Source organism: Melanerpes formicivorus, unplaced genomic scaffold, assembly GCF_026170545.1.
Source record: "Melanerpes formicivorus ecotype bairdi unplaced genomic scaffold, bMelFor1.0.p_v2 SCAF_122, whole genome shotgun sequence".
NCBI lineage: Eukaryota > Metazoa > Chordata > Aves > Piciformes > Picidae > Melanerpes > Melanerpes formicivorus.
In genome coordinates this window covers 604,179-736,870 of record NW_027142474.1, presented here as the reverse complement: position 1 = coordinate 736,870, position 132,692 = coordinate 604,179, and the positions used below count along the sequence as shown (strand labels likewise).

At 64.8% G+C, this 132,692-nt stretch overlaps 4 protein-coding genes and 1 long non-coding RNA gene across 12 annotated transcripts in view; 1 reads left to right on the top strand and 4 right to left on the bottom strand.

Moving 5' to 3' along the window:
• SLC66A2 (solute carrier family 66 member 2) overlaps positions 1 to 19,755 on the top strand; it is a 20,265-nt gene extending 510 nt beyond the window's left edge. The window contains exons 2-5 of one of the 2 annotated variants that reach the window (XM_068167713.1): positions 6,290 to 6,423; positions 9,327 to 9,380; positions 16,087 to 16,303; positions 17,197 to 19,755. In XM_068167713.1, the coding sequence (XP_068023814.1) occupies positions 6,290 to 6,423; positions 9,327 to 9,380; positions 16,087 to 16,303; positions 17,197 to 17,404 (613 nt within the window). In that variant the 3' untranslated portion in view covers positions 17,405 to 19,755. The remainder of the gene's footprint in view (positions 1 to 6,289; positions 6,424 to 9,326; positions 9,381 to 16,086; positions 16,304 to 17,196) is intronic. The other variant, XM_068167714.1, reaches the window with a different exon arrangement.
• Positions 19,756 to 20,151: 396 nt separating this feature from the next.
• KCNG2 (potassium voltage-gated channel modifier subfamily G member 2) lies at positions 20,152 to 29,178 on the bottom strand (the record flags this gene model as incomplete). Its single annotated transcript, XM_068167725.1, has 2 exons — positions 20,152 to 21,457; positions 28,570 to 29,178. Coding segments are annotated over 2 exons (1,431 nt in total), but the record flags the coding sequence as incomplete, so codon positions are not given.
• Positions 25,360 to 27,586, bottom strand: LOC137456361 (uncharacterized). Its single transcript, XR_010991015.1, has 3 exons — positions 27,333 to 27,586; positions 25,657 to 25,783; positions 25,360 to 25,487 (listed from the first exon to the last, which is right to left on the bottom strand). It is a non-coding gene; the product is annotated as an uncharacterized lncRNA (long non-coding RNA).
• Positions 29,179 to 41,548: 12,370 nt separating the features above from the next.
• CTDP1 (CTD phosphatase subunit 1) lies at positions 41,549 to 50,637 on the bottom strand. 3 transcript variants are annotated; one of them, XM_068167732.1, is made up of 13 exons: positions 50,179 to 50,637; positions 49,644 to 49,727; positions 49,010 to 49,103; positions 48,451 to 48,579; positions 48,015 to 48,165; positions 47,633 to 47,723; positions 46,812 to 46,978; positions 44,892 to 45,986; positions 44,318 to 44,459; positions 43,729 to 43,959; positions 42,882 to 43,041; positions 42,479 to 42,681; positions 41,549 to 41,925 (listed from the first exon to the last, which is right to left on the bottom strand). In XM_068167732.1, the coding sequence occupies exons 1-13, from the start codon at positions 50,481 to 50,483 to the stop codon at positions 41,784 to 41,786; spliced, it is 2,994 nt and encodes a 997-aa protein (XP_068023833.1). In that variant the 5' UTR covers positions 50,484 to 50,637; the 3' UTR covers positions 41,549 to 41,783. The 3 variants fall into 3 exon arrangements, with proteins under 3 accessions (XP_068023833.1, XP_068023834.1, XP_068023836.1); XM_068167733.1 differs by having other exon boundaries at positions 49,022 to 49,103; XM_068167735.1 differs by lacking the exons at positions 49,644 to 49,727; positions 50,179 to 50,637 and having other exon boundaries at positions 48,451 to 48,532; positions 49,010 to 49,082.
• A 15,859-nt stretch (positions 50,638 to 66,496) lies between these two features.
• Positions 66,497 to 132,119, bottom strand: NFATC1 (nuclear factor of activated T cells 1). 5 transcript variants are annotated; one of them, XM_068167708.1, is made up of 11 exons: positions 131,893 to 132,119; positions 119,423 to 120,620; positions 111,953 to 112,112; positions 103,031 to 103,233; positions 100,998 to 101,170; positions 99,783 to 99,923; positions 87,732 to 87,787; positions 86,698 to 86,830; positions 82,850 to 83,208; positions 82,540 to 82,693; positions 66,497 to 67,921 (listed from the first exon to the last, which is right to left on the bottom strand). In XM_068167708.1, exons 1-11 carry the CDS (start codon positions 132,038 to 132,040, stop codon positions 67,872 to 67,874), a joined length of 2,775 nt encoding a protein of 924 aa, XP_068023809.1. In that variant the 5' UTR covers positions 132,041 to 132,119; the 3' UTR covers positions 66,497 to 67,871. The 5 variants fall into 5 exon arrangements, with proteins under 5 accessions (XP_068023809.1, XP_068023807.1, XP_068023811.1 ...); XM_068167706.1 differs by having other exon boundaries at positions 82,540 to 83,208; XM_068167710.1 differs by lacking the exon at positions 82,540 to 82,693.
• Between the last annotated feature and the right edge of the window lie 573 nt (positions 132,120 to 132,692).

Below are 132,692 nucleotides of genomic sequence, written 5' to 3'. Positions count from 1 at the left end.
CTGGCTGCCGGTGCCCTGCTGTGCCGGGAGGCCACTTCTGATCCGGTCGATAAAGAGAGGTTTGCTCTGTCCGGTCTGTTTGCTTGCTGACTCTGCTTGTGTTGCCCTGACCTGCAGGGCTGCCCGGGCTGGGGCAGCCTGGCCCAGGCTCTCCCCACGCTCCGTGTAGCAGATGCCTTCTTTCCAGTCTAAATCTCCCTGTTTGATTTCCAACCATCACCCCTTGTCCTGGTGCACTTCCCTGGGATGCCACCTGGCTTCCTAGGGAGTCTGAGCTCCATAGGTGGTTCTAGAGCTCCCTACATAGCTACCGATGCCAAGGCTGTGCCTTGGGCAAGCAGGCAGAAGGTGGGCAGCCCTCTAAAGCAAATTCCTCCTCAGCAGCGCTGTCAACATTCCAAATCAAATCTGTGTCCATGCTTAGGTCCTGCGCTGCTGGACAAAGGAAATGTACCTGGGGGGGTGGGCGAATTGCTCTCACTTCTGTTCCTGATGAGTTCTTACAGCACCAGAGAGGAGGCAGTCTGGGAAATGCCTGCAACTAAGAGCAGTTACTCTGAGAGCATTTTAACGAAAAAAGGCTGCTTCGGGTGCCACAAAGAACCGGTCCTTGATGGGCTATATCCTGGCTTGGTTTCCGTTTTGCTTTCAAAGCTGACTCCTGAAGTAGGAGGAGATTGTGGGAGGGAGAGCAGAAGGGAAGTGGTGGAGCTGGCGGGGGCAGGGGAGGAGAAGAGCCAGAGCTGGCAGCTGGAGAGCTGGGAAGTGACTGCAGGCAGGTGAAGGGGACAGAGGCTCTGCAGCCAGGGGAGCTGCTGGCAGGGCCTGGGGCACCTGGGTTAGTGCAACTGGGACAGGAGGCAAGGCCAAGGAGTCGATTTGTGGTGTCTGTAGTGAGAGATGTGCAGAGCAGAGCAGCATCTCAGTGTCTGTGTGAGATGAGCACAAACCAGCAGCATCTCAGTGTCTGTGTGAGAGATGAGCACAAACCAGCAGCATCTCAGTGTCTCTGTGTGAGAGATGAGCACAAACCAGCAGCATCTCAGTGTCTGTGTGAGATGAGCACAAACCAGCAGCATCTCAGTGTCTGTGTGAGAGATGAGCACAAACCAGCAGCATCTCAGTGTCTGTGTGAGAGATGAGCACAAACCAGCAGCATCTCAGTGTCTGTGTGAGAGATGAGCACAAACCAGCAGCATCTCAGTGTCTGTGTGAGATGAGCACAAACCAGCAGCATCTCAGTGTCTGTGTGAGAGATGAGCACAAACCAGCAGCATCTCAGTGTCTGTGTGAGAGATGAGCACAAACCAGCAGCATCTCAGTATCTGTGTGAGAGATGAGCACAAACCAGCAGCATCTCAGTGTCTCTGTGTGAGAGATGAGCACAAACCAGCAGCATCTCAGTGTCTCTGTGTGAGAGATGAGCACAAACCAGCAGCATCTCAGTGTCTGTGTGAGAGATGAGCACAAACCAGCAGCATCTCAGTGTCTGTGTGAGAGATGAGCACAAACCAGCAGCATCTCAGTGTCTGTGTGAGAAATGTGCAGAGCAGAGCAGTCACTGGGAGTGAGGAGGAGCTGCCCTCTGTGGCAGTGCTCCAGGCTCTGCCACACTCCAGCAGGGAGAGGCTGCAGCTGTGTTGGCAGGATCAGGGCATTCCCGATGGGATTTGAGCCACTCCCTGCCTGTGTGTGGGCTCTGGGCACGTTGGAGCTCAGGGGTGCTGGTACAGGATGACCTCATCAGGGGCAGAGGTGTGCCTGGGGCATCCCATGGGGGGCAGAGGTGTTGTAGTTAACACCAAGCTCTCCCTCTCTGGGCTCTGCTGGACACAAAGGCAGAGAGGAGGATCTGCAGAGTGGTGATTCCGTGCTCCCCAAGAGAGTGTTTTGGTTCCTGGTAGTTCTTCATCCACCCCAGTGGGACATGAGAGTATTTTTGGGGCTGGACAGCATGCCTGGGTGCATGGATGGTAGCAGGAAGATGGAGCAGCAGCCTGTGAGGTGTGTGAGGGTGTTTGAAAGGTGCCCAGCAAGCAGCCTGGCAGCTCAGCTCTCCTGTGAGCTGCTTGGTGCCCCCCGGAGCTGGGCCACAGCACTCAGCACCGGTGCACCTCTGTCTGTAGTGCTTATGGGAGCAGCTGGCAGGTTTGGGTTATGTTGCTGCAGATGCAGTAAATGATCTGTCCCATGCCTGTGCTGGCCCCCAACAGCTTGCCCCAGGCTGGATGCCAGGATGCCAGGAGCCGAGGTTGCTCCTTCCCTTCAGCAGGGCAGCCCTGACCTTGAGCCATCTCTGCGGAGAGCTCCTCTGACACAGAGCTGCTGCTCTCGGCTGGGTTTAGTTCCCCTTCATTACCCCTGGTTGCTGGGGCTGTGATTTGTGCCAGGTTCATCCCTCCTGAGCAATCTCTGATCCAGAAGCAGTGCTGAAAGCAGCAGCCTGAGATCCCTGCAAGCTGTGCTTGGCAGAAGGGTTGTGCTGCTCCCCAGGCTGGGGCTGGGGCAGGCTCAGGCTGTCTGTGTCTGGAGGAGGTTCTGGGTTAGCTCCAAAGGCATTTCTGAAACCTCCTCCTGCTCTGCTAGACCTTGGGCACCTCAGCTCTGGGTGCACTCCCCTTGGTTCTTCCTTGCTGTGAACTCCTTCCCTTGATCCCTGGCTGTGAATTAATGTCCTTGGTTTTTCCTAGCTGGGAATTCCCTTGCTTCCCACCTGTGAGCTTATCCTCTTTCATTCCCCTACTTGTCAGCTGATTCCCTTGTCATTCCTAGCTTGAATTCCTTCCCTTCATTTTCCTACTGGTGATTTTTTCCCCCTTACTCTCCCAGCTCTGGATCCATTCCCTTACTTTTCCCAGCTGTGGATCCCTTTATCCCTGCCAGTGAAGGGGCAGGTTCCAGAGGTTCCCAGAGCTGTACCTGGTCACCCCCAGGTTTTCTGTTTGCTTTTTGAGGTCTGGCCGTGCAGTGGGTGAGGTTTGACCTTTCCTCTCCCCTCCCAGCAGGATTTGATCCCTGCTCTGCTCCACGTGCCTGGCGTGGCAGCAGCTGGGGCTGAGCTGTAGCTCCGTGACAGCAGCAGCTGACATCAAGGCTACCAAACCTGTCTGCAGCTCCCTGCTGCCAGTCTTCCTCTTCCTCCCAGCCAGGAGGGGTTGAGCCATCTCTGAAGGCGTGGAGGCTCAGTGCAGAGCCTCTCCTCCCTGTGCTGTCCCTTGGTTTCAGGCTGCACACAGAGAGCTGCTGGAGACAGCAGCACCTCACCCACCAAGGACACTTTCCTGCTCCTCTGAGCCGGTGTCTTAAATTGTCCTCTTCAGAGGCAGAGGCTTTGCTTTCCCTCAGGTGTGCCTGGCCTTGCCCTGCTCCAGCAGAGAGAGAGCTGCCTGCCAGAGCCTGGTGAGGCAGCAGGGGAAGAGGTCTCCAGGAGTGAAGGCTGCAGGTGGCAGCAGGGGGCATGGCAGGGGGAGTGGGGCTGGGCAGCCTTGTGCTACCTCTGTGGAGTCCTTGGCCCCTGGGAGGGGCACTGGGGCCAGAAATGTGTTTTGGGAGAGCACAGAAGCCTGTGCTGAGGGCTGCAGACAGTGGGGCTCTGTCTGCCAGGATGTGAGGCAGGCTTTGTGCTGAGCCTGGCCCTGGTGCCCAGTTAGCTCCGTGCCTGCTGCTGCTCTGCTGTTGGCAGTCCATGAAACGTCTCATGGCTGCTGTGGGCTGCCAGGGTGGCTGCTGCTCATGCTGTGTGGTGGCCATCAGCTGCTCCTTTGGCCTTCTTCACACCTCACAGGCCGGGGTGCAACTGCTGACCTGCTCAGCCTGGAGCAGGCTGGTGCTGTGGGAAAGGAGGGGCAGGCAGTGCCAGCCTCCCTGGCATGCTGGTGCCTGTGGAGATGCCTGGCATGCTTCAAAGCACCTCCCAGCAGCACTGGTGCCCTCTGCACTTCCAGCAGGACACCTCAGTACCATTCCTCTTACCTGGCACTTTGTGGGACCTGCCAGGACTGGCTCAACACTGGTGCTGAGGGACACCCCAAGCCTTACTGTGCTTGAGCCTTGAATCATCTGCCCAGGCTCTCCTGGGCTGTACTGAAGCAGCTTGGCCCTGGAGCTCACCAGTGCCCAGGGTGGGCACAGCTGCTTGGCTGCTCTGGCCTGCATCCTCCCAGCTGAGTAGCTTTGCATGGCCATGGTCAGGGACAGGACCCAGGAGGTGGGGGAGAGTTGTGTGCTGGGCTGGGGGTGGAAGATGCACAGCAACTTCCTTGTAAGTGTTCCCTCTCTCCCCCCTTGCTTTATTTTTGCCTTTTAAACAGATGAGAGAAGTCCAAAGAAGAGAAAAGTGACCCTGGGCAGGCCTCATCTGTGCCATGGAATCACAGGGACAGAGAGGGGCTTGGGCTGGGCTGGGCTCATCCAGTTTCCCCTGCCCTGGCATGGGCAGGGACACCTCCCACTAGCCCAGGCTGCTGCAGGCCCCCTCCAGCCTGGCCCTGGTGTGGTGTAAGAGGGAAGCTCAGGAGCCAGTCCTGGTGTGGAATTCCCCTGCTCTGAGCCCAGGCTGCTCATACAAGCTGGCATCCCTGTGCCTCTCACTGGAGGATGCTCAGGCTGGGGGGAACCATCTCAGGGGTCCAGGAGCACCAGGGGGCAGCGTGGTCGGGGTGGGGGTGGTCTGCTTGCAGCACCAGCACTCAGCTGCTCCTCAGAGACCTCTCAGGAGCAGAGCAGAGCGAACCTCCTGTGCTTGCCCTGTGCACCACTGGCAGTGGGGAACAGGCCCAGGCTGGCAGCAGGAGCAGTGCCAGGGGATTAGGGCAGAGCAGGGGATTACAGCTCTCCTTAATGACTAATTAGCCCTTGCTGTGTCTTGAGCAGTCTCTGCTGCTGCCTCCAGCACCCTGAGCCCTGCTGATGGGACCTGAGCCTCTCCTCCCCTTCAGCTGCACCTCTGGCAGGAGCAGGTTTTGTGGTGTGACCTCTGTTGCCCTTGGCTGGAGGGCTCTGAAGAGCTTCTGGAGGTGCTGGGAGCTGTTTGGAGCTCCTGAGAGCTGCACAAGTTCCACCTTACCCTTCCTGGTGCCTGGGGCAGTGCTGCGCAAGCCCTGGGTGCTCCTCTGCTTGTCCTTAGCTGGGTGCTGAGCTCTCAGCAAGCACTGCAGGAGGAGTTCAGGGCAGGGTCCCTTTCTCCTGTGTGCCAGGTCCCAGCTGATGCCAGCCTGTGGGTGGTTGATGCCCTGGGCACCTGGCAGAGCCTCCTGCACCCCCATCAGGCAGGGTGTGCCACAGCCCCACCTCAGCTCTCTGTGGAACCTGCAGGGGGAACCCAGGAGTCACAGAATCAACACTCAGGCTGGGGCAGACCCTCAGGACTACCAAGGCCAACCCAGAGCCCTGCGCTGCAAGGCTCAGCCCTAAACCACAGCCCCAAGCACCACATCCAGACTACCCTGGAACACAGCCAGGGGTGGTGACTGCACCACCTCCCTGGGCAGCACCTTCCAATCCCTGACCACTCCTGCTGGGAAAGCTTTCCCAGCAGGCTGAGCCCAGGAGGGGAAGGCAGGAGAGGACAAATTCTGTCTGCTGGCTTCCCACATCTTTGGGACCTCCCAGCTCGGGGCCAAACTGGGCACAAGCTGATGGACTGGGCAGTATGTCATGTGCCAGGGCTTGGCAGGGGGCCTCTGGAGGTGATGGACTCCAAGATCCCTGCCAGGGTCACCTGGAGGAGGTCACTCAGATGTCCTGAGGTAGACCACGAAGGAGATAGAACCACAGCACTGCCAGGGCTGGAAGGGACCCCAAGGCTCATCCAGTCCCAGCCCCCTGCCATGGGCAGGGACACCTCACACCACAGCAGGTTGCTCACAGCCACCTCCAGCCTGGCTGCAAACACCTCCAGGCAGGAGGCTTCCACCACCTCCCTGGGCAGCCTGTGCCAGGCTCTCACCACCCTCATGGGCAACAACTTCTTCCTCACAGCCAATCTCAATCTCCCCACTTCTAGTTCTGCTCCATCCCCCCAGTCCTGTCCCTGCCCAACACCCTCAAAAGTCCCTCCCCAGCTTTCTTGTAGCTCCCTTCAGATCCTGGAAGGCCACAAGAAGGTCTCCCTGGAGCCTTCTCTTCATCCTTGCTGGGGTTTGCCCCTGCAGGGGCCCCGGGGCTGGGGGTGGCCCCACAGGCTGCCTGCCCCCGGGGGGTGCTGCAGCTGTGCCCTCTGTGCAGGTTTGGCTGGCACTTCGACGCCCCCCTGCTGTGGCAGAGCATCATCCTGTGCCCTCTGTTGCAGGTTTGGCAGGCACTTCGAGGCCCCCCTGCTGTGGCAGAGCATCATCATGATCATCACCATGCTGCTGATGCTGAAGCTGTGCACCGAGGTGCGGGTGGCCAACGAGCTCAGCGCAAAGCGCCGCTGCTTTGCAGGTCAGTGCCAGAGCTCTGGGCGGGGCTGGAAGCTGCCTGGGGGCACCAGCCCTGCCTGAGCTGCCAGCCAGGCTCCCTCCTCCCTCCTTGTTCCTTCACTTCTCTCCCAGGTAAAGCTGTGGAGGTTTCCTCTCAGCTGACTCTCAGCGGAGCCCAGGGCAGAGCTCTCCCCAGTCCTGAGCGTGCAGCCTGCTCCCTCTGCCCTTCTGCTGGGCTACAGGGTCTGAGGTTCCTGTCCAGCAGAGGAGATTTTGTGCAGCTGTGCCCTGTGCCAGGCTGGGGTGTGCCTGTGCCCTGCTGTCACACAGGGCTCAGTTCTGCCTGCTGAGCTGCTGCCTGTCAGGGCAGGAGGTGCTGTGAGCCTTTTGTCTGCCCTTGCCTCAGGCTTTGCTGTGGCCTTGGCTGGCACTCAGGGACCTTTCTCACTCACGTTGGTGATTAGTTAATCTTTAGGCATTGATAATTGCAGCCAATGGGCTTCAGGCTCTCCATTTGTTCCCTTCCCATGCCCCCTCCCCGGTAGCTGCAGCAGATACCCACAGCCTCCCTCAGCAGCTGCTGCTGTGCAGGAGGGTCCTTAGTTCCTAGCTAAGGGAGCTGCCTGCACCCCCTGTGCCCTGGGGCTGTCAGGTGAGCTCCTGTGGCAGAGGAGCTGCTGTGTTCTGAGGGCTGTTAGCCTGGCAGGGTGGGAAACCACTTCAGCCAGGCTCAGCAGCAGTTAAGGCTCAGGAAGCCTTTGGGAGGGGCATGTCTGCTTCTGCCTCCACTGCTTTCTGTGCCAGGGGGTGGGAAGTGGCAGAAAGGTTTCTCTGCCCTCTCTGAGGGCAGTTCTGCTGCTGCACATTCACCCCAGAGCAGCTTTGCCCCAGTGCTCCTGCAGGCTCCCTGGGCAAAGAGGGAGGCTGTGCAGCTCAGTCTGTAGCCCCCTGCAGGGAGCAGTGCCTGACAGGCACACAGCTCCCAGAGCACCACCAGACTGTCCCTTAGCAGCTCAGGGAACCTCCCCAGGCCTCCACTCTGTCCTCTGCCCCTCCTGCTGAACCCCAGCCCTGTGTTCAGCTGGAGAGGTTGATCTGCCCTGCCTGTGGCCCTCCCTTGTTCCCATCCAAGGCTTGCAGCCTCCCCCGCGCTCCAGGAAGAGCCAAAGCCTCCCCTCTGCCCCTGGCCGGCTGTCAGCAAGCCCAGCTGTGTGCAGAGCTCCCCTCAGGAGCAGGAGCAGGGCTTGGACAGCCCCGGGGCTGCCCCTCACCCCGGCCCTGCTGTTCTGTGCTGCTCCAGGCAAGCTCTGCCCACTCGGCTGCCTCACAGCCTGCTGCAGTGGGGAGCAGCTGGGTCCTGATGAGCCTTGCAGAGCCCCAGGGCAAGGGGCACGGCAGCACTGCTGATGATCACGGGGCTGGAACTGCAGGAGGTCTCCCCTGAAACAGAATGGAAGCATTTGCCCCTCCCTGCCTCTCATCCTCTCTTCAACACCTCTGTAACTGCTTCAGTGCAGGCTGCAGCCCTGGGGAAGTGGCCACAGCTGCCCTTGGCCCTGGGGAAGTGGCCACAGCTGCCCTTGGCCCTGGGGAAGTGACCACAGCTGTCCTTAGTCACTGCCCAGTGCTGTGCTGCTGGCTCAGGACAGAGGCTGGAGGTGCAGTGGTGGTTTGCTCCTTACAGCCCCAGGTTTGGCTCTGTTGTGGTGGTGGTGTTGTGTTGTGGCAGTTCTGGGGCATGGCCTGGGGGAGCTGCCATGCTGGAGAGCAAGATGTGAGAGCCTGGTGCAGGCTGCCCAGGGAGGTGGTGGAAGCCTCCTGCCTGGAGGTGTTTGCAGCCAGGCTGGAGGTGGCTGTGAGCAACCTGCTGTGGTGTGAGGTGTCCCTGCCCATGGGTGGTCCTCGAGGTCCCTTCCAGCCCTGGCAGTGCTGTGTGCCTGTGCCATGCCTGCAGCAGCAAGGGCAGGCTGTGGCCAGGTGCTCACAGGCACAGCTGGGATCTGCTGAGTGCTGGCAGCAGAGGCAGGCCTGAGCAGTTTGTGTGTTCCTGGGCAGACAGGGACCCCCCAAAAAGCCTTCCATCTCCCCCCCACAGGTGCCCAGGACTCTGTGAGAGGTGCTGAACTGCCTGGCTGAGTGCAGTTCACTGCAGAGCAGTGGACAGTGCCTGTTGGCAGTGCCCAGCCCCTGCAGCAGGACGGCTCTGGTGCTGGCATAGGAAGATATTTGCCTCTGGTCACTCCCTTCCAGCTGCTGGTTGTCCTCCCCTGTGCCCAGCCTGGACATTCTCACAGCAGCCTGAGCCCATGGGGAGCTCTGGGCTGGGCACCCTGCAGCAGAGGTAGTGTCCAGCTGGCAGAGGAGGAACAGAGGGGGAAGCTTCAGCAGGCAGCATGACTGCAGCCAGGGTCTGCTCTCTCCTTCTGCATAGGCCTGGCTTAAGCTCAGGCTTTGGGCAGCTGTTGCAGAGCAGCACTGTGCACAGGAGGCACCTGGTCCTGGTTGGCTCTGGGGTTGCAGCTCCATCTCTGCACACCTGGACCTGGCTGAGGTGGCAGTTGGTGCCCTGTGAGCCTGGGCAAGCTCTCCAGCAAGGCTGCTTCATCCCTGCCCCCAGGGGCACTGCTGGGCTCTGCAGGGAGACAGCACTGAGGCTGCCCTGAGTGAGTGCTGCCCCTCAGCCCTCTCCTAACACCCTGAGGGTAGCCTGACAGACAGCTTGGAGACTAAAGCTGCTGGCATCTCCTGGCTGGGTGTGGTGTGAGCAGAGCTGGATGGACTGACTGCCTGCCAGCCCCAGGGGTGGACTGCCTGCCTGCCAGATGTGACTGACAGCCCCACTGCTGGCCTAACCCCCTGTCTGTCTGTCTCTCTGTCTGTCTCTCCTGCCTTTGCCTGTTTCTCCTCACCTGTTTCTCTCTGTAGCTGCAGACAGTAAGGATGAAGAGGTGAAAGCAGCCCCCAGGAGGTCCTATCTGGGTATGTACTGTGCACAGCCACGCTGCATGGCCCTGCCTCTCAGCTGCCCCTGCCCTGCTTGGCTTCTCTGGGTGACCCTTGCATGGCTGGGGAGTGCTGGCCTGGCCCTTCCTGGGCAGAACAAACCCTGCTGCATGAGTTCTCACTGGTAATACTTGCTTTGAATGTCCCTCTTCTCCTTTTAGCTTTTCACCAGGGGAAAGAGGCTTGCAGCTCTTGCTCAGGCTTGGGAGGCAGCTCACTTCCACTCCTTGTGTGGCCCAGGGCTCTCTGCCTTCCTCCTTCTGCAGGCCAGACCAGAAAATGTGGCAGGGACCAGCAGGGGCCCCTTGTGCAGGCTCCTACCCCTCCTCTCCCAGCCCTGACTCTGGAGGAGGCTGCAAGGGACAGGAGACTCTTTCAGCACTCTCCAGAATGCAGGATGGGAAAGTGCCCACAGGGCCTGATGGTCAGGAACAATGGGGACACCTCTGCTTGCCCTGAGCCCCCACCAGGGCAGCCTCAAACTGTGGCCTGGGAGGCAGAAGTGCTGCAGCTGAGAGCCTCCCCCCTTCAGAGCTGGTTCTGTGCTCTAGGCTGAGAGCTTCCCCCTTCAGAGCTGGTTCTGTGCTCTAGGCTGAGAGCTTCCCCCTTCAGAACTGGTTCTGTGCTCTAGGCTGAGAGCTTCCCCCTTCAGAGCTGGTTCTGTGCTCTGAGAGCTTCCCCCTTCAGAGCTGGTTCTGTGCTCTGAGAGCTTTCCCCTTCAGAGCTGGTTCTGTGCTCTGAGAGCTTCCCCCTTCAGAGCTGGTTCTGTGCTCTAGGCTGAGAGCTTCCCCCTTCAGAGCTGGTTCTGTGCTTTGAGAGCTTCCCCATTCAGAGCTGGTTCTGTGCTCTAGGCTGAGAGCTTCCCCCTTCAGAACTGGTTCTGTGCTCTGAGAGCTTCCCCCTTCAGAGCTGGTTCTGTGCTCTGAGAGCTTCCCCCTTCAGAGCTGGTTCTGTGCTCTCTAACTTGCTGAAGGAAGAGGAACTGTTCCAGCCTGGACAGGCAGCTTTAGCCCTGTGCTGGTCTCTTGCTTTGAAGTTAGTTGAACTTCACCTTGGGGAAGCACTGGCTGGAGGCTCACAGGTTGCTCAGGGCTCATCCTGATCTCCCCTCTTAGATGCAGAAGCCAAGCCAGCAGCTTTTGCTGCCTGCCTGCAGTGTTTGCACTGCCACTTTTCCTTTTGTCTTTGCACAGCTCCTTGTGTCTTCGCAGAGCTCTTCTCTTTCCTGGCCTCTCACCCTCTTTGTTCTCCTCTTTGCTGCCATCCTGGTTTGTAGCCCTCCTCACTGGCTTGTGGTACTAACCCCATGGATGTCACCTCGGGACAGTCCTGCCTGTGCCCCTGTTGGCTTTCAGTGGTGCTCAGAGTGCTTGGTGTGCAGTGCCTGGGCTGGCAGCAGCTCTGTGTGCCCCTGGTGAGGGCTGAGTGGGTGGCTTGGAAGTGCTTCAGGTAGTTAAAGTTCAACAGCAATAAGTCACTGAGTCTGTGGCCTTTTGCTCCTGTCACAGTTCTCTCCTCTTTGGTTTTCTTTTACATACTGATATTTGTTTGCTTGGCTTGGCTTTTGGTTTGCTTGGTTGGGTTGTGTGTGTTAAAAGCCACTTGCTCAGTAGTTTGATAGCTGCAAGCCCTGAGGCTTGCAGGAGAAAGCACCATGGCCCTCAGGCCAGTGGTCTGGGGCTGAGCTCTCTGGTTAATAAATCTTACTTGCAGTTGGCTTTAGACTTGCCCAGCAGAGTGAGGTGGATGGAATGGTCCCTGGCACCAGGACAGCCTCACCCTCCTGGGGTGGGTTGGGTGCTCTGCTGGGTGGTCTCAGCCCAGCCTCGCACTCCTTCCTGGCTGGCTCAAACCTCTCCTGCTGCCTTGGCCCCCGGAGGCCGAGGGAGGATTTGCTGGGGGTTGGTTTCTTTGTTGTGCCTTGACTGGGGCTGTTTGAGAACAGAGGTGCCCTGAGCTGCACTGAACCACAGCTTTCCCAGGTGCTTGTGTGGAGCCCTGGGGGTGCTGGAGGAACAAACCCAGCAAGGCTTTGCCGCAGGGAGGCTGCAGCCTTGGGAGCTGCCGAGGGTGCAGGGGCAGGCACGGGAGCGCTGCTTGGCTGTGGTTTGCTTTTCCCAAGCAGATGTTTGAACATTTTGAAGGCCACCTGTGGCCGATAAGGGCTTCCCTTCCTCCTCTGCAGCTGTGTCTAGAGCTTGCCCCGTGCCTGAGCCTTGGACTTTGCTTTTTGGCTTAAAGAAGGAGTTAGCCATAACTCACACCTTCAGCTCTTGCCCCCTCTCTTGGCTCACTCGGGGCATCATCTGGCAAGGACCCTGGAGGGGATGTTAGGCTTTGGGGGCTACCTTGTTTTAAAACACAGAAGCCCAGGCTGGTGGGGGGTGGAAGGGACCTTCAGAGCATCCAGCCCAGGCCCCTGCTACCACAGGGGCACACAGGGCAGGGCACCCAGAACACATCCAGGGTGGGTTGGAAGCTCTCCAGAGCAGGAGACTCCACAGCCACTCCGGGCAGCCTGCTCCAGCCTCCAGCAGCCTCACACCAAAGAGTTTCCTCTTTATGCTCAAGTGAGGCCTCCTGGCTCCCAGTTTGTGCCCGTTGCTCCTCGTCCACTGACAAGAGTCTGGCCCTAGCCTCTTGCCCCTACCCTTGAGCTCTTGCTGAGCACTGAGGTTCCCCCTGTCAGGATACTCTCCTGCGGGCAGTAGAGGTGGGCGTGCAGATTGGCATGAGCCCTGGGGCGCCGGGGCAGCTGTGGGTCACCAGGGGAACCGTGCGGTCCCAGAGGGACCTTGGGGCGCCGGGGGAGCCGTGTGGCACAGGGGTGTTGCTGGCCAGGCTCCCGGTGGTGGCTGCGGCGATCCCCGGCGAGCGGCGATTGCGGAGCGCTGACGGCATCCAGCCACAGGAGGGCGCTCCTGAGCCGCAAGCCCTGCGTGCGACCCTGGGGAGCGCGTCCCGGGCCGGCCTCCAGCGCCGCGGCTGGGGAGCGCTGGATCGGTGGCGACCTGGAGCCATCCTCCGGGGCCAGAGCAGAGAGCTGCTCCCACAGCCCCGGCGCTGGCACAGCTGAGCCTGCACATGCGGCCGGCCTGCAGAGCAGGGAGCGGCCAGGCTGCTGCTGGGTAGCACAGGGATCTGCAGGGTCCCTTCCAACCCAAACCCCTCTGTGACCCACAGAGAGAATCCCAGCCTGGCTGCGGGTGGAGGAGCTGGGGCAGGGCAGCCTGGGGCAGGGCAGCCTGGGGCAGGGGCAGCCTGGGGCAGCACAGCCTGGGGCAGGGCAGCCTGGGGCAGGGCAGTCTGGGCCAGCACAGCCTGGGGCAGGGGCAGCCTGGGGCAGCACAGCTTGGGGCAGGGCAGCCTGGGGCAGCACAGCCTGGGGCAGCAGGCTGGGGCAGGGGCACCATGGGGCAGGGGCACCATGGGGCAGGGGCAGCCTGGGGCAGCGCAGCCTGGGGCAGGGCAGCCTGGGGCAGCACAGCCTGGGGCAGCACAGCCTGGGGCAGGGCAGCCTGGGACAGGGGCAGCCTGGGGCAGGCAGGGAGCTCCAGGCTCTCCAAGAGGGCCTGGAGGGTGCAGGGGATGTGAAGGTCAGGCCGGTGTGGTGGCTTTAGATAGCTGTGGTCTGCTCTGAGGGGCTGGGGCCTGCTTTGGTTTTGTCTGCCCTGGGCTGGAGCTGTGCTCAGTGCTGGCACTGTGACTCACCAATGCTGCTAGCTGCACAGGGCACGGGCACTGGGGGTTGGGAGTTCAGGGCTGCTGGTCCTTTGTGGTGGTGTCAGCAGGGGCAAGACCTTCAGACTCAGTGCAGCTGGTAGCTGCTGCTCTTCAGGGTGATGAAATGAAGCTACACAGAGGGCTCAGGGGCAAACTGCCACGTCCAGAGACAGGGAATGAGGACTGGGAGCTCTGCTCCAGCCCCAGGAGGAACCAAACCAAACCAGTCTGGGAGCTGGAATGGTGCAGACTGAGGCAGGGGTGGGTGCAGGGCTGGCAGGTGGGTGCAGAATTGTCAAGGTCAGGGCACAGCAGCAGGGGCAGGGGAAGCTGAGAGCTGGGTTAGTCATTGCTGGGATGGCAGAGGCCTTGCTTCACTTTCCCTGCAGGAGCTGGCAGGGCTGAAATGCTGCTTCACTATAAATAAGGAGGCTGCCTGGACTCTTGTGTCACCCCCAGAAGGAAGCTGATGCTGTCAGCTCCTCTGTGTCACTTGGCTCCTGTCCCACAGCAGCCCTCCAGCTGCTGCTCCTGTCGGGGCCTGCCTGCTCCTGACCATGGCCCTGCAGCGCTGCCTCTGCCTGCTTGGCATTCCTGGGGCCTGACACACAGTCTGCCTGCTGTGGGGGGGGCTTCAGCTCAGCTTTCTTCAGCCTCAGCCTCCACTCAGTGCATGAAGTTCCCAGCGAGCTGCTCGTCTGCCAGCATCCATGGGGTCCTGCAGCACCCAAGGCATCCTGCAACACACCTCTCAGCCATCAAAGGGAGACCTTGTCTCAAGTGGGCAGGTTAGGGACCTCAGGCTTGGGAGGGGAGCTGCAGAACCTCTCTCTGCAGCTGCTGCAGGGCAGCCCAGGAGCTCAGTGCCTGGCAGGCACCGTGGGAGCTGCTGCAGCTGCTCAGGGCCATGAGCTCCTGGCTGGCTTTGGGCAGGAGGAGGAGCTGGTAGCTGCAGGGAGCTGTGCAGGCTGTGTGGTCTTGGTCTTGCAACTCCTCCTGTGCAATTTCATTTACATTTAGGGCCTGTGGCAGCCTGGTTGGCCTTCACCACAGCCCTGGGTGGGGGAGTGGGGACTCGGCAGCACCATTTGGAGCTCAGGAGAGCCTCAGGCTCTGCTGCTGCAGCTGAGGCCCTGGGACGGTTCCCTCACCTCTGCCCTGGGAAACGAGGCGCTCAGACAGAAGGTGCTCAGTGGCTTCTCAGCACTGCCAGGGCCTTGGCTGCCTCCCAGCAGGATGAGGACCTTGCTGTTGGTGCTGGCAGGCTGTGGTGAGGTGCTGCTTGTGCCACGGTGCTGCAGGCCCCTCCAGGGTGCTTCATCTTTGGTAGCTTGTGAGGCTTTGCCTGGCTGCTTGTGGAGCACCCCCAGGACACTTCCCAAGGGCTTTCCCAGGCTTCTCCTGGCAGGTGGAGCTGTTTGGGGCTCACTTTTTAGCCTTTTCCTGGAGTTCCACCTTCTGCTGCCTCCCGAGACTGACAGTGGCCTCCTGCTTCCCAGTGCTTCCTTCCACCCTGACTGGCCCGGGGCTGCGGCAGGGAGGGGCTGCAGGAGGGAGGAGCTGCGGCAAGGAGGGGCTGCAGCAGGGAGGGGCTGCAGCAGGGAGGGGCTGCAGGAGGGAGGGGCCGCAGCAGGGAGGGGCCGCAGGAGGGAGGGGCTGTGGCAGGGAGGGGCTGCAGCAGGGAGGGGCTGCGGCAGGGAGGGGCTGCAGGAGGGAGGGGCCGCAGGAGGGAGGGGCTGTGGCAGGGAGGGGCTGCAGGAGGGAGGGGCTGTGGCAGGGAGGGGCTGCAGGAGGGAGGAGCTGTGGCAAGGAGGGGCTGCAGCAGGGAGGGGCTGCAGCAGGGAGGGGCTGCAGGAGGGAGGGGCTGCGGCAGGGAGGGGCCGCAGCAGGGAGGGGCCGCAGCAGGGAGGGGCCGCAGGAGGGAGGGGCTGCAGGAGGGAGGGGCTGCAGGAGGGAGGGGCTGTGGCAGGGAGGGGCTGCAGGAGGGAGGGGCTGTGGCAGGGAGGGGCTGCAGGAGGGAGGGGCTGTGGCAGGGAGGGGCTGCAGGAGGGAGGAGCTGCGGCAAGGAGGGGCTTGCAGCAGGGAGGGGCTGCAGCAGGGAGGGGCTGCAGGAGGGAGGGGCTGCGGCAGGGAGGGGCTGCAGCAGGGAGGGGCCGCAGGAGGGAGGGGCCGCAGGAGGGAGGGGCTGCGGCAGGGAGGGGCTGCGGCAGGGAGGGGCTGCAGGAGGGAGGGGCTGTGGCAGGGAGGGGCTGCAGGAGGGAGGGGCTGCAGGAGGGAGGGGCTGTGGCAGGGAGGGGCTGCAGGAGGGAGGGGCTGCGGCAGGGAGGGGCTGCAGCAGGGAGGGGCTGCAGGAGGGAGGGGCTGCGGCAGGGAGGGGCTGCAGGAGGGAGGGGCTGTGGCAGGGAGGGGCTGCAGGAGGGAGGGGCCGCAGGAGGGAGGGGCTGCAGCAGGGAGGGGCCGCAGCAGGGAGGGGCTGCGGCAGGGAGGGGCTGCGGCAGGGAGGGGCTGCAGGAGGGAGGGGCTGCAGGAGGGAGGGGCTGTGGCAGGGAGGGGCTGCAGGAGGGAGGGGCTGCAGGAGGGAGGGGCTGTGGCAGGGAGGGGCTGCAGGAGGGAGGGGCCGCAGGAGGGAGGGGCTGCAGGAGGGAGGGGCTGTGGCAGGGAGGGGCTGCAGGAGGGAGGGGCTGTGGCAGGGAGGGGCTGTGGCAGGGAGGGGCCGCAGCAGGGAGGGGCCGCAGCAGGGAGGGGCCACAGGAGGGAGGGGCTGCAGGAGGGAGGGGCTGCAGGAGGGAGGGGCCGCAGCAGGGAGGGGCTGCGGCAGGGAGGGGCTGCAGGAGGGAGGGGCTGCAGGAGGGAGGGGCTGTGGCAGGGAGGGGCTGCAGGAGGGAGGGGCTGCGGCAGGGAGGGGCTGCAGGCTGCAGCTGCAGCTGCTGGAGGCGGGTGTGGCGGCGCTGTGTTGCAGACCTGGACCTGCGTCACTTCTGGCACTGGAGCCGGTTTGCAGACTACCTGCAGTGCCTGCTGAGCTTCGGGGGGCTGGCAGGGTCGCTCACCTACCTCTGCCTGGACTCCCCGCTCTTCGTCGAGCTCCTGGGCTTCACGGCTGTCTTCAGCGAGGCCCTGCTGGGGCTGCCGCAGCTCTACCGCAACTACCGCAACAGCTCCACCGACGGCATGAGGTGCGCCCCACCCCACCCTGCCCCGCCCCGGGCAGCCTCTGCCACTGCCAACACCAGACACAGCGCTGGGGAGGGGAGCTCAGGACAGGGCTGGGATAGGGGAGCTCAGGACAGGGCTGGTGTGGGGCAGCTGAGGATCAGGGCTGGGGTAGGGGAGCTCAGGACAGGGCTGGTGTGGGGCAGCTGAGGATCAGGGCTGGGATAGGGGAGCTCAGGACAGGGCTGGTGTGGGGCAGCTGAGGATCAGGGCTGGGATAGGGGAGCTCAGGACAGGGCTGGTGTGGGGCAGCTGAGGATCAGGGCTGGGATAGGGGAGCTCAGGACAGGGCTTGTGTGGGGCAGCTGAGGATCAGGGTTGGGATAGGGGAGCTCAGGACAGGGCTGGTGTGGGGCAGCTGAGGATCAGGGCTGGGATAGGGGAGCTCAGGACAGGGCTGGTGTGGGGCAGCTGAGGATCAGGGCTGGGATAGGGGAGCTCAGGACAGGGCTGGTGTGGGGCAGCTGAGGATCAGGGCTGGGATAGGGGAGCTCAGGACAGGGCTTGTGTGGGGCAGCTGAGGATCAGGGTTGGGATAGGGGAGCTCAGGACAGGGCTGGTGTGGGGCAGCTGAGGATCAGGGTTGGGGTAGGGGAGCTCAGGACAGGGCTGGTGTGGGGCAGCTGAGGATCAGGGTTGGGGTAGGGGAGCTCAGGACAGGGCTGGTGTGGGGCAGCTGAGGATCAGGGCTGGAGTAGGGGAGCTCAATACTAGGGTTGGTGCGGGGCTGCTCAGGATCAGGGTTGGTGTGGGGCTGCTCCTGGGGGTCCTGGCAGCTTTTCAGCTCTGGCTTGGTGCCCTGCTGGGTGTCCCCAGCCTCTTCTCCAGCTCAAGGCTCTTCCTTTCTGCTCTGCAGTGTCAAGATGGTGCTGATGTGGACCAGTGGGGACACCTTCAAGACTGTTTACTTCATCCTGAACCAGGCCCCTTTCCAGTTCTCCATCTGTGGGCTGCTGCAGGTGCTTGTGGACATGGCCATCCTGCTGCAGGTCTACCTGTACAGCTCCTACCCTCAGAAGCCTGTGTCCCACCCCCCACACCCAGCCAGCACCAAGGCCCTGTGAGGCCACAGCTCAGGCTGCCGTGGGCTCAGCCAGGGCAGGTCCTGCTCTGCTGTGTGCAGAGCTGGGAGCAAGGACTGCAGCCTGGCTGCACCTCCAGCTGGGGAGGTGGTGGCACCTCAGAACTGCTTTGTGTGGGGTGTGCACCTCCCTTACCCCTGCATCCACACCCAAAGCCTTAGCACCCACAGCTCTGTGCAGTGACTCCCAAGGCTGGATGGCCTCTGGGCTTAGTGCTCCTCAGGAGTGTCACAGCACAGCAAGGGCTCTGGAACTCGTCCCCTCTGCACCACCTGAGGGCTGTGTCTTGGCAGGAGGGCTGGGGGGCATCTGCTGGCAGCCAGGAGCGGGGGAGAAGCAGCTGCAGGAGCTTTGATCCCCTAGGGAGGTGTCTGCTGGGCAGGAAGGGCAGGGTGGGAGGCCCTGCAGAGCTGAGCAGCCAGGGATGGGCCAGGCACAGGCAGTGTGGAACAGCAGGGTGCTCGGAGGGGGCAGGAGAGCTCCCCACGGTGTGGCAGGTGACACACCATGGTGGGGGCAGTGTGGAGGGTGCTGGAGCCATGCTCAGAGCAGGCACAGCCAGGGGAGCCCCCAGCCAGCAGCAGGAGGCTGCAGGTGACCTGCCTGGGGCTGTGGGGCAGTGGGCTTGGCAGCAGCTCTGCTCCTGCAGCTGTGCCAGGACAGAGCTGGGCACAGGGTGTCCCTCACAAAGCAGGGGGCAGCAGCTCTGTGCTGCCAGCTGCTGCTCTCAGAGGGAGAGCCACAGAGCAGCTCAGGAGGGAAGGGAAAGTGCTGGAGCCAAAGCTTGGTCTGCTGGGGCTGAGGTCCATGGCCACACTGTGTGACATGGCAGGAACCAGTTTGGGGGGGGGGGGGGTTCCTTGCACTGACCCAGCAAGGAAGGGGTCCCCACATCCCTGCCTCTGCCTCAGCAGCTCTGTGCTTGGGCTGTGCAAGCTGAGGCAGCTCAGTTAGGCATGTCTGTGGTGGCTGCAGGACCCCCTGGGCAGCCCCCCAGGCAGCCTCCTGTGCAGCTCCCCTGTGGGCAGCTGCAGGGGCTGTGGACCCCCCGAGGGCTGTGGCCAGCAGCTGCCATGGGCCTGCCCTGCGCGGTGGGAGGCAGCCAGAGCAGGACAGCTCGGGGAGCAGCTCTGCTCTGTGCAACTCAGCTGCCCACAGCCAGGCTGCTGGAGCTGGGGGTCAGTTCTGAGGCTGTTCTCTGCTCCCCCCGGAGCTCCTGAGCCGATGGTTTGCTGCTGCTGGCAGCCAGCCCGAGGCTCTATAGCCTTGGGGTGCAGAGCAGAGTTCCCCTCCCTGCCTGAGCCGGGAGCCTCCTGGCAAGCTGCCTGCTGGAGGGGCACCACAGGCATCAGAGTGTGGCTTGGAAGGGACCCCAAGGGCCCTGCCAGCAGGAGCCTGGCACTTGGGCTGTCCCTCTGCTCTTCGCAGGCTGCCAGGCAGCCCCAGAGGGGCTCCTGCTGCAGGTGCCCTTGGGTGCTGGCACCCAAAGCCTGCAGGCAGGAGCCCAGCCCTGGGGCCAAGCTCTCCTGCCCTGCGGTGGAAGGCAGAGAGGCCCCGGGAGGTCCCAGCTGGATGTGTGAGCAGAGCAGAGCCAGGAGCTACTGCTCAGGGCTGGGCCCCCACTGCTGCCCCCCCAAACCCTTTCAGGCCCGAAGTGACCTTAGCGAGCTGCAGCCCCCGGGGCAGGCACTGCCTGTCCTGCTCCTGCTCCTCCCGGTGTGCAGAGCAGCTCCTGGCCTTGGTCTGTTTCACCTGAGGGCTTCCCTGCTGCTGCCTGGGGGTTGTGCTTCTGCTGTATGCAGCCCAGCTCCCAACGCTCCCTGGGGGCCTTGCCCCTGCTGGGGCTGGGGTCCCTCTGCTCAGCTGGGGGGGGGAGGTCTTTTTCTGCTGCTCTCAGTGGGGACACAAGAGGCAAATGGCTCCTGGGGCACCCAGGCGTGGCAGTGCACACCTCTGGCTCTGAGCTGCAGCTCTTCCTGCTGAGTCCTTCTGGGACCCTTCCCTGGGCAGCTCCTGAGGCTGTGCAGCAGTGCCCAGCAAGCTCTGCAGGCCTGTGCCAGCCCCAGCAGGGCTGCAGGTGCTGAAGCCATGCTTGAAGCCAGCTGCTGTGTGTGGCCTTTGGCAGGGGGGGCAGGAGCTCTGGCACTGAGGCATTTTAGGGTCAGGATGGTACAGAACCTCGTTCTTGGTGTCAGGAGCACCCCAGGGCTGCTGGAGCCCCAGCTGCTGGCAGTGCAGCTCTGAATGTATGGCACAGGGAAGGGCCTTGGTGCCCTGCCAGCTGCAGGGGGGGTGAAATAAAGATGACCTCTGGCACCTGGGCTCTGGAGCTTTGCTTCGCTCACCTGTGGGCCTCTGCCCCTGCTCTCCCCTCCCCTCCTCATGGCCACTCTGGGAACAGATGGCTGCCAGCTCGGGTGGCCTGCAGGGACCCCCTGTGGCCCCTGCCTCTCCAGGTCCAGCGAGGGCTGAGTGGCCTCCAGCCCTGTGTGCCGTGGCAAGGGGACACCAACCACCACCCACAGCCCGGCTCTGCTCCAGGGGCTGAGCTCCTCAGGTCTCCTGGAGAAGTTCCTGCCCAGCCAACCCCTCCCTTGGTGGGGTGAGAGCCCCCAGGGAGTTCTGCAGGCAGCCAGCCTCTCTCCAGCAGGCAGGGTGGAGGTGGCCCAGGAAGGTCACCTCCCACCAGCTCTCCTGGGGGGGTAAGAAAAGCACATCTGGGCCTTGGGGATTGGTTTTATTGCAACCCAGGCAAGGGTGAAACAAACTACAGACAGGGGCTCCAGAGGGACCTGCAGGGCTGGGGGTCTCACTGCTGCTCCCTGTGCCCACCCTGCCCTCTGCCCAGGCCATGCATTGCTCAGACACCTCCAGGCATGGAGCTGGCAGCTTGGGCTCCACAGCAGACACAGCTGAGCCCTGAGGGGGCCTCTGTGCCCCCCTTGGGCAGAGGTTGGGGTTCCTTAGCAGAGCTGCTGTGCCTGGGCACAGGGAGTCCCTGCTGCTGTCAGCAGGCAGGGAGAAGGTGGCACAGGGGCTGTGCTTCCCCTGGGGTCCTGGCTGGCCACGTCCAGCAGCTGCTCCATGGGGCAGAGACTTGCTCAGGGGCGAGCTGCCAGCTGGAGCTGTGCTCATGGAGTTCCCAGGGGCACTTCCAGAGGGCACCGAAGGCCCAGAGTCGGTCTCCAGAGGCAGCTTGGGGGGTGCCTGCCCTCAGCCCTGCAGCTCAGTGGGTTCTGGCAGGACTGCCCCGCCTTGCCTCCTGTTCCGCCTGGTCTCCGTCTCTTCAGAGCCGGCACTGCCCTTGGCGTCCTGCCCTGCCCCGGGCCGTCCCTCCGGCCCCGCTGGCAGCCCGGCACCGTCTGCCGGCGGGCAGGGCCGGCGGGCGGCGTCTCGCCGCTGCCGCTCCCTCAGCTCGCTGTAAGAGCGAGAGAAGGTGTGGAAGATGGAGGTGACCGGGAAGGCCATCAGCAGGATGCCGCTGAGGATGCCGCTGAGCGCCGCCACCTGCCCGGGCACGCTGCGGGGCACCATGTCCCCGTAGCCCACCGTGGTCATGGAGATCACCGCCCACCAGTAGGTGCCGGGCACGCTGCGGAACTCCTGCCGGGCGCCCAGCTCGCTCTCGGCCAGGTGCACCAGGGGCGAGAAGAGGGCCACGGCCAGCCCGAGGAAGAGCAGCAGCAAGCCGCAGTGCCTGGCGCAGCGCCGCGCCGTCAGCCCCAGGCTGCGCAGCCCCAGCGAGTGCCGCGCCAGGGACAGCAGCCGCAGCGCCCGCAGCAGCCGCAGCGCCAGCCCCGCACGCTCCGCCAGCCTGCCCGCCGCGGGGCCGGCGCCGGGGCCGCGCAGCAGCCGCAGCAGCAGCGAGACGTAGAAGGGCAGCAGTGCCAGGCCGTCGATGAGGGTGAGGGGGGCGCGCAGGAAGGCGCAGCGGTCCCGCGCCGGCAGCCAGCGCAGCAGCAGCTCCAGCGAGAACCACCCCACGCAGACCGCCTCCAGCACCAGCAGCGCCTGGCAACGCCCCGAGCACTCGCCCTGCGGGCACAGGGCACGGAGCTGCAGCCGGGGCCCCCCCGGGAGGAGGGAAGGGCCCACGGGAAAGGGCTGCAGCACACCAGGGACCGACGGAAACAGCCTGGCAAGGGTTTGGGTGGCAAAGCCCTCAGAGACCACCCAGTCCAGAGACCTGCCCACCACACCCCAGCGCCCCGCTGCCCACCACACCCCAGCGCCCCCCTGCCCATCACACCCCAGCGCCCCCCGCCCACCACACCCCAGCGCCCCGCTGCCCATCACACCCCAGCGCCCCCCTGCCCACCACACCCCAGCGCCCCCCTGCCCACCACACCCCAGCGCCCCCCTGCCCATCACACCCCAGCGCCCCCCTGCCCACCACACCCCAGTGACCCCCTGCCCATCACACCCCAGCGCCCCCCTGCCCACCACACCCCAGCGCCCCCCTGCCCACCACACCCCAGTGACCCCCTGCCCATCACACCCCAGCGCCCCCCTGCCCACCACACCTCAGTGCCCCCCTGCCCATCACACCCCAGCGCCCCCCTGCCCATCACACCCCAGCGCCCCCCTGCCCACCACACCTCAGCGCCCCCCTGCCCATCACACCCCAGCGCCCCCCTGCCCACCACACCCCAGTGCCCCCCTGCCCATCACACCCCAGCGCTCCCCTGCCCACCACACCTCAGCGCCCCCCTGCCCATCACACCCCAGCGCCCCCCTGCCCACCACACCCCAGCGCCCCCCTGCCCATCACACCCCAGTGCCCCCCTGCCCACCACACCTCAGCGCCCCCCTGCCCATCACACCCCAGCGCCCCCCTGCCCACCACACCTCAGCACCCCCCTGCCCATCACACCCCAGCGCCCCCCTGCCCACCACACCCCAGTGCCCCCCTGCCCATCACACCCCAGCGCTCCCCTGCCCACCACACCTCAGCGCCCCCCTGCCCATCACACCCCAGCGCCCCCCTGCCCACCACACCCCAGCGCCCCCCTGCCCATCACACCCCAGTGCCCCCCTGCCCACCACACCTCAGCGCCCCCCTGCCCATCACACCCCAGCGCCCCCCTGCCCACCACACCTCAGCACCCCCCTGCCCATCACACCCCAGCGCCCCCCTGCCCACCACACCCCAGTGCCCTGCTGCCCACCACACCCCAGTGCCCCCCCTGCCCATCACACCCCAGTCCCCCCCTGCCCATCACACACCAGCAGCCCCCTACCCATCAAACCCTGGCCCGCAGTGCCATGGGCACAGATTCCATGACCCCCTCCAGGCATGGGGACTCCACCACCCCCCTGGGCAGCCTCTGCCTGCAGCACAGAAATGTCTCCTCTCCATCCTCACCCTGCCCTGGCACAACTCCGTGCCAGTTCCTCTCCTACCACCTGAGGGTGGGGAGCAGAGCCCAGCCCCAGCTGGCTGCAGCCTCCTCTCAGGGAGCTGCAGAGCTCTGACACAAGCACAGAGTGGTTTGGGTTGGCAAAGCCCTCGGAGCTCATCCAGCCCAGCCCAACACCACCATGGCCACCAAACCATGGCCCCAAGTGCCATGGCCAGGGGCACATCTCAGACACCCTCACTGCTGGCACGGGCAACTAAAGTCAGAGCTGCCAGGCACAGCCTCGGTGGCACCTGGGAGGCTCCCGAGGCTGGCAAGGCTCTGATGGGAGGAATGGTAGCAGCTGTTGGCCAGGCAGGCACAGCTGGGGGCGCTGCCTCATGCCTTCCTGCTGCCCAAGCCATAGCACCCTGGGGAGAGGAGCCCTGGGCTGCAGTGCTTGAGGGATCGATTCGGGGCTGAGGGCCAGCTCCTGCCCCCGCTGCTGCGTGCTGGGGGTCACCCCTGGCATCCTGCTCGTGGGCTCTCGGCAGGCTCAGGGTGGGAAAGACCTCCAGGGGCGGTGCCTGCCGGCGAGCTGCGCCTCCTGGGGCTACCCTGGCACTCAGCCTGCTGAGGCTGCACCTGGGGGACTGTGTCCAGTTCTGGGCTGCCCGGCTGAAGAGGGCCTGGGAGCCCCTGAAGAGAATCCGAGGGAGGGGCACAGAGAGGCCAAGGGGCTGGAGCACCTCTGTGGTGGGGACAGGCTGACACCCGGGGCTGGTTAGCCTGGGGAAGAGCGGCCCCAGAGGGACACTGACAGCTCCGGAGCCTTTGTCCCTGGAGCAGCCCCACAGGGCCATTGTGGCCTTTAACAGCTCCCCTGGCGCCTCCCCTCCCTCGGTGCTTAAGGAGAGGACCTCTGCTGAGCCGTTGGTGCGGGGCCAGCAGGAGGGGGAAGGGTTCCTCATGGCTTCCAGCAGCCTCTGCCTGCCCTCCCACCCCCTGTTCACAAACCCACTGCTGGCTGCACCTCTCCTGCAGAGCCATCCCGGGGACAGGAGCAGCCTGGCAGCTGTCCCCCAGCCCACCACCCTCCAGGGGCTGGGTGCTGCCTGCAGCTCAGGTCCCCCAGCACAGCAGGACCAAGGTGGCATCTTTGCCCCTCACTGGAATGGAGTCTGGCACAGGCTGCCCAGGGAGGCTGTGGCTGCCTCCTGCCTGGGGGTGCTCCAGGCCAGGCTGGGTGAGGCCCTGAGCAGCTGAGCCTGGCTGAGAGGTGTCCCTGGGCATGGAGGGGAGCTTGGAGGAGAGGAGCTCTGAGCTCCCTTCCAGCCTGAGCCATTCTAGGATCGATTCTGTGCTCCCTCCAGGCAGAGCTGAGGTTGGGCCCTGGCTCTCTCCCCTCCTCCCACTGCCCACAGCTGGCCCTGGGCTGCAGGAATCAGCTGCAGAGCTCTTGCAGCCCAAACAAGCTCAGTCCTGTCCAAAGCCTGGCCTGGGACTAAGAGGGGCTGGGCAGACTTGCAGAGACCAGACCTGTGCCAAGCAGCCTTTCCCCTACCTCTCAGCCTCCCTGTGCTCTGAACCATGCTTTAATCTCCTCCAGGTCTGCCCTATTCTTATCCTCACATGAAACCAGGCTGGGCCCAAACGTGCTTCATGCTCTCTGCTCCTTGCGGCTGCAGCTGCTCTTCCCTGGGACTTTTCCCCCTTGACTGCAGCATTGTTAAAGCACAAACCCAAGGCCAATTCTCCTTCCAGAGTGCTGCGCTGGAGGCCAGCTGCAGGCTGCACTCTGCTCAGCCTTTGGAAAGGATTTGTTCCATTCACCAGAACAAAAATGTGCAGGAGGACAACACACAGAGAGGGAAAGCAGGCCAGAGTTAACCAGCCACGGGAAGGAGGAAAACAAAGCCAGGGGCAGAGAGCCCAGCGGCAGAGAGCCCAGCGGCAGAGAGCCCAGCGGCAGCTCTGCGAAGCTGAAGGCTTCTAACCCAGCCACGACCCAGCTGCTCCTCAGCCTTCCGACCTGCAGCTGGCCCCAGGCTGCAGCACCCTGCCCTCTGGGATCCTCCTGCAGCTGGCACTGCCACACTGCTCAAGTCCCCTCTGGATGCCATCCTTGCCCCACAGGGAGTGCAGCTCCACACAGCCTGTGCCAGGGCTGGCTCTGAGCAGGGCTGCTCCAGCTCCACACAGCCTGTGCCAGGGCTGGCTTTGAGCAGAGCTGCTGCAGCTCCACACAGCCTGTGCCAGGGCTGGCTCTGAGCAGGGCTGCTCCAGCTCCACACAGCCTGTGCCAGGGCTGGCTCTGAGCAGGGCTGCTCCAGCTCCACACAGCCTGTGCCAGGGCTCGCTCTGAGCAGGGCTGCTCCAGCTCCACACAGCCTGTGCCAGGGCTCGCTCTGAGCAGGGCTGCTCCAGCTCCACACAGCCTGTGCCAGGGCTGGCTCTGAGCAGGGCTGCTGCAGCTCCACACAGCCTGTGCCAGGGCTGGCTCTGAGCAGGGCTGCTGCAGCTCCACACAGCCTGTGCCAGGGCTGGCTCTGAGCAGAGCTGCTGCAGCTCCACACAGCCTGTGCCAGGGCTGGCTCTGAGCAGGGCTGCTGCAGCTCCACACAGCCTGTGCCAGGGCTGGCTCTGAGCAGGGCTGCTGCAGCTCCACACAGCCTGTGCCAGGGCTGGCTCTGAGCAGGGCTCCATTGCTGGGCTTGATGTTCCTCCTGTCAGGGGAGGGAGGAGTGCAGGTGAGAGGTGCACAGCACCAGGACCCCCCAGGGCTCAAGAGTCAAGGCAGAGGGTCCTGAGTTCAGCTCTCTGTGTGACCACAGCAGCAGTGCCACTCTGACTGCCAGACCTCAGCACTGCCAGCTGCTTCCAGACAAACCTCACCTTGTGGCTCAGCTCTGGACTCCAAGGATACCAAGCAGCAGCTGCTTCTGGCATGAGCCAGCCTGGTCTCACCAGGTGGTGTCTTGCTTGAAACCCAGCCTGAGGCAAGAGGAAAATGCCCCGAAGCCTGCAGAGCAGTTGGAGGCAGCTCTGAGTCCTGTCTGTTGTGCAGGACTCTGTGTCCCAAAGCAGGGACAGGAGCAGGACAGCAGAGAGCAGCCCCTAGGCCCCCTGGGGCAGGCTGAGCACATCAGCCACCAAGCAGACTTTGATGCCTGCAGCTCTGGGATGCTCTCAAAGCTCCCCAGCTGGGCTGGGGGACACCAGCTTGGAACTGGGACCATGGGAGCAGGAAACCTACTTTGAGCTTATGTAAGAGAAGAAAATAGAACGACCTAACTGAGCTACAAGAGAGCCCTGCAGGGCTGCAGTCCTACATCCTGCAAGGGCACCACAAAGTGAACCCCAGGGCCCTGCAGGAGCCTCCTCTGCTCCCTGCTGCAGAACAGGCAGCTGACAACTGCTGCTCAGCCGCTTGGTCCTGCCCTGGCCTGCAGCCAGCCGTGGCCTGAGCTGCCCAGAGCAAACCCAAGTGCAAAGCAGCAGTGCAGCAGAGCAGCTCAGGTGCCTGGGTGCTGCTGCTGCAGCTCAGGGCTCCTGCATTTAACCCAGAGCTGAGGGGATGGTGGAACCCACTCCAGGGGATCCCCAGGGAAATCAGGGAGCACAGATTCCCAAGAGTCCTTCTGGAGGTCACCCTCAGTGCCTGTGCCCTGTGAACAGCCTTTGGCAGTGCCAGCAAGAGATGTGTTAGGTGCAGGCTGGCTGCTGGCTCTGTGACCAGTCCCAGGGCAGGAGGGGAAGCAGCAGCTGCAGTTTTGTTAGGCACAGCCTCACAGAGTGGCTCAGGCTGGGAGGCAGCTCAGAGCTCCTCTCCTCCAAGCTCCCCTCCATGCCCAGGGACACCTCTCAGCCAGGCTCAGCTGCTCAGGGCCTCACCCAGCCTGGCCTGGAGCACCCCCAGGCAGGAGGCAGCCACAGCCTCCCTGGGCAGCCTGTGCCAGATGTGCACCACGGGAAGCTGTGGCTCCAAGTCCAGGTCCAGGAGGTCTCAGGCTCAGGCAGGAAGCTGCCAAACGCCCAAGGGGAGCTCAGCAGTGAGGAGCAGCTCCATGCCAGGGTCTCCAGCACCACCACTAACAATTGGTTTACTCCTTCACATTGCCTTTCACTGGAGTAAGTAAAGTACTTGATAGACAGCCCAGCAGGTTGCTCACAGCCACCTCCAGCCTGGCCTTCAACACCTCCTGGGGTGAGGCTTCCACCACCTCCCTGGGCAGCCTATGCCAGGCTCCCACCACCATCATGGACAACAACTTCTGCCTAAGCTCTAATCTAACTGTCCCCTCCTCCAGCCTGGATCCATTCCCCTGCTCCTATCCCTCCCTGACACCCTCAAAAGTCCCTCCCCAGTACTCTTGGAGCCCCCTGTAGATCCTGGAAGGCCACAATGAGGTCTCCTGGGAGCCTTCTCCTCTCCAGCCTGCACAACCCCAACTCCCTCAGTCTATGCTCACAGCAGAGCAGCTCCAGCCCTCTGCTCCTCCTCCTGGCCCTTCTCTGGACACCTTCCAGCCCCTCCAGAGCCTTCCTGGCACAGAGGCTCCAGAGCTTACCCCAGAACTCCAGCTGTGGTCCCAGCAGAGTGGATGGAAGCAGCATGACCACCCCATGGCAACTTGTGGCAGTGCCCAGCACAGTGCCCATCTGCTGAGTGCCAAAGGGATTCCTGATGGTCAGAGGGAGCCTCCTGCACATCCAGGGTCCAGATACTTAGTGCCAGGCTTGGATTTGGGTAGCAATGAAGAGGCCATGGACCCCTGAGCCCCTGGGGCTGCACTTCCGCACACATCTCATGCAGATGTGGATGTCCTCCTGGAGCCCCTCTAGAGGAGCTCTGGGTGGTCCTCCTGAAGCCCCTCCAGAAGAGCTCTGGGTGGTCCTCCTGGAGCCCCTCTAGAGGAGCTCTGGGTGGTCCTCCTGGAGCCCCTTCAGAAGAGCTCTGGGTGGTCCTCCTGGAGCCCCTCTAGAGGAGCTCTGGGTGGTCCTCCTGAAGCCCCTCCAGAAGAGCTCTGGGTGGCCTATATAGAGCCAGTGCCAGGGAGCTGAGCTGTGGCACAGAGCTCTGAGGAAATTCCCTGAGCTGCAAGAGGAACAAAAGCTGCTCTGGGCTCTGGCTTTCAAGGGCAGGCAGCAGCCACAGCTCCCACAGGAGCCTGCCTGGCACCAGGACATTGAAGCTGCTGCCTCAGCTGCCCTGCCCTTCACCCATGGATGGCATCAAGGCACTCAGAGCAGGGCACTGTGAGGTCAGCCTGAAGGAAAAGTGGCTGGGGAAGAAATCCTTCACTGTGAGGGTGGTGGAGGCTGGCACAAGCTGCCCAGGGAGGCTGTGGATGCCCCTCCCTGGAGGTGTTCCAGGCCAGGCTGGATGAGGCCTGGAGCAGCCTGTGCCGGTGGGAGGGGTCCCTGCCCATGGGAGGAGGCTGGCACTGGATGAGCTTGAAGGTCCCTCCCACCCCAACCCACTCTGTGATTCTGTGCTCTCTCAGCTCTTCCTCTGACTCCAGGAAGCCTCCAGCCCAGGTGGTTCCCCTGCCCACCACAGGAGGTTTGCCCTCTGGTGAGAGATGCCACAAGCCAGAGCTGCTGGGTGGCGCTGCCTGCTGCTGCGGAGTGGCCAAGCTGTGCTGGCAAGGCACAGCCTGTGCCAACCTTCCCTCAGCAGGGAGTGGCACAACACCTCCTGTGCTGTGCCCCGGACAGCCCTCAGCACGGCACCTGCTGAGGTGGCCTCGTCCCTCCCTCCCCCGAGCAGAGGGCAGTGCCAAGCCCCGGGGAAGCTGCCCTCACCTGCTCCTCTTCTTGCCTGACCTCCGGCATGGTGCTGATGCAGAGGCTGACGGTGGTGATGGCCACGAAGGAGATGGAGATGCAGGCAAAGACCTTCCCTGGGATGCCCGAGCGAGGGTTCTCCACCATGTCCCTGAGCCTGCCCATGCAGGGTGCCAGGCGGCCGCCGCCCCGCGGGGCCGGCACCGAGGGCTCGGCGGCAGCCTCCTGCCCCGCGGCCAGCGCAGCCTCGGCCGCCTCCTCCTGCCTCTGGCGCAGCCTCTGCCTGCAGCAGCGCTCCAGGTGCTGCTGCCCCACGCCCCAGTAGCGCAGCTCCTCCTGGAAGGAGAGGGCGCAGGTGCCCCGCAGCAGCCGCAGCTTGCGGGCGCCCAGCAGCGCCACGATGCAGCGGAAGGCGCCGGGGCTGCGGTCGAAGAAGAACTCATCGCGGCTGGCGTCGAAGTCGTCGCAGACCTGCAGCAGCTCCTCCCGGCTGCGGCAGGACCTCAGCCTGCCAAGCCGGCCCAGGGGGCAGCCCTCCAGCCTGCTCCAGGGCACCTGGTACCTGCTGCCCCCCACGTTGATGATGGCGCAGCCGGAGCGGGGCGCGGGGTGGTGCAGCTCCTCCCCGGGCGTCGGCCGCTGGGCGCTGCTGGAGAAGCCCTGCGTGGCTGGCAGCTGGCACGGCCGCGGCTGGCGGCTGGAGGGGCAGGGGCCGAGCTCGGGGTCGGCGGTGCCGGGGTCTGCGGTGCCAGGGAGCAGGGCCATGGCCTGGGGCGGGCCTGCAGTCCAGACGGCAGGGGGAGGCTGCTCAGGGCGACGCCGCTGGAGCTCCGCCGGAGACACCACCTGGGGGACACAACTGCAGCAGTGAGCCCTCGGGCGACGGGCACCACTCTTATCCCCGCAGTGCCAAGGTGCACACCGAGCCTGGCCCCTCAATCCCTAACTGACACCAATCCTACCCCCTCAGTGCCTGACCCAAACCCAGCAGCACTGCACCATCCCAGCTGGCACTGCCTGGGGTGGCACTGGTTCCCTCTGGGCAGCGCTGGCAGCCCCAGGGGCTGGGGTCCAGCTCCTGGGAGAGACTCCCTGCCCTTGCAGGTGGTGATGCCAGGGCCCAGCAGCACTCACTGGTGGCTGCTGTGGAGGTCTCAGCCCCAGCACCTGAAGGCTCACAGGAGCACCGAAGGTCCTGGGCTGGAAGGGTCCTTCAGGGGCACCCAGGCCATGGTAAGGTCCCAGAGCTGCCTGCACTCTGCCCTTTGGCACCCGGGGGGAGGCTGCCCTGAAGCAGGGCAGGTGCCAGTGGGACAGCAGGGGAAGCCTGCAGCAAAGCAGAAGCCATTGCTGTGGGCTCCCAGCCTGGCATCCCTCTGAGAAGCAGCAGGAGGCTGGAAGGTCTGGGCCTGACCTCATGTGCCTGGCATGCAGCAGGACCCTCCCCGGGGGGGTGGGGCTCAAAATACTCCCTGCATGCCAAGGCTGCCCAGGGCATGCAGCTGCCTCGCCAGAGCAGCCTTGCAGGAGCAGCTCCACAAGGCAGCACTGCCACAAATGACCCCATGGCATCACCCAGCTGGCATCTGCACCACCCCAGCTCCAGGGGCACAGGGGGCACCAAGCCGGGACAGTCGATGGGCACAGCGCAGGAGGCAGCCCTGGGCTCTGCTCCCCAGGGCCTGGCAGTGTGCCAGGGTGAAGAACATGCCCAGGGGCACCACACACAGCCTGGGCTCCTCTCCCTTTCCAGGAGAGCCAAACAACTTCTCCTGACTCAGCAGTGCTGCCCCCGGGCACCCCAATGGGCACAGGCACAGAGGTTCAGCCAAGCTCTGCCACAGCTGCAGGTGGCACTGCCCAAGCACTGGCACTTCCCACCACTGGCTTTGGAGGGGGGACAAATGCCAGGGGCAGACAGCTGCCCCACATCCTCCTCTTGGGCATCTCCCTGCTCAGCTCCCTGCCACCCCTGGGTGCTGCCTGCTGGGGCACAGGCAGGGGCAGCAGCTGGGCACTGCCAAGAGCTCAGGTTCAGCTCTGTGCTGTGGCAGCGCTTTGGGCCTGCTCCCTGCAGAGCCTCCAGCACTTGGCCCCCTGTGCTCAGCAGCTCTCTGATCCTTGTGCCTGCCTGCAGGACCCCAGAAGCCCCCAGCCCCAGCTACCTGCACTCCATCACCCCACAGCACGACTCCCGGGCAGGACTCCGTCCCTGCTGGTGGTCCCTGGCCTCTCCTGCTGACACAGGAGACCCTCTGGAGCCTCACCCCCAGCTCCTCTCCTGCCCTCGCTCCTGCAAGCCCTCAGTGAGGGCAGCTCATGCAATATGAATTCCTCCTGCATCTGCCTGCAGCAGCAAAGGAGGCCACGGGGACTGCACAGCCCTGAACCCAGCTCAGGAAGCAAGGAGCAGCTCCTGGCTGGAGGAGCCTGAGGGGGGAGGCTGTCAGCTGCTGCCTGCAGTGGGGCTCTGCCTCTGCTATTTCTGGCACACTGGAGGTGACCTCATTTTCCCTGGATGCAGCCAGCCCTTCCCAGCCAGCCCACAGCCACTTGACTGAGCCCTGAGCAAGCAGCAGGTTTGTTCAGTCCCCTCTCTCCTCTCCAAACCCAACCCCAAACAGCCACATCCATGCCCTGCCAGGACCCTCCAGCCCTGGCTGGGCTCAGAACCCTCTGAGGAAGCAAAGCAGCACGGCCCAGGAGAGCCAGGAGGGCAAGAGGGCAAGGGGGTGGTCTGGAGCTGAGGCAGAGCAGGCTGAGGCTGCAGCTGAGGAAGAAGTTCTTCAGTGCCAGGCTGCTGAGGCTCTGGCACAGGCTGCCCAGGGAGGCTGTGGCTGCCTCCTGCCTGGGGGTGCTGCAGGCCAGGCTGGATGAGGCCCTGAGCAGCTGAGCCTGGCTGAGAGCTGTCCCTGGGCATGGAGGGAACTTGGAGGAGAGGAGCTCTGAGCTGCCCCCAGCCTGAGCCCCTCTGTGATGCTGTGATTCCATTTCTCAGCCTAGGCAACAGGGACTGCAGGGATGGCAGCTCACTCCTGGAGGGCTCAGCCTGCAGCTGCTGGAGCAGCAGGGACCCCTGGAAAGCTTTCTGGGCAGAGCCAGGCAGCAGGAGAGGTCCTCCCAGCGCTCTGCAGAGCTCCATGGCTTCGTGACCCAGAAGTGTGCGGTAAGTGCAGGAGCTGAGGGGAGAGAGGCAGCAGAGAGCCAAACCCCTCGTGGCCAGCCCGGGAGTGCAAAGGCTGCAGGCTGCAGCCCATGTGGAGATCACCAGCGCACTGGGGGGGTCATGCCCACAGCCACTCAGACACCAGAAGAGTTCCTGCAGGCCTGTGCAGGAAGAGCAGCAGGGAAGGGTAAAGGCTCTGCAGAGAGAGGGACGTGGCCTGAAGCAGAGACTGCAGCACTGAGAGCCTGGTCCCAAGCTGTGCTGAGCCCCTGCCCCTTCCAGACAGCTTGTGAGAGGCTCTCTGCCCCTGCCAGGACCGGGGCCCTGCTCTGCTGTGGCTGGGAGCAGACTCAGAGCACCTGAGGTCGCTCAGGTCACCCAGGAAAGCCAGCACCAAGCAAACCCACCAGGGGCTGAGACAGGGAATGCTTCAGGCAGAGCCCTCAGCAGCCACCGAGGCTCACAGAGCCCTCAGCTCCCCGTGGCTGCCAGGGCAAACCAGCAGCTCCAGGCTGGTGCCCGCCCAGATGCAGCCAGTGCCACCCGAGGGTGGCAGGTGTGGCACCAGGGCCGCAGCTGGATGCCCAGCAGGCATCTAGAAGAGCACTGGAGGCACACTGCTGGGCAAGCACAAGTGTCCTGAGGGAGCAGAGCCCTTCAGGCCCTTACAGGAGCTGCCCAGGGAGCCGGTGGGCATCCACTGTGGGGCTCTTGGCAGCAACAAGAGGCCTCCAACTCACAGCCCCTTGGAGCATGGCAGCCTGGCACCAGCCCTGCCCTGCTCCATGGGGAGCAGAGACACTGGCCCGGGGGCAGGGGGTGCCCAGGGGTGCCCGGGGGTGTGCTGCCACGTGCTGGCAGAGCCTCAGGCAGAGCACCACCAGACCCAATGCATTCAGCCCCCCGGGAGAGCACCATCAGGGCACCACAGAGGAGGCTGTGCAGCAGGTGCCAGCTGGCAGGGTGCCTCCTCCAAGCCACGGTGCCATGTGCTGCTGCCTGCCCCTGCACTCACAGCCTCTCTCCAGGCTCCAGTCCCCCCCAGGCAGTCTGCCCCTTGCAAGTGGTAGCTGGCTGCAGGCTGAAGCCCTCTCACCCCACCCCAAGGCTGCAGGCAGCCCTGGCAGCAGCACCTCCTGCCCACATGGCAGCAAGGGGCTGCTGGGGAGAGGTGCCAGGCTGTGCCTGCAGGGTCTACACTGCCTCCCTGGCTGGCACTGAGGAGCTGGAGGGAAGCCACCAGGCTGCTCTGCGTCAGGAAGCAGAGCTGAGGCCAGCCCTGCAGCGTGTGCTGGGGCAGAGCCGCTGCCCCCCAGGCTGAGCAGCAGCTTCTGTGCAGGCACAGCTGCTGCAAGGGCCACACACCACCCCTGCCCACTGCAGGGGCATGCAGGGCACCCCCAGCTTGGACCCTGGCTTCCCAACACAGCCAGCCTGGAAGTGCTCCTGGCCTCAGCAGCACCCAGGGCTGAGATGTGCTCTCCTGGGCACCCAGGCAGAGCTGGCCAGGCTGTGGCTACCCTCAGCATGGCCAAGGAGAACCTTTCCTTGCGGCCTCACTCCCACAGCTCTGTGCCCCTCTGATGCTGCCCAGGGGTACCAAGCACAGTCAGTGCCTTTGATGACCTCAAGGCTCTTTTCCAGCCTCACTGTGCCAGCACCCCCAGCCCCTGGGCAGTGAGGGGGTGCAGATGGAGCAGGGCACCAGCAGCAGGCCCACAGCTGCACTCCCACTCCTCAGAGGGTGAGCAGAGGGCATCCTGGCACAGGACAGCATGCACCAGTGCTGGAGCTCAGCTGGGAGCAGTCCCCTTGCTCAGGGTGAGAGCAGGGGCTCCAAGTCAGCAGCCAAAGCCCACACCAGAGCCCCCTGGGAGTCCCCCCATGGGTGCCCCCTCAGCCTGGCCACCCTTCCCCTCTCCTGCAAGCCCCAAGCTCTGCAGCAGCCAAAGCTGCACAGTGCCCAGCACCAGGAGCCCCTCAGCCCTGCAGGGATCCATCCTGGGTGCTGTGCTTTGGGCTGGCCTGGGCTGCTCCACTGTGCCCAGCACCAGGAGCCCCTCAGCCCTGCAGGGATCCATCCTGGGTGCTGTGCTTTGGGCTGGCCTGGGCTGCTCCACTGTGCCCAGCACCAGGAGCACCTCCCAGTGCTGGTCCCCTGCTGGTTTGCCTCCTTGTCTCTCACTGGACTCACCTCCAGCTGGACCCTTGCTCCCCCCCCCAGAGGTCCCCAGGGCTGCCAGGAGAGCTCAGGGGATGCAGGGCAGCATGGAGAGCCGTGGCTGGTGCAGCTCAGTGCTGCTGGTGTGGCTTCCTCTGCACTCTGCCCATCCCAGCCCTCCCCTCCCTCCCTCCCTCCCCTCCCCTCCCCTCCCCTCCCTCCCTCCTCACGCAGTTGCTCAGAGTCTGAGCTGGACTGAGACCTTCCCCTGCTCAGGAGCAGGGCCACATGGAAGTGACTTTCATTCAGCTCTGCCTGTAGCCTTCTGCCATGTGGCAAAGCCACCACAAACCTCTCAGCTGCTGCAAGTTTCAGGTCTTATCCCCAGAGGGTTGTGGAGAAAGCAGAATGCAGCTGGCTGCTGTGAGCAGAGTCCAGCTGGGACACTCCACACCTCTCAGCCTCTGCCAAGGTGGAAAGCAAAGGCAAACCCCTCAGATTTTCAACATTTTATGAGGAAAACAAAGCTGCAGGAATGGCTCTGGGGTGGAGGAGCTGCACCTGAGGCCTCATCAGGAAGGCTCTTAGTGAGCCCCCAGAGATGGGCTCTGGGGGAGGGCAGAAAGCAAGAGGCCTCTGCCCCCCCACCCCCTTGAGTGCTGTGGGCAGTGGACACCAAGCTGGGGCACAGCCACGGTGGCCAGCACCAGAGCCTGGAGAGATGGCCTCATCCTGCTCCCCATTTACCCCCCCCCCCCCAACACTGCACAGAGCCTTCCTGTGCCAGTGCAGCAGGTGAGGAGCAAAGACAGGTCTCTATGGGCAGACACCACAGAGGGGGAGAGCAGCTCCAAACCTGACCTCCTGCAGCACTCAGCTGCCTCCTGGGATGGGAGCTGGCTGCAGCTGTGGAGCAGGGTGAGAAGGCAGCAGGAAGGCAATGCCAAGCCCCTGGAAGTTGGCAGCTTCACCCAAGGGCTCCCTCCGAAGGCCCAGGTACAGAGCAGGGAGGGGCACTGCTCACCAGAGCTGTCCCCAGCCAGCTGGGGATGGCATCCACCTGGGCAGGGGAACCTGCAGCCCACACAGCCCCAGGCAAAGCAGCTCCTGCAGGCGGTGCAGGGCACCCTGCAGTCACAGGGGCACTGCCCAGGGCCTCTCTGGCTCTTCAGTGAAGCCACAAAAGGTTTGGGAAGGCATCAATCCCCCTGAACCCCCTCCTGACACCCACCTGTGCCACAGGGCCACCACTCTGGTCCTGCAGTGGGAGGAGGGCTCCTGAGCCACTCCTGCAGAAGATTTCTGCTCCCTCCAGCTGTCCCTTTCTGCCCCCAGTGCCATGGAACTGAACATTTATCATCTGCTGAGCCCTGAAGTGCCTCTCCCTCTGCCAGCAGCCTGAGGACACAGAGCTCACCCAGGGCGCTCCTCCTGCCAGCTGCTCTGAACAAGCCACCAGCAGCTGCCAGCTCAGCTGAGCATGCAGGAGACAGCACCCTGCAGCCCTTCACCAGCTGGGCAGCCTGCCCCTGCAGTGCCCACGGGTGCCACCAGCACAGGGCAGCCACAGCACTGCCAGCTCCCACCAGCCCTTCCTGTTCCAGCACCTCCAGCCAGCGGGCTCCGTGCTGCAGAGGTGTGAGAGCTGCCACTGGCTGCAGGGGGTCCCCAGCACCAGCTTGGTGCCAGGCACTGCCCGGCCGCGGGGCAAGGCACAGCCCGGCTGCCCCTGGCTGCCATCTCTCAGCCTCTCCTGCGGTCCCAGCCAGGCACTGCAGAGGACTTCTCCCAGAGCCAACCACCCGGGAGGGGAAAGAGGAGAAGCAGCCAGGGCGCAGCAGCAGCCGGGGCGCAGCGGCAGCCTGCCTGAGCGCCCTGCTCAGCACAGAAACCAAAGAGCCGCCGGAGGGGAGCGCAGCACAGACCTCCTCCCGAGGGCTGCAGAGCCGAAGCGGCAGGAGCGGGGCAGGGCCTCGGCGGTGTGGAGACTGCTGGCGGAGCGCAGGAGCTGTTCACACAGCGCCGAGCTCTGCCCTGGGGGCTGTGCTAAACCCGTTCCGTGGTGCAGCCCCCAGGCGCTGGACATCTGCTGCGGAGCTGCCACCACCTCACCTCCCTCCCGCACCGGGGCAGCGGCTCAGGGCCAGGTGCTGCTCCTGCCCCAGGCTGCCCCAGAGCATCTCCTGCCCCTGCTGCACAGCAGTGCTGGGGCTGGCAAAGCCCTCCAGGGTCATCCGGCCCAGCACCACCATGGCCATGTCCAGGGTGCCTCTGCTCACAGGCAGGCCTGGAGCTGCCACACAACCTGAGTGCCCCAGAGGTGTCCCAAAGGAAGGTGCTGAGCCACTTCCCTGCCTTCTGACCCCTAACACCTCAGCAGCAGTGAGGGACAGAAAAGGGCTGCCCTGAGCTGCTCCCTGTTCTGCTCTCTGCCCTGCTCCCTGCCCTCCCCACTGCCCTCTGCTCCCTGCCCTGCCCTCTGCTCACCTCCTGTTTAACCTCTCCAGTGCCAGCCCTGATCTTCTGCGCCTGCTTAGAGCCCTCTCCAAGGGCAGTGGGAAGTCCTCCCAGGTTCTGCCCGGGGAGAGAGGCTGATTCACTCCCAGCTTCCCTCCCAAGTGCTCTCTCTGATCGCTTCTTTAAGGGAAGCCTTCAGAAGAGCAAACAAAAGAGGTCTGAAGCCCCCTGAGCAAAGCTGACTTCTCTGCTTCTGAAGGTCACCCTCAAGGCACTTCAGAGCCACGGAAATAGCCGGGGGGGGGGGGGGCGGGTGATTGAGGGGAGGTTGGGGGGGGGGGGGCGAGGCAGGGTAGTAGAGCAGACATGAAGGACACCTCCTGTCCCTCTGAACGGCTTTGGTGCTGCAGGCTAGGCTGAAAACAAGTCCCCAGGTGGAGATCTGCCACTCCGTGCAGCTCCGTGCCACTCCAGGCAGCCCTCCTCCGGGCCAGCGGTGATGCTCCTGCCACGGGGAGGGAAGGCTGCCCCTGCCGGAGGACCCCTGCCAGAAGCGACCGGGGCCACCGAGGGGCTCATGGACAAGAGCCTTCTTCCTCGGGACAAACCCTAGCCGCTGGTGTCAGGGCCAGTGCTGACCCTGGTGTGAACCACCTGGGGCGGTTCTGGAGCAGGGCAGCTCCTGCTGCCCCTTCCCCACGCGTGGGCTGATCCCAGCACATGCAGGACACCTTCAGTGGCACTCTGAGCAAACCTCTGCCTGCCAGGCACGCAGGAGGGAGCCCTGCTCCGGATCCCGACTGAGACCCACCCGAGCTGCACAGGGCCTGGCCAGAGGTCCCAACCTGCCTGGAGATTCATTTGGTGTAAACCCTGACAGAGACCCCAGAGCCCAGCAGCAGCTCTGCCCAAGCGAGAAGCCTTAGGGGTCCCCAAGCAGCTCCGACGGGGTCTGGGGCTCCTGAGGAGCTACCGCAGGATTTGGGGCTCCTGTGCAGCTCCGATGGGGTCCGGGACCCCCGCTCAGCTCCGTGCCAGGGCTCCCCACCGTCACTTCCAGCGCCAGCCCAGCTCACCGCGACCCTTCACGGACCCCAAACCGCACCAGAAGTTCCCTCGGGCAGCTCAGGGCCGAGGAGCCGCCGCTCCCGCCGCTCCCCACCCGCTCCGAGCGCCCCCGGCCCCCGCTCTCGCCGCAGACCCCGGGCGGTACCTGGGGCTGCCGCCCACCCGCCGCGGCCGGGGTCCGGCGGGCAGCAGCAGGGTCTCGTCGCGGCGATTCCCGGCGGGAGGGACAAGGAGGGAAGCAGGCAGTGGGACGGCAGCGGCCCCGGCTGCGGCTGCGGCTCTGCTGCCGGCGGACACAGCAAGTTGCCGTCCGGCGCCGCCTGCCAGCCGCGAAGTTGCCGCTGCCCAGCGCCGGGCGGGAGGCACCGGCGCAGCCCCCGCCCCCGGCTGCTCGCCCACCCCCTGCGCCCTGCCCCGTTCTCACCTCGGGCACCGCCTGCTCCCCGCTCCATCGCTGCGGTCGTGCTAGCAGCTGTGCCGGGCCGGCGGGGGGCGGCCCCTGCTCCGGCCCGAGCCTCCGGCCCCCCTTCCGCCGGGACAACCAGCGGGGTCAGCGCCGAGCCTAGGCGGCCTCGCTGGGTGAGGGTCCCGGGGGCAGCATCCTCCCGCGGGACTCCCGGAGGGGTCAATGTGGTTACCGACCCCTTCGCCCCTCGCCGGCCCGGCGCCCCCCGCAAGCGCCTGCGGGCTGCCCACAAGCCGAGCCCGAGCCCCGGGGGTAAGGCGCTTGCCACGCGTGACCGCGGCCGCTCCCGGGGGGCTGCTCCCGGGGGGCAGCTGTAAGCCCGCCCGCGGCCAGCCCCCCTTCCCTGTAGGCTGGGCACCGCCAGGCGCCGCGGTACCAACCGAGCTGCTCTGCCCTGGCTCTGCCCGGGGTCTGCCGGTGCCCCTCGGCAGCCTCTGGTGCTGCGGGATGCACCCCGCGGGCTGGGGGTCGCTGCTCTGTCCTGGCCGTGCCCGGACCCTCGTCACACGAAGCAGGCAGGGAAGGTCGGGGCCGCTCGGGCACAGCCGCTCGCAGTCTGTGGGCAGTGTGTGCCCGGGGGTCTGCTCCCCGGTGCCAGCAGCAGGCACCGTGTTCCTGGAGAGATGGTTTCAGGACCCCCAAGCTCCCCTGCCACAGCCAGCTGCAAGGCGTCTGCGAGGCTCGAACCCCCTTCCCCTGGTGCCCCTTATCTCCTGCCCCTTATCTCTCTTCAGGACACCTGCACAGCCCTGGCTCCGGCGCCCTGCCAGCTGCTGACGACCCTCTGGGCGCCCTGGCACTCACTGACCTTCTGTTCTTGCTTTGGGATTGCCTTCCCCCCACACCTCGGCAGAAACTTCTGGCTGGTCCTGGCACCTGCAGCATCCCTGCCTCTGAAGCAAGGCTGCTGCAGAGTGGTTGGATGAGCTGAGCCCTGGTGTCCCTTCCAAGCTGGCACCTTCTAAGCTGTGCCAGACATTCGTCAGTGTCACCACCCCGGAGCTGCTCCTTGGTGCCTGCTCTCAGCCAGCAGCTCCGGAACGCCAGGCCGGGGGGGGCTGAAGCTGCTCCAGCCCAGCAGAGCCAACTCTGCCCGGCTCAGAGGACCTCCCCATGCCGCTCTCTGCCTGGGGGAGGTTCCCCCACGCCCCATCCCCATCCCACCTCCCACTGCCCACTGCTTGCACCCAGCCCCAGCAAGCTCCCTGCCCCGAGCCGTGACTCAAGGTGCCACTGCGGGGCTGCTGCCTGCTCACTTCATCCCATGCCCTGCTCTGGCACAACCCAGCAGTGCCAGGGACTCAATCTTCCTGATGGCCTCCCCAGCTCTGCCTTGGCACTACTGCCCACGGATCACTCCCAGAGCCTGAGCAGCTCCTGTCCTTGTGCTCACCGCTGCTGCAGGACTGCTGCCAGCCGCCTGCCTTCCCCTCCCAGGGCACCAGGGGAGAGGGTGGGAAGAGGCTGCAGTTCTGTACCAGGCTGGTGCAGACACAGCCAAGCAGGGCACAGCTTTCACAGCCTGGTGCCAGGCTGAGTGCCCAGCAAGGCTGAGGGGAGCAGTGGCCAGAGCTGCTGCAGGATGGCTGTGCAGCTGTGCCACTCTGAGTTGTGCCACTCTGAGCTGTGCCACTCTGAGGTGCCAGGGGTGGTGGTGCTTCCCCTCTGCTCCCCATGAGGGATGCAGGGCAGCTCTCTGCAGCAGGTGGTGCCCAGGGCTCTGCCCAGCTGGTGCCAGCCCCTGAAGCAGAAGCATCAGAGGCTTTGCTCCGAGCCCTCCACCTACATCAGGGCTGCTCCCGGAGCTGCCCCCGAGGCTCTCCTCCACGAGGCAGCAGAAGGCACCGCAGCAGCAGCACCCCCCGGCGGCAGGCAGCCCCAGAGCCCCCCGCGGGCAGGCAGCATCTCCGCGAATCTGAGCCTCTTCCCTGACCACCTTCACCTCCTCCCTGACTTCCTCTCTGCTGAAGCTCCTCCAGAGCTTCTGCGGCGGATCCGGGGCCGGGGAAGGGACTTCCGCCCCCAGGGCTGTGCTCGGTCGCAGCTGCAGTTCCCGGGGCTGGGATCCACACCCTGCCCAGCAGACGGACCCAGGGGCAGGGCTGGAAGAGGCCTCTCAGCCCAGCAGGGCAGCAAGGTGCCAGCTGCAGGCAGCCCTGAGTGCCAGTGTGCAGCACCCAAAGCACAGAGCTGAGCTCCGCGGGTGCCAGCAGCGGGCAGGGCGGCTGGCAGGGCACAGAGCCCAGCAGAGGCTGCAGGCTGGGCTGCTGCTGGGGCTGGGCTGCTGCTGGGGCTGGGGCTGGGCTGAGGCAGGGCCGAGCAAGAGCCCAGCTGCAGGCTGCTGCAATTCTCCGTGCCAGTGCCAGCGGCTGGCAGCAGCAGGAGGCAGAGCAGGGCAGGAGCAGGGTGAGGAGCAAGCAGGGCTGCTGTGCCAGGGCCTGGGCAGGGCAGGAGTCCAGCCTGCACTGCTCAGCAGCCAGCAGCAGCCCAAGCAGGAGCTGCCAGGGTAGCCAGAGGGTGCATGCCCCTCTCAGGGTGCCCAGGGCAGGCAGGGGGTGCATGCTCCCCTCAGGGTGCCCAGAGTGGGCACAAAAGGCCTTTCAGCCTTCCAGGCTTCTCCACTGGCAGGGAGAGGAACTCCCCCAGCTGGGGCTGAGAGCTCAGGGCACAGCCAGCCCTGAGTCATAGCTCTGGAGAGCAACCACCCTGGCAGGCCCCAGGGAGGTGCCAGCCACGGTGCAGAGTGCCCCTGGCGCTGCCCCAGCAGTGCCCTCAGCTGCAGCAATGCAGCAGGCTGCAGCTCAGCTTCGTTCTGCCCCCAGCAGCAGCCTGCCAGGGACCTTCCTCACGCCCCTGAGCCCAGCTCCTGCGGTGCCAGCAGCTGCCAAGGGCAGGCTGGGAGGTGGCTGCCTGGCAGTGCCAGCCTGGGGCACTCAGGCAGTGCCTGCTGCCAGGCTCAAAGATACTGTGTGCCCGGGGAGCTGCGGGCAGCAGGCTGCCAGGTGCCAGCCCAGGGGCAGAGCTCAGCAGCTCCCCGGGCACACAGCCCTGCAGGGAGCTCAGCAGGTGCCAGCAGGGCAGCTCCTGTGCCACCCTCCCCGCAGGACAGGGGCCCTGGCACGGAGCCCCTGCTAGGGGCAGCACCCAGGGCTTACAAAACAAAGACTTTATTAAAGGAGAGAACAAAATTTGCTCTGAGGGAGGGGAAACAGAATGTACAAAACTGTACAGCAGGCTCCTGGCCAGGGGCTGAGGCTGCCCCTCGGCGCTGCAGGGCACCAGGCTGTGCCACACCGCAGCTGGCAGCACGGGAAGGGCTCTCCTGGCAGCAGAGCTGAGGGGGAGCTAGGTGTGGAGGCCCAGAGCTGGCAGCTGAGGCCCTGCTGCACACAGCCCCAGGATAAGCCTTCAGGCCCAGGAGCTTGGGGGGGCACAGGGCACCCGGCTGGGCAGGTCCCTACTGTGCCACCCTGGCCATGCCACCTCCTCTGCCTGATGACCCCCAGCCCAGGGCTGCCCAGCCACTTCCCCCTGCAGCCTTTGGCACAGCACAATCCTCGGCCCAGCCCCCAGCCCAGCCCAGCTCAGCTCAGCCCAGCTCAGCTCAGCCCCCAGCTCAACCCCCAGCTCAGATCCCAGCCCAGCCCCCAGCCCAGCTCAGATCCCAGCCCAGCCCCCAGCCCAGCTCAGCCCAGCTCAGATCCCAGCCCAGCCCCCAGCCCAGCTCAGCCCAGCCCCCAGGGGGTACAGAAGCAGGATCTGCTTTAGTCAAAGCCTAAGGCAGAGCTCTGCCCAGGCCCTGCCCCCAAGCTGCTGCTGCTGCAGGCCGTGCAGGGATCCCCCCGGGGGCAGCTCAGCTCCCTGCTGGGCAGCAGCAGGGCAGGGCAAGCTCTGCCCCCGGCCCCAGCTCCTCCTCAGATGAAGTCGTTCAGCTCTGCCTCCAGGGCTGCTGCCATCTCGTCTGCCTCAGAGCTGCTGCCCTCCTCATCCTCATTGCTGGAGTCCTTGCTGGAGTCACTGCCACCTCCATCCTCCTCGAGCTTGCGCTTGTGACCCCTGCAGCACGGCACAGAGGGTGGCCCTGAGCCCAGGGACCCTCCCTGCTGCCTGCCCAGACCTCACCTCCAAGCCTGCCTCCAGCTCTGCTGTCCCCAGCAGCAGCAGGACACAGAGCTGCTGCAGAGAGCCCAGAGAAGGCCACAAGGCTGCTGCCAGGGCTGGAGCAGCTCTGCTGGGAGCACAGGCTGAGGGAGCTGGGGCTGTGCAGCCTGCAGAGAAGGCTCCAGGGGCACCTCAGAGCTGCTGCCAGCACCTGAGCTCCAAACCATTGCCCCTGGGCCTGGCTCCAGCCCCCCTCAGCCAAAGTCCCTCTGCAGCCTTCCTGCAGGATGCCTTCAGGTGCTGGCAGCAGCTCTGAGGTGCCCCTAGAGACCTCCTGGTGCTCCAGAGACATTGCTGAGCCTCTCTTGCAGGCAGCCCCAGTGCTGCAGCCAGCCCCAGTGCTGCAGCCAGCAGGGCCCTGCCAGGCTGCCACTGGCTGCATGCAGGCTGCAGTGCTGCTGCCCAGGGAACACCCCCACAGGCTGTGCTGGCCCTGGGGAGCTCCTACCTGTGCAGGCTGCCTGCTGAGCTCCTTCCACTGCCTGCTGCTGAGGAGGAGGAGGATGAGGAGGATGATGATGATGCAGGCCTCTGCTCTGCTCTCAGCCCCGGGGCCTCTGCTGCACCAGGCTCTGGCTTCTGCCCTTCCTCTTCTGGCTTTTTCTTTTCACTGTCACTCTCGTCACTGCCTTCCCCCAGGATGTCATCCACCTGCCAGGGGCACAGCCAGGACAGCTCTGGCAGCACCCCACCACTGCTGGGCTGCTCTGAAGCCCCTGGGCTGGGCTGTGCCCATGCTCTCCTCTTTACCCACCCTCCCTCCCCCGTGTCCACACTCCCTGCTTTACCCAGGCTCTCCCTGCCCTGGCACTCAGCCCCCTGCCCCTGCTGGCCCCTGCCCTGGCACTCACCTCCCTGTCCATGCTCTCCAGCTCCTCCCTGCAGAGGGTGTACAGGGGCATGGTCTCGGACATGCTGGGCTGCCGCCGGCGCCTGCAGGGCGCTGCCTGCTCCCCGCCCTGCCCTGCTGCCAGCTCCTCTGCAAACAGCTGCTGCTGGGGCTGCACCACCCTGCAAAGGGCACCAGGCTGCCTGGGCTGCCAGGGAACAGAGGCCGGACAGCCAGGCTGGGCTGCAGGGCACCCTCGGGCACCAACCACCCCCAGTGCTGCTCCTGACTGCAGCTGCTGGCACCCCTGCACACCCAGCACCAGCCCTGCTGTGCCCAGGGCAGGGCCTGAGGCATCAGCTGCCCCCTGAGCTGCCCTGGCACTGCTGCACACACCCAGCCCTCAGCCCTGCTCTGCTCCCCCCCAGCACCACTGGCAGCCCAGCTGCAAGCTGCCCAGCTCCTGCTGCTGTCCCCATGCCTCCAGGGCCTCGCTGCCCCTCTCCCATGCCAGGCTGCAGAGCCCCCCAGACCTCACCCACACAGCCTCTAGAGACCAAAGGGAAGGCCCCAGGTGCTGCAAGAGCCAGCACAGAGCACCAGGCTTCCTCCCCTCTCCCCTCTCCTCTCTCCCCAGCCTGCCCTGCTCTGCCCTCAGGCCCCAGCTGGGTGAGCCCCAAGCAGCAGCTGCAGCCCAGGCCCCAGCTTCCCCTCAGCTGCTTCTCACTGGGACCTCCCCTCAGGAAGCAGCCAAGAGCCCTCCAGCAAGATGCCCACAGGGGGCAGGCCCCAAGAGCCCCAGAAGACAGGAGGGCTGCAGGGAGCCCTGGCTGCAGGGAGCCCTGGGTGGCTGCAGGGAGCCCTGGTACCTGAAGGAAGAGTGCTCCCCGTGGCCTGGCAGGGTGATGGCAGCAGCTGTGGCCTGCAGGAAGAGGGCCTGGCCCGGGGGCTGGGCTCCCTTCCTGATCAGCTTGCCCGTGGTGGGGTCGTAGAGCCGGACCTCGGGGCCAGGCTGGCAGCGGGGGTGGATGGGAGTGGGGTGGAACAGAGCTGTCTGGAAGGTGCTGGGAGCCTCAGGGAAGGTGGCAGGGCTGCTCTCCCTGGGGGGCAAGAAGGGCACAAGAACAGGCTTCAGGCCTTCAAGAGCAGAGACAGAACCAGAATAAGAAAGTGGCTCTGGAGGCTCAGCCAGGGAAGGGTTGGGGTGGGAGGGAGCTGGGGGGGGCAGAGAGCCATGGGATGGGTTGGGGTGGGAGGGAACTGGGGGGGCACAGAGCCATGGGATGGGCTGGGGTGGGAGGGAGCTGGGGGGGCAGAGAGCCAGGGAAGGGGCTGGGGAGGGAGGGAGCTGGGGGGGCACAGAGCCAGGGAAGGGGCTGGGGTGGGAGGGGGCTGGGGTGGCACAGAGCCATGGGATGGGTTGGGGTGGGAGGGAGCTCCCAGCCCCCCCTGCCCCACCTGTGTGTTTTGATGTAGTCATCCTTCAGGGGGAAGAGCTGCTCCTCGACCTTGTCCCAGCGCTCCAGGCAGCTCCACAGCCAGTCAGGGTTCACCACGTGGAGGTCCTTGCAGTCCTGAGCCTGCCTCACCTTCTCTGTGCCTGCAGCCAAGCTCCACATCACCACAGCCCTGGGCACAGCCCCACAGCCCCTGCCCAGCCCCTGCAAGCACCTCTCTAGGGCTGACCCTCTGGAGCCCTCTGCACCCCCAGCCTCACCCCACACTCAGCCCCCCGGGGGGGCAGCGCCAGGCTGGGTGAGGCCTGCAGCAGCCTGGGCAGGTGGGAGGGGTCCCTGCCCGTGGAGGGACTTGGAGCTGGATGAGCTTCGAGGTCCCTTCCAACCCAACCCCTTCGGTGACTCTGTGACCGTGAAGGGGACTTCCAGCCCAGCCCCCACCCCCTCAGCCCCTGCCCCCCCTGCGAGCCCACGAGAACCTCCCTCTGGCACAGGCTGGGGAGGGGCTGAGGGGCTGGCACAGGCTGGGGAGGGGCTGGCACAGGCTGGCAGGGGGCCGGGCCGGGGGCACCCACCCGTGCGGGCGGCGATGAGGTGCGTGGCGCGGCCGTCGGCGCCGGGCAGCAGGCTGGTGACCACCTTGGCGCCCAGCGCCGTGGCGTGGTAGTGCTCGCGGGTGCGCTCCACCGGGAAGTTGGTCGGGTAGAGCCCCGAGAAGAGGATGGTGACGTCGGCCAGCACCCGGCTGCGCAGCTCGGGCACGATGCGGCGGATGTCGGGGGGCTCGGGGGTCTCCCGCCGCAGGAAGCGGTCGTAGCGCCGGTAGTAGTCGGAGTGCACCCGCGCCAGGATCTCCTCCAGGTGGATCAGGTGGTCGTCGTCGTCGGTGTCCTCCTCCTCCTCCTCCTCGCCCACGCTCTGGTCCAGCGACTCGCCCATGGTGATGCCGGACTGCTCGCTGTTCTGCGACTCCGTCTCCGCCTCCTTCTTGTCGGCGCAGCCGTTGCCCAGCTCCGACAGCGCCTCCCCCTGCTCGCCCTCCTCCTCCTCCTCCTCGGGCTCGCCCTCCGCCGGCCCCGCTCCCCGCCGGCGGCTGGCGCTGCCCAGGGCCTCGGGCTCGCCGCCCCGCTCAGCCAGCCCCCCGTGCTGCTCCCCCCCACTCTGCTCCCCCGCCTGCAGCCCCCCCAGGTTCTGCTCCCCGCCGCTGCCCTCCCGCAGGGGCTCCTTGGCTTTCCTCCAGCCCCTCCTGCCCTCGCTGCCGGGCAGGGCAGAGGGGGAGCCGCCGGGGTCCGTGGCCGGGGGGCGGCCGCCGGGGTCCGTGCCCGCCTCGCTCTCGCTGTCGCTGGACAGCTCGAAGTCCAGGTCGCCTCCCGCCCGGGCGCGGCGCTGCGGCCGCCCTGCCGCTCCGTCCGGCGGCTCCGGGGGCTCCGTCCTGTGCCGGCCGCCGGCGCCCGGGGGCAGCTGAGCGCCCGGCGCCTCCGCGGGGTCCGCCTCCCGGGCAGGGCTGTCCCCGCCGGCCGCGCCGCTGCCGTTGGCCCTACAGCAGTCCCTGGGGGCCCTGCCCAGGCCGTTGCTGTGCTCCTCTGCACACACCGCGCTCCGAACCTCCTCCCCGTCCCGGGACGCTGCCGGCGCCGGCTCCAGGGCCTCGGCCCGCGGGGAGTGGTTTGCTGAGGCACAGGAGAGAGGGAGGGAGACATGGAGAGGGCTGCTCGCTGGGGGGCGCTGGGGGGAGGCTTGGTTGGTTTGGGTCTGGCTCTGAGTCCAGCTCTGGAGCCACTGTGCCAGGAAGGGTCTCGAGGTGCTGGAAGGTGTCCAGAGCCGGGCCAGGAGGAGGAGCAGAGGGCTGGAGCTGCTCTGCTGTGAGCACAGACTGAGGGAGTTGGGGTTGTGCAGGCTGGAGAGGAGAAGGCTCCAGGGAGACCTTCTGGTGGCCTTCCAGGATCTGCAGGGGGCTCCAAGAAAGCTGGGGAGGGACTTCTGAGGCTGTCAGGGAGGGATCGGGGTCTGGGAGACCTCTGAGGGGGGCAGGAATCAGGCCTGGGACAGGGAGCCAGCAATGGGCACTGGCAGCACAGAAAGCCAAGGGCAGCTCAACTGCCAGTGCTGCCAGTGCCCATTGCCAAAGGTGGAGGGAGAGGATCCTGCCCCTCTGCTCTGGGGTGTCGGGGGGGGTAGGACTGGGGGGGATGGAGCAGAACTAGAAGTGGGGAGCTGGAGATTGGCTGTGAGGAAGAAGTTGTTCCCCATGAGGGTGGTGAGAGCCTGGCACAGGCTGCCCAGGGAGGTGGTGGAAGCCTCCTGCCTGGAGGTGTTTGCAGCCAGGCTGGAGGTGGCTGTGAGCAACCTGCTGTAGTGTGAGGTGTCTCTGCCCATGGCAGGGGGCTGGGCCTGGGTGGTCCTTGGGGTCCCTGCCAGCCCTGGCAGCGCTGTGGCTCTGCTCAGCCTGGTGCTGCAGGAGCCCTGCCCCCTGGCAGGCAGCTCAGGGCAGTTACCTCTCCTCTTGCCGTGGGGGTCCCTGCAGGCAGGGGGGGCGTTGATGTCCCCGATGCCCTGGAAGTAGACGTACTTCTTGACCGTGATCAGGTTGGGGGCGAAGCGCCAGACGTCCTCCCGGTCATCGATGATGCACACCATGGAGTCCCCACAGGGGAACAGGTCCCTGGGGGCACAGCAGGGCAGCCTGGCACAGCCTGCCACAGCCAGGCAGGGCCTGATGGGCTCTGCTGGGCAGCCTGAGCCAGCCTGCCACAGCCAGGCAGGGCCTGATGGGCTCTGAGCCGGCATGGCACAGCCAGGCAGGGCCTGATGGGCACAGCAGGGCAGCCTGAGCCAGCCTGCCACAACCTGGCAGGGCTCTGCTCTGGGGGCTCTGCAGGGCATGGCTGTGTGCCTGAGCAGCCTGGGCTGGGGGCAGTGTCCCTGTCTGTGGCAGGGGCTTGGAACTGGATGAGCTTTGAGATCCCTTCCAGCCTAAACCACTCTGTGCTTCAGTGCCCTCCCAGCTCCCTCCCACCCCAACCCCTTCTTGGATTCTGTGAGCTCTGAGCTCTCATCCACCCCAGCCCCTTCCCTGGCTCTGTGACCCCCCAGCTCCCCCCAGCCCAGCCCCCTCCCTGTCCCCAGCTGTGGCTCTCTCCTCCAAGGGCAGCACTGCCCCTGCTGCACTCCTGCTGCGCTGCTGTACTGAGCCAGTGGTGCCCCCAGGGGCAGCTCCAGCCAGCTCCAGCATGGAGAGAGCAACGCCCCTGGCATCCCCAGAGGTGCCCCAGAGGTGCCCCCACGGGCCTGCCCCCTGCCAGGCCCCCAGCCCCACCTGAGGTTGCCTGTCTTGGAGAAGGGGTCGATGCACTCGTCCCGTGACAGGATGCGGTGGGAGAAAAGCTTCTTCTCAGGGTCCAGGAAGCCTGGCAGGGAGCAAGGAGCCCAGCTGGGGGCACAGGGCCAGGGGAGCCAGGGGCAGCCTGCAGCCCCAGGCAGCTGCTGCAGGAGCTCAGGACCCCACCTCAGGCCCCCAGGGCAGCACCTGCCCAGGAGCTGAGCTGGGGCAAGCTGGCGGGGGGGCAGCAGGCTGGCAGGGGGGCAGCAGGCTGGCAGGGGGGCAGCAGGCTGGCAGGGGGGCAGCAGGCTGGCAGGGGGGCAGCAGGCTGGCAGGGCTCTCTCATGCCTGCAGCCCTGCAGCCCTGCAGCAGCAGTACCTGCAATGGTGTGTGCATAGAGCCTGCTGCCGAAGGTGAAGACGTGCAGCTCGTACAGCTTGGCGATCTTCTCCAGGAACTCCTTGCAGTGAGGCCGCAGCCTGGTGTGCAGCATGGGCTCCCCCCGGCCCAGCTGGAAGTGGAAGATGCCCTGCAAGAGACCCCCACAGGCCCTGAGCCCCCAGCAGGCTCTGAGCCCCCAGCAGGCTCTGAGACCCCCAGCAGGCTCTGAGACCCCCAGCAGGGCTCTGTGCCCCCCCTGCCTGCCCAGGGCAGCTAGAGGGGGCACAGCCCCAGCTGGCTTGTGCTGGAACCCAGCAGGCAGCTGCAGGGCTGAGGAGGTCCTGGCTCAGGCCGGGAGCTGACCCCAGGCCCTGCCCCTGCCAGGCCCATGCCAGGCTCACCCCTGCCCCTGCCATGCCCATGCCAGGCTCACCTTGTTGGACATCTGCTGGCAGTGCTGCTCCGTGGTGTGGATCAGGGTCTGGTCCAGGTCCACCATCAGCACCAGCTTGCGGCTGCGGTGCAGGCGCTGCTGATCCTCCCTGCCCAGCTGCTCCGCTTGCTGCCCGGGCACAGGCGGCCTCAGCGGGCACCCGGGCACCCCCTGGCACTGCCCTGCACTGCCTGCCTCAGCTGGCACCCCCTGGCACTGCCCTGGCACGGGCAGCCTCAGCTGGTACCCCCCTGGCATGGGTTGCCCAGCCAGCCCCCCTGCACCCCCTGGGCACTGCCCATGGCTTGTGCCCCCGGCCAGGGGTGCTTGGCACAGCCAGGGGGGAGCCCCAGGACAGGGGCAGCTGGGGAGGCGGCATGGGGGTCAGGGGAGGCAGGGGGGGAACATGGGGGGCAGGAGGGGGCTGGGCTGCAGGGAGGCTGCAGGGAGGCTGAGCCCAGGGCTGGGCTGCAGGGAGGCAGGAGGGGGTCAGGGGGGGTCAGGGTGTCAGGAGGGAGCAGGGGGATCAGGGGGGCTCAGGGGGATCAGGGGGGCTCACCTCAGAGCTGACCTTCAGCTCCGGCACGCTGTGCACCATGGACACCGTGGCTGTGGACAGCGCCACGCTCTGCCGCCCGTTCCTGCTCCGGATCCTGCCGGCCATGGGGGGAAGAGCATCAGCAGGGCAGGGCTGGGCAGGGGGCTGGGCAGGGGGCTGGGCACCCCCAGACCCCAGCTGAATCCACTGCAAACCCCAGAGGGCCTCCAGAGGCAGCAGCAGGGCAGGGCTGTGGCTGCACTCAGAGCTCAGACCAAACACCCAGGGCAGGGACAGCACAGGCCCAGAAGGGCAGAGGCTGGCAGGGACCACCCCAAGCCCCCTGCCACAGCAGGGCACCCAGGGCAGGGCACCCAGGACCCTGTCCCCAGCAGCAGCAGGACACAGAGCTGCTGCAGAGAGCCCAAAGCAGGCCACAAGGCTGCTGCCAGGGCTGGAGCAGCTCTGCTGGGAGCACAGGCTGAGGGAGCTGGGGCTGTGCAGCCTGCAGAGGAGAAGGCTCCAGGGGCACCTCAGAGCTGCTGCCAGCACCTGAAGGCATCCTGCAGGAAGGCTGCAGAGGGACTTGGGCTGAGGGGGGCTGGAGCCAGGCCAGGGAAGGGCCTGGGACTGAGGCACCAAGCAGAGCACTCACTGGGTCAGGTCCTGGCCACACTCTGCACAGAGTCCTTTCATCACCACCGGGTGGCTGCAGCCCTCCAGCCGCACTAGGACACCCCTGCAAGAGACAGAGGGCACTGCCCTCACTGCTGCAGCCTGGGGGCCCGGTGAGTGCCAGCCCCCCGGCACTGGGCTGTGCCCCAGGCCTGGGGCAGTCACCCAGCAGCCAGAGGGCTGCAGACTGCTGCCAGCCCCCAGCCCCAGGGCAGCCAGAGCAGAGATCACCCAGAGCAGGCCTGGCTGCCCCTCTCCTCCTCCCTCCCAGTCACTCTCCTCCTCCCCCAGTCCCTCTCCTCCTCCCCCCAGCAGCCCTGGGCACAGGACGGCAAAACCTCCCTCAGCAGCTGCCCTGCCCTCCAGCCGGCACAGACCCCCTGGGCCGTGGTGCCGACGAGGACCCCCCCGGCACCGCCCCCCTGCGCGGCACGGGCAGGGCGCGGGGCGAGGCGAGGGCTGCGGCACCGCGTCCCCTGCGCCCGGTGGCAGCTGCGTGGGCCGGCGGCACTCACCCGGGCGCGATGACCTGCCCGGGCCGCGCACACAGCTCCCGCACCACGCCAGGCCGCTCCGCCTTCAGCTTGCGCTCCGGGCCCACCCGCTGCGGCCGGCCGCTGGCGCCTCCGGAGGCCGGCGGCAGGGCGGGGGGCAGGGGCGCGCACAGCGCCAGCACCGACCCGATCTGCACCGCCGTCCCCACCGACACCTTCCACTCCAGCAGCCGCAGCGGCCGCGGGCCCGGCGCCCGAATCTCCGTGATCACCCCCGCCGGGCCCTCCGCGCCGGCCTCGCCGCCCCTCTCCGCCGGCCCCTCCATGGCTCCGGCGCGGCGCGGAGGGGCGGGTGCGTCACTGCCGCCCGGCGGCGGGGCCGCGGCCTGGGCCCCGCGGGAAGCTGGGGTCGCCCCAACAGTCACCGGCGGCGACGCCGATCGGCAGCGAGGTCACGGCCGCTGCGCGCAGGCGCGGGGCTGCCGGCCGCGCTTAAAGCCACAGGCGCGCCCGGCCCGCGCCGCGCGGGGGGCAGGAAGGGGCAGGAGCGGAGCGGAGCAGGCCAGCCCAGCCCAGCCCAGCCCAGCCCAGCCCAGCCCAGCCCAGCCCCGCCCCCGGCGCGCCCCTGCCGCGCTCCCAGCACCTTTCCGGGGCCGCGGCGCCGGAACTACGGCTCCCGAGAGGGGTCAGGCGGGGCCGCGGCGCCGGAACTACGGCTCCCGAGAGGGGTCAGGCGGGGCCGCGCAGGGCCTGCCGGGAGCGGAAGTGGCGCCGCGGGCGGGAAGCGCCGCGGCCTGGCTGAGCGGCTGCCGGGAGCGGCCTCTGGCTGCCAGGAGGAGCCGCGGGCAGGGCGGAGCTGCGGTTGCAGAGGAGGTGCAGGAGCCGCCCGCAGCCTGCGCGTCCGCAGCTGGGGTGGTCGGGGCGAGCTGAGCCGAAGCCTCTAAAGCGCGGAGCACCTTCCCTGGCCGGGCTCGGGGGCGCCGGAACCGCCTGGTGCCTTGGGTTCGGCTCGCAGCTGCAGTGCGGCGCTGGGGCTGCGGGGGGCGCTCTCCGCTGGGGGAAGCTGAGCGGTTAACGTAATCAGCAGCGGAGAGGAGAGCGCTGCCCAGGCTGCCGCCCAGGCTGCCGGCAGAGCCTTCCCTCCCGCCTGGGCCAAGAGCTGCTCGGGAGCCTGCGGGGGTCCAGGCCTCTCTGATGCTCCTGCTGTAGGAAGGGTGCAGCTGGAGGGGTGGCAGAGGGGAGGGGCAGCGGCCAGGGAGGCTCCCGAGGGCTTGGGCGAGTTTGAGAGACTGAAAAGTGCTGGTAATAAAGTACCAAAAGCTGCTGGTTGTCAGTTCCTGTTCTGGTTAGGGGTGGGGGACGGGGCCAGGCTGGGTGAGGCCTGGGCTGGAGGGAGGGGTCCCTGCTAGGGCAGCGGGGAGGAGGTGGGTGGGCTTCAGGCTCCCTTCTAACCCAACCGAGTCTGATTCAGTGATCCCCCATCTCCCTCCCCCCCCAGCCCCTTCCCTGGCTCTGTGCCCCCCCAGCTCCCTCCCACCCCAACCCTTCCCTGGCTCTGATCTTCCTGCCCCTGGGCTCAGGGTGAGTTTCCCTCACCACAACCTGAGCTCCTCAAAGCCTTTGTGACAGCTGCAGATGGCACAGGTTGGGCAACCATCACTGAGCAGCTGCTGCCTGGGCTGGGCTCTCAGGGAGCGAGGAATGGAATTCCAGGGAACCCTTGAGCAGTTCGGGCCAGGCTGGGGGGGTCCCGGGTGGAACACCCCCAGGGGTCCCCTCTCCATCCCAGTCCCCTCCAGCAGCTCTCCGCTGCGCGTCCCGGAGCCGGCGCCACGAGGTGGCAGCGCAGGAGCTGCAGCTCGGCGGCTGGCAGCCGTGCCCTGTGTGCCAGGGCCGCCGAGAGGGCAGAGCAGAGCCAGCAGAGCGCAGTGGCTGCCTGCAGACACAGCCGAGCAGCAGACAACGGCGCTGCTGCCGCTGGAGGTGCTCTGCCCGGGAGCCCCAAAGCCTGTCCTGAAGCGCCCGGAGGCTGAAGGTGTCCCTGGAGCTCCATTCCTTGTCCCTTGAGACTGCAGCCGGGCAGAGCGGCAGCAGAGAGCCGCTGGCATCAGTGGCACCTTTGGACCTCTGCTGGCCAGGACTCCCTTCGCTGACCCCTTCTGCTTGGGCTTCGGTGCAGAGCCCCTGCAGGTGCTGCAGCCTGAGCTGGCATGCAGGCAGCTGGTGGTGCCCCGGGATGGCACTTCCGGACTGCCCAGGCTGCTCCTAAAGCACCTGCTGGCATGAGGCTGGCAGCGGGCAGGGGGGTGTGAGCTGCCCTGGCAGTGGGCAGAGGGCAGGGGGGTGTGTGAGCTGCCCTGGCAGAGGGCAGGGGTGTGTGTGAGCTGCCCGGGCAGAGGGCAGGGGGTATGTGAGCTGCCCTGGCAGAGGGCAGGGGGGTGTGTAAGCTGCCCGGGCAGAGGGCAGGGGGGTGTGTAAGATGCCCGGGCAGAGGGCAGGGGGTGTGTGAGCTGCCCTGGCACGACGCTGGGCACGGGATTGAAGGGAAAGGAGCAGGAGGAATGCGCGGGGCCGGGGGCCGGGGGCGCGCAGCGGCCATCAACCACGCAGGGGCAATAAAAAGATAAGGATCTTCGTGTGTCGGTGCGAGGAGAAATGGTTGCGGGGCTCGGAGGTGTTGGAGAGGCTGAGTCCTCCTCGGCGGGCAGCAGATAAATCCTGCCCCGCCGCTCCGGGCAGGGCTTAACCCCTGCGGCTCCGGCAGCCGGAGCCTGAGACCCGCCGCAGGGCTGCGTCCTGCAGCCCCCCACGCCTCGGGGCCGGGGCGGGAGTGGGGTGCAGGGAGAGCAAGCTGCCAGGAGGTGAGCGGCAGGGGAAGGTCCGGAGCAGGATGGTGCCAGGGGGGCAGCTCTGCCTCCCCTTCCCGCACCCCCGCAGCAGCCACAGCTCTGCGCAGCAGCCTCCGCGGAGAAGCAGAGCCGGGGGGTTGCTGACCCAGGCTGCAGGGACAGCTCCGTGCCGCTGCCCGAGCCGAGGGGCCCGGAGCAGCCTTGCCTTCAGGGGGGGGTGCCCAAGAGTTAAGCACACGACCTGCCCTGCCGGTGCCAGGCAGCTGGAAGGATGAGCAGGCAGCCAGGCGGCCGCCCTGGGGCATCCATCCTGCAGATTGCTGCTTTGTCGGCAGTCAGCGGCTGGCAGTGATGCAGCTCCCGGGGCTGGCTGCAGCCAGGCAGGCACTGGGCAGCGCCTCACCCTCTGCTGCCCAGGCCCGCAGCCTGGCAGGGGCTGGGAAGCAGCCTGGGGGCTGCGGCTGGGGCAGGGGCACAGCAGGGGGGGGGCTGCTTCCCAGGGAACAGGGGGCTGGAGAGGGGCTGAAGATGTGGGACAAATTCCAGCCCCAGCCTGAGTGCCCCAGGGGAAGGCAGAGCAGGGACTGAGGTCCCACAGTGTCCTCCCTGAGCAAAGCTCCCACCCTGGCTCCAGCTCCTGCTGGGGACAAGACAGAGGCATGGCAGGGCTGGGCTGAGGGGGGGACACTGCTCAGAGCACAGGGAATACAAACTGCATGAAATGAATGAAAGATGAAATGCGTGAAAGGCTGGGAGGGAGCTCAGAGCTCCTCTGCTCCAAGCTCCCCTCCATGCCCAGGGACAGCTCCCAGCCAGGCTCAGCTGCTCAGGGCCTCATCCAGCCTGGCCTGCAGCACCCCCAGGCAGGAGGCAGCCACAGCCTCCCTGGGCAGCCTGGGCCAGAGCCTCAGCAGCCTGGCACTGAAGAACTTCTTCCTCAGCTGCAGCCTGAGCCTGCTCTGCCTCAGCTCCAAACCCTTGCCCCTGGGCCTGGCTCCAGCCCCCCTCAGCCCAAGTCCCTCTGCAGCCTTCCTGCAGGATGCCTTCAGGTGCTGGCAGCAGCTCTGAGGTGCCCCTGGAGCCTTCTCCTCTGCAGACTGCACAGCCCCAGCTCCCTCAGCCTGTGCTCCCAGCAGAGCTGCTCCAGCCCTGGCAGCAGCCTTGTGGCCTGCTCTGGGCTCTCTGCAGCAGCTCTGTGTCCTGCTGCTGCTGGGGACAGCAGAGCTGGAGGCAGGCTTGGAGGTGAGGTCTGAGCAGAGCAGAGCCCAGGGGCAGGATCCCCTCTCCTGCCCTCTGCCCACACTGCTCTGGCTGCAGCTCAGCAGGTAACAAATGGAATATGGAATACATGAAACAGGAAATACAGAGAGCTGGAGGAGCAGGAGCTGGGGGGGAGGAGCAGGAGCTGGGGGGCAGGAGCTGGGGGGGCAGGGAGCACTGCTCTGCCTCTGCAGGGCTGAGGCTGGAGGCCCTCCCTGCCCTGCTGACCGATGTCAGGTTTCCAGAGGCATATCCATCCCCAGGCTCTCCGAGCAGCACTTATGTTCATCAGCTCTCTAATGCCAGAGCCTCTCCTCCAGCACTCCCTTTCCTCTGACAGCCTCTGATAGCTTCATTCCTTCCCCCTCATTGCCTCATCCTTCTTGCCAGGTGCGGCCCCAGCAGGTCTGGCTCCTGTCCCCCAGCCCAGCAGCTCTCTCAGGAACCTGAGCTGCCAAAGCTGCCCAGGAGGCAGTCAGGGCTCTGTGTTCCTGGGTTGGAAGGGACCTTGAAGGTCATAGAACCATGGAATGGGGTGGAAGAGACCTGGGAGGTCATAGGATCATGGAATGGGTTGGGGTGGAAGGAACCTTTGCAGCCCATGACCTTCCTGAGCAGCACTTGGCAGGTTCAGACCTGGGACCACTGCCTGCCCCTGCTGCAGAGGTGGGAGGGATGGCCTGGGAGTGCTGCAGCAGCTTCTAGCTCCTGGAATCCTGGAGAGGTTTGGCTGGCAGGGACCCCCAGAGGCACCCAGCAGGGACATCCTCCCCTACAGCAGGCTGCTCACAGCCTTCCCCAGCCTCCCCTTCAACACCTCCAGGCTTGGGGGGGCCTCAAGCCCCTCCCTGGGCAACCTGCTGCAGGCTTCCAGCAGCCTCCTGGGGCAGAGCTTGTTCCTCACAGCCCAGCTCCATCTGCTCTGCTCTCATTGCCATCCTCTGCCCCTGGGCCTGGCCCTGCAGCCCTTTGGCAGCAGTCCCTCTGCAGCCTGCTTGCAGCTCCCTGCAGGCCCTGGGAGGCTGCTCTGAGCTCTGCCTGCAGCCTTCTCCCCTCCAGGCTGCACATCCTCCCATCCCTCAGCCTGTGCCCATGGCAGAGCTGCTCCAGCCCTTGGATTATCTTCATGGAATGCCCTTGGGGGGGGCCCTTGGGGGGTGCCATTTCTGCAGTCTCTGAGCCCCAGCAGCCCCCAGCCCTGGAGCTGTCTATAAATACAACCCCAGCTGCTGTTCCAGGCAAAGATTCCTCATGCAGGTCCCCAGCTGGTGTCTCACACTCATGCCCTGTGGTCAGTGAGTGTGCTGTGAGTCCACCCTTAGGAGCAGGCTGGGAGTCACTTCCTCATGCCAGGGGAAAACCCAGAGCAGGGCTGGCAGCTGCCAGCTGCAGGAGCTTTGTCCAGCTGCTGGAGCCTTTGCCTGCTGCAGCTCTCCATGGAAACAGCTCCGGTGCTGCCTGCACCTCTCCAGCCTGGAGGTGCAAAGAGGCTTTGCAGTGCTGCACCATGCCCGAGGAGCCTTCTCCTAGCTCTGCAGGGACTCCAGGAACTTCCTCAGCAGCTGAGGTGCCTGAGAGCCAAGGTTAGCCCTGGTGGAACTCATGCAGAGCCCAGAGGGCCTCACTCCCTCTGCTCTGCCCCTGGGTACCCACGGGGGAGTCCTCCCTCGCACACAGATTCCAATGACCTCAAAGATGGAGCTGGCACTTGGTCTCTAGTGGCTGCTGGAGAGGGCAGGCTGCTGCCTAACAGGAGGCAAACCTCTGCCACCCCACTGAACAAATGCCAATGCCAGCACACCTCTGCCACCCCCCCCACAATCAATAACCACCGATGAACCTCTCCCACCCCGCTCGGTGTCAGTGGCTCGGTGCTCGCTGGGGGGATCCTGGGCTCTGCCCTGCTGTTTCCCCGCTACGAGGCCGCCGCCCCCTCCCCGCTGCCCCCTGCCGCGCAGCAGAGCTTCCTGACGTGGGGTGGCGCAGTGCCAGCGGTGGGGAGGGGAAGCAGGCAGCCCCTCGGTGCCCATCGGAGCCCCGGCCACGGCCCTGAGGAGAGCTCTGGGAGCGCAGCCGGGGAGCCTGCAGCTATCTTTAGACAGACAGAGCCTCGCGTCCAGCTCAGGCTGCTTCGATCGAGTGGAGCTCAGCACTTTATGGCTGCGCTCCTCCTCTGCCGGTGCCCTCCTGCTCCCCTGGCCCCTTCCCCGCACGAATTCCAGGGGAAATGAGGGGAGGCTGAGCCAGAAGGAAAACCTATTTTAGAAGCTCTTGCCTCGAGAAGAAAAAAGGCAGCTGGGAGCTGGCTGGCTGCGGGGCTGCCGCCTCGGGAGGCTGCGCTAAATGGGTCCCCCCCGCCCCGAGCTCCTTCCAAATGTTACGTTCCTCCCCCCGGTTATTTTTTGCTCGCTGCCGGTGCCTCTCCTGCTGCCGAAGCGCCGCGGTGCAGTTTCCAAAGGTTAAGGTTTCCTTTTTCTGCTGCCCTTCCCCCGCCCCCACTTTTCGTCTCCGGGGCTGCCAGAAATGCCAGCAGGATGCGGCCCGGGCTCCTCCGCTGCCTCCGAGGCCGGCAGCAGACACCTGGCAGCCTGCAGGGGCAGCTCCGGGAGAGCCTGGCAGGCTCTGCCCCGACGGGCACCAAGGGGGCGGCTCTGCCCCCGACGGGGGGCACCAAGGGGGCGGCTCTGCCCCCGACGGGCACCAAGGGCTCGGCTCTGTCCCCGACGGCTCCCCGCGAGGTTCCTGCAAGCGCGCCCTGCCCGCAGCGCCCTGCAGTCCCCAGGTCCCCTGCAGGCTTCCCTGCAGGCTGCGGGAAGGAGCGGACCAGAAGCACTCAGCAGAAGAGGAAGTTCAGCTCCAGCACAACTTATTTTCATCCTGCTGCTTCCTCTTTCGCTGTAAATAGTTTGCTGAGTGGTGGCTGAGACGCTGGGCCAGGAAAGTCCCGGGGGGGCTGGGGGGTGGTTCAGGCACCACTTTTGTCCAGGGTTGTTGGCATTAGAAAAGATCAGAGCAGCAGCTGGCACTTCCCTGGCAGCCTGCCCCGGAGCTTCAGTGGTCCTTGGGTAGAGCTCTCCGCCGGGGCGGTGCTGACCGTAGCTCATCCCCGCACGACCAACGCTCAGGGTCCCTGCAGCTCTCGCCCTGCGTGCCAGCGGTGCCAGCCCAGCACCAGCCGCTGTGGCTTTGGCTGGAGTGCCACAGGACTCCCAGGGCCGCACGGGGCCCCAGGCAGTGCTCTCCAGGGATGGAGCCACCTCGGCGGCTGCTGCACCACCAGAGGCACCTGAGGAGCTCAGGTGGAAAGACCATCACAAGCCAGGAGGGGTTTGTGGCATCCTGGTGGGGACTGTGGTGCAAGGAGCACAGGAACAGGAGGGGCTGGAACAGGGCCAGGGAAGGAAAAGCCCTCCAAGACCATCCAGCCCAACCTCAACCCAACCCCTCCATGGCCCCAGGTGCCATGGCCATGACCCCTGAGCTCATCCAGCCCAACCTCAACCCAACCCCACCATGGCCACCCAGCCCTGTCCCCAGGCACCATGTCCACAGCTTCTTGGAGCCCTCCAGGCATGGGGACTCCCTGGGCAGCCTGTGCCAGCCCCTGGCCACTCTTGCACCAAAGGCATTTTTCCTCTCCTCCAACATGAGCTTCCCCTGAGGAGGGGCACTGGAGCTGCCCTGGGCTGCAGGGAGCATGGCTGGGCCTGAGGAGGCTGCTGGGCCTCCACACCTTGGGGAGCTTTGGCATCTGTGCTGAGCCTCATCTGAGAGCCCTGCAGACGCTGGTGCTGAGCCCTCTGCTCCCAGCAGAGCACCACTGCTCCTTCCACTCCACCTGTGGAGAGGGGAGGGAACCTCCTGCTGGCAGCCACTGCCTTGGTGGCCACCCCCTCACACTGGGCTCCTCCCAGGAGTAGAGAGGGAATTCCTGACCTCCTGGGGGTTAGTGCTGGCCATGGTGGTGCTGGGTTGATGTTGTGCTGGATGGTCTCAGAGGTGGTGGCCATGGCTCAGCATGGCTTGGTTGGAAAAGCCCTCTAAGGGCATGGGGTGCCTCCACCAGCACAGCACCACCAGGGCCATCCAACCCTCCCCCAGGGTGCCACAGTCACAACATGGACTTTGAGGGTCATAGAGTCATGGGTTGGGTTGGGTTGGAAGAGACCTCAAACCTCATCCAGTTCCACCCCCCTGCCATGGGCAGGGACACCTCCGACCAGCCCAGGATGCTCAGGGCCTCATCCAGCCTGGCCTGCAGCACCCCCAGGCAGGAAGCAGCCACAGCCTCCCTGGGCAGCCTGTGCCAGAGCCTCAGCAGCCTGGCACTGAAGAACTTCTTCCTCAGCTGCAGCCTGAGCCTGCTCTGCCTCAGCTCCAAACCCTTGCCCCTGGGCCTGGCTCCAGCCCCCCTCAGCCAAAGTCCCTCTGCAGCCTTCCTGCAGGATGCCTTCAGGTGCTGGCAGCAGCTCTGAGGTGCCCCTGGAGCCTTCTCCTCTGCAGACTGCACAGCCCCAGCTCCCTCAGCCTGTGCTCCCAGCAGAGCTGCTCCAGCCCTGGCAGCAGTGTGGGACAGAGATGAAGAAGAAGGATGAAGGCCATGAGCAGAAACCAAATGTGGGAGAGAGGAAAAAGGCAAAGGGGAAGGAAGAAAAATCCTGGGGAGAGGAAAATACTTAACAGGGAGGGAAATTATATGGAGGGGAAAGAGCCCCTGGAAAGGAGCCAAGACAGAAGAGCAGGAGGTGAGAGCCTGGCAGGGAGATAAGGAACAGAACAGAGGAGCACATCAGAGACTCTGGGGGGTGGGGGCTGCTGCCCAAACAAGACAGAGCCCCGCGGGAGCCACTGCTGCGCAGCTGCCCGGGGACACTGCCACGGGGGGAGGGCACGGCCCAGGAGCACAGCTCTGGAGGGCTGCCAGCGCTGGGAAACCCCCGGGAGGGCAGCCCAGCCCCGGGAACTGCGGGGTGCCAGGGCCTGAGCACCCTTCCGGGGAGCAGACCTCTCCTCACCCCCTCACCAGGTGGTGCCAGCGCAGCAGCAACTCCTTTCTGCTCCTCCTGCAGCAGCCTTGCTTGCCCCAGCAGCCCTCCCTCAGCACCACCACGCTGCAGCTTAATTACAGCCTGAGCTAATTGCAGCCCTCCTCAGCTGCCAGCAGGGCCACACCTCAGAGCCTTGTGAGCATTCCTCCAAGCCCTGCTCTGCTCCAGCCACTCCTAGTCTGCAGGGTGGAGAAGGTGAGAGAGCCGCAGGATGGCTTGGGTGGGGAAAGCCCTCTGAGACCACCCAGCCCAGCCCCAGCCCAGCACCACCATGGCCACCAAATCCTGCCCCCCAGTGCCATGGCCACATCTCCCTTGAACCCCTCCAGGGGTGGGGACTCCACCACCCCCCTGGGCAGCCTCTGCCAGCCCCTGACCACTCCTGCAGCACAGAAACTGTTCCTCATCTCCAACCTAACCCTCCCCTGGCACCAGCTCAGGCCATTGCCTCTTGTCCTATCCCCTGAGACTGGGGAGCAGAGCTCCAGCCTCCTCTCAGGGAGCTGCAGAGAGCAAGGAGGTCTCCCTCAGCCTCCTCTGCTCCACACTGAACACCCCCAGCTCCCTCAGCTGCTCCTCCCCAGCCCTGCTCCCCAGACCGTTCACACCTTGGCTGCCCCTCAGTGTCCTGTGCTGGTTGGGGCAGATTCAGCTTGTGGAGCCCAAGCACAGGGCAGTGATGCCAACTGCCCTGCAGGCAGAGCCCTGCCGGGGGAGGGCTCCTGACAGTGCCAGAGCAACATCTGTGGGGTCAGCACCACCCTGGCACAAGCAGAGAGCAGGTCAGGGCCTTGCCACAGGAGATGCTGAGGAGGAGAAGGAAGCTAAAGTGCCCACGGCTGACCAACAGCAGCCCTGCCAGGAAGCAGCTCCCAGGGCATAGGGATCCATGGGGTTGGTGCCAGCTGCAGTGTCGGGCACTGGGCACAGAGGCTGCAGCCTGTGCCTGGTGGCCATAGTGGTGCTGGGCTGCTGGTTGGAGTTGATGACTTTCCAGGTCCCTTCCACCCCAAGCAATTCTCTGATTCCCTGACCCTCAGGCTGCCAGGCTGTGGTATGGCACCCATGGGAACCACCTGGTGCCTATCTCTTGTCCTCTGTGCCCAGGGCAGGTGCCCAACCCCCTCTGGGGTCTCCTCAAGGGGGCTGCCCTGTGCCCCCTCCCAGGCTGCGGGCAGGTTGCTTTGGCTGCCTGGCGCCTGGGCTGGGGGAAGAAAGGAGCCCTGGAGGGAGCCCTGGAGAGAGCTGCTGGGGAGGGGTCGCCACGGCCGTAGGGAGCAGCGGAGCGGCTGCAGCAGCGCCGTCTAGACAGACTCCCACGGCTTGACCTTTGGGGTGCTGCCCGCCCCGGCCCCGCTGACTCAGCGCAGCCCCTCCGCCCCCCGGCCCGGGACGGCTGCGGACAGGCGCCGGGAGCCGCCTCCGGCTGCCGGGCAGCTCTGAGCGGCGTCCGCCAGGCGGCGCCCTCCAGCGGCAGCCTCTAGGAGCGCCCGCCGTACGGTGCACACTAGGGGGCACCATCCAGCAGAGCCTCTAGTGGCGGCGGCCTCCAGCGGCGGCCTCCAGCGGCGCCCTCTAGCGGCGGGCTCCTGTCTGCCTCAGAGACGCCCCCAGCTCCAGCCTGGTGCTGAGCAGCAGAGAGCTGAGGGGGAGAGACCTCACTGCCAGCTGCCTGAGAGGAGGCTGCAGCCAGGGCGGGGCTGTGCTCCCCAGCCTGAGGCGACAGAAGGAGAGGAAAGGTCCTCAAGCTGCACCAGGGGAGGCTGAGGCTGGAGAGGAGGAGAAGCTTCTGTGCTGCAGGAGGGGTCAGGGGCTGGCACAGGCTGCCCAGGGGGGTGGTGGGTCCCCATGCCTGGAGGGGTTCAAGGCAGCTGTGGCCACGGCCCCTGGGGCAGGGTTTGGTGTCCCCTGCTCACACTCACAGGGAGTGGGAAGCCCTGGAGGAGGTCCTGCCCTGTGGCATCCTCCTCCTGCCTGCTCCTCAGGGCTGGAGGAGGGCTTTGCACCGCTGGCAGAGCTTGGCTGCAGAGCTTCTCCAAGGCCACTCTTGCCAGGGCTCTCCTGTGGGGGCCAAAAGCTGCAGCAGGAGACCACCAGAGGAGAGGTTCCTCTGCTGCTGGCTCTCAGCCAGGGTCTCCTGTGCCAGGGCTGTGCTGTGCTGGCAGCTGGAGCTCTGCCAGCCCCCTGCCAGCTCTGCCCCAGGATGAGCTCCAACTTTCCCTGCTCTGTGCTCCCCTCCCTGTGCCCCCAGGGCTCCTCTCTCCCCACACCTGGCTCCAGCTGTTTGCTGCCCACTGCCTGCAGCAGGCTGTGGCTCTGCTCCTCCTGCACAGTCTCCTGGGCTGGGACCCCCCAGTGCTGCAACCCCCTTCCCCCAGCCCCCAACCCACCCTGCAGCCCCCTCCCAGCAGGCCCCAACCTGCAGCCTTCTGCTTCTCCTTCTCCTCCTCCTCCTTCTCCTGGGGAGCCTCCCTGGCGGTGCTGCTTGGGGTCTCCCCCAGCTCTGCTGCCTGCAGCTGCCCTGGCAGCCCCCAGCCATTCCCAGCAGAGCCTGGAGCTGCTTTGGTGCCAACCTGGGCTCAGTTTCACCTCCACTTGCTGCCCTGGCAGCCCTCCAGCACATTTTTGAGGCCCAGAGGAGCCAGAGAAGGGAAATGGTGATTTTTTTTTAACAGGTTGGGGGGTTTTGGGGGCTGTTTTTTAACATCCAGCCAAACCTGGCTGGAATTTCAGGGATGAAAGGCAAAGGGCTCTGTCCCTGCCAAGCTCAGACAATGGAGGGGTTGGAGCCTCCAGGAGGGTGAAAGAAGGCTGTTTTACAACGGAAAAAGTGAGGCAGGCTGGGCCCAGGCCAGCTGGTAGCAGGCAGAAGGACACAGAAGGGTCTGGGAGCAGAGCTGTGCACAGCAGTGGGTGCTCAGCACCACCTCCCTGCCCCCTCCAGGCTCCTACAGCTGCCCCCTGCAGGTGCCCAACCTGCCCAGCTCCAGCCCTCTCCTCAGCCCTGGGGCTTTGCTGCTCTCCTCCAGCAGGTTTCCTGCCCACACCAAACCCTCCCTGTGCCTCCAGCTCCCCTCTGGCTCAGCTCTTGGGGCTTCCTTCACCACCTTCCTGCTGCCTGCAGCTCACACCTTGTCCCAGGCCAGCCTGGCTTGAGGGGTGCCCCTGGCAGCAGGCAGGGCAGCCTGGCCAGCAGCTGCCCCCAGCCCTGCACCAGCCCCTGGTGGGCTGAGAGGTTCAGAGGGTGGTGGTGGTCAGGCTGAGCCTTCACTGCACCAGAGATGCCTGCAGGAGAAGGGCCCTGGGGGTGCTGGGTGCCAGCAGCTGGATGTGAGCCGGCAAAGTGCCCAGGTGGGCAAGGGGGGCACCAGCAGCCTGGCCTGGAGCAGCAGGGGTAGGGCAGGGATGGTGCCCCTGGGCTGGGCACTGCTGAGCCCACAGCCTGAGTGCTGGGTTCAGCTTTGTGCCCTCACTGCCAGAAGGGCTTTGAGAGGATGGAGCAGGGGCAGGGAGGGGCAGCAGAGCTGGGGAAGGGTCTGGGGAGCAGGGCTGGGGGGGAGCAGCTGAGGGGGCTGGGGGAGACCTCCCTGCTCTCTGCAGCTCCCTGAGAGGAGGCTGCAGCCAGGGGGGGCTGGGCTCTGCTCCCCAGCCTGAGGTGACAGAAGGAGAGGAAATGTCCTCAAGCTGCACCAGGGGAGGTTCAGGCTGGAGAGGAGGAGAAGCTTCTGTGCTGCAGGAGGGGTCAGGGGCTGGCACAGGCTGCCCGGGGGGGCCATGCCTGGGGGTGCTCAAGGCAGCTGTGGCCATGGCACTGGGGGGCAGGGCTGGATGTCCCCCAGGGACAGGGCTTGGTGTCCCCTGCAGGCCACGCCTGGCCCCCAGGCGTCACAGGCAGTTCCCAGCCTGCTTTCAGCAGCAGCTTTGCCTCCCCCTCGGCTCTGCTGCTGCCGCCCACGGCTCCCAGGAGGGTGCTGGGGGCAGCCCAGATTTGGTTTTACCAGGCCTGAGCTTTCCCTGTGCCCTCCCGCCCGCCTGGTGACCCTGCCCAAGCCATGCATGGTGTCCCCAACCCCCCCTGGCCAGGGCAGCAACACCCAGGGGTGGCTGCTGAGGGCCCCAGCTCAGCTCCAGTGCCCTCCAGCTCTCCTCAGCACCACCACAGCTCAGCACCACCACAGCTCAGCTCCACCACAGCTCAGCTCCACCACACTTCAGCTCCAGCTCAGCTCAGCTTCAGCTCAGCTCCACCACAGCTCAGCTTCAGCTCAGCTCCACCACAGCTCAGCTTCAGCTCAACACCACCACAACTTAGCTCCACCACAGCTCAGCTCAGCTCCAGCTCAGCTCCACCACAGCTCAGCTCCACCACAGCTCAGCTCAGCTTCAGCTCAGCTCCACCACAGCTCAGCTCCACCACAGCTCAGCTCAGCTTCAGCTCAACACCACCACAACTTAGCTCCACCACAGCTCAGCTCAGCTTCAGCTCAACCACAGCTCCAGCTCCACCTCAGTGAGGCAGCTCCTGGCCAGCTGCCCTTTTGTGCCCTGCTGTGTGGGCAACCTCAGCCCCCTGCCTCTCACCCCCTGCAGACCCCAGCCCCAGAGCCCCCTAGAGCTGCAGGCAGGGCAGGGCCACTGCTGCCCACATCACAGCTGCAGCTGTGCCAGCCCCCAGAGCCCCCCCAAAGGACCCTCCTTAGCCCCCAGCACCATACCTGAGTTGTGGCCTTTCCCCCCCAGACCTGTGAGGACCTGCTCTGAGTGCTGCCTTTGGGGGGGGGGGGGGTGTGTTGCTTTGTCTGCAGCCAAGGGCTGGTGGGATCCACAGTGAGCAGGGGCCAGCAGGACCCCCCCTCCCCTCCTGCTCCCCCCAAACAAGATGGTGTCCAAACTGTTCTGCTTTTGGCTTTATTTCATTAATACAGAGACAGGAGAGGCAGCATCTTCCATCATCCAGCCTTGAAGGGAGGGGACACCTGCAGTGGGGGGGGCTGAGTGGGGTTGAGGATTTGTTTTCCTCCCCTCCAAAAAATAGCTTAAAGAGGACAAAATCCCAAGAAGGATGCAGGAGGTGCAACATCTGCAAGCCATGCAGCTGAGAGCCTGGCTGACAGGCAAGCTGTGGAGCACCCTGTGCTGGATGAGCCTCACCCAAGGGCTTTCCTCAGGTCCCCTGGCAGGCAGCTCGGAGCCCTGGGGACCCTCCCAGCCTAGGCCCCTTCCATCAGCTACCGGCTTAAAAGAGGCAGAAACAGAACAAGAGCTTTGGCATGAGCAGAGGTTCCCTCTCCACGCTTTGGGGACCCTTCTGAACAGTCTGAGAGCAGAGGAGGTGAGGAGCCAGTGGAGTCCATCCCCTGCCCTCCTTGGCAGCCGAGGTCTTTGGGCAAGCAGGGTCCACGGAGGGAGGCTGCCAGGCCAGGCTCCAGCTGGTGCCAGCAGGGAGCAAGCAGAGGAGCTGGAGGTGCCCGGGTCTGTCCACAGGCCAAGGAGAGCTGCTGGCTTGAGGTGAAGAGAAGGAAGATTTGTCGAGATGCCATCAGAGGAAGCGCTCCGGGGCTGAGCCCAGCAGCAGCTGGCTTCCAGAGTCTGTGTCCCAGCTACAGGCAAGGCTGCTGCGGGGCTGGCAGCCGCCGGCAGAGGCTCCGGGCGGGGGATACAGAGCTACATACAGGGGCTGGGGGTTAAATGGGGCTAGGGGTTAAATAGAGCTGGGGGCACACAGCTGGGGGGCACCAGGCCGTGAGCAGGAGCAGCCCGTGAGGCAGCCCACGCCAGGAGGCAGCCCAAGGCAGGAGGGGGCTCAAGGCAGGGGGAGGCTCAAGGCAGGAGCTCTCCCGCACGAGCCCCCCGGCTGTCCTCGTCCCTCCCGAGGCGTGCCAGCCGTGTGCCAGCCGTGTGCCAGCGGTGCCCACTATGGCCTCGTCCGGGGGGGCGCCGTGCCGAGGCAGCAGGACGCAGAAGTCACCTCCCCGGCCGGGGGGAGCCCTCCGCGGGTCCGGCGGCCGAGGAGGAACGGCGCAGGGAGCAGCAGCGCAGGGGGAGGCCCAACAGGGGGCGCAGAGGCCCAAGGCACAGAGCGGCTGCGGCGCTCCCGGCGTGCGCCGAGGTCCGGAGCGCGGCGCCGGCCTGCGGCTGCCGGCTACGGGCTGCGGAGCCGCGGGGCGCGCAGGGCGCAGCGCATTTGAGCTGACCTCATTTTCAATCCCATTTGCATTTACGTTCAATTTAAACCTTTTTAACCGGTTTTAATTCTCCTTTTCACTTTCCTTTCCAGTTCCTATTGCTCCACTTTTAATTTCCTCTGCAATTTCATTTCCAGCTCAGCTCCCACTTGGATTTCTATCAACATTTTCCTTCCATTTGTAATTGAAATTTCGACCTCTATTTTCCTTTAAATTTCCCTGACAATCTCATCTCCATCCTATTTTTTTTTTTTTTGGTAATATTTAATTTTAAATTAAATTTCCTTTTAACTTTTAGTTGAAATTTTATTGTAAATGTAATTTCAAAGTTAATTCCCATTCCATCTCAAATTAAAATTCCAGATTCAATTTAAAGGGTTCGGTTTAGTTATCAATTAAGTCGAAAATTTTGATTCCCATTCAAATTTTTTATCTTTTTTTGTTTTCATTTAAATCGAAAATTTTGTTTTCCATTCAAATTTTTAACTTTTCTTTTTTATTTTCTATTTAAATTTAAAATTTTGATTCATATTCAAATTTTTAACTTTTAATTTAAATTTAAAATTTTGATTTTTAAACTTTTATATTTTTCATCTAAATTTAAAATTTTGTTTTCAATTCAAATTTTTAACTTTTTTCATTTTCTATTTAAATTTAAAATTTTGATTACCAAATTTTTAAACTTTTTTTTTTTAAATTTAAATTTAAATTTTTGATTCCCATTCACATTTTAAAACTTTTTTATTTTCCATTCAAATTTTCATTTCCATTAGAATTTTTAAACTTTATTTTCAATTTAAATTTAAAATCCTGATTACCATTCAAATTTTTTAACTTTTATTTTTTTAATGTTCCATTTAAATTTTAAATGTCAATTTCCATTCAAATTTTTCCTTTCAATTTTCAATTAAATTTGAACTTTAATTTTTTAAATTTTCCATTTAAATGTGAATTTAATTTTAAAATTCCACTTAAATTTTTTTCCATTTATTTTCCATTTTCTCTTTCACTCAGCTTTCATTTTGGCTTTTCCTTTCTCATTGACATTTTCAATTTCATTTTGAACTGAACTTTAAATTGTAGTCAGTTTGTTTCCACTTAAATTTACTTTTAAAGTTTTTAATTTAAAATTTCAAACTCAATTTCAATTTGATTTTTATCAGATTTCCATTTGAAGTTTGTTATCATCAAACTCAGAAACGAGGCTGGAAATACAAATGAAAGTGAGAATTAACCTGCGGAGGCAAAGGCTTCAGTTCCAGTTTAAAGCTCTCTCCATTCCCATTGCCTCTCCTCCCTGTGCCCCCTGCCCCTCCCTGCCCAGTGCCCAGCCCGGGGGCAGCCCCTCCAGAGCCCCAGGGCAGACCGGGGTGGGGGAGAAGGGGGTTGGGAAACCTCTGCCCCTTGCCAGGCAGGCAGCAGCAGCTCCAGGGCTGAACACCAGAGCTGAGCTCCGGGGGTGAGCTCTGGTGCCACAGCCCCAGGGTGAGCTCTGGTTCCATCTCCTGGGGCTCAGCTCTGGAGGGTCCTTACCCTGGCACCCAGGAGGGTCCTCACCAAGCTGCTCTCAGACTCCTGTGCTCCCTTGCAGGGCATTAAGGAGGAGATGCAGGGCAGAACCAAGCTGAGATGATGCCAACAGCCAGGAGGCCTCCTGGCATGGGCTGAAAAGGAAGGCAAGAGGCTGGGCGCAGCCAGCAGAGGCTGGGCACTGCTGTCAGAGGCTGAGCACCCCTGGCAGAGGCTGGGCATCCCTGGCAGAGGCTGAGCACCCCTGGCCGAGGCTGAGCACCCCTGCAGAGGCTTGGGCACCCCTGGCAGAGGCTGGGCACCCCTGGCAGAGGCTGAGTACCCCTGGAAGAGCCTGGGCACTGCTGGTAGAGGCTGGGCACTGCTGGCAGAGGCTGAGCACCCCTGTCAGAGGCTGGGCACCGCTGTCAGAGGAGGAGCTGCAGGAGCTCTGGCAGCCCTGCTGCCGCCTGGCTGGAGCAGGGCTGCTCCCCACACCTCGCTGCAGGATGCCAGCTCCAGAGCTCCTGCACCTCCCAAGGCTTCCCAGGCTCCAAGCCTGCCTGGGGAAGGCAGCGCCAGGGCCGTGCGCCGTGCCCGGGGGGCAGTGCCGGGCAGGGGCTGCCTGGCTGTGGCCAAGCTCCCCTGGTGCTGTCCTGTCTGAGCCTCTCCTCCCTCCCTCTGAGGTGAAGTCCCTCCAGGAGCTCCTGCTGCCTGAGGAGCTCCCCCGGGAGCCAGGGGCGAGTCTTCGTTCCTGGGGTGGGGCGAGGCGGAGAGCAGAGCGGTGCCAGGCCTGGGTGCCCGCTGCTGCCCAGCGAGGCCAGAGGTGTCTGAGGGCCTGCTGCCAGGCCTGGGGGCGACAGCTAGGAGTGGGCACTGGTGCCGGAGAGGTCGTTCCTTATGATCTCATTTACTGCAACGAGAGGAGAGGAGAGAGGAGGCTTGGTCAGCGCTGCCCTGCTGCCGCAGGCTCTCCGCAGCACCCCCGCCTGGCATCCGCCCCTGTGGCACCGGCAGGAGTCAGCAGAGGGCTGCCCGAGGCGCCCAACACCCTGGGAAGCAGCACGACCGCAGCAGCTCCCTGCAGCCCGGGAGGCATCCAACGCCTCCCGTTCCCAGGGGCACAGACCGGGCACTGCCCTGGGCACGGGCAGCAAAGCGCAGCCCGGAGCAATCCACTGCCGCAGCAAGGGCCCTGGTGGCTGTGCCAGCTGCTGGGGCAGCAAGACGTGGGAGTGCCCAGCCCCAGGGCCTCCAGGGAACACAGAGCCTCCAGGGTGGGCACAGAGCTCCCCCATGGTGGGCACAGAGCTCCTCGACAGTGGGCACAGAGCTCCCCCACGGGGGGCTGAGCCCTTTCCCATGGTGAGCTGCTAGAACTGCTGCCTGCCTGCTCCCTGGAGACCCCAGCAGCACCCAGGAACACCTCCTGCCATAGTGCCTGGCACAAGTGGGCATCCAGTCCCTGCTGCCACCCACACAGACACAGAATCAGAGAGGGGCTGGAAGGGACCTCTGGAGGTCACCCAGCCCAAACCCCCTGCCAGAGCAGGGCAGGGCACCCAGAGCACAGCCAGGTGGGTCCTGAAAGTCCCCAGAGCAGACTCCACCCCCGCTGGGCAGCCTGCCCCAGGCTCCAGCAGCCTCACACCAAAGCAGTTTCTCCTCCTAGTGAGGTGGAGCCTCCTGGGTTCCAGGTGGTGTCCCACCACAGGACACCACTGAGCAGAGCCTGAGCCCCCTCCTGTCCCCCACCCCCCAAGAGCTTGCAAGCACTGCTCAGGGCCCCTCTCACCCTTCTCTTCCCGAGGGGAGGGCTGAGCAAGCCCAACCCTGCCATCTCCCCTGGCAGTGTCCTGCTGCTCTCCCCAGGAGCCTTCTCCTCTCCCTGCCTGCACCCTGCCTGCAGCCCACCCAGCTCTGGAGCTTTCCCACACTCCAGCCCTGGCCCTTTATCAGCTGTGAGCTCTGGCAGAGGGGCAGGAAGTGACTGCACTTGGCCAAGGCCCTCTGCAGCCTGCACAACACCCCCAGCGCTGCCAGCTCCACCCACGACCCCCAGCCATCTCCATCCCACCCTCAGCCAGCTCCCCCCTGCCCTCTCCATCCCACCCTCAGCCAGCTCCATCCCACCCTCAGCCAACTCCCCCCTGCCCTCTCCATCCCACCCTCAGCCAGCTCCATCCCACCCCCAGCCAGCTCCCCCCTGCCAGCTCCATCCACCCCCAGCCATCTCCATCCCACCCTCAGCCAGCTCCATCCCACCCCCAGCCAGCTCCCCCCTGCCAGCTCCATCCACCCCCAGCCATCTCTATCCCACCCCCAGCCAACTCCACCCACCCCGGAATGGCTTGGATTGAGTTGAGTAGGGTTAGGTTGGATGGATTGGGTTGGGCTGGGCAGGGCTGGGCAGGGCTGGACAGGGGTTTTTGGTTAAGTTTTGTGGTGCCCCTGGTGTTTGCTTTTTCCCTGCAGACTACTGCCCCTGCAGCACCTGCAGCACTCAGAGCTCTCCTGGAGCTCTCAGCAGCTCCTGGCACCAAACCCACCCCTGGCAGTGGCTCCCCAGAGCCCCAGGCTCAGGGAGCTCAGCTCTGCACCCAGCAGGCTGTGGCAGCCAGGCAGGGGCAGGCTGCACACACCCACAGCAGATGAGCTGCGCGCAAGGTCGCCCAGTGCCACCCCCTGCCATGCCCAGGGACAACTTCCACTGCAGCAGCTTGCTCCAGGCCTCATCCAGCCTGGCCCTGAGCAGCTGCAGGGTGTGCGGAGGGGCTGTGGGAGCTGAGATGTGCAGCAGCTCCCTCCCTGGAGCCCCCTCGGAGGCCCCCTCTGACCTTCCAGACACAGGGGAGCAGCCAGCCCTGCCCTGCCTGGTGGCAAGGAGCAGCCAGGCCTGGGGTGCCCATGCCAGTGCCCTGTGCAGCTGGGCAAGAGCAGAGTGGCCTCAGGGGGCAGCCAGACCTCAGCCCAAGGGCAACCAGCAGAGCTCACAGGCAGACTGTGCCACAGAGGATGCCCAGCACCCCTTGCCCAGGGTGGCACATGGGCGGCTCGGGCACTGCTGTCGCTGCCACCTCCTGCCCTGCCCTCACACACCCCAGGGGAAGGCCTGCAGGCAGGGCCAGGGGGGCAGGCAGCAGGCCCAGGGGGCACCATGCACACTCCAGCAGGGCAGCCAGGCTGGCACAGCTCCAGCACCCACAGAGAGCACTAAGGGTGGGAGTGGAAAGGGGAAGTGTGCCCGGAGTGGACTTCCCCCTGGGGCACCTGGGGCTGGCAGGGAAGCTCTCTGGTGGGTGGCAGGAGTGGCAGCAAGGCCACGTGAAGGGACACCTCCTGGGGGCTCAGAAGGTTGCTCCCCAGCCCAGCCCCAGCTCCAGGCTTGGCACTGCCATGCTGGCAGCTCCTCCCTCCCTGCAGCTCTGAGAGACAGCCATGGAATGGTTTGGGGTGGGAAAGACCTCTCAGATCCTCCAGGCCAACACCAGCCCCACCATGGCCACCAAACCCTGCCCCAAGGGCCATGGCCACAGCTCCCTTGAACCCCTCTGGGCATGGGGGCTCCACCACCCCCCTGGGCAGCCTGTGCCAGCCCCTGGCCACTCCTGCAGGCAACAAGTGGCCCCTGGCACCCAACCTCTCTGCAGGGGCCTTAGCTGGGAGCACAGAGGCTGGGCTGCTGTGTCTGGCCCCAGGCTGCTGCTCTCGACTCTGCCACAGAGAATCAAATGTCCTGTGGGAGGCTGGCCTGAGATTGTCCTTCCCACGAGCAGAGCACAGAGTGGGCTGGGCTGGAAGGGATGATCTGCAACCAAGCCAACCCTCTCTGTGACTCCTCATGGCCCAGCTCCAGCACAAGGCTTCCCTGAGAGCAGCAGGCTGCTGCCTGCAGGGGAGATCAGAGCAGGCTCTGCAGCAGCTCTGCAGCAGCTCTGGCTCCAGGTGGCTCTGGGGGCATCCCTGCTGCTCCCAGGGGTATCACCCACAGGGGAAACCCTGCTGGGGATTTCCCACAGCCAGCTGCAGCCTTTCCACCCACAGCACGGCCCCAAGAGCCCAGAATGGTGCAAAGGGAGAGGGCAAAGAGCTGAGGATGGCAGCAGGCTGCAGGTGCTGGGGGCTCCATGTGCAGCTGGGACCTTCCTGGGCAGGGAAAATGGATTTGCAGCTCTTGGTGGCTCTGTGGACTCCAGCAGCTGAGCTCCCCTGCCCCTGGCTGGCAGCAGGGACAGCAGGGTGGCCCTGCTGTGCCACCTCCCAGCTCAGACTCTCTCCCACTCCCCCCACAGGAGCTACAAAGGTTGGTGGTGCATGGCCTGGGGGCTTCCACTGCTGGGGAGCTCCTTGGGGAGCTTCATGCTCCTGAAGATAGGAGCCCAGGAGACTGAAACAATGGAAGGCAGAGACTGAGCTGCGCCAGGGGACCCTGCTGGGGCTGGGGGCTGGACCAGGTGATCTTCAGAGTCCCCTCCTGACCCCTGCCCCTGGGAGAGTCTGTGAGCTGAGAGCCAGGAGTCTGTAATCAAGGAATGGGTTGGGTGGGAAAAGCCTTCTGAGCTCATCCAGCCCAGCCTCAACCCAACCCCACCATGGCCACCAGACCCTGGCCCCAGGTGCCATGGCCATGGCCTCTGAGATCCTTCACTGCAAATGAAAGTGCCCCGGGGGGGCTGCCCAGGGGGGTGGTGGAGTCTCCATCCCTGGTGGAGCTCAAGGAAGGTGGGCCAGGGCCTCTTGGGGCCAGGGTTTGGTGGCTATGGTGGTGATGGGCTGAAGGTTGGACTGAGAGGCCAGGGACATGGCCCCTGGGGCCATGGTGGGGTTGGGGGGTTGGATCTCAGAGGACTTCTCCAACTTTAATGGTTCTGTGCAGAGGGACTGGGAATAGAGAGGGGAAGGAGGAGGGGAGGGAGATGTTCTCCCCAGCTCCCTGGCCAGATTTTGCTTAAAAGAGAACAAAATGGCCAAATATAGACAAAAATCAGCCAGGAAAGAAGTTCAGCTGCTGCCATCAGCCCCCCCAGAGGAGGAGAACCCTCCTGCTCCTGTCACTTCCTCACTAATTAGCAGCATCCCTCCCCGGGAGCTGCAAGGAGCAGCACTGAGCTGGGGCTGAGATCCTGCAGTGAGTCAGGGAAACTCCTCCTGCAAAGCTGCTCCTGGAGACATCCTCTCTGCAGCCACAGAGCTGCTTGGCTTGGAGAAGCCCTTGGGAGCACCCAGTCCAGACAGCAGCCCAGCACCCCCATGGCCACCAAACCATGGCCCAAAGAGCCATGGCCACCATCTCTAAGGCCATCCAGGCCAACACCAACCCAACCCCACCATGGCCACCAGACCCTGGCCCCAGGTGCCATGTCCATGACCTCTGAGCTCATCCAGTCCAATACCAATCCAACCCCCCAATGGCCACCAAACCCTGCCCCAGGTGCCATGGCCACCTGTTCCTGCACCCCCTCCAGCAGCTCCCTGGTGAGCAGCAGGGTTGAGGCCTCCTCATGGTCCCAGGTGCTGGCAGCTCCTGAAGCTCAGAGGCAGCGCAGGGCAGTGGGGGACACACTGCAGAGCTCTGAGCCCAGTGCTGGGGGTGGCTGCTTGGGGACCTCCTGCCCTGCCACAGGAGCACCCCACAGGCATGCACCCAGCACCAGCCTTCTGCCAGCAGCTGCCCCCAGCCCCTGGCACCTCACATGGCAGCAGGCACATGGCACAGGAAGAAGTTTCTCCCTGTGCTGGAGAAATGATCACCCAGAGGTGGTGGAGCCCCACCTGGATGTGGCCCTCTGCAGCCTGCTCTGGCTGATCTCCACAGGTCCCTTCCAGCCTCCACCACCCTGGGGTCAGGTTTGGAAACAAAAAATACTGCTGGGGGAAGGGGGAGGGGAAAGGGAAAGGGAAAGGGAAAGGGAAAGGGAAAGGGAAAGGGAAAGGGAAAGGGAAAGGGAAAGGGAAAGGGGGAGAAAGAGAGAGAGAGAAGAGAAGGAGAAGGAGAAGGAGAAGGAGAAGGAGAAGGAGAAGGAGAAGGAGAAGGAGAAGGAGAAGGAGAAGGAGAAGGAGAAGGAGAAGGAGAAGGAGAAGGAGAAGGAGAAGAAGGAGAAGGAGAAGGAGAAGGAGAAGGAGAAGGAGAAGGAGAAGGAGAAGGAGAAGGAGAAGGAGAAGGAGAAGGAGAAGGAGAAGGAGAAGGAGAAGGAGAAGGAGAAGGAGAAGGAGAAGGAGAAGGAGGACAGACCAGCAGGCTGCAGAGGGACTGCTGCCAAAGGGCTGCAGGGCCAGGCCCAGGGGCAGAGGATGGCAATGAGAGCAGAGCAGATGGAGCTGGGCTGTGAGGAACAAGCTCTGCCCCAGGAGGCTGCTGGAAGCCTGCAGCAGGTTGCCCAGGGAGGGGCTTGAGGCCCCCCCAAGCCTGGAGATGTTGAAGGGGAGGCTGGGGAAGGCTGTGAGCAGCCTGCTGTAGGGGAGGCTGTCCCTGCTGGGTGCAGGGGGTTGGGCTGGGTGCCTCTGGGGGTCCCTTCCAGCCCAACCCATTCTCGGGTGGATGCTCTGAGCTGGCTCCCCTTCAGGAGCAGCCCTGTGACAGCAGCAGCCCAGCAGCAAGGGCCAGCTCTGGCTGGAGCCCCTAGGCTCCACACAACAAAGCCTCCCAGGCTGGGGGCCCTGGGGGCACAGAGGACATTCCAGGGAAGGGAGGAGAGCCCAAAAGCTTTGAGTGTGACAACAAAGGCCCTGGCAGGGCAAGCTGCTGGCTGCTGTGCCACCGCTGCAGCAGGCCTGGTGCCCACCCAGCTGACTTCAAACAGCCTTTATCTGCAGCAGCTCCACCTGCACACATTGCTGGCATTCCTTCATCACAGCCTGGGGCAGGGGGGACCACGGGAAGTCCTCAGGAAGAGTGGAAACCTGGCAGGGCTGGGATGGAAACCTCTGCATGGAGCAGAGCAGGATGAAAACAGCAGGAAAAAAATAGAAGATAATGAAGAGGAACAAAAGCAAAGTCAGGAGGGAGAGATCAGAGCATGGCAGAGCCCAGGCTGGGGGCAGCTCAGAGCTCCCCTCCTGCAACCTCCTTCCATGCCCAGGGACAGCTTCCAGCCAGGCTCAGCTGCTCAGGGCCTCATCCAGCCTGGCCTGCAGCACCCCCAGGCAGGAGGCAGCCACAGCCTCCCTGGGCAGCCTGGGCCAGAGCCTCAGCAGCCTGGCACTGAAGAACTTCTTCCTCAGCTGCAGCCTGAGCCTGCTCTGCCTCAGCTCCAAACCCTTGCCCCTGGGCCTGGCTCCAGCCCCCCTCAGCCAAAGTCCCTCTGCAGCCTTCCTGCAGGATGCCTTCAGGTGCTGGCAGCAGCTCTGAGGTGCCCCTGGAGCCTTCTCCTCTGCAGGCTGCACAGCCCCAGCTCCCTCAGCCTGTGCTCCCAGCAGAGCTGCTCCAGCCCTGGCAGCAGCCTTGTGGCCTGCTCTGGGCTCTCTGCAGCAGCTCTGTGTCCTGCTGCTGCTGGGGACAGCAGAGCTGGAGGCAGGCTTGGAGGTGAGGTCTGAGCAGAGCCCAGGGGCAGGGTTGGAGGTGAGGTCTGAGCAGAGCAGAGCCCAGGGGCAGGGTTGGAGGTGAGGCCTGAGCACAGCCCAGGGGCAGGATGCCCTCTCCTGCCCTCTGCCCACACTCCCCTGGCATCAGCCCAGCCAGGGGCTGGCAAGCTGCCTGCCCTTGGGGGTGGCTGTGAAGTGGGGACCTAACCCCTCTCTGCTGCTCCCCCTCCTAACCCCACACCAGCACCTTCCTGCCAGCTGCAGATTCTGTTTCCTCCCCAACTCACCAAATAAATGCCCTGACAATTAATTTTCCCCCCTTTTCCCTTCCTTTCTTCCTTTCTTTCCCCCTGGCCAAGACACAGAGCAAATATTTACAGGTGCTGGGGAGACTCTGCTTCCTCCTGCTGCCTGCCACAGCTCCTCCTCCCCTCCACCACAGCTTTAGGGCTTTGATATCCTCTTTTTTTATTTCCAGGCAGCTGCCAAGAGGAAATAACTTTGCTGGATGGGGAGCCTGGGGACCCCAGGAAGCAAATCTTCCATCCATAAAAGAGCTGAAGTGCAGCTTGGGGCTGGGGGGGTTGCAGCTGAGGCTGCTTCAGTCTGAGCCCTGCTTTGGGGTTTTTATTGCAATGTCAACAAGGAGTTTAATTTGGTCTCAAGGTTTGGGTTCCTCAGGTCTGAGTGAAATATGGGAGGGCTGCAGCTGGCTGGCAACAGCTACTGTGGAAGAGGGGAGAGAAGCTAACTCCAAAGCTCTCTGTTCAGGAGAGGCAAAAGGAGAACCTCCAAAGCTCTCTGTTCAGGAGAGGCAAAAGGAGAACCTCCAAAGCTCTCTGTTCAGCAGAAAACTTCCAAACCTTTCTGTTCAGGAGGAAGGGAAAACAATCTCCAAACCTTTCAGTCCAGGAGAGAAAGCTCCTGAACTGTTTTGGAGCTGAGGCAGAGCAGGGTCAGCCTGGAGCTGAGGAAGAAGCTCTTCAGTGCCAAGGTGCTGAGGCTCTGGCAGAGGAGAGAGGGGCAAGTGGCTGCGGGGAGGCTGCTGCGAGGAGGCTGTGGGGAGGGCTGCGGGGAGGCTGCTGCGAGGAGGCTGTGGGGAGGGCTGCGGGGAGGCTGCGTGGGCGAACAGGGAGCGCTGCCAAGAGCGGCAAATCCCCCGGCCCCGCTCGGCGATCCTGCTCCAGCCCCACGGCTCCAGCCCCGCGCCTCCAGCCCCGCGCCTCCAGCCCCGCGGCAACAGCCCAGGGAAGAGCCTCGCAGCCGGCTTTGGCTTTGGGTCTTTGTTTCCCCTCTCCCCTGAAACCATTGGCAGATGCTCCGGAGCTGGCCGGGGCGGCCCGGGGAGGGCACCTGCCTGTGTCTGCCGGGGCCACCACAGCCACCACTGCCACCACAGCCACCACAACCACCACAACCACCACAGCCACCACAGCCACAAGAAGGACAATGAGAGGAGTTTCTGGCTCTGGAGGCTTCTGTCCCCACTGCCTCTGGCTGCTGTCCCTTGCCAGGTGCTGCGATGAGCCCTTGGGAGCCAGCTGGGTGAGCTGCGCTGCTCCGGGTGCCCACTGGGTATGAGGAGGGAGAGCTTCGGAACTGCCCAGCCCTGGGGAGCTGAGAGGGGTCCCCTGAGCTGGCAAAGGAGGGCACCAGGGCTGCCCTGTGCCAGCATGCCAGCAGGGCACCCTCCTCCCAGCCAAGGGCATCTCCTCTCACAGTATCACAGTATCACAGTATCACTTAGGTTGGAAAGGACCTCGAGGATCATCGAGTCCAACCTATCAACACAGACCCCATGACCAGACCAAGTGCCATGTCCAGTTGCCTCTTGAACACCTCCAGGGACTGTGACTCCACCACCTCCCTGGGCAGCACATTCCAATGATGAACGACTCGCTCGGTGAAGAACTTCCTCCTCACCTCGAGTCTAAACCTCCCCTGGCACAGCCTGAGACTGTGTCCCCTTGTTCTGGTGCTGGTTGCCTGGGAGAAGAGGCCAACCCCCTCCCGGCTATAACCACCTTTCAGGTAGCTGTAGAGGGCAATGAGGTCAGCCCTGCCTCTCCTCCCTGGCACAGGCAGCCCAGGCACAGCTGCCTGCTGGGGCCCTTCCCAACAACACCCCCCCCCCCCCCCCCCCCCAGCTCTCCCTTTAATTTTGGGTGGCTTTGGTGGTTTTTTGGTGCCAGCCTTGCCAGGAGGCAGAGCCTGGCGCAGGGCAGGGGCACTGCTGGGCTGCCCCCACCGCCGCCTGCCGCCGCCTGCTTCCTGCCCTATCTGCAGCAGCAGCAGCTGCCAGGGCCTGATAGAGAGCAGCTGCGGGGGGCCGGGGCTCACCGCTGGGCTGGGAAACACCAACCCCCCCAGAGCCCAGGGATGGAGCTCCCGGGGGAGCCGATAGCAGCCAGGGCCAGCGCCAGGGCAGCTCCGCGGCGATAGCAAAGGCCCTGCCTGGCCATGGGAACGGTCTGTGGGTGCCCGCTGGGTATCAGGGGAGGCTCTGCAGCCCTGCTCCCATTGTCTGCACTATCTGGCTCCAGGAGCTCCTGGCCCCGGGGCCAGATAAGCAGCGCCGCAGGCTCGGCCCCCGGGAGCGTCCCCGCTGGCTGCGGGGGGCTGCAGCCGGCAGAGCCCTGCAGGGACAGCAGCGCCGGGAGGGGGAAGCGCTGCAGGGACCCTGCGGGGTGCGGTCCTTGGCCTCGACGCAGCGCAGGGCAGGGGGCAGCAGCTCGGCAGAGCTCCCAGAGGGCACAAAGGGCCTTGCCCACCTGAGAGAAGCTACTGCAGGAGATTGATAAACTGGGCTGGGTTGGGAGGGACCTTAAAGCTCATCTACTGCAAGCCCCTTCAAGACCACCAAGTCCCAAGCCCCCTGAAGACCATCCCTTGAAGACCCCTGCCCTGGGGGGTTCCCTTACACCAAGCTGCTGAAGGCCTGATCCCTGGCCTTGGGCACCTCCTGTGAGGGGACATCCAGGACCTGCCCCAGTGCCTCCCACCCCTCCTCACCCCAACCTGAGCCCCAGGCAGCTGTTTGCAGGTGGTGCTCAGCTGCAGGGGGCAGAGGCCTGGGGGCTCTGCAGGGCAGAGTCAGTGACTGCTGATCTCAGCACTCCACAGAGGCTGTGTGAAATCACAGATCCAGTGAGGAGCTGAGGCTGGAGGATGCCTTCGGGAGGCTGGAGGAGACCTAGCTGCTCACCTTCAGCTCCCAGCCTCACCACTGCTGCTGAGCCTCTAAACCCCAGGACCATGGAGCTGGTTCCATGGGCTGGAGAAGCCCTCTGAGCTCATCCAGCCCAGCCTCAACCCAACCCCACCAACCCCTGTCCCTCAGCACCACATCCTTGAGGTCTCCAGGGATGGTGACTTCTCCCTCAGCTGTGAAGCCTGCAGAGCTTCCCTGGTGTCACCAGACCTACCTCTGGCACCTATGACCCAGAGAGGACACCCCCATGTCCATCTGTCCTGCAGGGTGTGGAAGGACAGGTTGGTTCTACATCTCTCCCCAGCTTCCAGGGACCACTTGGAGAGCCTTGCCCAGAAAGAGGCTCCCTGCCTCCAAAAGAGGCTTCTTGCCCCCCTGCACCTGCCCCCCCGCCCTCAGCTATTGATAGACATTGATCAGATCCCTCTCAGCCTTCTCCTCCCCAGACTCAACAGCCCCAGGGCTCTCAGTCTCTCCTCACAGGGGAGATGCTCAAGTCCCCAACTCCTCCTCCTGGCTCTGCCTTGGACTCTCTCCAGCAGCTCTCTGTCTCTCTTCACCTGGGGAGCCCCAAACTGGACCCAGGATTGCAGCTGTGGTCTCAGCAGGGCAGAGCAGAGGGGCAGCAGAACCTCCCCAGCCCTGCTGGCCACACTTTTCTTGCTGCCCCCCAGGACCCCCTTGGCTCTCTTGGCCCCCAAGACACATTGCTGTCCCAGGCAGCACTTGCTGAGTGGCAGATTTCTCCTCCCCAGGCTGAAGCAGCCTCAGCAAGCCTTGGAGCAGGGCTGGGAAGGCAGCTGGAGGTGTCCTGGAGGGTGGGAAAGAGGCTTGGGAGGGAGAGAAGAGAGGGAAAGGTAAAAACAAGAGAGGAGAGACAGAAGTGGAGCTGAGCAGGGAGCAGCTCCGGGAGCAGAGGGGAAAGGGCTGAGCGTGGGGGTGGGAGAGAGGAGCTGCCTGCAGCCAGCAGGGATGGGATGGAGCAGGGCAGGGATGGAGCAGGGCAGGGATGGGGCAGGGCAGGGACTGGGGCAGGGCAAGAATGGGGCGAGGCCGAGGGAGGAGGCTGCGGGGCAGGACCCTCAGCCAGCCCCGGGAGGCACTGCCGAGCTCGGGGCCCAGGGAGCAGCAAGGAAGCAGCTTCAGAGTCTGCAGAGCTGCCAGAGCCCTGCAGGAAGTGGGGAGGGGGGAAAGGAGGGGAGGGAGAGAGGGAAAGGAGGAGAGAAAGAGAGGGAGAGGAGGAGGGAGAGAGGGAAAGGAGGAGAGAGAGAGGGAAAGGAGGAGAGAAAGAGAGGGGAAGGAAAAGAAGGGGGAGGCAAAGAAGGCGGAGGAAAAGAAGGGGGAGGAATAGAAGGGGGAGGAATAGAATGGGGAGGAAAAGAAGGGGGAGGAAAAGAAGGGGGAGGAAAAGAAGGGGGAGGAATAGAAGGGGGAGGAAAAGAAGGGGGAGGAATAGAAGGGGGAGGAAAAGAAGGGGGAGGAAAAGAAGGGGGAGGAAAAGAAGCTCTCCCAGCCTGCTGTGGGTGGCCGCAAGCGGCCAGCAAGGGCCCTGCTGGAGGACAGCAGAGGCTGCAGCAGCCCCGGAGCAGGCAGAGGAGGGCTTGGCACAGCCTGGGGCTGCTGAGGGCTGGAGGACAGCAGAGGCAAGCAGGACCTCCCCTGCTCTCACTCTGCCAGCGGCCAGGGGGTGGCACTCAGAGGGCATCCAGGGCCTGACCCAGATGCCAGGGATGGCTTTGCAGCCTCACTTGGTGGGGGCTGTGCTGAGCCAGAAGGAGTCATGGGGAGCCAGGAGGAGGTAGGGGGAGCTCCAGCTCCAACCTTCTACCCATGGCCACCAGACCACAGAATCACTGAGGCTGGAAGAGACCTCTTGGATCATCAGCTCCAACCTCCTCCTCCAGCCCTCCATGGCCCCCAGCCCAGGTCCTGTGGGAGCAGCAGGTGGAGTTGGGGTTGATTGGTTGAACTCAGTGCCCTTAGAGGTCTTCTCCCACCCCAACCATGCTGTGCTACCTTCTGGTGCCTCTCACTCCCCAGCTCTGGGCATGGCTTTTGGCCTGGGTGGCTGAGACCTTGCTCCTCACAGCAGGTGCCAAGGCAGACAGCCTGCTCACCACAGAGCAGCTGTGCAGAACTGGGAGCTCCTGAGGAGGAGAAGCTCCTCAGGCCTGCCCACGGTGCCACCCCAACCCCCACCTCTACTGGGGCTGGAAAGCTTCCACCCCATCCCAGCCTGAAGGGTTCTGCTCCCAAGGGCAGGGCTCTGAGCTCTGCTGGCTCTCCCTGGAGGCTAACCCCAGGCAGATGTTCCTTGGCACCAGCTGCTGCCACCCTCCAGGCAGAGCCCCTGGCAGGGAGCTCAGCGTGGAGCTGCCTGCTGCTGAGACACTCCCAGCTTGGAGGCCACCCCAGGCTGTCCCTCTCACCAGGGCTGGCTCACTGGGCTTGGGGACCAGAGCCTGGCAAGGGCCATCACAGCATCTTCACCTCCCAGAGGGGCATGGACAGCACAGGCAAAACACAACGCAAGGGTGGAAGACCCCCAGCTGCCCCCAGAGTGAGGAGTGACACTGCCAGAGGGAAGGGCTTGGGCTGGAAGGGACCTGGGAGGTGACCCAGTGCCAGCCCCCTGCCATGGGCAGGGACACCTCCCACCAGCCCAGGCTGCTCCAGGCCTCATCCAGCCTGGCCCTGAGCACCTCCAGGGAGGGGGGAGAGGAGATGAGAGCTGAGAGCTGAAGGCACCACAGCTGCTGGTCCTGCAGCCAGCTCCTGGTAACCACCCTCAGAGCTCAGATGACATTCACAGGTGGCCTGGGGTCAGAAGGGACCCTCAGAGGTCCCCTTGGCCAACCCCCAGCACAGCTCCATCACCTCACACAGACCTAAGGAGGCCCTCACTGTGTAGAGGTAACCCAAGCACAAGTCCACAGTGCTCTACCAGGCTCTTCATGGAACCTTTTTGATCACCAGGATGCTCCTGGACCCTTTTTCTCTCCAGGCTTCTCCTGGACCATTTGCTCCCCCAGACTGTTCCTGGACCCTTTGCTCCTGGACCCATTTTGATCACCAGGCTGCTCCTGGAGCCTTTGCTCCTGGAGCCTTTCTCCCCCAGGCTGCTCCTGAACCCTTTGCTCCTGGACCCATTTTGATCACCAGGCTGCTCCTGGAGCCTTTGCTCCTGGAGCCTTTCTCCCCCAGGCTGCTCCTGGACCCATTTTGATCACCAGGCTGCTCCTGGAGCCTTTCTCCCCCAGGCTGCTCCTGGACCCATTTTGATCACCAGGCTGCTCCTGGAGCCTTTTCTCCCCCAGGCTGCTCCTGGAGCCTTTGCTCCTGGACCCTTTCTCCCCCAGGCTGCTCCTGGAGCCTTTGCTCCTGGACCCTTTCTCCCCCAGGCTGCTCCTGGAGCCTTTTCTCCCCCAGGCTGCTCCTGGAGCCTTTGCTCCTGGACCATTTGTCCCCCAGGCTGCTCCTGGAGCCTTTTCTCCCCCAGGCTGCTCCTGGAGCCTTTGCTCCTGGAGCCTTTCTCCCCCAGGCTGCTCCTGGAGCCTTTGCTCCCCCAGGCTGCTCCTGGAGCCTTTGCTCCTGGACCCTTTCTCCCCCAGGCTGCTCCTGGAGCCTTTGCTCCCCCAGGCTGCTCCTGGAGCCTTTTCTCCCCCAGGCTGCTCCTGGAGCCTTTGCTCCTGGACCATTTGTCCCCCAGGCTGCTCCTGGAGCCTTTGCTCCCCCAGGCTGCTCCTGGAGCCTTTGCTCCTGGACCCTTTCTCCCCCAGGCTGCTCCTGGAGCCTTTGCTCCCCCAGGCTGCTCCTGGAGCCTTTGCTCCTGGACCCTTTCTCCCCCAGGCTGCTCCTGGAGCCTTTGCTCCCCCAGGCTGCTCCTGGAGCCTTTGCTCCTGGACCTTTTCTCCCCCAGGCTGCTCCTGGAGCCTTTTCTCCCCCAGGCTGCTCCTGGAGCCTTTGCTCCTGGAACCTTTCTCCCCCAGGCTGCTCCTGGAGCCTTTTCTCCCCCAGGCTGCTCCTGGAGCCTTTGCTCCTGGACCATTTGTCCCCCAGGCTGCTCCTGGAGCCTTTTCTCCCCCAGGCTGCTCCTGGAGCCTTTGCTCCTGGAGCCTTTCTCCCCCAGGCTGCTCCTGGAGCCTTTGCTCCCCCAGGCTGCTCCTGGAGCCTTTGCTCCTGGACCCTTTCTCCCCCAGGCTGCTCCTGGAGCCTTTTCTCCCCCAGGCTGCTCCTGGAGCCTTTGCTCCCCCAGGCTGCTCCTGGAGCCTTTGCTCCCCCAGGCTGCTCCTGGAGCTTTTTCTCCCCCAGGCTGCTCCTGGAGCCTTTGCTCCCCCAGGCTGCTCCTGGAGCCTTTGCTCCCCCAGGCTGCTCCTGGAGCCTTTTCTCCCCCAGGCTGCTCCTGGAGCCTTTGCTCCTGGACCCTTTCTCCCCCAGGCTGCTCCTGGAGCCTTTGCTCCTGGACCCTTTCTCCCCCAGGCTGCTCCTGGAGCCTTTGCTCCTGGACCCTTTCTCCCCCAGGCTGCTCCTGGAGCGTTTTCTCCCCCAGGCTGCTCCTGAAGCCTTTGCTCCTGGAACCTTTCTCCCCCAGGCTGCTCCTGAAGCCTTTGCTCCTGGAACCTTTCTCCCCCAGGCTGCTCCTGGACCCATTTTGATCACCAGGCTTCTCCTGGAGCCTTTGCTCCCCCAGGCTGCTCCTGGAGCCTTTCCCCACGGTGCTGAGGGGAGCAGAGGTGTAAGGGAGCCGACTGTGAGAGCAGAGAGGCTTGAAGGCCAAACCTACACTGTGGAGGACTCACCATCATCCAGGTACATCTGGTCCAACTCCTCGGGCTCCCTCTTGATGGTTACAGGGATTGGGGCCAGGCTATGCTTACTTCCCTCCTGCCCTGGCGGCAGTGCCGGGGCTTGGCCGGGCGGAGCCTCCCTCCGGGGAGCCTTCGGCAGGAGCTGCTGCAGCGGAGCCGTTATGGAGGAGCAGTGAGCGGGGCTGCAGGGCTGCAGGCAGGTCGGCTCTTGGGTGAGAGATGGAGCTGGAGCAGAGGGGCTGCCGGGGCAGAGTGTTTGCTGGTGGCCCAGGGGACAGCTACCGCTCCCGTGGTGACTCACCTGCGGCTCGGGGGGGCTGGGCTGCACCACTAGGGGCCGGGGCACCTCCTGGATGGTGGCGACGCCTCCAGCGGGGTGCTGAAGTCCCAGGTGGCCGTAGGGCGAGGAGGAGGAGGAGGAGGAGGAGGAAGAGAGGTCGTGCAGCTTGGGGCTGGCGCTGGGGGCGGGCGGCAGCAGGGGGCTGCGCTGCTGGCAGGAGGTGAAGCCTGGCACCAGGCAGGGCCCCGGCGGCGGCTCGGGGGGCAGCAGCAGCCCCTGGCTGTAGTAGGGCTTGGAGAGAGGGCTGAGCCCTTGGGGCATTGGTCCACAGGGCTGGGCGGGCTCGTAGTCATCCGTGGGCTCCGTCTTGATGATGGGAACTGCACGGAGAGAAAACACAGACCCCCGCGGGGGGCTTGAGACCGGCAGGAGCCGCAGCCAAACCCGCAGCCCTGCACAAGCCTCTCGGTGGCCCAGGCTGCCGCTGCGCCCCCCGAGACCCCCGGCAGAGCCAGGAGAGCCCCGCAGCAGCGGCGAGCCAGCAGAGCCTGAGCCGGGCTCTGTCTGCCCTCGCCCTCTCCTTCCTCCTGCACTGCTGAGCTGCACTGCGAGCTGCGCCCAGGGCTCCTCCGCCGGCTTGCAGCAACCCAGGCAGCAATTCCCCCCTGGAGCTCACAGCTCCCGCGGGGCTCCAGCTGCTGGCGGCCTGGGCACAGCAGTGTCCGTGCCAGAGGGGGAGAGGGGAAGTCACCAAGGTGCCAGGGACAGCCGGGGCCGAGGAGCTGCCCAGGGTGAGGACCCCACGCAGTGGATTGGATTCGTTCTGCCTGCATGGCTCTGCTGAGCCCTCCCCGAGCAGGCACAGAGCCTGCAGCTGCAGCCAGCTCTCATCCTAGGCTCAGTGGATCATGGAATGGGCTGGAAGGGACCTCACAGATCACAGAACCACAGAGTGGGTTGAGCTGGAAGGGACCTTGAAGGCCATCCAGCTCCAGCCCCCTGCCATGGGCAGGGACACCTCCACCAGCCCAGGTTCCTCATCCAGCCTGGCCCTGAACACCTCCAGGGCTGAGGGGAGAGCTGAGAGGTGAAGGCAGAGCTGATCTTCCCCTTGGCACTCCCATGGAGTCCAGCTCTAACATTCCAAACCCAAATGGAACCCAGCACCACCAAACCCTGGCCCCCAGTGCCATGGGCACAGGTTCCATGGACCCCTCCAGGCAGGGGGACTCCACCACCCCCCTGGGCAGCCCCTGCCAGTCCCTGACCACTCCTGCAGCACAGAAGCTTCTCCTCCTCTCCAGCCTAAGCCTCCCCTGGCACAACTCCAGGCCACTTCCTCTCCTTCCACACCTGAGAGTGGGGAGCAGAGCCCAGCCCCAGCTGGCTGCAGACTCCTCTCGGGGAGCTGCAGGGAGCAAGGAGCTCTCCCTCAGCCACTCACTGCTGGCTGGCACCAATTAACAGCTTGTTTCTGGCACTGCCTTGGCACTGCCCCTCCAAACAGATCAACACATGCCAACAGGCCTGGCCAGGGTCTGCATTGCCAAACTGCCCTGCTGGGGCTCAGATCCTGCCCTGCTGGGGGCTCAGTCCCTGCCCTGCTGGGGCTCAGACCCCTGGCCCCACAAAAAGCAGCCCCTCAGTGCCACTTGGTCCACGTGGTGAAGCTGGAGGCTCCTAAGGCACTGAGATGGTCCTGAGCTGTAAGTAAGGCACCCTGCCAGCTCCCAGCACCTCCAGGGGTGCTGAGTGCTCTGCCAGGGCTGCCCCAGGCCTGCTCAGCCCCTGGGCTCCCCTCAGGATCTCACCAACTCCTCAGCAGCTCCTTGCTGGCAGCAGCCCCGGGGGCTACAAATCAAAGCAGGGCTCAGGGCTGTGACATCACTCTGGGGGGCTGAGGACAACGGAGCCTCTGTATGGGGCTGGCAGGGAGCCCCTGTGTGGGGCTGGCAGGGATCCTCTGTGTGGGGCTGGCAGGGAGCCCCTGTGTGGGGCTGGCACAGACCCTCTGTGTGGGGCTGGCAGGGAGCCCCTGTGTGGGGCTGGCACAAACTCCCTGTGTGGGGCTGGAGGCTCAGCACCCCCAGAGCCCTCAGCCCCTGCTCCCCACAGAGCTGCCCCAGGCCCCTCAGGGCTCTGTGGCCCTTTGCTGTGCCCTCCCCAGCCGGTGCCAGGCCCCTCGGCCCAGGGAGCCCAGGGGTGCCCACAGCTCTCCAGCTGTGGCCTGGGGCTGTGGATGCTTCCTCCCTGCAGCTGCTCCAGGCCAGGCTGCCTGGGATGGGGCAAGGCTGAAGGTCATCCAGCTCCAACCCCCCTGACGTGGGCACTGCCCAGGGGGTTGGGGCAAGATGGTCTCCAAGGTCCCTTCCAACCCATCCCAGGGCTCCATGACCTGTAAGGACCCTCCCACCCCAGCCCCTTCCCTGGCTTTGTGGCCCCCCAGCTCCCTCCCTCCCCAGCCCCTTCCCTGGCTCTGTGCCCCCCCAGCTCCCTCCCACCCCAGCCCCTTCCCTGGCTCCGTGACCTTCCAGGTCTTTCCCAGCCCACTCCATGCCAGCCCTCTGATGCCAGCAGGAGCAGCTTCACTCCCAGCTCTGTCCTGGGAGCCCTGCAGGGGCTGTGAGGTGCTCTCAGCAGTGCCAGAGTGAGGAGTGCCCAGCCAGGTGTCCCCGGGGGGAGCCATGCCCACCAGGACCACCTGCTGCCCTCCCCCTACTCTGCTCTCCCACTTTGCTCTCCTCCCCCTGCAGCTCTCCCGCAGCTCAGATCCCTGGAGCAGAGGAACCCAGAGGCAGCAGCAGCAGCCCTGCAGCAGCCACAGCAGCAAGGGGGCAGCAGCAGACTGCAGCAGCTGGGCTGTGCCACCTGGCACACAGCACGGCTGGTTCCCTGCTGCCTGGCACACAGCACAGCTGGTTCTCTGCTGCCTGGCACACAGCACAGCTGGCTCTGTACTGCCTGGCACACAGCACAGCTGGTTCCCTGCTGCCTGGCACACAGCACAGCTGGTTCTCTGCTGCCTGGCACACAGCACAGCTGGCTCTGTATTGCCTGGCACACAGCACAGCTGGTTCCCTGCTGCCTGGCACACAGCACAGCTGGCTCTGTACTGCCTGGCACACAGCACAGCTGGTTCCCTGCTGCCTGGCACACAGCACAGCTGGCTCTGTACTGCCTGGCACACAGCACAGCTGGTTCCCTGCTGCCTGGCACACAGCACAGCTGGCTCTGTACTGCCTGGCACACAGCACAGCTGGTTCCCTGCTGCCTGGCACACAGCACAGCTGGCTCTGTACTGCCTGGCACACAGCACAGCTGGTTCCCTGCTGCTTGGCACACAGCACAGCTGGCTCTGTACTGCCTGGCACACAGCATAGCTGGTTCCCTGCTGCCTGGCACACAGCACAGCTGCCTCTCTGCTGCCTGGCACACAGCACAGCTGGCTCTGTACTGCCTGGCACACAGCACAGCTGGTTCCCTGCTGCCTGGCACACAGCACAGCTGGCTCTCTGCTGCCTATTCTGGGTGTCAGTCTCCCTCTCCTCACATCAATCCCAGCAACTCTGTGCCACTGAGAGCTCTCTGCCCCCAAAGCAAGAGGAAGAAATCCTGCAGGGGGGGATGGGGGAGCAGCAGGGAGGGATGAGGGAGCAGCGGGGGGGGGCTCTGCTGACCTGCTCCTCTCCCCCTGCCCAGCACCAGCTGTGCCCCCAGCTCGCTGGGAGGCTGCTCAGAGCCTGCTGGTGCTACTCTCCTCCCTCCCCTGCCTGCCGTGCCAGGGCAGGGTGGTTACTGTTGGCTGGCAGGTAGGTGAAGAGCTGGTACTGGCTCCTCCCCTGCCTGCCGTGCCAGGGCAGGGTGGTTACCGTTGGCTGGCAGGTAGGTGAAGAGCTGATACTGGCTCCTCTTCCTCTTGCCGTTGCAGACGTAGAAGTTGACCTGCACGGGGCTGGAGATCCTCTGGGTGCGGAAGGGAGGGACCTCAACCACCAGCGAGTTCTGCCGGGCAGGAGGCAGCAGCAGGTGAGGGCAGGGCAGGGCAGGGCCGGGATCCGCTCCCAGCAGCTCCGTGCCCGCGGCCCAGGGCTCGGTGAGGCAGCGGTCAGCCTGGCTGAGCTCTCCACAAAGCCTTCCCCTCGGGGCCGGGCACGGGGCTGGGCAGGAGGAGCTCTCCCTGGGGTCAGCAGCCCGGCCCCAGCTCCGCCCCGGGGTCCCTCCTCCTGGCACACAGCTCCCCGGGGCAGGCAGATGGGCACCGGGGCGCTGCCAGCCGGCAGCTCGGGCAGCTCCTGCTGCAGGGCAGGGGGCTGGAGAGCATGGGGATGGTCTCCCTCTGCCAGGGCCCACAGGGCTAAGGGATGCCTTGGGGATGCCCCGGGGACCCCAGCTGGCACAACTGTACACTGCCATCTGCCGTGGCCGCCAGGAGCTGCCTTGGCACCCTGTGCCAGAGCAGGAGGCAGAGCTCCTGCTGGCCTGCACCCAGCTGGGCTGCTCAGCAGCTCTGCAGCTCTGCAGCTCTCAGCGGCTGCCTGCCCCGGAGGGACCTCCCCCAGCGCAGAGCTGCCCTGCAGGGAGGGCACTCAGCTCTTGTGCTGCAGGAAGAGCCAAGCAGCAGCTGGGGGCAGAGGGCACCCAGCAGGGCAGGGCAGGAGCAGGCAGGGCCCAGCCTGAGACATTTTTCCAGAGGACCTCTACTGCTCCTTGGGAGGGCTCCAGCCCAGGCTCCCTGCCCCACGCTCCCACCAGGGAGAGCCTGCCAGGAGGGGAGGCCTCAGCACTTGTTGTGTGTCAGGGAGGGGAGAGAGTGCCAAGGGCCTTGGAAAGGCTTCAGCAGCAGAGCTGGAGCAGCCCAGGTCCATTGCTGCCCCTGCTGCTCCCATCCCCCAGGCAGACTCACTGGCTTGCACAGCTCCTTGTCGGTCTTGGCTTCCATCTCCCACACGTGGTGACCATCTAGGAGGCAAAAGAGAGCAGAGCTCAGCTCCTGGCCTGGGCTCCTTTCTCTCTCCCAAGCCTGCAGCAGAAGAGCTTCTGAGAGAAAAATGAACCTCTGAGATGCTGGCAGCTGTGGGGAGCCTCTGGAGGCCCAGGGAGGCTCTGGATGTCCCTCCCCTGGAGCTGTTCCAGGTGCAGGGGGCCTGGAGCAGCCTGGGCCGGTGGGAGGGGTCCCTGCCCACGGCAGGGGGTTGGAGCTGGATCCCTTCCAGCCCAGCCCACTCTAAGGGCTTGAAGACCCTTTCCAGCCCAAGCTATTCTGTCAACCTCTGAAGGGCTCTGCCTGCTCCCTGCTCCCTGCAGCAGGGTTGGACAAGAGGACCTCTGAGGCCCTTCCAACCTGATGCCATCTGGGAACAGATGGAAACAGCTCTCCAGGTGCCCTGCCCAAGAGCTGCCCAAGCAGAGGCAGATCCCTGGGCAGGCTGCACCAGGGCACCACTCAGCCTCCTCTGAGGAGGGAGCCAGGAGGCAGGGTGCAGGGATCCATGATGGGGAAGCCCCCAGAAGTCTCTCTGCCACCAGCCAGGACAACTTAACACTTCTCCACCTCGGCTCCTCCACCTTCCAGACTGAGCCACTGCCACGCCTGAGGCTGCTGGATGCAGTAGGTGACAACCAGGAGCATGAGGGCAGCTCCTCAGCCCTGCAGGGCTGCATTTTACTGCTGGCCTGGTCCCAGTTCTGCTGCTTGGATCAAAGCTCCTGGGAAGGAGAACTTCTGACCCTGCTGAGAGGTTGGTTTGGCTGAGCCACAGGTGGTGGCACCACCGTGGAGCTGCTTCCAGGGCTCTGCTGGAGCCTCCCAACTTGCTGTATTCTGCTCTCCAGCAAGGGCCACAGCTCAGGCACTGCTGCCCCCCTGGGCAGGACTCCTCTGCAGGGCACTCTCTGGTCCTGCTGCCTTGGGGCAGGGTTGGACTTGGTGATGACTCAGGGAATGGTTTGGAAGGGAAGGGACCTCAAAGACCATGGAGTGGGTTGGGTTGGGAGGGATCTTAAAGATCTCAGAGTCATGGGGTGGGCTGGGGTGGAGGGGACCTCACAGAGCATAGAATCACAGAATGGGTTGGAAGGGAAGGGACCTCACAGAGCATAGAATGGGCTGGGGTGGAAGATCACAAAGTCATGGGGTGGGTTGGGATGGAAGGGACCTCACAGAGCATAGAACCAGAAAATGGGTTGGGATGGAAGGGACCACAGTGACCACAGAGTCACAGAACGAGTTGGGATGGAAGGGACCTCAAAGGTCATAGAGTCACAGAATGGTTTGGGCTGGAAGGGACCTCCAAGATCCTCCAGCTCCAACGCCCTGCCATGGGCAGGGACCCCTCCCACCAGCCCAGGCTGCTCAGGGCCTCACCCAGCCTGGCCTGGGACACCTCCATGACCTCCTTCCCACCCACCCCAATTCCCTGCTTCCCCCTGTGCTGACACTGAGTGGCCCAGCCCAGGGCTCTTCCCCTTGCTGGTGGCTTCCAAAGCCAGCAGCCAGCAGCACACAAACCACACAGCACACAAAGCTTCCATTCTGCAGGCCTGGAGAAGCACCAAGGGGTGGGAGAGGCCCCAGGCTGGCAGCCACGGAGCTGCACCGCTGCCACCCACTGCCAGCTGCCAGCCACCGGAGACTCGCTGCCCCCCCATGAGTGCAGCACCAGGAGAGGGGGATGCAGGGATGGAGCTGCTGGGGACCTCCCCACCTAGACCTGGGGCCTGCCTTCCACACACAGCTCTGGGCAAGGGGAAACAGAGAAGTGAGTGCAGATTCCCTTCTGCCTCTGCCTGCAGGGCCAGCAGCTGGAGGAGGCATACTGGGAGCTGCCTGAGTCCCGAGCAGGGTCTGCAGAGATCTCTGTGTGCAGCTCTGCCCCATGGGGGCAGGAACACTGCAGGGACCAAGGCCAAACCCAACCCAAATCCTTCCCTTGGCAATGCCTGGGAGGGGGCAGCAAAAGAGCCCTGCCAGGACCCCACCCCCAACCCCGCCTCCAGCTCTGCTGTCCCCAGCAGCAGCAGGACACAGAGCTGCTGCAGAGAGCCCAGAGCAGGCCACAAGGCTGCTGCCAGGGCTGGAGCAGCTCTGCTGGGAGCACAGGCTGAGGGAGCTGGGGCTGTGCAGCCTGCAGAGGAGAAGGCTCCAGGGGCACCTCAGAGCTGCTGCCAGCACCTGAAGGCATCCTGCAGGAAGGCTGCAGAGGGACTTGGGCTGAGGGGGGCTGGAGCCAGGCCCAGGGGCAAGGGTTTGGAGCTGAGGCAGAGCAGGCTCAGGCTGCAGCTGAGGAAGAAGTTCTTCAGTGCCAGGCTGCTGAGGCTCTGGCCCAGGCTGCCCAGGGAGGCTGTGGCTGCCTCCTGCCTGGGGGTGCTGCAGGCCAGGCTGGATGAGGCCCTGAGCAGCTGAGCCTGGCTGGGAGCTGTCCCTGGACATGGAGGGGAGCTTGGAGGAGAGGAGCTCTGAGTTCCCTCCCAGCCTGAGCCATTCTCTGGCTGTATGAATTGGCCTCCTGGAGCAGGGCTGCTCCTCCTGGAGCAGGGCAGCTCCTCCTGCAGCAGGGCAGCTCCTCCTGCAGCAGGGCAGCCCCTCCTGGAGCAGGGCAGCCCCTCCTGCAGCAGGGCTGCTCCTCCTGGAGCAGGGCAGCCCCTCCTGGAGCAGGGCAGCTCCTCCTGGAGCAGGGCAGCCCCTCCTGCAGCAGGGCTGCTCCTCCTGGAGCAGGGCAGCCCCTCCTGGAGCAGGGCAGCCCCTCCTGCAGCAGGGCAGCTCCTCCTGCAGCAGGGCAGCTCCTCCTGGAGCAGGGCAGCCCCTCCTGGAGCAGGGCAGCTCCTCCTGGAGCAGGGCAGCCCCTCCTGGAGCAGGGCAGCCCCTCCTGCAGCAGGGCAGCTCCTCCTGCAGCAGGGCTGCTCCTCCTGGAGCAGGGCAGCCCCTCCTGGAGCAGGGCAGCTCCTCCTGCAGCAGGGCAGCTCCTCCTGGAGCAGGGCAGCCCCTCCTGGAGCAGGGCAGCCCCTCCTGCAGCAGGGCTGCTCCTCCTGGAGCAGGGCAGCCCCTCCTGGAGCAGGGCAGCTCCTCCTGGAGCAGGGCAACCCCTCCTGCAGCAGGGCAGCTCCTCCTGGAGCAGGGCAGCCCCTCCTGGAGCAGGGCAGCTCCTCCTGGAGCAGGGCAGCCCCTCCTGGAGCAGGGCAGCCCCTCCTGCAGCAGGGCAGCTCCTCCAGGAGCAGGGCAGCCCCTCCTGCAGCAGGGCACTCCCCAGGCCTCACCTTCATTTCTTTCTGCTTCCTACAATTGTGATGCTGGGGCACAAAAGAACCACCAGAAAGAAGCCCTGCAGTGGTCCTGCCACGTTCTGCTGGGCTGGGGGAGGAGAGGAGAAGCAGCAAGACCGTGCTCAAAGCCTCCTTAATGAGGTCTTCTGCGAGTGCCAGCAGCGAGCCAGACTGCTCGGGAGGACTGGCAGCCGCCCCGCGATTTATCCAACAGATGCTGTCAGGAGTGAAAAAAAAACCCAAACAAAACCCAAACCGGCTGAGATCCAGCGAGCCAGGACCCAGCCCTGGCCCGGGACTTCATCTCTAGGATCTCCCCCTGCAGTCCTTCCTCCCCTCCCCACCCCGCAGCTTCGGACGGGGCAGCGCCAGGGCTGCCCTCCCGCAGCGTGGAGGAGCTTCAGCCGCGGCAGGCAGGGGCTGCCCGGGGGCTGCCCGGGGGCTGCCCGGGGGGTGCCCGGAGCCCACAGCCGGCCTGGCTGGAAGTCACCCTCTGCTCAAACCGCTTTGGAAGTGGATTTCCAGAACCTGCAGGGCTTGGGGGGGACACCTCCCCCCCACTTTAGCTGTTTAATTTCTGCTCCGCAAGACGAACGATCTGGGCTCAGATTTCTGGGGTTTTATTTCCCGCTGATCCTTCCACAACACAAAAAACCCAAGCCCGAGCAGCTCTAACCTGGAGCTGAGCTCTCAATCACCTCAGCCCTCAGCTCCTGAGCTGCTCGGGCCCGGCAGAGGGGGAAAAAGAGAGAGAGAGGTTTTGGTTCAGAAACCTCCTCAGGAGCCTCCGCTACGAGCAGCAAAGCAAAGCGCAGAGCCGCGGCTCAGCCTTTGGCAGCTGAGTCAGAACAATAAAGGTTTTCAACTCCAAGGAAGCCTCTTGAGGCTGTCCAGACCGCGGCTGCTGGGGCGAGGGGGAAGAGAGCAGGAGGGTGGGGGGAGAGCCGGGAACAGACAAGGCATTAACAGCTCCCTGACATTCCACTCAACACAAACACAGGCAGGAAAAGTTGTTATGGAGCAACAGACACCGAAAAAAAGAGAAAGAGAGAAAAAAGCCAATTCCTCATCTTACGTCTGGCGAACCAAGAGGGAAATCTCAACGCCCACGGCCCGGGCGCAGCTCCAGCAGGGAAACCTTAGACCCCTACGTCAGCCTCCCCCTCCCAGCCCGCCCCCAGCACGCTCGGAGCCGAGCAGCGGCCCAAGAGAGCTACGAAAAGGCAGCGGGACAGAAGCTGCGGCGGGCTCCGAGGCGGCCCCGCAGCCCCACGGCCATCTGCGGGGCGGGATTTAACCCCCCCGAGCCCCCCGACGGCGGCGGGAGGGATGCCGGCGGCGCTCCGGCTGCGGGAGCCCTGCGCTGCTCCGGCCACAAAAGTTTCCATTGTCCTCCTGCCACATCTGCAGCAGCAGAGGCAGCAGCCCAGGCAACTCCCTCTGGCCGCCTGCCCAGCTCCACTTGCACGGCAGAGCGATTTATACCTTCCCCCTCGCCCCCCGAAAGGGAAACAGCCGCCGCGGGCAGACACAACAGCGCGGCTGCCGCAGCGCTCCGGCGGCGCTCCCGGAGTCCCCCTGCCCCGACGGGAGGCTGCCGGCAGCGGGAAGGGGCAGGTGGGGCAGGGAGCAGAGCCACGGAACCATCACACCGCTGCCAGGGCTGGAAGGGAGCTCAAGGCTCAGCCAGCTCCAACCCCCTGCCATGGGCAGGGACACCTCACACCACAGCAGGTTGCTCACAGCCACATCCAGCCTGGCTGCAAACACCTCCAGGGAAAGGCTCCCAGAAGGGAAAGGCTGCTCCCAAGCCCCTCTCTCACTGCCCCCTCCATCCCAGCAAGCAGCAGGAAGTGTCCACAGAAGGGATGGAGAAGGGCTGGCAGTGGGGAGGGACAGGAACGCTGCAGAGGGTCCAGGGGAGGTAATCCAAGGGCTAAAGAACCTCCCTGTGGGGCAGGCTGGGAGAGCTGGGGCTGTGCAGCCTGGGGAAGGGAAGGCTCCAGGGAGACCTCAGAGCAGCTTCCAGCACCTGAAGGGCTGCAGGGGAGCTGGGGAGGGACTGTGGGCAAGAGGCAATGGGGTTGGAGCTCGAGGAGGGCAGATTGAGACTGGAAATGGGGAAGAAATTGTTCGCAGTGAGGGTGAGGAGAGCCTGGTACAGGCTGCCCAGGGGGAATGTGGATCTCCATCCCTAGAGGTGCTCAGGACCAGGCTGGATGAGGCCTGGAGCAGCCTGGGCTGGTGGGAGGGGTTCCTGCCCATGGCAGGGGGCTGGAGCTGGATGCTCTTGAAGGTCCCTTCCAACCCAACCCATGCTGTGATCATCCAGCTCCAGCCCCATGCCATGGGCAGGGACCCCTCCCACCAGCACAGGGTGCTCAGGGCCTCATCCAGCCTGGCCTTGGACACATCCATGGAGGTTGGTATCCACAGCCTCCCTGGGCAGCCTGTGCCAGTGCCTCTCCACCCTTGCAGCTGACCTGACAGAGCCAAGGCTTCACCTGGGGACTTCCAGCAAGGGCCCCTGGGGCCCCTCCTGCTCCAAAGAGGCAGGGGGGTGACAGTGACTCTCCCCTCAGGCTCTCTGCACAGACAGGTGGCCCCCAGCAGTGCCACCAGCTGAAGGCACCAGGCTGTGCCAGGCAGCCTGGCACTGCCAGCCCCAGCCCTGCTGCTCACAGCCAGCCCTGCTCTGCCTGCAGCCCACCAGCAGCCTCTCCAGCTGTGCTCTGGGGGTGCTGGTGGTGGGCACACCACGAGCCCCCCATGCCAGATGGGGTGGGACTCCAGCTCTGCAGAGGGGAACCCCACCCCCATCCCCCCAGGCTGGGCACTGGCTGTGCCTTGGAGGCTGCTGCCACCAGCCAGGCCAAAGGAAACTGCACAGAGTCCAAGAGTAAAAATACCCCAAATCCATCAGGGAATTCCCTGCAGCCTGACTCACTCCCTGGCTTCCCCACCACACCCAGCTCCAGGAGCTCCACAGGAAAGGGCCCCGTGGAGGCCTCTTCCAGCCCAGCCAGGGAGCTGCAGAGGAGCTGGGAGCCTGGGGCAGCGCTGGGCTGGCACTGCAGAGCAGGCCAGGGGAAGGCTTCCTCCAACCAAGAGCTTTAGGGCTCTGCCAGGGAGGGTTTGCTGCTGCCTTCTCCAGCAGCAGGACACAGAGCTCTCAGGGGCTGCAGGGCTGGGCTTGCAGGGGGCAGTGGTTTGGAACTGGAGCAGGGGAGGAGAGGTTAGGGCTGCAGCCAGGGGAGGGTGGGCAGAGGGCAGGAGAGGGCATCCTGCCCCTGGGCTCTGCTCAGACCTCACCTCCAGCCTGCCTCCAGCTCTGCTGTCCCCAGCAGCAGCAGGACACAGAGCTGCTGCAGAGAGCCCAGAGCAGGCCACAAGGCTGCTGCCAGGGCTGGAGCAGCTCTGCTGGGAGCACAGGCTGAGGGAGCTGGGGCTGTGCAGCCTGCAGAGGAGAAGGCTCCAGGGGCATCTCAGAGCTGCTGCCAGCACCTGAAGGGACCCTGCAGGAAGGTGGAGGCAGACATTCAGGACCAGACTGGATGTGGCCCTGGGCAGCCTGCTCTGGTTGGAGGTGTCCCTGCTGCCTGCAGGACAAACTGACCTGGGAGGGTCCCTTCCAGCCTGATGCCCTCTGTGAGGCTGTAACCTGCAAGTGTCCTTCAGAGGGCCACAAGCTGCCAGGAGTCACAGCAGACCCTTCCTCACAGAGCAGCAGTGGGGGACAGGAAGGGGAAGGAAGATGCAGCAGCAACCTCCCTTCCCCCCAGGGCTGGAAACCCAGGAGGGGAAACAGCTGAGCCCCACCTGAGCCCTGCCCCTGTCCAAGGCTCCTGCTGGAGAGCTACCAGAGCTTCACTGACAGCTGACAGCGAACTGCTTGGCCTGGAGGCCGCCTCCAAGCTCACCCAGGCCAACCTTCCACCCAGGCCCACCATGGCCACCAATCCATGCCCCCAGGTGCCACCTCCATGACCTCTGAGCTCACCCAGGCCAACCTTCCACCCAGCCCCACCAATCCATGCCCCCAGGTGCCACCTCCACGTTTCTGGGTCCCCCCCAGGGGTGGCGACCCCCCCAGCCGCCTGGGCAGCCGTGGGCAGTGCTGCCAGCAGCCCCCAGCAGGTGAAGGGCAGGCTGGGCCAGGTGAGTGCCTGGGCTGGCAAGAAAGGGGTGAGGAGGTGGCTGTGGTGCTTGGGCAAGAGCAGCTCCCCCAGCAGCCCTGAGCAGGGCTCCCAGCAGCAGGGCTCTCACAGCTGCTGGCACAGGGGTGCCAATGTCACCCTGGGGCACTGGTCCTGGGTGATGCCACCAGGAGCTGGGGCACCCCTCCAGGCAGGCCTTGTGGGGCATCTTGCTGTGGCCATTGGCCCGGGTGGGCACTAGGAGGGGCACTGAGCGGTGGGGGAGGGTGACCGTGCCAGGGCAGGCTGTGGAGGCACCCAGAGGGCAGAGGCTGCAGGGAGCAGCCAGCCCCAGCCCAGCAGCTTGCCTCGGCAGGCACAGGGGCTGGAGGAGAGCATCCCCACTCCAGCCCCAGCAGCCAGGGCGAGCTGAGCCCTGCTGGCCGCTCCTGCCGGCCCTAGCCCGGCCCTAGCCCGGCCCCAGCCCGGCCCCTGCCTGCCGCGGGGCTGCTGCCGCCCCGGGCTGACCCTGCCCCAGGCGCCCTGTCCCTGCGCCGGGGCCAGGCAGCCCTCCGAGCCCCCCTGGAAGGAGGCTGCAGGTGACCTCCACGTGAACCCCTGCCCCAGCCTGGACGCCTCCGAAGTTTCCAGCCCTGAGCTTCCCCCTCGCGGTCCTGAGTCAGAGTGGAAGCTGTGAGCTGCCAGCTGGAGCCCGCGGCCGGCAGGGAGCTCAGCTCCCGTCCCTGCCCCGGGGCTGCCGTCCCTGCTCCCTGCTGCTGCCAGCCGCAGCCTCAGCGGCAGCCTGAAACGTGACCCCCGGCTGGCAGCGGCCCCCCGGCCCTGCCTGCTGCTGCCCATGGAAAGAGGAACGGAAAGATCTCGGAGAATCTGAGACCTTTGCCCAGCTGGAGCCCTGCCAGGGCTCAGCTCCCCCAGCTGCCCCCCACAGCCCAGCCCAGAGACCCCGACAGCCCCAGAGCCTCCTGACAGCCTCCTGACAGCCTCCTGACAGCCCCAGAGCCCCCTGACAGCCCCAGAGCCCCCTGACAGCCTCCTGACAGCCTCCTGACAGCTCCAGAGCCCAGTTCAGCCCAGCCAAGGGCCCAGGTGATGCCCAGGGGCTGCCCTGTGTGCCCACAGCATCTGCTCCTGACCCATCCCAGGCCACAGCCTCTGGGAGTATTTCCTGGAGGTAACCAAAACATCCACCTGAGCCACCTGCACCTCAGGAGCCTTCCACACGGCCAGGAGGAGACCTCTGCCCACACAACACAGGAAACAGAGTCCTGGGGTGGGTTGGGCTGAAGAGACCTTCAAGACCTTAGAGTCATGGAATGGGTTGGAAGGGAGCTCAGAGCTCACAGAACCATGGAATGGGCTGGAAGGGACCCCCAGAGGCACCCAGCAGGGACAGCCTCCCCTGCAGCAGGCTGCTCACAGCCTTCCCCAGCTGCTCTCATTGCCATCCTCTGCCCCTGGGCCTGGCCCTGCAGCCCTTTGGCAGCAGTCCCTCTGCAGCCTGCTTGCAGCTCCCTGCAGGCCCTGGGAGGCTGCTCTGAGCTCTGCCTGCAGCCTTCTCCCCTCCAGGCTGCACAGCCCCAGCCCCCTCAGGCACTTGCAGCAGGCAGGTTGCAGCAGGCAGGTTGCAGCAGATGACCTCTGAGGCTCTTCCCACCTAAGCCACCCAGGGATTTAGCAAACCTTTGGTGATGTCCCCAGGCCTCCCTCCACCTGCTGCACTGCAGCACCACCTCCCTGCCTGCACCTGCTCTGGGGCCAGCCTGGATGAGGCCCTGAGCCACCTGGGCCAGAGGGAGGTGTGCCCATGGCCAGGGCTTGGAACTGGATGAGCCTGAAGTCCCTTCCCAGCCATTCCCAGCCCCCTCCCAGCCCATTCCAGGAGTGACAGCCTGCTCAGAGCCAACACTTTGGTGCTTTTCAGCCCCTTTGTGTGTGCTGCTCCATGCCCAGCAGCTCAGGCTGCCCTCAGCAGCCCCCCCTGGGGCAGCACAAAGCTGGCACTGAGGGGTGGCAGCCAGCTCCACACAGACCCTGCCAGCACCTCTGCTCCTCCTGCATGCCCTGCAGGGAGCAAAGCCAAGCCCAGGACTGAGCCCAGGAGGCTGAGGAAGTGGAAGCAAAGAGAGCCAGCCCCCAGCATGGGCACATGGAGGCCTCCTGCAAGGCAGAGCACCAAACCCTGACTGCAGCCAGAGCCAGCAGCAGAGCAGGAGGGCCCCCAGGCAGGGTCAGGGTAGGGCTCCCCAGCCCCAGGGCACCCTGAGCCCCTCACAGCCCAGCACTGTCCCTGCTGCTGAGGCTCCCTGCAGGCTGCCTTCCCCTATGGCTCACCACTGAGGGGCAAGCAGCCAGCCCCTGGCCCAGCCCCTCTGAGCTGGGGACCTGCCTGAAGCATTCACAGCTCAGAGTGGTCTGGCTTGGGAGGGACCTTCAGGACCAGCCAGGCCTCATCCAGCCTGGCACTCAGCACATCCACAGCCTGCCTGGGCAGCCTCTCTCCCCACCCTCCCTGGGAAGAGTTGCCTTCCTCAGCTCCAGCCCAGCCCTGCCCTCCTCCAGCCCCAGGAGAGCTCTGCTGGGGCACTGTGAGAGGCTGCAGCACATCCTGGTCCCTCTGATGCCAGGGGCTGCTCCTGCCTGGGTGCTGGAGCACACCCTGGGGTTCCTGACAGTGAGGCTGGGGAGAGCCTGGCACAGGCTGCCCAGGGAGCTGGTGGAGGTTCCATCCCTGCAGACGTTCAGGATCAGACTGGATGTGGTCCTGGACAGCCTGCTGCAGCTGGAGGAGCAGGGGGTGCCCTTGGGGGTCCCTCCCAAGCAGGTGCAGCCTGTGCATCCATGGCTCCTCCTCTCAGAGCTCCTCTCAGAGCTCCTTGCCTCCTCCCCCAGCTGCCTCCCTCCCGGGGGCAGCCAGCAGAGTCCCTCTGGCTCTGCTCCTGGGCTCAGAGGCAGGCAGGGAAGGGTTAAGCTCAGCCTGCCAGCTGAAGGATTGATTGGATCCTCGGGGATTCCCTCGGGGGTGAGTCAGGGCTCAGCCAGGCTGCAGCAGCAGCAGGAGGAGGCCAGGACAGTGCCACTGCTCCAGGGGCCGCAGCAGCTGAGCCAAGGAGAGAGCCTGGGACTCAGGGAACCTCCAGGAGGTCACAGCAGGCTCAGCAGACTTCAGAACTCCTCCAGACAGGAGTGGGGGGAGACAAAAGGCCAACAAACGTCCTCCAAGTCTTTGGTCTCAGCAATTAGGCATGCAGATGAGAATTAATTAGCTCCTGGAGCCTACCTCCCAAGCTTGGGGGCTGCAGCCAGCAGCTCAGGGAGCAGCCCCACATTTCCATGTCCCATGAAGGGCTTGGGAGTGCACCAAGTCCTCTGATCTCCTGCCTTCAAGAGCTGGGCTGGGCTGCTGCCCACCAGGCAGGGGCTGAGCAGCTCCAACAGCCCCACAGCTCATGGCCAGCCCCACAGCTCATGGCCAGCCCCAGGCAGAGCTCATGGCCAGCCCCACAGCTCATGGCCAGCCCCAGGCAGAGCTCATGGCCAGCCCCACAGCTCATGGCCAGCCCCACAGCTCATAGACAGCCCCAGAGCTCATGGCCAGCCCCAGCCAGAGCTCATGGCCAGCCCCACAGCTCATGGCCAGCCCCAGAGCTCATGGCCAGCCCCAGAGCTCATAGACAGCCCCAGCCAGAGCTCATGGCCAGCCCCAGAGCTCATGGCCAGCCCCAGAGCTCATAGACAGCCACACAGCTCATGGCCAGCCCCAGAGCTCATGGCCAGCCCCAGGCAGAGCTCATGGCCAGCCCCACAGCTCATGGCCAGCCCCAGAGCTCATAGACAGCCCCAGCCAGAGCTCATGGACAGCCCCAGAGCTCATGGACAGCCCCACAGCTCATGGCCAGCCCCACAGCTCATAGACAGCCCCACAGCTCATGGACAGCCCCAGCCAGAGCTCATGGACAGCCCCAGCTGGTCCCCTGAGCCCCTCCCCAGAGGCAGGCAGGAGCTGGGAGGGACTGGGACCCTCCTGTGCTGCTGGGCAGCCCCAGGGGTGCAGTGCTGGGCAGGGGCAGGGGTGGCTGTGCTCAGCTCAGCTCAGCTCAGCTCAGTCCTGCTGCTCAGGCATGGGCTAGGCTGGGCTGGCCCCCACAGCAGCACATCTGCTGCCCACAGCTGCCCAGCCAGCCATGCCACAGCTCTGGCTGGGCACAGGAGGTGGCAGTAGCACTGCTGCCTCCCCCACCCCCTGCAGGAGGCTCTTCCTGGCAGGTCTGCTGGGGACACACCACCAGGGAGCCTTCCCCAGCTCCTACCCAGGACACCTCCCAGCAGCAAGCACCAGACCCTGACCTCCCAGGGCACCGCTGGCAGCCCCTGGCACGGCTCAGGGCAGCTCCACAGCCTGGCCCAGGGACATGGAGGCGAGGAGAAGATGGCATCACCAGGCTGATTGCTTTCATCACTCAGAGCAGGGCCACGGAAGGGCACCCCAGGGCCCAGCTGGAGCTCTGAAATGGGGCAGGAAAGGGCATTTCGGGGCCCACCTGGAGCTTTCTCCACGAAGATGACCTTGGAGTCCTGCAGGAAGTTGTGGCCGGTCAGCACCATCCTCTTGCCCCCGGTGACAGGGAAGCTGTCTGTGCTCTGCTTCTCCACCAGAGGCAGCTCCTGGGCAGACCTCTGAGCTGCAGAGGGGAGGAAGGAGGTGAGGCAGGAGCCAGCCCCCGGGCACGCAGCCGGCAGCTGCTGCCCTGCTGGGTGCCACCGGCACTGCCACCACCACCGCCGCTGCCGGCAGCCACCCCCCGGGCTGCTCCGAGCCGCCCAGCCTCCCAGCTGCACCCCCGGCACAAATCCCTCCCCCCGAGGGGCTCCCTCAGATGGGCACCCTCTCCCCGAGCTGGGCACCCCCTCCCCGAGCTGGGCACCCCCTCCCCGAGCTGTGCCTGCTCCCTCCAGCTGCAGGGCAGCAGCAAAGCTCTACCCAGGGCTCTGGCAGCCCAGAGCCTCAACAGGGAACTAAGGGAGAAGGACTGAGCCGTGCCCGGGCAGGGGACAGGGACCTGTGGCACTGCCTGCTTGGGGGGAGCAGGAGGGAGGAGAGATGGAGGGAGGGAGAGAGGAAGAGAAATGAGGAAGGACTTCAGCCTGACAAGAGGGGGAAGGAGAGGAAGGAGGGGAAAGAGGGGAGGGAGGGGAGAGAAGGGAGAGAGGGGAGGGGAAGGAGGGGAGAGAGGGGAGAGTGGGGAAGGAGGGGAAGGAGGGGAAGGAGGGGAGGAGAAGGAGGGGAGGGGAGGGAGGGGAAGGAGGGAAGGGAAGGGAGGGGAAGGAGGGGAGGGGAGGGAGGGGAAGGAGGGAAGGGAGGAGAAGGAGGGGAGGGGAGGGAGGAGAGGGAGGGAAGGGAGGGGAAGGAGAGGAAGCAGGGGAGGGAGGGGAAGGAGGGGAGGGAGGGGAAGGGATGGAAAGGGAAGGCATGGATGGGGAAAGAGAGGAAGCAGGGGAGGGAGGGGAAGGGATGGAAAGGGAGGGCATGGATGGGAAAGAGAGGAAGCAGGGGAGGGAGGGGAAGGGATGGAAAGGGAGGGCATGGATGGGAAAGAGAGGAAGCAGGGGAGGGAGGGGAAGGGATGGAAAGGGAGGGCATGGATGGGAAAGAGAGGAAGCAGGGGAGGGAGGGGAAGGGATGGAAAGGGAGGGCATGGATGGGAAAGAGAGGAAGCAGGGGAGGGAGGGGAGGGAGGGTGCTGGTGGGCACTCACAGCACTCGATGGGGTTGGAGGCCACCTGCAGGGAGAGGGTCCTGCCGTGGGGCTGGGGGATGTGCACCCTGAAGACCAGGCGCACGCGCGTGTTCTTGCGCCCGATGTCTGTCTCGCCCTTGCGCAGCTCGATGTCCGAGTTCCGCAGCTTCAGGATCCCGGCGCAGTCGATGCTGCCGGGGCAAGGGCGCAGCTCCTCAGAGCCCCTCCCGGCCCCCCGGCGCCCCCCGGCGCCCCCACCGCCCACCCGGGCCCACCCCGACCCGGCCGGAGCGCGCCGGGGCTGCGCCGAGCCGGGGCAGCAGCTGCTGGTGGCCACCCCAGCGCTGGGGGCTGCTCAGCTCCTTCTGAGCCAGCACACCCTGCCAGGAAGGGGCTGGAGGGTCACCGAGGGGACAGCAGGGCCAGGAGAGCCCAGGGGCAGGGCAAGGGTGCAGCAGGGGTCACCAGCTCAGCGCCTGGGGGCTGCCTGCGACTCCACTGGGCACAGGAGGGCTGGAGAGGAAGCTCTGTCTGGGGCCAAGGTCTGAAGGTGCTCAGGAACCACACAAAGGGTTGGGTGGGAAAGCCCTCTGAGACCACCCAGGCCAACATCAGGCTCTGGACACCTCTCAACGAGACTTTGGTCACCCCAGGTCTCATTCAGCCTGGCTCTGGACACCTCTCAACGAGACTTTGGTCACCCCAGGTCTCATCCAGCCTGGCTTTGGACACCCCCAGGGCAGACACATCCCCAAGCACTGTGGGCAGCCCTCTGTGTGAAGAGAGCCCTTGCCTATCCCCCAGACTCCTGCTAAGCAGAAGCCTTCCAGCATGCCCTGCCTGCTGCAGTGCCCAGGACCGCAGCGACCCCAGCCCCACAGGGCAACCTCCAGGCTGCGTCACCTCCACCCCTCCTGGCAGCGCTGGCAGCTTTCCCTTCCCGAGGGGGCAGCCTGGAACCTGCTGCTCCTGCTGAGCTAAGCAAGCAGGGGGTGAGGCTCTGACCTCAGCAAAGCCCAGGCCATGCCTGTGGCCCCTGGAAACGCTGTCACAGAGTTTCCTGTGCGCCAGCCAGGGCCGGCTGTGCCGCCTGGGCACGGCGCGGCGGGTGTCGGGTTCAGCCCTGGCAGCAGGGGCTGGGGGCAGGAGGCATTTGGGGCTTGGAAACTGAGCTGCTCCTCCTGAAAGGGCAGAGCTGCACAGCCTGAAACATGAGCCTGGGGGAAGCAGGCAGAGGGCAGTGGTGCTGGGCAGGGGACCTCTGACCTGGCCAGGAGAGGACACAGTGATGCTGGGCAGGGGATCTCTGACCTGGCCAGGAGAGCACACAGTGATGCTGGGCAGGGGATCTCTGACCTGGCCAGGAGAGGACACAGTGATGCTGGGCAGGGGACCTCTGACCTGGCCAGGAGAGGACACAGTGATGCTGGGCAGGGGACCTCTGACCTGGCCAGGAGAGGACACACTGATGCTGGGCAGGGGACCTCTGGCCTGGCCAGGAGAGGACACACTGATGCTGGGCAGGGGACCTCTGTCCTGGCCAGGAGAGGACAAAGGACACCTCCCACCAGCACAGGCTGCTGCAGGCCTCATCCAGCCTGGCCTGGAACACCTCCAGGGATGGACATCCACAGCCTCCCTGGGCAGCCTGTGCCAGGCTCTCCCCTCCCTTCCTCTCAAGAGTTTCTTCCTCCTCTCCACTCTCAATCTCTCCTCTCCCAGCTCGAAGCCATTGTCCCTGGTCCTGGCACCCCCAGCCCACACCAGAGTCCCTCTCCAGCTCTCCTGCAGCCCTTCAGCTACCTGCAGGCAGCTCTAAGCCCTCCTGGAGCCTCCTCCTCCCCACGCTGAGCATCCCCAAGCCCCTCAGCCTATCCCCCGGTGGGGAGAGCTGGGCAGGGAAGGAGGGGGGGTCGGGGGGGATCTGTGTCTGGCAGCAGGGGGGGTGGGGGTCGGGGATCAGGGTTGGGGCGGGGGTCTTACACGGCTCTCATGCTGTTCTCGGGCAGCAGGGGGGTTGTGGGGGTCGGGGCGGGGGTCGGGGGTCTTACACGGCTCTCATGCTGTTCTCGGGCAGCAGGGGGATCTCCAGCACCTTGGTGTTGCAGAGCAGCGCCTCGTGGCTGGAGGTGGCCACGGTCTTGCCGGTGATGCGATGCACCTGGTAGAAGGCGTGGGGCCGCAGCAGGCGCTCGTCCGCGGTGCCGATGAACAGCTGCAGCGTCAGCGGCTCGCTGCCTGCGTAGCCCTGCAGCTGGGCACAGCACCGCGGCGCTCAGCACCACTGCTCAGCACCGCGGCACAACACGGCGGCACAGCTCCCGCGTAGCCCTGCAGCTGAGCACAGCACCGCGGCGCTCAGCACCACTGCAAGGACCCGCGGCACGCCTGCCGCGTAGCCCTGCAGCTGGGCACAGCACCGCGGCGCTCAGCACCACTGCTCAGCACCGCGGCACAACACGGCGGCACAGCTCCCGCATAGCCCTGCAGCTGGGCACAGCACCGCGGCGCTCAGCACCACTGCTCAGCACCGCGGTACAACACGGCGGCACAGCTCCCGCATAGCCCTGCAGCTGGGCACAGCACCGCGGCGCTCAGCACCACTGCTCAGCACCGCGACACAACACGGCGGCACAGCACCTGCGTACCCCTGCAGCTGGGCACAGCACCACGGGACAGCAATCAGCACCAGGGGACACTGATCAGCAGGGGACAGCAGCAGGGGACAGCACCCAGCAGCGGGGGACAGCACCCAGCACCGGGACACTCCCAAGCACCCCCTGGAACCTTTCCCAGCAGCAGCAGAGCTCTGAAGGTCCATCCCCAGCTCCCCTCTGCCCCTGACTCAGTGTCGGAGCCTGAAGCACCTCAGGCAGCTCAGCCTGGGCCAGCTCCTGAGCCTGCAGTGCTCCTCAGCACAACCCAGTCACACAGCACCAACCACAGAGACATTCCGGGTGGCAAAGACCCTCAGGATGCCCAAAGTCACCTCCCCAGGAGCACCAAAGTCAACCTCCACAGGAGCACCAAAATCACCTCCCCAGGAGCACCAAAATCACCTCCCCAGGAGCACCAAAATCAACCTCCCCAGGAGCACCAAAGTCAGCCTCCCCAGGAGCACCAAAATCAACCTCCCAGGAGCACCAAGGTCACCTCCCCTGCAGCCCAGGCCTGAGGGAGACAAACTGCTGGAGGGTGCCAGTGGGGAGGGCACAGCTCCCCCAAGCCCCGAGCTCCCCAGGCCACCCCTTGGGACCCAGATGGTGTTGGCAGGGACCCTCCAAGGGCATCCTGTCCAACCCCTCTGCAGGCAGCAGGGACAGCTCCAGCTGGAGCAGGCTGCCCAGGGACACCTCCAGGCTGAGCTTGAATTCCTCCAGGGCTGGAAGGGACCCCCAGAGGCCCCCTTGGGCTGCCCTTGGCCTTCTGGGCTGTCAGTGCCCTTTGCTGGCTCCTGCCCAGCTCCTCCCTTCCCTGCCCTCCTCTGCAGGGCTGCAAGAATCCTGGGGTGCAGTTGTGAGCTGCAGGGCAGCAGCAGGACCCTGATGACCTCAGAGTTCTCTTCCAACCTCTCAGCAGCTCTATGGTGCCATGGTACCCACAGCCCCCCACCCAGCCTCCCCTGGCCTCCATGCCCCCCTGTCTGGGCACCGCTGCCCTGGGGGCTGGGAGGGTGACCTGGACGGGGCCCAGGCTGCCCTCAGGCCCTGCAGGAGGTGCCCCTGGGGTGGCTGTGCCCAGGGCTGGCTGTGCCCCAGCAGCAGGCAGGCTTGCAGGGCACGGGCTGTGTGACGCAGCAGCTGATGCCACCTCTGTGCCACGTCATGGGCAGAGCTTTATTCAGGGAGAGGGCACAGGGAAGGCAGCAGGGCTCAGGTCACCAGGCTGCTGCAGGCTTAAAAATAGAGGCAGGGGTAACCCAAGCCCAGCCTGGCAGCCCAGGGCAGCTCCTGTGCCAAGGTGCCCACAGGCTACGCTGGGCACGGCCGGGGGGGCCGCAGCTGGTGGCCTTCAGCTGGGCTCTGCTGTGCCAGCCTGGGGCTGCCCAGCTGGGCTTGGCTGCTGCCCTGCCCCAGAGCCTGCCCCAGAGCCTCGGGGCCTGCTGTGGACAGGACCCCATGGGGCAGCTGCCTGGGCTGGGAAAGACCTCCAGGGCCATGGGGGGCAACTACCAGCCCCACACCACCATAGGCACAAGACCCTGCCCCCGCTGCCATGGCCCCAGGTGCCATGGCCATGCCCACTGAGCCCCTCCACCCCAACACCAGCCCCACACCACCATGGGCACCAGACCCTGCCACAGGTGCCATGGCCCCAGGTACCATGGCTATGCCCTCTGAGCCCCTCCAGCCCAACACCAGCCCCACACCACCCTGGGCATCAGACCCTGCCCCTGTTGCACTGGCACAGGGCTGCTGCTGCACTGGCACAGGACTCCTGCACTGGCACAGGGCTGCTGCTGCACTGGCACAGGGCTCCTGCACTGGCACAGGGCTGCTCCTGCACTGGCACAGGGCTCCTGCACTGGCACAGGGCTACTGCTGCACTGGCACAGGGCTCCTGCTGCACTGGCACAGGGCTCCTGCACTGGCACAGGGCTCCTGCTGCACTGGCACAGGGCTGCTGCACTGGCACAGGGCTGGTGCTGCACTGGCACAGGGCTCCTGCACTGGCACAGGGCTACTGCTGCACTGGCACAGGGCTGCTGCTGCACTGGCACAGGGCTGCTGCACTGGCAGGGGGGCTCCTGCCAGGAGAAACCTGAGCCCTGCTGACCCCCCCTGTGCCTTCACACCCAGCCAGCCCCTGCTGACCCTTTGCACACCCAGCCAGCCCCTGCTGACCCCCCCTGTGCCTTCACACCCAGCCAGCCCCTGCTGAGCCTTTGCACACCCAGCCAGCCCTTGCTGACCCTTTGCACACCCAGCCAGCCCCTGCTGACCCCCCCTGTGCCTTCACACCCAGCCAGCCCCTGCTGAGCCTTTGCACACCCAGCCAGCCCCTGCTGACCCCCCCTGTGCCTTCACACCCAGCCCAAGGCCCCATCTCCATCCCGCTGCTGCCAGCCAGCCCAGGCTGCGGCCCGGACCCCTCCCAGGGCAGGGCCAGGAGGCTGTGAAGGCTTCAAAGGCAGCTGGGGAGCAGCCTGGGCTGTGGGAGGTGTCCCTGCCCCTGGCTGGGGCTTGGAGCTGCATTGATCTTCAAGGTCCTGGCAGCCCAGCCCCTGGTGTGAGTCACAGCCAAGCCTCCTTTGGCTACCTGAAGCCAGCCCTGCTCCTGGGCACCTGGGCAGGGCTGCCAGGGCCCCTGCTGGCCCCAGGGACACCAGGGGCCAGGTGGCTCCAGACAGCAGGGTCTAGCCAGGCTGGCTGCCCTCAGAGGCAGGCTGAAGGTGTGACCTGCCTGAGCTGCCTCAGATCTTCCCTCCACAGCTCCCCAGGCCGCCCTAATGAGAGGGGAACTGAGGCAGCCAGCCCCGGAGCACAGAGCTGCCCCTGCAGCCCAGCTGGGACACAGCCAAGGCGGCTCCAGCACCCAGCAGCCCTGGCCAAGGAGCCATGCAGCAGGGCTGCTGGGGGAGACCTCTGCCAGGGCAGTGCCCACCGCAGCCTCCTGCCCTCAGCTGCAGCAGCAGGCTGCTGGGGGCCAGAGCCCCTCAGAGCCCCCTGCACTCACAAGGTGCTGGAGCTGCCTGGGGGGAAAGGTCCTCTGAGAGCACAGGCAGCAGGGGGGGAGGCACTGGCACAGGCTGCCCAGGAGGGCTGTGGATGAGCTGTTCAAGGCCAGGCTGGGGGTGGGCTGGGGGGAGGTCTCCCTGCCCACAGCAGGGGGCTGGAGCTGGAGGGTCTTGAAGGTCCCTTCCAACCCAACCCACTCTGTGATTCCATGATGCCAAGGCCAAGCCCCAGCCCAGCACCACCATGGGCACCAAGCCCTGCCCCCCAATGCCATGGCCACAGCTGCCTTGAGCACCCCCAGGCATGGCCCCCCCGGGCAGCCTGTGCCAGCCCCTGACCCCTCCTGCAGCACAGAAGCTTCTCCTCCTCTCCAGCCTGAACCTCCCCTGGTGCAGCTTGAGGACATTTCCTCTCCTTCTGTCACCTCAGGCTGGGGAGCAGAGCCCAGCCCCCCCTGGCTGCAGCCTCCTCTCAGGGAGCTGCAGAGAGCAGGGAGGTCTCCCCCAGCCCCCTCAGCTGCTCCCCCCCCAGCCCTGCTCCCCAGACTCTTCCCCAGCTCTGCTGCCCCTCCCTGCCCCTGCTCCATCCTCTCAAAGCCCTTCTGGCAGTGAGGGCACAAAGCTGAACCCAGCACTCAGGCTGTGGGCTCAGCAGTGCCCAGCCCAGGGGCACCATCCCTGCCCTGCCCCTGCTGCTCCAGGCCAGGCTGCTGGTGCCCCCCTTGCCCACCTGGGCACACCATGGAAGCTGCAGTGTGCCCAAAGAGAGAGGAGGGCAAAGGCAGGACCTTGGCAGCCTGAGGGAGGCTTGGGCATGCCAAGGGACCTGAGAGGGACCAAGGGAGGGGGAAGGCAGGATCCAGGGAGCAGCACTGCCCTGGACAGCCCCAGAAGGGAAGCAGCAGCTGGCTGGGAGCCTGAGCACTGCAGCAGGCTGCAGGGAGGTGCTCCAGGCCAGGCTGGCTGAGCTCTGGAGCAGCCTGGGCTGCTGGGGGGGGGTCCCTGCCCATGGCAGGGGCTTGGGGTTTCAAGGTCTCCTCCAACCCAAACCATTCTATGGATCTGTGACCTCTGAGGCCTCTCCCAACCCATTCCATGGCTCTGACGCCTCCCAGCCCCTTCCCTGACTCTCTGCTCCTGCAGCCTTGCTCAGGGGCCAGGGCAAGCAGAGCCCAAGCCCCCCAAGGAGCCTAACCCTGGCACAGAGCAGAGCCAGGAGCTGTTCTGCTTTATGGGGCACTGAAACCTGAGCCCCAGCTGCTCCCCAAGGGGATGACAAAGCTGCTGCAGATTTACTACCTGCAGGCCAACTGCAGCTGCTGGAGAGCCAGCAGGGAGGGAGGGGAGAAGGGAAGGAGGGGAGGAAGGATCTGGAGCTGCTCTTCCCAAGGAAAGAATTGCTCCAGCCCTGCTCATCCTGGAGGCAGCAGCCAGCCTCTGAGTAACCTGAGCCCACACTTTCCACTGGTGCAGGGCAGTCAGCTGAGAGCACAGCCTGGGGCAGAGCCCTGCCCTCAGCCTCCCACCGTGGCCTCTGGGCTTGGGCTCAGGGCCTGCAGGGCTGAGCCTGGGGGGGCGAAAGTCCCCCTGGGGCTGCTCTCCCTGGGGCTGCTCTCCCTGGGGCTGCTCCCTCTGGGGCTGCTCTCCCTGGGGCTGCTCTCCCTGGGGCTGCTCCCTCTGGGGCTGCTCTCCCTGGGGCTGCTCTCCCTGGGGCTGCTCCCTCTGGGGCTGCTCTCCCTGGGGCTGCTCTCCCTGGGGCTGCTCCCTCTGGGGCTGCTCTCCCTGGGGCTGCTCCCTCTGGGGCTGCTCTCCCTGGGGCTGCTCTCCCTGGGGCTGCTCCCCCTGGGGCTGCTCCCCCTGGGGCTGCCCTGTGGAACCAGCTTCACCTGCAGCAGCCAGAAGGAGAAGCTGCCCCCTTGCCCCAGACCCCATCTGCCAGCAGGCTTGCAGGGGGCTCGGTGCCAGGGGCTGGGACCCCCCAGCAGCAAGGAGCAGCCTGCAAAGCCCTGCCCCAGCGTCCTGCTCCTGGCTGCTGCTGCCAGGGGAGCTCCAGCGGCACAGCTGCAGGCAGTGAGCTCAGCTGCCTGTCAGGAGCCACCAGAGCCTCCCTGCCTCTGCTGGGGGCTGTGCTGCCAGCTGCACCCTGGGTAACCTCTCCATGTGCCCCCCGAGGAGAGGGTCCTGCTCCCACCTGGGGGAGGGGAGGGACGCTGCCCCCAGGGGGCAGTGCCTGGGCAGCAGCAGACACTCAGGGGAGGGGCAGCAGCCAGCAGAGTGCTTCCCATCCACTGCTCCTGCTCAGGTGGCAGAGGGCCATGAGCTGCAGCCAGGGCCCCCGAGGGGCACAGCAGTAGCTGGGGGCAGCTCCCTGCAGCCACAGTCACTGCTGGAAAGGACCTCTGAGAGCACTGAGTGTCCCCCAGCGCTGCCAGCTCCCCCCTGAACCACAGCCCTCAGCACCACTGCCCTGGGCAGCCTGTGCCAGGCAGCTGAGGAGTCCCAGGCTGCGCACTTCAGCAGCAGCCAAGTGCTCTGCTCTGCCTGCCAGGGTCTTCCTCTCAGCCTCCTCAACCCCCAGCTCCTTCCTGAGCACCTCCTTCCCCCTCAGCTCTCCTCTCTCCCTCCCTCCCACCTTGCCTCCCGTGTGTCTGCCCAGCCCTGCCCCTCCTGGCCTGGCTCCCTGTGAGGCCATGTGCAGAGGTGGTTCTGCCAAGCTGGGAGATGTTCACACACTGAGCCCCAGCTGCTCCTGCAGCTTGCTGGGCTGGCTGCTGACCCCCCAGGCTACAGCAGTTTGGAATCATGGAGCTGGTTGGGTTGGAGAAGCCCTCTGAGCTCACCCAGTCCAACCCCAACCCAACCCTGGCCCAAGAGCCATGGCCACAGCAGGAATGGTGACCCCACCACCTCCCTGGGCAGTCCCTGGCCACTCTGGCAGTGATGTGGAGCAGAACACAGAGGCAGCAGCTGCTGGAGGGAAGGGCTGGACCCAAGCAGGCCAGGAGAGGGCTCAAAAGTCCCCAGGTGTGCCTCAAAGGCTTTGAAACCTGGCCCCCAAGTGCCTGGCTGGTGGGGACATGGCACATGGGGGCATGGCTGGAGGGCTCTAGGGAGACCTCAGAGCAGAAGAGGCTGCAGGAGAGCTGGGCAGGGACTGTGGGGCAGGGCTGGGAGTGCCAGGCCCACGGACAATGGCCTGGAGCTGGGGGAGGGCAGATGGAGAGTGGAGAGGAGGAAGGAGCTGTTGGCAGTGAGGGAGGGGAGAGCCTGGCACAGGCTGCCCAGGGGGCTGAGGAGAGCCTGGCACAGGCTGCCCAGGGGGGCTAAGGCTGGGGAGAGCCTGGCACAGGCTGCCCAGGGGGGCTAAGGCTGGGGAGAGCCTGGCACAGGCTGCCCAGGGGGCTAAGGCTGGGGAGAGCCTGGCACAGGCTGCCCAGGGGGCTGAGGCTGGGGAGAGCCTGGCACAGGCTGCCCAGGGGGGCTAAGGCTGGGGAGAGCCTGGCACAGGCTGCCCAGGGGGGCTGAGGAGAGCCTGGCACAGGCTGCCCAGGGGGGCTGTGGGTCTCCATCCCTGGAGGTGCTCAGGGCCAGGCTGGATGAGGCCTGGAGCAGCCTGGGCTGGGGGGAGGCTGAAGATGATCTTGTTCCAACCCCCTGGCAGGGGTGGGTGTCCAGGGCAGGGGTTGGAACTGGATGAGCCTCCAGGTCCCTTCCAAGCCAGCCCATTCCGTGGCTCTGTGACCCTGAGGCTCCCTTCCCCCCAGGGCACTCTCAGATCCTCTGATCACATCCCTGCAGGAGGAACTCAGCTCCTGCCTGGCTCTGCTCAGCTGCACAGAGGAGCAAAACCCTTCAGAGGCCTTTCCCTGCCCAAGCTCCCTGCCTGATGCCAGCAGTGGCCCTGAAGAGCTCTCCTGGCACCCGCTGGGTCAGGCCCTGGCTGCTGCCACGAGTCCTGCCGCTGCTCACCAGGCTGCTGCCTGCACCCCAGGGCTGGATCCCCTCCCAGGCTCCCCTGGCAGCAGCTCCTCAGCCCTACACCAAACATTCCCCAGCCCGTGGCTGCTTTATCTGCCAGATGCACCACTCCCTGCCTGGAAGCATTCCACCTGCCTGCAGAGATGCTTTCCCCACCGGAGCACCTCGGAGCCTGCATCCACCACCAGCTGCTGCCAGCCCTCCCCAGCCAGCCCAAGCCCCCAGCTGCCAGCCTGCTGCCCCCAGCCAGGGCTGCTGGAATGCAGCTCTCCAGCACCACTCCTGGAGGGAAGCAATGGGAGATGGCTCCGGGAGGGGGGTGGCTGCAAGGCCTCCTGCAGGGAATCCCTTTGGACTGTGTTGGATTCACCCTGCCTGCAGCCACCTGGCCCTGGGGGTCCTCCAGCTCAGAGTCCCTGCAGCTTGCTTCAGACAACTCAGAGGTTGGTTTGGGCTGGAAAAGCTCTCTGAGGCCATCCAGGCCAGCACCAGCCCAGCACCAGCACAGACACCAGAGCCTGGCCCCCAGAGCCAAATCCATCACCTCCAAGCTCATCCAGCCCAGCACCAGCACAGCACCAGCACACACCAGACCCTTGCCCCAGGTGCCAAGGCCATCACCATTGCACACCCCCAAGCATGGGGACTCCACCACCTCCTCCCTGGGCAGCCTGTGCCAGTCCCTGACCACTCCTGCAGCCAAGGAATCTTTCCTCATCCCCAGCCTAAGCCTCCCCTGGCACAGTTCCCTGGTCTGAGGCTCATCCCCAGCTGATGATTCACACACTCACAGAGTGGGTTGTGTTGGAAGGGTCCTCAAAGCTCAGCCAGCTCCAGCCCCCTGCCCTGGGCAGGGACCCCTCCCACCAGCCCAGGATGCTCCAGGCCTCATCCAGCCTGGTCCTGAACATCTCCAGGCAGGGCACACCCACAGCCTCCCTGGGCAGCCTGTGCCAGGCTCTCCCCACCCTCACTCTCAAGGATTTCTTCCTCCTCTCCACTCTCAGTCTCCCCTCTGCCAGCTCCAAGCCATTGTCCCTGGGCCTGGCACTCCCAGCCCTTGCCCACAGTCCCTCCCCAGCCCTCCTGGAGCCCTCCAGCTACTGGCAGGCTGCTCCAGAGCCTTCTGCAGGCTGAGCAGCCCCCACTCTGCCAGCCTGTCCCCACAGGGGAGGCTCTCCTCCCTCCGATCACCCTGCTGGTCCTGCTCTAGCAGCTCCACCGCCCTGGTCCCTGCCTTTGAGGGCAGGGGCAGCTCCCCCATGCCTCTGGGGGCCTGGGGAGGCAGGGTGCCGCCCAGGGGCTCTGTGCTCGGTACCTGCACGATGGGGTGGCCCCCAGCTGATGCCTTCACCGCCCCTCTGCTGCCTTCTGTCTCGTAGTGAGCTCTGTGGTGGGACTTGGGCTGCACCTCGATGCGCAGCTCGTAGGGGCCGGAGTGGGAGGGCAGCTGCCAGTCCAGGGCAGGCAGGGATGGGCTGCAAGGGAAAGCAAACCCTGTTAGGAACCCACAGCCAGAGCAGCTCAGCGCCCCCCCCCCCCGCACAGGGACAGAGGAGGGGAGGGGGGCAGAGGACGCAGGGTGGCGCTGCTGGGGTGCCCAAGCTGCAGGGCAGGAGGGGAGGGCACAGCTGGCCAGGACCTCAGGCTCTGGGTTCAGGGAGCAAGAGCAGAGAGAGGCTCTGGGCTTGGCTTTGGCCAGGGACATGGAAGCAATTAATGAACCCAGGACTACTTGATAATGCCAGCCCCATAACTCATGACTGCAAGTCCACAACCAGCTGCCAGCCCCATAACCAGCTGCCAGCCCCATAACCAACTGCTAGTGCCAACCCCATAACCAGCTGCCAGCCCCATAACCAACTGCTAGTGCCAACCCCATAACCAGCTGCCAGCCCCATAACCAACTGCTAGTGCCACCCCCATAACCAGCTGCCAGCCCCATAACCAGCTGCCAGCCCCACAACCAGCTGCTAGGGCCAGGAGGAGGAGCAGAGGGCTGGAGCTGCTCTGCTGTGAGGACAGACTGAGGGAGTTGGGGTTGTGCAGGCTGGAGAGGAGAAGGCTCCAGGGAGACCTTCTGGGGGCTTTGCAGGATCTGCAGCGGGCTCCAAGCAAGCTGGGGAGGGACTTTGGAGGGTGTTGGGGAGGGATATGACTGGGGGGGATGGAGCAGCACTAGAAGTGGGGAGATTGAGATTGGCTGTGAGGAAGAAGTTGTTGCCCATGAGGGTGGTGAGAGCCTGGCACAGGCTGCCCAGGGAGGTGGTGGAAGCCTCCTGCCTGGAGGTGTTTGCAGCCAGGCTGGAGGTGGCTGTGAGCAACCTGCTGTGGTGTGAGGTGTCCCTGCCCATGGCAGGGGGCTGGGCCTGGGTGGTCCTTGGGGTCCCTGCCAGCCCTGGCAGTGCTGGGATGCTCTAATTACCAATACCAACAACTCCCCAGCCAACTCCTCCTGACCCCAGGACTCCTAACAGCCTACTGGTCAAGCCCCAGCCCCTCTCCCGAGCCCCCCGCCCCCAGACATGTGACAGAGCAGCAGGGGCACCAAACCGGGCCCCCTTGGCTGCCAGGAGCCCACCTGCCCAATTAAAGGCTGCTAATTAATGGCACTCTTCCTGCCGGAGGAAGCGGCGGGGCGGGCAGGGGCTGGGGCTGCCAGAGGAGTTTCCTAGCCTGGCTTTATCTCCACCCTGCACCTCATTTCCTGCAGCCTGAGCTGGCCACAGGGAGAGGGTCCCCAGCAAGGGGGCAAGCAGGCCTGCAGGTGAAGCCCAGCAGCATGGGGAGCCCCAAGGCAGCCCAGCCAGGAGCAGGCAGAGGGGACGAGAGGTCAAGAAGAGCAACCAAAGGTCCCCACACAGCCTTCCTATGGCCGTGCTGCCCCCAGGGCTGATCCTCCCCTGCCTGGTGGAAACCTGTCCCCTGCCTGCTGTGCCACCAGGAACCCAAACCCCACAGGCAGCCACGGCTGGGCTGCTGCCAGGGGAGGGTGGGCAGAGGGCAGGAGAGGGCATCCTGCCCCTGGGCTCTGCTCTGCTCAGACCTCACCTCCAAGCCTGCCCCTGGGCTCTGCTCTGCTCAGACCTCACCTCCAACCCTGCCCCTGGGCTCTGCTCTGCTCAGACCTCACCTCCAACCCTGCCCCTGGGCTCTGCTCAGACCTCACCTCCAACCCTGCCCCTGGGCTCTGCTCTGCTCAGACCTCACCTCCAACCCTGCCCCTGGGCTCTGCTCTGTGCAGACCTCACCTCCAATCCTGCCCCTGGGCTCTGCTCTGCTCAGGCCTCACCTCCAACCCTGCCCCTGGGCTCTGCTCTGCTCAGATCTCACCTCCAACCCTGCCCCTGGGCTCTGCTTTGCTCAGACCTCACCTCCAATCCTGCCCCTGGGCTCTGCTCTGCTCAGGCCTCACCTCCAAGCCTGCCTCCAGCTCTGCTGTCCCCAGCAGCAGCAGGACACAGAGCTGCTGCAGAGAGCCCAGAGCAGGCCACAAGGCTGCTGCCAGGGCTGGAGCAGCTCTGCTGGGAGCACAGGCTGAGGGAGCTGGGGCTGTGCAGCCTGCAGAGGATGCTCCAGAGCCTGCTCCAGGGGCACCTCAGAGCTGCTGCCAGCACCTGAAGGCATCCTGCAGGAAGGCTGCAGAGGGACTTGGGCTGAGGGGGGCTGGAGCCAGGCCCAGGGGCAAGGGTTTGGAGCTGAGGCAGAGCAGGCTCAGGCTGCAGCTGAGGAAGAAGTTCTCCAGTGCCAGGCTGCTGAGGCTCTGGCCCAGGCTGCCCAGGGAGGCTGTGGCTGCCTCCTGCCTGGGGGTGCTGCAGGCCAGGCTGGATGAGGCCCTGAGCAGCTGAGCCTGGCTGGGAGCTGTCCCTGGACATGGAGGGGAGCTTGGAGGAGAGGAGCTCTGAGCTCCCTTCCATCCCAAGCCATTCCCTGGCCTCCACCAACCAGAGCTCCCTGTGCCACCAGCCAGCCTGGCAGCCCCCAGAGCAGAAGTGCCTCAGGAGGAGCATGGCTGGGACTGGGTGCCCTGCACTGAACTCCTTCAGGAGCCACACCAGGGCTGCTGAAGCTTCCCCCAGCTGCCAGCCTGCCCTGCTCCAGCTGTGCTCCAGCTGTTCTGCAGGAGCAAAGAGGGCTGCAGCTATTTGTTATTCCTGACCTGTGCCTCACACCCCAGCTGCTGCCTGCCTGCCACCCACCCTTGAGCTGCTTCCTGGGAGAGCAACCCCCAGGGCTCTGCCCCCACCAGCCTGCCTGTGGGCAGGGAAAAGCAAACCTCCCTGCTTCCCATTCCACCTCTGAGCTGCTCTGGGCAGGGTTTTTGCTCCCCTTTCCCCCTTTCTTTGCACATTTCCTGTCTGAGAGTTGAGCAATCTGGCTGGGAGCTGCTCCCAGAGCTGCTGTGTCCCACCCCAGGCTTGGCTGCCTTCTGCTGGCCTGCAGCAGGGCTGGAGCTGCTCCCAGACAACAGCTCCTCATCCCAAGAATCCACAGCCAGGCCTGGGATTGCCTCTGAGCAGGGCAGGAACTCCTCACAGAGAACAACTCTCCATCCCTAAATTCCACATCCAGGCCTGGGATTGCCTCTGGAATTCTGCATCTGGGGGCTGAGAGAACAGAGCAGACACTGCTGCTGAGGGCATGGAGAGACAAGTGGCTGGGGTGGCTTCCCTGCTCCCAGAGTGCCTTGGAGACCACAGAGTCATGGAATGGGTTGGGATGGAAGGGACCTTGAAGATCATCCAGTGCCAGCCCTCCTGCCATGGGCAGGGACACCTCCCACCAGACCTCATCCATCCTGGCCTTGAATGCATCCAGGGAGGAGGCATCCCCAGCCCCCTGGGTTTAGCCCCACGTGGTGCCCAAGGCACTGGAGCAGGGAGGTCATGAGCAAGATGGTGACAGGGGGGTCAGAGTGACCTGAAGAACAGCAGGGGAAAGCGTGGGGAGGACCACATCCCCCCAGCAGAAATCAGCTCCCTGGGAGAGGCTCCAGGCAGCCTTCAGCATTACAGTCCAACCCCCAACACCACCCAGAGCAAGCAAGCAAGCAAGCAAGCAAGACACCAAGCAAGCAAGCAAGCAACCAACCAACCAAGCCACCAAGCAAGCAAGCAAGCAAGCAACTGACCAAGCAAGCAAGCAAGCAAGCCACCAAGCAAGCCACCAAGCAAGCAAGCAAGCAAGCAACTGACCAACCAAGCAAGCAAGCAAGCAACCAAGCCACCAAGCAAGCCACCAACTAACCAAGCAATCAACCAAGCCACCAATCAAAAAAGCCATCAACCAAGCCACCAAGCAAGCAAGCAGCTGAGCCCCAGGCAGCCAAAGGACATCTAAACCATCCAAAGAACGCCCAAAGAAAGACCCAAAGAAACCAACCAACCAAACCCCAAGGTCAAGAGCACCTGGCAGGTCCCAGCTCCACAGAAAGAAGGAGAAAAGACAAAAGCAGTCTTTAAAATGCCAGTTTGGAAGCAATCCCAAGGCTTGCGGCCTGGATGCCCAACTCTGGCACCCTTGAGTCCAGAGCTGTCACTCACAGAAGTGGGACCCCAAGGAAACACCAAAAAAGCCCTGACCAAGCCCAGGAGGCAAATGTCCTCCTGCAAGGGGTGGGCAGTGCCAGCCACACCTGCTCTGGGGGCAAGCTGTGACCTCCAGCCCTCTGCCTGTGAGGGCAAGAGGATGCAGGGATGTTGCAAGGGAGGCTGCAGCTTGAGCAGATGTGGCCTCCACCGGTTCAGGAACCCAAACTGGTCAAGAAGACAGCAGGCAGCTGTCAAAAGCCACCAGGCTCTGGGTGTCTGTCCCTGGAGGCTGCTCTCTGGCTGGTAGACCTCTTGCATGCCATACACACAACCACCAAACCCAGCCCCAGCTCGTCCCCCACTGCAAGAGCTGGAGGCCAGCTCAGGCTCCTTGGACTCAGCTGGGAGCACCTGGCCAAGCTTCACTCCTCCAAGAGCAAGAAACTGTCTGGAGGAACCTGCAGGCTGAAGAGGAGGCCACCAGAGCCTCCAGCTTCTGGTGCCACACAGGGTGGTTTGGGATGTGCTCAGGGGCAGGTAAGAAAGGAAGATGGGACTTGGTCCAGTGGCCATGGAGGTGTTGGGGGGAGGACTGGAGCTGATGATGCAAGAGGTCTCTTCCAACCTTGATGATTCTATGGCCTGGTGGCCATGGAGGGGCTGGGTAGAAGGTTGGAGCTGATGATCTGAGAGGTCTTTTCCAGCCTTAGTGGTTCTATAAGAGCTCAAGAGCTATGCATGGGCCCAGGGCTGCCCTGGAGAGCCCAAGGACTGGGAAGAGTCTCCAAGCTCAGCATCATTGCAAGAAACCAGGAGAATCAGGAGCAAGGCTGGGCTCCTGTGAAGGTGGCCATGAATCCCTTGCTCTGGGACTTGTTTGGGTTGGAAGAGCCCTCCAAGATCATCCAGTCCAACCAAGTCCAACCAACCCCACCATGGCCACCAAACCATGGCCCCAAGTGCCATGGCCATCACCTCTGAGCTCATCCAGCCCAACACCAACCCAACCCCACCATGGTCACCAAACCATGGCCCCAGGTGCCATGGCCACAGGTTCCTTGAACAGCTCCAGGGATGGGGACTCCACCACCCCCCTGGGCAGCCTCTGCCAGTCCCTGACCACTCCTGCAGCAAAGAAATTTCTCCTCCTCTGCAACCTCAACCTCCCCTGGTGCAGCTTGAGGCCATTTCCTCTCCTTTTATCACTTGTTATTAGGAAGAGCCCAACCCCCAGCTGGCTCCAGCCTCCCCTCAGGGAGCTGCAGAGAGCAAGGAGGTCTCCCTCAGCCTCCTCTCCTCCACACTGCACACCCCCAGCTCCCTCAGCTGCTCCTCCCCAGCCCTGCTCTCCAGACCCTTCCCCAGCCTGGTTGCCCTTCCCTGGCCCTACTCCAGCCCTCGGTGTCCTCCTGGGAGCGAGGAGCAGGCTGAGCTTTGCTCACAACACACGGGAGCCATCACTTCTGCCAGCAGCACCACCCAGCCAGCCGCCTCCCCCCCAGGCTGCTGTCCACCCTCCGGCCCCAGGGAGGGAGGTGGCTCCTGGCCAGGGGCTGTTGTGTCCCCACAGAGGTGGGGACGCAGGAGCAGGAGAGAAAGGCCTGGGGGATTTTTCCAGGGCATGCTGGCTGCTGATGGAATTTGTCCCACCGAGGCAGGAAGAGGCAGAGCAGGCAACCAGCTCTGCTTATCTCCAGCTGGTGGCCGGAGGGAGGCTCTGGAGCTGTCTGCTGGAAGCCAACCCTGCAGCCCTCCCGTTTGAAGGGGAGCAGATGTGTGACAGGACAGGAAGGGAAACAAAGGACCCCAGCTCTGCCGTGACAGATCCTGCCCCAGCCGGGGGGAGAGGGAGGGGTGGGGAAGGGCTCACAACAACATCGCTGCCCCTGGGAGGGTCCTGACCCTGCTGACGTCCCTGCCCAGCGCCTCCCCGTGGAGCACCCCAGGGGTGCCGTGCCTGGCAGGAAGCATGGCCCTGCCCCTCTGGCTGGCAACCACCCTCTCAGCAATCACCCTGCAGGGGGGTCAGCTTCCCACCAGCCCCCCCAGCACCAGGGATGACATCAGGTGGAAACACCTTGAGAGCCAGGAAACAGCTTTGCACCAGCCCCAGACAGTGGAAAAAACCCAAAACACTGAGGGGAAAAAGAGAGGCACAGGAGGGGGGTGGGGGGTGTGGTGCTGGGGCTTGGGCTCTGCACCTCTGCTCTTTGGCTGAGACTGGGCACTATGCTGGTGAGCCTGGCACAGCTGGCACTGCACTGGGGCTGCTGAGCTGACCCTTCCCAAGGCTCTGCTCATGACACCACAGGTTGGGATGAGTGGATGAGAAGATGTGGTGAGAAGCAGAGGCAGGAAGGGGAAGGATCACAGAGCAGAGGATGTTAGGGGTTGGAAGGGACCTCTGGAGGTCTTCCAGTGCCAGCCCCCTGCCAGAGCAGGAGCAGAGAATCCACACAGAACACATCCAGACAGGGCTGGGAAGGCTCCAGAGAAGGAGGCTTCACAACCTCTCTGGGCAGCCTGCTCCAGGCCTCTGGGAGCCTCACAGCGAAGCAGGAGGAGAAGCAATCAAGCAGTGGAGATAGACTCAAAGACCTTAAGAGTTGTTGAACTTGGAGGAGCCTTAGGGGTGACCTCATCACTCTCCACAACTACCTGAAAGGAAGCTGTAGTCAGGTGAGGGCCAGGCTCTGCTCCCAGGCAACTTGTGACAGCAGGAGAGGGCATGGCCTGAAGCTGTGCCAGGGGGAGCTTAGGTTGGATGTTAAGAAGCAGCTCCTCACAGAACGGGGAATCAGACACTGGGATGGACTGCCCAGGGGGGTGGTGGAGTCACCATCCCTGGGGCGGCTTTAGGAAAAGCTTGGCTTTGCATTTGGTGGCCATGGTTTAGCTGATGTGGTGGTGCTGGGTCACAGGCTGGGCTTGATGACCACAGAGGTCTTTTCCAGCCTCAGTAACGCTATGGTTATGTGCTTGGAAGATTCTATGCTTGGGTAAGGTCAGACTGGATGTGAGGAAGAAATTGCTGCCCATGAGGGTGGTGAGAGCCTGGCACAGGCTGCCCAGGGAGGTGGTGGAAGCCTCCTGCCTGGAGGTGTTTGCAGCCAGGCTGGATGTGGCTGTGAGTAACCTGCTGTGGTGTGAGGTGTCCCTGCCCATGGCAGGGGGTTGGGACTGGCTGAGCCTTGGGGTCCCTTCCAGCCCTGGCAGTGCTGTGGCTCCGTGACTGGAGCCACCCCAGCGCTGCTCACCTCACGTAGGACGCCGGGGACAGCGCCTTGGGCTTGGCCCACTGGTAGGGATGCTGGGGCACGGCCAGGTACTGCTCGCAGAAGTTGCCTTTCCTGATGTGCTGGAAGCCAGAGAAGTCTTCGGGGGAGAGGTCCGCGACGGGCGAGGCGGCGGCGGCTGCCTGGTGCTCCTCGGCCGCCGGCTCCGCCTTGAGAGCCAGCCCGGGGCCGTGCTCCACGCTGGGGCCGTGCTCCACGCCGGGGCCGTGCTCCATGCTGGGGCCGTGCTCCAGAGCCGTCCTCCTGGCCTTGATGGGGATGCCGTCGCCCATGTCCAGGGTGCTGTCGGTGGTGAGGGCGTTGATGGCCGCCACGATGGCCGAGCTGGCGTAGTGGCCGCCGCCCGCCCCCAGCCAGGTGTCGTCCGTGACGCTGACCCGCGGCGAGCCCTGCGGCGACGGCGTGGGCGAGCGGTGCGGCGAGAAGGAAGCCTGGCGCCCGTTCAGCCCCAGCTTCCTCTTGTGGCAGGGGGAGGGCGGCCGGGAGCAGCCCCTCGCCCCAAGCCAGCTCTCCTCCGTCACGCTGGTGCGGGGCGAGGCGCAGGGCGAGTGCCGCGGGGAGCCCAGCAGCCCGCAGGCGGCCATGCCCCGCGGGTATCCTTCCCCCTCCGCATCCGTGGTCTTGGGCGAGACGCAGGGCGACTGCCAAGGGGAGGTCTGCGGCGAGGCGTAGGGATAGGAGTAGTTGGACTCGTAGGAGGAGGCTTCGGAGTTGCAGCTGCGGGAGGAGAGGCTGCTGGCGGGGCTGAGGCAGGAGGGGTCCCGGTAGGCTTCCATGCTGGGCAGGTGCAGGGTGGCGGTGGAGGGCGAGCGCTTGGCGCCGGGCAGCGCCTCCTCCGCCGCCTCCTCCTGGAAGAAGTGGCTGCCGCCGGCGCCCTGGTGCAGCCCCAGGTAGGAGGTGATCTCGATCCGGGGACTCTCCAGCGCCGGGGGGGCGCCATTCGGCCTGGCCGCGGGGGGCGGCGGCAGGTAGTAGTCGGAGGCTCCGCCGCCGCCCTCCAGGTGTCCTCCGTAGCCCGAGGGGTGAGCAGCAGAGGAGGGCACCGCGGAGATGAGAGGGTTGGGCGTCTGCAGGCCGTGGCACGGGGCAGGCAGCGAGGGGTGCGAGACGGGCAGGGGCAGCCCGGTGCCCACGTTGGCCGGGGGGTAGCCATAGTGCTCTGCAAGGCAAACACAGAGAGAGCAGGGGTGAGACTGAGCTGCACCCAGAGAGCCCCCGGGGGAGACTGAGCTGGACTCAGAGAGCCCCAGAGCGACACAGAGAGAGCCTGTGCCGGAGCCTCATCAGCCTGGCACTGAATAACTTCTTCCTCAGCTGCAGCCTGAGCCTGCTCTGTCTCAGCTCCAAACTATTGCCCCTGGGCCTGGCTCCAGCCCCCCTCAGCCAAAGTCCCTCTGCAGCCTTCCTGCAGGATGCCCTCAGGTGCTGGCAGCAGCTCTGAGGTGCCCCTGGAGCCTTCTCCTCTGCAGGCTGCACAGCCCCAGCTCCCTCAGCCTGTGCTCCCAGCAGAGCTGCTCCAGCCCTGGCAGCAGCCTTGTGGCCTGCTCTGGGCTCTCTGCAGCAGCTCTGTGGCCTGCTGCTGGGGACAGCAGAGCTGGAGGCAAGGCTGGAGGTGAGGTCTGAGCAGAGCAGAGCCCAGGGGCAGGATCCCCTCTCCTGCCCTCTGCCCACACTGCTCTGGCTGCAGCCCAGCACACAGCAGCCCTCAGGCTGCAGGAGGATCCTAGAATGATTTGGGTTGGAAGGAACCTTCAAGCCCATCCAGTTCCAAGCCCCTGCCGTGGGCAGGGACAGCTCCCACCAACCCAGGCTGCTCCAGGCCTCACCCAGCCTGGCCTTGAGCACCCCCAGGGATGAAGATCCACAGCCTCCCTGTGCAGCCTGTGCCAGTGTCTCACCACCCTCACTCTCAAGAATTCCTTGCTGCTCTCCAGTCCCAACCTGCCCTCTCCCAGCTCCAGGCCTTTCCTCTCATCCTGGCACTACAAAAACCCTTCCCCAGGACTATTTCAAGCCCTCCAAGCTCAGCAAGCCCAGAGCCTGCAGAGGGTGCTCCGGGGATGTGCTTTTAGCAAGGCAGCTTCCTTCCCCCCTGGAAAGCTGCAGCACACCGTAACCTCACCCAAATACAAGACACTCCCCCAGAGAACCCAGGAGAGACAATAAAAGAGTAAAAAGAAAGCCCAGAAGAGAAGTGGAGTCAGAGTGCAGCAAGGCCCAGGGCTGGCTGCGTCCTGCTGGAGGAATTACTCTCAGCCCAGATTTCCATTACAGCAACTTTCCAACTGGTTCCAGTTAACGAGGAGCCAGGAACCAGACACAGCTCCCGACCTGCTGCTCTGCTTTCTGGGACCACTTAGCCTGCAGCCCAGCTGGCAGAGGCCAGGTGAGGGATCTGAAGGCAGCTCCAGTGCAGCTGCAGCTCCAGGCAGGGCTCTGCCCTCCCCACCGCATGGCTCCGGCTGCACAGAGGCGGTGGCAGCAGGGGGGCACGCTCGGGGGGAAGGGGCAGGGAGCATACAGTCAGGCTTGTGCCAGGGAAGGAGCTGCCCGCTGTGTGCCTCCAGCCCTGCTGCACTACGGGAACCAGCACACCACAGCTCTCTGTAGGAAACCAGAGAATGGGAAGGGTTGGAAGGGACCTCTGGAGATCCTCCAGCCCGAGCCCCCTGCCGGAGCAGGGCACCTGGGGCAGGGCACACAGAACACAGCCAGGTTGAGGCTAGAAGCTCTCCAGAAGAAGAGACTCCACAGCCTCTCTGGGCAGCCTGCCCCAGGGCTCCAGCAGCCTCAGTGAAGCTTTCTCTGGTGTTGAGGTAGGACTTCCTCACTGCTGGGCTGCTGAAGGGACACCTCCAGCTCTGCTCCCCCATGCCAGGGCTGCAGCTTTCTGTCTTTGCCACTCTGGAGGGCCACAGGCCAGGAGCTGGGCAGCCCTCAGCCAAGGGCAACCATGTGGCTCTGGTGTTCTGAGCAGTGGAGGGGCCAGGAGCCATCCACTCTGTGCCTTCTGATGTGGAAACACAGAATGGTTTGGGGTGGAGAAGCCCTCTGAGATCCAACCACTGACCTAACCCCACCGTGGGGACATTGTCCCCAAGGGCCACAGGCTTCTGGAGCATCTCCAGGGTTGGAGACTCCAGCACCTGCCTGGGCAGCCTGTGCCAGAGCCTGCTGCAGGGACACCACAAGCACCCATGGCCATGGCCATGGCCCCCCAGTGCCACCACCTCTTGTCTGGCTGGGGATAGGGCAAGGGCAAGGTCCTGCAGCTGGCTCAGGGCAATGCCAGGCACCAACACAGGCTGGGCAGGGACTGGCTGGAGAGCAGCCCTGGAGAAAAGGCCTTGGGGGTGCTGGGGGAGGAGAAGCTCAGCAGGAGCCAGCAGTGAGCACTTGCAGCCCAGAGAGCCAAGCAGAGCCTGGGCTGCAGCAAGAGAAGTGTGGCCAGCAGGGCCAGGGAGGGGACTCTGCCCCACTGCTCCACTCTGCTGAGACCACAGCTGGAGCTCTGGGGCCAGCTCTGTGCCAGGAAGGCACTGGAGGTGCTGGAAGGTGTCCAGAGAAGGGCCAGGAGGAGGAGCAGAGGGCTGGAGCTGCTCTGCTGTGAGGACAGACTGAGGGAGCTGGGGTTGTGCAGGCTGGAGAGGAGAAGGCTCCAGGGAGACCTAATTGTGGCCTTCCAGGATCTGCAGGGAGCTGCAAGAAAGCTGGGGAGGGACTTTTGAGGGTGTTGGGTAGGGATAGGAGCAGGGGGAATGGATCCAAGCTGGAGGAGGGGAGAGTTAGATTAGAGCTCAGGAAGTTGTTGCCCATGAGGGTGGTGAGAGCCTGGCACAGGTTGCCCAGGGAGGTGGTGGAAGCCTCCTGCCTGGAGGTGTTTGCAGCCAGGCTGGAGGTGGCTGTGAGCAACCTGCTTGGTGTGAGGTGTCCCTGCCCATGGCAGGGGGTTGGCACTGGCTGAGCCTTGAGCTCCCTTCCAGCCCTGGCAGTGCTGGGATTCTATGGCAAGCTGGAGAAGCCACTGGTCCCCCCAACACACCCTGCTGCCCAGCTGCCCTGCAGATGCCAGGGAGCCTCTGGGTGCTGCTCACCCAGCAGCTCCTCTCCTGCTCACCCAGCAGCTCCTCTCCTGCTCTTGTTTGCCAGCAGCTCAGCCCTCTCTGGTGCCACCCTGGCCGTGATCCCCTTTCCGATGCCAACCCCTCCAGGGCAAACTGGGGAACAATGGAGGTGCTGTCAGAGCTCCACGCCGGCTCTGCCAGGCTCTGTGCCCGGCCAGGAAGGGTGAGCAGCACCTTCTAAGCCTCACTCTGCACCCTGCCCTCGCAGACCTGCCTGCTGTGGGCAGCGGGTGCCAGGGCAGAGTGGCAGGGATGAAGCAGGGGCACCGGGAACAGCTTCCCGCTGCAGCCCAGCCCCGGGGCAGGGCAGGAGCTGCGGAGGCAGCACATGGAAAATGCTGCTGCGGGGCGGCACGGCGCTGCCCGGGGCGGGGCGGGGGGGGGGGCGGATCAGCCTTCCCTCCTTCCAAAATTAGCCCCCTGTGGTGGCTGCCCTGCCACATGGCCATGCCACTCAGCCTCCCCACAGCCACCACAGCTTCCCTCTCGCTCTTCAGGGGAACAGAAAGCCACCCCCGGGGTGGCACGGCCCTGGTGAGCACGGAGAGGGGACCCGAGCGATGCCTCCAGGCAGCCTCCAGCCCTTTCACCACCTCCTCCAGCTCCGGAGGGAGGTGATGCCCTTGGCACTGCCCTGCTGCCCAGACCCTGCCCACAGCCTCTTGGCCTGGCATTTGTGTAAATGCCACTGGTGCCATGGCATAGCTGGGCACCACAGACAGCTGAACACCCTGGGCTCCACAGGCTGCCCCAGCCCTGTGCCCACCGGGTGGGCTTTGCAGAGAGGGTGGTGCCAGTGGAACCAGGGCCTGCAGATCTTAAGCAACTCAGTCAGCCCAGCAGGGACAACTGGCACCAGTGAGAGGGGCACTGGGGACCCAGCAGCCCTCTGCAAGCTCCCCACGAGGGTGAAACTCAGGGGCTGGAGCTTGCTGCAGATCTGCAGCCCAGGCCCAAGAGGCAGTAAAAGGCTCAGCCCGGCCTGGAAACCCCAGGGGTGTTTTGGTTTTAATTAGTAATTAAGAGAGAGCCCCAAAAGCTCCAAGCAACAGGTCCCCTATCCCTGCCCCCCCAATGCAGGTGGCAAGGGCCTCTTGTAGAGCCACGATGCAGGTTTCTAGGAGGTCAGCTTTCAAAGGGCCAAGAAAGAAACCCAAGCAATGTGTGCCACAGCTGCTCCCAGCACAGCTCCCAGCGCTTAGGAGCACCAGGGCAAGACCCAAAGCCTTCCAAAGACACTCAGCTGGATCTGCAGGCAGAGGGCCAGAAGCCAGCCCAGCAAACAGAGGAGCCCCAAAGCCAGGAGCAGGAGCAGGACCAAGGAGGGGCTGTGAGCTCAACCCCACCAACCCCAGCTACTGAGACAGCACTTTCTGCCCCAGAGCTTCTGGGCTCACCAGTCACAGAGTGCCAGGGGCTGGAAAAGACCTCCAGAGATCATCCAGTCCGACCCTACTGCCAGAGCAGCTCACCCAGGAACACGTCCAGGTGGGTTTGGAATATCTCCAGAAAGGGAAACCACACACACACACACACACACCCCGGGCACAGCCTGCTCCAAGCTCATCAGCTGCACCCTGGCAGCACCCAGAAGGTGCTGCTGTTCCTCACCAGGGTGCAGCAAGTCACCCAGCAACAAAGTGCCAGCCCTGAGGGGCAGGAGGTGGGGTGGGCTGCAGGGGCAGGGACCTGCACCACACAGCACAGCTGCTGGGGGCATTGCTCCTGCCTGTGGTCTGGAATGGTTCACAGATTGGTAGAATTGAGGTCATGTCCCCCAAAACCTCAGTCACATATGGTTATTTAAGTCGGGTTTCACGTGGTGAAACACTGACCCTGCCTGCCCAGGGAGGGGGTGGATGCCCCATCCCTGGAAACACTCAAGGTCAGGTTGGGCCAGGCTCTGAGGAGCTGATCAAGCTGAAGATACCTCTGCTGACTGCAGGGTACTTGGACTCAGATGACCTTAAAAGGTCCCTTCCAACCCCAGCTGTGATTCTGTGGAGGCAACGCTTGATGATGGAGCCACTGCCACCACCCTCACCCACAGAGGACCTCCCCTCACCAAGGCACCTCCCTCAGAGCTCTGGACCCCTGCAGCCAAACCCCAGCACCAGGACCTCCCCTCACCAAGGCACCTCCCTCAGAGCTCTGGACCCCTGCAGCCAAACACAGAGCTCCCCAGGACCTCCCCTCACCAAGGCACCTCCCTCAGAGCTCTGAACCCCTGCAGCCAAACACAGAGCTCCCCAGGACCTCCCCTCACCAAGGCACCTCCCTCAGAGCTCTGAACCCCTGCAGCCAAACACAGAGCTCCCCAGGACCTCCCCTCACCAAGGCACCTCCCTTAGGGCTCAGAACCCCTGCAGCCAAACCCCAGCGTCAGGACCTCCCCTCACCAAGGCACCTCCCTTAGGGCTCAGAACCCCTGCAGCCAAACCCCAGCGTCAGGACCTCCCCTCACCAAGGCACCTCCCTTAGGGCTCAGAACCCCTGCAGCCAAACCCCAGCGTCAGGACCTCCCCTCACCAAGGCACCTCCCTTAGGGCTCAGAACCCCTGCAGCCAAACCCCAGCGTCAGGACCTCCCCTCACCAAGGCACCTCCCTTAGGGCTCAGAACCCCTGCAGCCAAACCCCAGCGTCAGGACCTCCCCTCACCAAGGCACCTCCCTTAGGGCTCAGAACCCCTGCAGCCAAACCCCAGCGTCAGGACCTCCCCTCACCAAGGCACCTCCCTTAGGGCTCAGAACCCCTGCAGCCAAACCCCAGCGTCAGGACCTCCCCTCACCAAGGCACCTCCCTTAGGGCTCTGAACCCCTGCAGCCAAACCCCAGCACCAGGCAGGGCAGCGCAGCTCTCTGCAAGGCTTCTCCCCCAGCAACCCCCCAGGCCGGGGTGTAAGTAGGACATGAAACTGGACCCCTTGGTTGGTGGATCACATCTCCACAGCTTACATTTCACCGGGGGGACAACGCAAACAGGCTCCTCTTTGTCTCTTCCCCTCTGGTTCACTTCACAGAGCAAAGGTTTGAGTCCTTGCTGCTGCTGCTGCTGCTAATGGGTCTGACCCCAGCGGGACCTGGGCACCACCAGCTGCTGCTCGGCTGCCGGGCAGGGGAATGCTGAGCGCCGGCATCTCTCCAGCAGCTGGGGGACAGCTCACATGGTGAAGATGAAGCCACCTCCCGCTCTGTGTTTCAATTCACCCTTTCCCAAGCTGCCTGTTGGAGCTGGGGACTTCCCTCACTGCCACCTGGACACTCAGTTTGCCGAGGCCACTCCCCAGGTGCCCAAAGCTTGGGGTGAAGCTCTGCAACATGTTCTTGTTGTGTTTTGATTAAACTAAACCCTGAGAGGCTCCTAACAACAGTTTGGACACTGACTAGTGCTCCAGACAGGATGAGCCAGGGGAGCAGCACACCCTCACTGCACCCTGGCAGGATGAGCTAGGCAGCAAGGGGCTGCAGCAAGGGGCTGGGGTCCCTGCCTCAAGGGAAAGGCAGAAGATGAAGCACGGAGTCGGTGCCAGCCTTACTCTGAGGATGCCTGAAACCATCTGCTCCCAGGGGAGCTTTTTATGGTGAGCAGCTACCAGCAGCCAGCCTCCCACCACGGAACAACTTTCTCTGGGTCAATTCCACGCTTTTTTTGCCTCCTTCTGCCTCAGCTATTGTGAAAAGTGATGAAGACAGGCAGCTGGAGCCAGCACCAGGGCTGGGCACGCCGCGACCCACAGTAAAGCCAGCCCCGTTGGTCTGATTCCTGGGTGACCTCCAAATTAACCCTCAGCCTAACACGCTGCAGCTCACAGTGGGCACACGAGTGGGTTTTGAACTGGCCCAGCCCTGTAACGAGCACGAACCAAAGCCCTGCTGGTCCCCCCGGCGGGTCTGCCGGCGGCGAGGGCTGTGCCAGGGACCCGCAGCCGGAGGGCACAGCCCGGCCGGGCAGGCACCGCGGGGGGCGGGAGGAGCTCGAACAATCCCCAACCTTTGCAAAACCCGAACCCAAGTGCTGCCACGGCAGCGCTTCCCTCCCGCTCGCCTCTTCCCGTCGCGGCGGGGCCGACCCCCGGCCACCCTTTGCCCGGTCCCGAACCGCGCTGCCCCGCGGCGAGCTCCCCGCCGCATCCCCGCCGCCAGCAACCCCCCGGGGGTGCCCCGGCCACCGCCACAGACCTCCTCCTCCTCCTCCGCCGCCCTCATCGCTGTGCTTGAACTCGAAGAGGAAATCAAAGTCAAACTCCTGCTCGGCCTCCACGCCAGTCATGGCTCCCGCCGCCACCTCCGCCGCCCGCCCCGTCCAGCCTGCCCCGTCGCGCCCGAACACCTGCTGCCGCCGGGCCGGGCTGAGCCGAGCCGAGCTCTCCCTGGGCAGCGGCGGCCGCGGCTGCACCTAAGTCCCGACGAGGCACAGGACAGTGGCGGCGGCTGGGGCGGTAACGTGAGCCCGGCCCCGACGGGCGGCCTATCTCGGTGCCACCGCCTCTGGTCCGCCCCGCGCCCTCCTCCTCGCCGCTGTTGATGTTTCCGGGTTGATGCAAACAAGCTCGGTGCCCGCACTCCGCCGCTGCCCCGGGCTCTGCAACTTACTCGCCGAGGGGAAATCCCCCCCCCCCTCGCCCCCCTCGCTTGCCTCCCCTTCCCCCTCTCCGAGCGGGAGGCTCCAGGCACTGGGGAGTGTGTGTGGGGGGGAGCTCCAGCCCCTCGGCTCGCCGTGGGTGGGATGGGGAGGCCGGGGGTAGCCGGGCAGCGGCATCTCCCCAGCGGCCGCCCACGCGAATTAACTGGCACAGGTGCCAGGCCGCCGCCGCAACGAGGGCGGCAGGAGCGGCGCTTCCCACCCCCGGCCCCCGCGGGGTAGGGGGCTCCTCGGCAGGGAGGGGGCTCCTTCGGGACCACCGGCCCGGGCGCCCTTTTGCCTGAGGGCCGCCAGGGCTTCTTTCGAGGGTGTCCCCCCCCGCCTGCACCGCGCCACGTCGGCTTCGCCTTCATTTCTTATTGATTGGCCTTCCACGCAGCACCCACTAGTGCCAGGCGCCACGCGGAGCTCCTTGAAGCCCACCTCGGGACGCCGGCTCTGCCTCGGGGTGCAGGGCACGGAAAGGTCCCCGGGGTGCTGGGCAGTGGGCACGGTGCTCCCCCGGCCTGCCACCTTTCCTGCCTGGTAGGGGTTAAAAATCAACCCGCAGCCAACACGAGACCCTTCGAAGTGAAGCCCGGGCTGCCGGCTTGGAAGGGTCCCCAGGCGCCACCGGGTCCGACCCTTAGCATCACAGAGCTACCAGGGCTGGAAGGGAGCTCAAGGCTCAGCCAGTCCCAACCCCCTTCCATGGGCAGGGACACCTCACACCACAGCAGGTTGCTCACAGCCACATCCAGCCTGGCTGCAAACACCTCCAGGCAGGAGACTTCCACCCTTCCAGGCAACAGCGTGGCCGAAATGAGCTGGCCCCGCACCCTGGCAAAGCTGACTCTGAAACCTGCCCGACGCAGGAGAATCCTCTGCTTCCCCTGGGAGATGATTCCAAACATCGCTCCTCCTGTCCTTCCGTCCCGTTGGCACCGCGGGGCAGGCAGGGCAGCTCCCGCTCCAGCGGCTGTGCTGCCGCTCGCCCCGCAGCTGCCCCGGGCCGGGCTTCCGCGGGTGCGGGGGGTTCGGCGGGGATGGAAAACGCTGCGCTGCCTTTCACGGAACTCAGGGAATACCAATTTTCCAGGCTGCCGGCTCAGCTCTCCGCTGCACCGTGCCAGGAAAACACCGAGGTTGGGTTTTTGTTTCCATCAGAGCCCGGGATGCTTTTTCCTCCCGTCGCCGGGAGCAGCCACACTACGCTCTCGGCTCTGGCAGGAGCCAGCGGGCAGCGGCAGCCCCGAACGGGCACCCCGGGCTGGGCTCTGGCCCCGAGGGGGCGGGGGGAACGCACACTAGATCGGCTTTGGGGCAGAGGTAGAGGGGGCTGCCCTCGGCCCCCTGCTCGCAGCAGCTTCCCCGAAGCGCCGAGGCTGAGTCACCCCAGTGTGCAAAAGGCCTTGGCAGCAGCAGAACCTCTCCGGATGGGGCTGGCCGGGGCTGTGCTCACCCCGGGGTGCCAGAGCAGGCCAGGAGCGACCTGGCTCAGCCTGGAAGAGGGGACAGAGGGACCAGGGACCCACTGGACCCTCGCATGTCCTGCTGTACTCTCGCAGGAGCCACTGCACCCTCACACATCCCACTGCACCCTCGTGGCACCCTCTGTGCCCTCACAGGACCCGCTGTGCCCTCGCATGTGCCACTGCCTGTGGCCTGAGAGCAGAGCCTGGCACCCTGGGCCTACAGCATCTTGCTGTCACCATGCTCAGCCCCCTGCCACCCCTCTGTACCAGGCTGCTGCTGCCTGCTCCCCATCTCCTCCGTGGGGCAGAAGCTCCCTCCCCCTCTAAGCATCCCCTGGCTCTCCCTCCTCGGCCTCTGCCGTGCCTGGCACCTGCGAGCAGGGTGAATTGTCCCAAGCTGTTTGGGGCTGGCTGGGTCTGACGCTGCCATATTGGCAGTGCCAATGGTTGGCACCCTCCTCTCTTGGAGAGGGAGCAGGGAAGTGTGTGCCAGGAGGTAAAACCCAAGCAATGCCACGTGTGAGGACGGAAGAGCAGCGGCGTGCCAGACAGCAACCCAGTTCAAACCAGTGCTGTGAAACTGGGCAGCAGGGAGCAAGGCACCAGCCAGGCCGTCCCTCTGCCACCGGGCACCCACCCACCAGCCCAGCCACACTGCCGGGGGAGCCTCTCCTGGAGTTAACCTGAGCTGTGCTAGCTCTCCTGGCCCAACAACGTGCCCAGCAGATGGGTGATGCAGAAGGGCTGTGCCACCTACCTCCGAGGCACCAAGCTCTGCACCCTGCTGCCACCCACAGCAGAGGAGCAAGGGCCCTGCCACCAGGGCACTCGGCCTGGGCTCCTTCCCAGGCCAGGCTAGGGACAGGATTTGCTTTGATTGTTGTAGGTTGGCACTTAAGGGGCACCTCAAGTCCTGACTCACAGGGCTCCCCGACGTGTTTCCTGGATTGGGTCACGCTTTCTGGCTGGCCTCATTTTCCCAGTCCCTTACAAAAGACATCAACAGGGAGGGAGAAGAGCCTTGGGTGAGGGCTTGGAGACGTCTTACCGGCGGCCCCAGGACCGCCACGGGGAGGAGGGTTTGGCTTTACACAAAGTGACCGTTTCGGGGTCAAACCAGAGGGGCTCCGGCGGTGCCAGCTGCCCCTGGCCCTTCATTTTCACGACTCGGTGCCCCCGAGGCCCGGGGAAACGCCGAGCCCGCAGCCCTAGCAGCTCCGTGCGTGTCAGTGGCGCCTGGGCCAGCTCCATTAAATAAAAACCTAATTAACTCCCATCCAAAAACCTAATTAACTTTCACCCAAAAAGGTGCTTGCGTGCCTCCAAAGCGGCGGAGCCGCCGTCACGGCTTTCGCCTTGGCAGGATCCTGTCAGCTGCGCCGGACCCCCGGGCGGGGGGGGGGGGAGGGAAACATCTGTTAAAAATACATTAAAAAAGAAATACCTTCGAGCCCCGAGCGCCCGGGCACGGCGCTGCCAGCCCGGGGGGGCTGCGAGGGTCTCCCCGCCGGGCACGGCGGTGCCAAGGCTCCATCAGGGAACGGCGAGGCTGGACAAAGCTCGGCCGGTGGGCAGAGCGGTGCCGGGGAACGATGCTCCGGCGGGACAAAAATGTCGCGACTGGCAGGAGGAGGGGGCGCAGCCGGTGCCAGCCTCAAGTCCCAGCCTGCCCTTGTCAGCGGCGAGCCGGGCAGCTGCCCGCGGAGCGCTTCCCGAGCCCTGTGCCCGCCGCCTCTCGCCAAAAAACTTCGCCGCTGTGCGCTTTCCGTGACAGAGGTTACCGCGGGACACCGAAACGAGTCGCGACAGAGCGCCGGGGCCGCGGAGCGAGCGCTGCCCCCCGGAGCCGGGCCGGCGGCGGCGGGGAGCCCACAGCCTCGGCCGGGGCGCAGCCGGAGTTCGGGGGCTCCCCTTTTGCCCAAGGCCTGCAGGGTGCGTTCTGATCTCCCTCCCCCCTTAAACCCAAGCCAGGGCTGAGCAGGGGACCCCCGAGCCGCCTCGCTGCCTTCCGCCCTGCCCGGACCCTTTGGCGCTGGCAGCGGCAGCGGTCACCGGCAGCAGCACCGAAGCGAGAGGCGCAGGAGACACCTATTGGCAAGCGGCCGCCGGCAGAGCTCCGGGCCGCCGCCGCCGCCGGGGAAACACCGGGGGGACACCGGCCCGCCCGTTCGCCCTCCCTCCCTCCCGCCACCCCGCCGCGCCGTCCGTTACCTTCCTCCGCCGACTTCATGGTGCTGCCGAGCGGGCGGGCTCCGAGCTGCGGGGCGGCCGCCGCCGGTCCCTCTCTCCTGCTGGTTGCGTCCCGCGACGACGACGGCGGCGGCGGCGGCGCGGCGGCCGACGGGGCAGCGCTTGGCATCCACCCACCCGGCGGTGCGACGGGAGGGTGCCCGGCGGTGCCGCCGCTACCCAGGCCGCTGCCGGCCCCCTCGGTGTCGTGTCCCCCCCCCCCCACTCCCAGGCTCCCCCTCCTTCTCCGCCTGCCTTCACGCCCCGGGGGCTGGGGCCGCGCCGCCCCCGGCGTGGTAACCGCGCTGGCCGCGGAGGTACCGGAGCTTGCCGCCGCCGCCCCCTCGGGGCCGGGGCATGGAGAGGAGGGAGGGTGTGCGTGGGGACTGCGGGAAGCACTGCCCAGGCCGGGCCGGCGGGCGCTGCCCGGCAGCCGGCGGCGGGACACGGGGGCGGGTGGGTATGCGGAGCGGGGCAGCCTGGCTCTGACGCAGGGCTGCGCGCCCGGCGCCGCCTTTTTAAAGCTGGAAAACACCCCCCCCACCCCCACCCCCACCCCCGCCACCACCTCCCTCCCTTCCCCTCCCTCCCTTCCCCTCCCGGGCCCTCTCCCCGCCCCGGCCCCGTGATGTCAGCCGGGCCCCGCGGCCAGCGGGAGGCGGGCACCCGGCGGGGCACCGGCGGGCACCGACGGGTCCCTGCCGCCCTCTCCTCCACGTGGGGCACGGTGCCCGCCGCCCCCACCGCCGCTCCCCTTGCGAAGGGGAGGTGGGGAGACGGGG

Coding starts and splice junctions, on each gene's coding strand:
- CTDP1 (XM_068167732.1), bottom strand. CDS start 50,483: ATGGAGGGGCCGGCGGAGAGGGGCGGCGAGGCCGGCGCGGAGGGCCCG. Junction 49,728..50,178: donor GGGCAGGTCATCGCGCCCGG/GTGAGTGCCGCC, acceptor TGTCTCTTGCAG/GGGTGTCCTAGTGCGGCTGG. Junction 43,960..44,317: donor GACTACATCAAAACACACAG/GTGGGGCAGGGG, acceptor CTTGCCCCCCAG/GGAGAGCAGCCCTGCCACCT.
- NFATC1 (XM_068167706.1), bottom strand. CDS start 132,040: ATGCCAAGCGCTGCCCCGTCGGCCGCCGCGCCGCCGCCGCCGCCGTCG. Junction 101,171..103,030: donor GAGAACAGCATGAGAGCCGT/GTAAGACCCCCG, acceptor TTGCCCCGGCAG/CATCGACTGCGCCGGGATCC. Junction 86,831..87,731: donor ACAAGGAGCTGTGCAAGCCA/GTGAGTCTGCCT, acceptor CCTGCCCGGCAG/AACTCGCTGGTGGTTGAGGT.